Consider the following 144,179-nt stretch of genomic DNA (forward strand, 5'->3'; position numbering starts at 1 on the left):
TCTAGAGTATTAACAAGGTTTTTTATAAGGCAATGTAAGGAAAAATGCAATGCTCCCGAGCGGCCATGTTTTTGACAGAACGGAACCGTTTTTAAAACTTATCTAAGATCGATATCATTAGAGCAAATGTACTGACAAAGTTTCACGAAGAATGTAAAATAAATGTAACTTCCAGAGTGTTAAGAAGGTTTAACTACAGCTATATAGTAAAAAATGCCTCGACCCCTGGGGCCATGTTATCATAAGAGAAAATCTGCTAACAAGGTTTCATGAAGATTTGATAATACCAGTGAATTTCAGAGTGTTAAAAATGTTTTATTATAGCTATATACGGACTTATTCCCCGTCCCCCTTAGGCCATGTTTTTCAAACAAACGGAAACATTTATAAACTCATTCAAGATAAGAGTGGGGCACATGCTTTGACAAATGTCATAAAGCTAGAAAATAGATCTGCAGCCAATTGTATAAATCTGGATAACTCTTTTCCAGCGGATAACTTTTGGTTATCTTATAAAAAAATGAAGATAACTAAAAGTTATCCACTGGATAAGAGTTATCCAGATTTATACAATTGGCTGCAGGCCTCTAAAGTATAAGCAAGGTAAAGATACGACGGACAAAATGCGATCACCAAAGCTCACCATGATCACGTTGTGCTGAAGAAAAAAACTCGTTATATTTTCTTTTTAAACTTCGTGTAGTCTACCCAGATATATAAACCATAACGAGTGAATTTATTGCAAAGAAATTATACAATTTAACGATTCGATCAAAGCTTTGTTTGCAGATCACACCATAGACATTTATTAGCGACAAGTATATCTATTTCACGATAACGTATAAATTGCCTTCACGTCATAAAAATTAAGAAAGTAATGGACTTCTATAAACTAAAAATGTAATCATTGAAAAAAAATAGAGGCGATGGTGGAGCGTGGCGTCCCTCTTGCAGCTCCTCTTTTTCTGTACCGTTGTAACATGGGTGATGCTGTATGACAATGTTCCGGTAATTGTATAAATTTGAAAGCCATTTTGAACTTATGAATGTGCATTGAATTTTCGGCAAATTTGCAAAGCTGTCATTATTGCACAGAAAGTTAAGCCAGCGATACAGAAATCACTTCTATGTGCCAAGACAGAATGAAGGTAGGACGAGGGAGGAACAGCAAAAGGACCAAGGAGGCAACATAAAAAGACGGATGACATTGTACCCAGATAATTTGAACTGATGATTCTGTTAATCAGTTCAATGGTATTATAAAGAATAATCTAGTTGTGAATACCTTGACAATTTTCATCAGTGTTCTAACTTATTTTAAAAGGAAAACATAATCCAATTTATATCGTTATATCATCTTCTTAAAAAATATCTACAGGTAATGCATAAAACATATATTTAAGATTATCCTGTTATTTATTTCTGTTATGATTGTTTAAAACAAATAAAGTGGTGCGTTAAATAAAAAAGTTTCATTTTTAAAATTATTTTTATTTAACTTGTCATATTTTTGTAGAAACTTGAACAGAATGTTACCACACAAAGCTTAATGCCCATATTCCCACTATCAGCAGGAGGTTGAGTGGCACTTTCATCCACATTTCGCCTTATTACATTCTTATACAAAAAAAGAATGAGGTTGATTTACATGCCCGTGTGTATTTCGAAGTTTATGTATGGGTCCATCAACTTCTTCGTAGAGTGCATCTATTGGGTGGCCCTGCCCCTGTGACCTTTCAGGGAAAGATATAATTTTGATCTAAATAAGTCAGCGAACGGTGTCCAATAGGACCTTAATGTTCCGGGGTATATATTTTCATATGTAGCTCATCAGATGGGTAGTTTAGATGTCACCTTTCGGCATCTAAGGAGCTCTGAAATATTGTATTATACAGAGATAGCCTTGCATCTTTTATAAAGTAATCAGGATACCACATATGTGATTACTATTATTTAGTTACAAGGAACAATATGCTATGTATTTCACCTGATTATATTTTATTTTTATGTATAATACATGCTATATTTAATGATTGCGATAAGATCGCGTTCACTTGTTTTTAAATCTGAAAGCTGACCCTCTTGAGATCCATCCTAGCACTTGGTCATTATGTCCGTTCCCCAAATTGCCTACTTGACTCGAACACATAAGAATTTCAGTGAGCTATTTTTGGTTGCAAAGTTTTGTAGTTTTCTTTTACACTTCATATATTATGTCAGGTAGGGTTAAAGATGTTCCTGCTTTTAGTTCATGTAAAGCGCTGAGTGAGTTTGATATTATAAAATAGTTTGACCATTCATGTGTTTCTATTTCGTTAAGCCACGTTATATTGCTGTTAATTATTGCCACTTCACATGTGAATACTGTAAGTTGCTTTTTATATTTTACTTTGCTATTGTGGATGATGGCATTTTGAGGGTTAAATACTATATAGATGGCGCCGCCTAATTTTGTGTCAGCTCTTATGTTGTGTCTGTGGATTACTTTACGATTAATTTAAGTATGTGATCTTTTGAATTGCATTTGCTCCCAAACTAGGCCTATTGATACCTGATTCACAACATTTTAATACCCTTATACACATCATCTGCAGAATGTTGAGTTGGGTTTAGTTGCATGTTCGTCCCCTCTGTGCATAATTACAACATTATTCACAACATCACCAGGAGTTTGGGATCCATATTTTTCCTCACTACGCCTAATTATATTCACATCAGAAGGAGTTTGAGTTGCTTGTCTTTCCACATGCGCTTCATTTTACCTTTAAACACAATATTAGCAGGAGGTTTAGTTGAATGTTCTTCCACACTGCAATTTTATCAGACCCGGACCAAGCCGTCAGTGTCCTTGATACGTTATAATTGCCCATATAGATTTGAGATAACTACATGTATGACAAATACCTTATGTTGGGATTTGCCCAAAGTGGTCTGTTGTTGTTTGGTGTTGTATTGAATGTGCACAGTGACGGGGGCAGGTTCATTCTCCTAACAGAGTTGTCGTTCGTGCCTCAACATACATGAACGCAATGAACTGCAATGTAAGAGAGTGGGGCAGGTTCAACCTCCGCGCAGAGATTTGACGGGAACCAGCATAGCTGAATCAAATTGAATTGTATGTGAGTGCAAGGAACGACAACTCTGCGTGGAGATTGGGGTAGGTTATCTAAAATATATTTTGATGTTGGTGCAATGTCACCTACCCGAGTATTTGTTTAACGTATTTTATTTTATCGATACAAAAATGCTTAAACTAATGTAATTATGTAAATTATTAAATCTTAAGATGATTACTTCACAAATATTCGGAAAATGTATTGATATTTTGAAAAAGTGTTAGTTCCCATGAACCACTAGTTTCGCCATTTTGAAAAAACGGTAACCGTCCAATTCTTTTCGGATAAGCTAGTAATTAATACATTTTGTACTTGTTTGCTGCAATTTCATATGAGTACAATAAATTTATGATATAAATAAGTGAAATGTGTAACTAAATGATAATAATACCCATATATTCATATTTATATTCGCATTTATTGTGGGTGGGGGATTTGTTATTGTTTACAATTACAAATAACAAAAGAAACATATTGCCAAATTTGGCAAAGTCCAAATAAAACAGATTCATATTAATCCTGTCTGACTAGATGACAAACTGTTAGCGTAAATTTAAAGCTTTAAGTAATTTATTCCATATATATTTAAGAGTTTGGTTGATTATTTGAAATTGAATGTAAACAGATATGTCTGGACAAGTTCACAAACAAGAGGATTAAATGTTGGTATATCAGAACAAAGAATTATTATTGCCTTACATTCAGTTATTGATGAAGGTAGTATTATCTTTATTAATCAAGCTCTCTTTTAGTAAAAATAAAACACATTTGATTCAATGAATGAAAGTAGGTTGACTACATTAAGTACATGGAGTACATATGAAGTTGGTTGTTTTTGAAAATAATGTTTGTAACATTTAATAAAAACATGTTCTGCCTAAGTTTCTACAAATAAATGCTACATTTTTTCATTAATTACTGTGAAATTTTATTTCACAATTGTGCTTTTTTGTAGTCTCTGACTTGAAGATGTAATCAGAAAATGAAGAGGACTTGGCTCATCGTTCAACTAATTGCCTAATCTTAAAAGTTTCACCAGCATCATCATTATGGATCCAGAATATGAAAAACGCCTACTTAGACAACAAAATGGTGGTTCACCTTACTCCTCTCCATATTCATCAGTAAGATATGACTGTGTTTTTTTTATAATGCACTTAGGTATTAAACTTTTAATGATCTGTAACAAGTTTATTTGAAAGGAATAATTATAATCAAGATTCGCATGTTTATCTTAAAAATAAGTTTATAATGATAAAAAGAAAGTATCCTTGAGTTTCATTAAGTAAAAATACTGGAGTGTCCGCTTTTTTTCACTTGCTATGAAATAATAAAAACAAACACAAATAAAAATTGCATGACTGTTGATATTTTTAGAGAATGTTACCACGGTCAAAGTTATTTGTTTGTTTTTGCTTTAATACTCTGTTCATTTTCTTCAGCCATTGTCGCTTAGTCCGGGAAGCCCACTATCATCACCTAGTAAAGACAAATATGGTGACAGATTTATACCAGCAAGGGCAGGGGCAGCATGGCATATCAACTTTAATTTAAATACAGTAAGTGTAATACATGATTAGATAAATACTATATGTTAAAGAAAAAACATAAAGGTATGTCACTGTAGTTCATATCTTACTCAGGGACCCTTTCAAATTTGAACTAAAGAACTAGAACGCCAGTGAAATATTTGAAAGTTTCTTAACTTTTTTGACACAAACTTTGCAATGGTGAAGATAGCTGTATATGGTGTGTAAAAAGACGAAAAAAGCACCTCAATCTTTACAACTTGAAACATACATTTCACTTAAATGCATTCATTAGGGTACCAATATCATGTATTTATTAGTTTCATTTTTAATGAACGATCTTTATTTTAATGTCAGGAAAGTCCCAGGCAGTCCCCAGTTGCCAGTAGGAAGGCAAGGGAGGTTGCCAACGACCAGGCAAAAGATGGGCTGGCCTACAACTGTCTCCTGAAGAATGAGCTCCTCTCAGCCGGCATTGAAGATCTGAAGGTAACTAAAGCTGTAATGATATTTATCAGGAATTTCTGTGAGGTCTTTTGTTCCCAGTCAGTATATTGAAATGATTAAGATCTGATGTGTGAGTTCTTGTTAATTTAATTTACTTTTGATGCAATTATATTGTTTGCTCAATCATCACAGGGTGTAAAAAAATGAAATCACTGCAGTTAATTGAATTTTTAAAATAATTCAAAAGCAATTTCAGTAGACGCAGGATCCTGCGTTTTGACGCAAGCAATTTGAAAATGACTAGATTTTGACCCGACAATTTGTTCTGCCATGTGTCAATTTGACGCATTTAAAATTTGACCCGCGCGTGACGGCGTGTCAGTCAGTTAACATCTTGAGTTCCATGGTAATAAATCCCGTTATACTCCTAATTGAGATTCATGCCCAAGTATTAAAAACTCGGTCTATACATCGAGGGGCTACCCCCCATGCGTCTTTTATTTTATCTCTTTTGATAAACATGTCACCATCTATAGAGTATGTGCTCACTAACTTGGCACATGCATATGCGTTTAGAACAGGACCTTAGAATTATAGTTCATAATAAAAAATAAATTTGAAACTGCGAAAACATATTTGATTAATTGCTTTGTAAACACAACTATCCCGTATTTATTTACAAAAAACACGACAGTTTCTTTTCGACCGTATTATCAATTGTCAACACTTAAATCCAAACTGCGAGAAAACCAATTGTTTTTACAATGGACAGACCAATTAACGCGTATTTATTGACAAAGAACACAAGACGGTAAGGCACAGTTCTATGTGACTCTTTTGCGAAATTAAGTTTACACAACACAACAGATGATCAGGAAAGCTCAAAGCATCCCTTTGAAGTGGAGCCTATTAGCGTCTAGCGAGTATTTGTTGAGGACTGTAAATTTATCTTGTGTGACGTCATTGGCTTGGAAAGTTTATTGCCCACGTGTACACAATCAGTAACGTTTTTGCACTGTATTAAATCGGATCGGACTTCTTGTTTGTCAAAGATCCGGTAATTAAAAAGTACTTTAAAGACGGTACCAAGAATCATTATTACACCTGTTTACTGTAAACAATTATTACAAATGAAAAAGTTAAATGCTAATGGTGAGCGATTTATTACATATGGCGAATTAGTTGTGAAAATAACACCAGTAACAATTTTTTGCGCCAATACTTTAATTTCAGTTCATGAATATTTCATCATGTCAGTTTATGGAACTGAAGTACAGCGTTTTTCTACCGCGTTCACCAATCACTATACAGTACAGGCACCATGTACTTAAACAAACGCCACTCGCCGCGGTGTTCATCTCACTGTGTTAACCTACCAATATGAACCCCGCGATGGGTGTTCAGATAAAATGTCGCGGTGTCCGTTTGCCAAAAGGAGAACACCGCGAATCACTAAAGTTTGTGTTTCGTAATACATAGCATATTGGATTTTCGGTGCTTGTTTGGGAAATAAAACAAAGACTCAGTTGGTGGTTTTCTATAGGCCTTTTGTACTGACAAACATAATAATTAATAGTGCACATGCTTATTTAACATTTAGGGATAAGAAACACGGATTCTAGACACTTTGGAAGAAAGTCATCACGGTGATCACGTGTGTTCCCGTTTCTTATTTCTGCTCAGTGATTGAGTCATTTTCTAGTACCCTAGAGATACAGATAACGATAGCGTGCAATCGCGGTGATTTCGGGTGTTCGCTGAACAATGCGGTCAGTAACGTGTCCGCCCCCGCGAAATGTCACCCATGGGGAAAAGTGAACACCGCGGACAGGCGTTTTTGTTTTAAGTACACGGTGCCTGTACTGTACATGTTGCTTTGTAAAACCCGTGTTTTAATAAGACCGCGAAATTGATGCTGTCAAGTTCCACGCATGGAAAGCGTGAGTGTTCCAAAAGATTGGGTGCTGTAACTAAACATAGACTTGAAACTTGGTGCATGTTTTTAATAGAATTAACAACTTACATTAGAAATAATGCACACAATGAGAAAGTTTGACCCATTGGAACTGCAGAAAAATATGTCAATTTAGGACTAATGTATTGCAGAACATATATTTTTAAAGAGTCAAAATACATTGTTCCCTTTATATGAATCATTTTGTTTGCAAATTATGACATGTGGACTTCTAAATAAGATTTAGGCCTTTTTTACAAGTTGTTGGTCTGCCATGAAGATAGATATTTATAATTAATTGTTGTCATTTATAAACTTATTGGTAACATTGATGTCTGTATTCATAATGCTTGATTCATGTATTCCTGTTGCTTGATTTCTGTATTTCTTTACAAAGAAGCAGTAGTACATAATAATAATATATTTTGTTACTATCATTGTGAACCAATTTATTAACATTCTTTTATGTTAATATTGTTATTTAATAATTTAACAAAGCGATATAACTTTTTAATACATTGCGTTACTCTTACTCTTAGACTACCTTTATGTAAAAAAATGGAATAACACAGAAGAAAACACAATTCACAAAACACTTATTTTTGCGCTTCAAAATTGACCCCAGCATTTTTATATTTGACTCCACCAAATTTCAGTCCAGGGGTCATTGACTTCTGGTTTTTAAAATCTATTGAAATCCCTGATTCAAGTTTAAGGAGTCTGTCTGTTTGTGCAAATTTTTGCTAGTCAGTTATACATTTTGTAACCGCCCTTGGTAACATTGTGGGGGTCACAATGGGGAAACCAAAGATATTTAAAAATAGATCTTGTCAAATAATGAAAATTATCGTTTCAATTTACTGATATTTCTCTATTATCCATCGGAAAGCATTAAATAAATATTACTATTCAGTAAATAAATATACAGTAAATGATTTTTTATCTTTTTAGGACCAACAGCCAGATGAACGAAGAATACTTGTACCAAAAGAAAGCAAAAATTTATTCAGGGTAAAAATATTTTTGTGATATTTGTTTCCCATTTTTTCTTATGGATGTTTAAGATGTTTTAAGGAATGTAGTCTATATATAGCATTAAATTCAAACAAAATGGTTAACTGATGTTGACCATTATGATAATTTTTGAACATTTGAAGTGATGTTTTATTGAATTTAGTGTTGACCGATATATTGTATTATGAAATAAGGTGTAAATGCTTTTCCATGTACAATTATTGTTACATTATGCAGTATATTTTGTAGTTTTACCCGAAACATGTGAATCTAGGTATTTAAACAGTTCAAATAACTAACAATTTTAAACCCTGAATTTAACTTGTTTTCTGTACTTATTTAGTTTCATGTCCCACGCAGAAGTTCAGACACAGAATCCTCACCATATTCTCTCTCACCAGTTGGTAGCAAAAGTCAGAAACTATTACGATCACCTAGAAAGGTAAGGCCTCAATCTGTTTATTTGTTCTTTAATAATGATCATTTCATCCTTTGTTACTGGAAATTGGAAATGTAGATACCAAATCGCCAACCAAAAAAACCCATCTTTAAATGTACTTTATGTACATGTATAATATTGTAAAGATTGCATAAGTTAGCAGAAATCTTTAAAAAGTGTTCAATGCAACAAACTGATAGTGTGTTATTTGGTAAAAATATCAGTTTGACATTTGTGTCCATATCATGTAACTTAAATTATTCACAAACTATTTTGTATTTTTTTTTTCAGGCTGTCCGAAAAATATCAAAGATACCATTTAAAGTATTAGATGCACCCGAACTTCAAGATGACTTCTATTTGAATCTTGTGGACTGGTCATCTCAAAATGTGCTCAGTGTTGGTCTGCATACATGTGTGTACTTGTGGAGTGCGTGCACCAGTCAGGTGACACGACTGTGTGATCTCTCAAACGACGGTGACAAAGTGACCTCAGTATCTTGGGCAGAGCGGGTAAGAACTGAATGTTGTTTGTGTGTTTATTATTAAGTTATTGCAAAATAACTTGAGCCTGATTAAGTTTTTGAAATATTCTTATTCCTGACCTGTTAACAAGAGTTTGGCATATGTGTCTTTTGACAATAAAAGTGTCAGTATGTCAGAAAGTTTATTTTATTGGCCTTTTTTTAAAGCATATTAATTATTTCTCTATATTTTTAATCTATTTAGGTTCAATGAGCCAAGCCCTTGGTCTTGGAAAACTTGGCTTAATGCATGTGTGTAAAATATGTAAGATTAGCCTGTGAGGTCCAGACAGGGATGACTCTCTCCTCTTAATTAACCCTTTGCAGGCTGGGAAATTTGTCGTCTGCTAAACTGTTGTCTGCTTAATTTCTAAATTTAGCATTTTCTTCGATTTTTTTCAAAGAATACTATCAGAATAGCAAACAGTTTGGATCCTGATGAGACGCCACGTTCTGTGGTATCTCATCTGGATCCAAACTGTTAGCACAGGCCTTCAAAATTCGGTTCCCGCACTGAAAGAGTTAAACTGTTTTTTTGCTTAGAAGAGACTTCTTTAAATGAGAAAATACCCAAAAGTGGAAAGCTTCTCCCGCACAGGCAACTAGTCAGGGAAGACACTTAACGCACATGCATTAAACAAGGATCTGTGCATTTTAGGGCAATCTCGTAGCTGTGGGTACACATAAAGGGTATGTACAGATCTGGGATGTGGCAGCATCGAAAAAAATCAACACACTTGAGGGGCATAGTGCAAGAGTTGGTGAGTGGATAGCAATTTGAGCAATTTTATGAGTTGCATTTTTCATTCTCATAAATATTATACTTCTTTTTTGTAAAGAAGAAAGAACTTCTCAGTAATCTATCGTCTTATTAAATGTTAACATATCACAGATAGGAAAATGCATTTCTATGCAGTATGGAATTACAGATATATACAGATAAATGAAGATGAGGCAAATGTTAAAATGCACATGTGAAAACAGTTTCAAACATCATTATTTGCAAACTTAGGTGCTTTGGCATGGAACGGAGACATGCTGTCATCGGGGAGTCGAGATCGACTTATCCTTCAGCGAGATATACGCACACCATGCATCGCCCCAGAGCGACGTTTGACCGGCCATAGACAGGAAGTGTGCGGACTCAAATGGTCACCAGACCATCAGCACCTAGCCTCAGGGGGCAATGACAATAAATTGTTTGTGTGGAACATGAACAGTGTGTCCCCTGTGCAAACCTATACAGACCATCTAGCGGCTGTGAAGGCTATAGCGTGGTCTCCCCACCAGCATGGCTTGTTGGCCAGCGGGGGCGGTACTGCAGACAGATGTATTCGCTTCTGGAACACGCTTACAGGGCAACCATTACAGAGTGTGGACACTGGTTCTCAAGTGTGCAATCTCGCTTGGTCCAAACATTCTAACGAACTGGTAAGAATTCTTTTAAAAAACATTATGTTAATGATCAGTACATGTCTTAGTTCTTAAGATCGCAACACTCTTAGATATATATAAGTCATTTTTATGTCAACTTTTCAAGTAAAAGTCAAGCTTTTTCTATTTGATTAAATTTTGTTGTTGTTGATGAGAAATTGCTCTTTAATACATAAATGAATGAAGTGAAAAATAAGTTCACTTTATATGGGACTTTTTGTTATTAATTGTTGACTAAACAAACCAGTCTGTACAAAACACCAAACAAAGGTCTAAAATTGTACGAATGGCTTGTAATCATACAGCAAAAAGGAGCAATCTGTTGTTGTTTGTTTGCAATTGATCCAATCTTTTAATTTTTTTAGCCAGTGGCTAAATTTTTAGCTCAGCTGAGCACAACGTGCTCATGGTGAGCTTTTGTGATCGCCTTTTGTCCGTCGTGCGTTGTCTGTCGTGCGTCGTCAACATTTTGCCTTGTGAACACTCTAGAGGCCACATTTATTGTCTGATCTTCATGAAACTTGGCCAGAACATTTGTCCCATTGACACCTCGACAGAGTTCGAAATTGGGTCATTCTGGGTCAAAAACTAGGTCACTAGGTAAAAAAAAAGAAAAACCTTGTGAACACTGTAGAAGTCACATTTGATGCCCAATCTTCATGTGACTTTGTCAAAATGTTTGTCTAAATGATATGTTGGTTGAGTTAAAAAATGGTTCTGGTCCGTTTAAAAATATGGCCACCAGGGGTCGGGGCAATATTCCTTATATGGCTATATAAAAACCTTGTGAACACTCTAGAAGTCACAATTTTTGCCCAATCATCATCAAACTTGGTCAAAACACGGGTTTCATTGATATCTCGGACGAGTTCGAAAATGGTACAGATCAATGAAAAAACATGGCCGCCAGGGGGCGGGGCAGTTTTCTATATATGTATAGAGACAATCCCAGAATAATATGGGCGCCGCCATATTGGCTATTACGTAACCCGCGATTGAAAACGGTACTGAAGAATTTGACAGATTACAACGTTATCATAGTGTACACCCGCTTTATTCCAATAAATAGTACTTTATGACTTCGCACATTAGGATTGAAAACAAGTGAAACATGAAACCAAGTGTCGATATGTATCACATCGTAAATCAATATAATTTAAATTAAAAATATACACGATAGATAAGATTCATAAAATATGTGTCTCTGCAACAATATTCAGTGACAACACGTAATGTTTAAGGCCGAGTTGGCATTTTTAAGCATACCTTTCAGTAATGCCTTTGTATAAAATTTAATTATTTCTTTATGAAATAAAATTATTGAAGCATAATTATAAAGGTATAGAAATATCTAAAGTCTGAAGTAAATGTTGTGATTTTAGCGTAAATAGTGCCGGAGATATTAACAAAGATCTATCAATATATAAAGATTGGAAACATCCATTCAGACCATATTTGTTGGATAGATCTTTGATATTAATTTGATAGATTTAAGATCGATGTAGACAATTAAATTGATATCTGCCTTTGTTTAAGCCTATATTATTTCTTATTAAATGTCGTACTTTCTATACTTTCCGGAGATATTCATTAAGAAACGTTGTAAGATTAAAGACTTAGGACGACTTCTTTAATTGAATAATACATCTCTTTGTTCGTCTAAACAGATATCATTTTGCTATTAATATTTCCCTTGTGTCATTTTAAAGGTAATATACAAATCTATAGCCGAAATGAAGGTTGTGATTCTAAAATTGTTTCGTAAATCTTTGTTATCGAAACTCTGTAAGATTTTCAGGTAGAGATTTTTTTTAAATCAAAATAATGTATCTAGTTTAGTCTAAAACTAAAGTGGTTTTCAGCAATCTTTTATTTAAAAATCGCTCTCAAGCTAATACAAAAATAACTAGCCGGAAATGAATTTTGTGATTTAAATGAACAAGTATCGGAGTTATTCGCTTGCAAAACTGTGTAAGATGTCAGGATATTTCATACTTTTTTATTGAAAAGGACATATCAGCTTTTGCCTACAACTTTCTTATATTATTATTTAAATAATGTTTAACATGTTACCTGAAATAACATTAAATTTTCTTAATAACATCTTAATTCACGATTGAAATGTTCAACATGAAAAATAATGAGCCTTAAATAAACTTAAATGGTGCCAATTGTGTTCTCTAGATTTCCTAAACAAATGTCTTTATTACATGTTCGTAAAACAGTCTAAATTTACGCTTAAAAAATAAAAACACGCACAAAACAAGTGATTTATTTTTCTTTAATTACGGATTATAAATGACAGCAACATACATCTCTTGAAAAAAACATCAGCGATAAAGGTGCGAACGAATTCCCTCAATGGGAGGCGATGTTCCAAGTGTGGATTTAAAGCGTTTATGGGTTTGCCCGTGACACCACATGTCTGCACATGTGTTGATACCGAAATTTAGATAAGATATCACGCGTCACCTTTAAATAACATGTTAAATGACAATCAAGACTTTATTCATGTCAGGGTCCTACACAAATAGGTCCATGTCCATGCTGTGTGTTATTACTCTTAAACGAATGCAGATGAACCTTATTTCTTCTAATTTCGTAATTTATATTAATAAAAAAAACACGAACTATTATGTGGTTGTTAGATCGATAACAGAAACTCTTTTAATCCTCAAATATATTTGATAAACCCGTTTCGCTTCCTTGTTTTGCGTAGGGACCTATACACACATACACGTATATAGGTCCATGTTTATTTCTTCAGTACCGTTTTGGAGGCGCGCGAGAGTATTCAGGGGCGGGTAATCTGGGAAGGTATCGATTTCTGGGATTGTCTATAGTAAAAACATGTGAACCCTCTAGAACTCATATTTTTGGTCCAATGTTCATGAAATTTGGTCAGAACATGTGTTTTCTGGATATGACGGTTGAGTTCGAAAATAGTTTGAATCTGTAAAAAGCATGGTCGCTGGGGGGGGTCATTTTCCTTATATTTATATAGTAAAGCAGCTTGTGAACACTCTAGTTTAGCATGTCAAGGGAAGTAACTGCGAAATGGCTTTTGAAAAATTATGTTGAATTGGCAGATAGCAAACTTTGAAATATGTTTTTTATTGTTTAATGATTCTGTACAATATGGCATTTTTTTGTCAAACAATTAAAGCGAAACTATACGATTTTTATATGTGTTAAATATATCAGGCTGTCAAGCGGTCATACTTTTTCCTACTTTTTCCTACTATTTCCTACTTTTTCATCAGGATCCTACTTTTTCCTATTTTTTTACCAAATCTTCCTACTATTCCTACTTTTTCATTTTCAATGGAGAATTATTTTTTTTAAGTTTATTTAGTAAACCAGAGCTCTAGATAAGGGCCGTACAGCCGTAAATACGGCTTTTTAATGAAGGTTTACGCATTTATTTTTATAAACTGGCCGTACAATTACGACTTCAATATCCCTTTTACGCATTTACGAAAAACATCTGGCCGTATCGATACGTTCGCGTCAGCGCGGCGAGATTGGTTGGTCTGAAACCTAACGGCGCTTTTCGTTAATTAAAATTACCGAAAAGTTTGAGACTGGGCTTTAATATGTATGTCTATTCCGTCGCGTCATTTTCGATACCCGTAAACCCGTCAAAAACAATATGACTATCACGCCTTTATAATGTCTCCTTTTGATGTTTCTGTGCTAGTAATTAGTCAATCATCTGATCACACGTCTTCCGATCTAAGTGTGTTTGATAATTGTTAAATTGGTCCCGAAATTATTTTAATTGGCAAATCAATGCATCATACCTCTGCCAAACTAATTAATCGTAATACTTTACGTTTGTAACACAATGAATCATAACGTTTCCGTTAATTAATTGCAATTAAAATCAAACGGATAATTGAGCAAACATCAAATTTGTAATAATTGAATAATCTTAATTTCCCATATATGATAAACAAGTACTAAATTAAAATTGCTATTTATAATAAAATTTGTATTAAAAATCTTAATTTTCCATATATGTTAAACAAATACTATTCGGAGCGAAAGAATCATTTACAAAAGCCTAATATTACATAATAATTAAATAAGGGCGAAACAACCCACTTGTAAGGGCGAAACGACCCTGGGCGAAACGACCCGGGGTGACCGAGGGCGAACGGGATTAAGGGCGAAACGACCCGAGACCCTATGCGCAAAGGGGGGCCAGCTAAGCCACTTTCTGTTCAAAAATACACTTTATTAGGCTACATAAGGTCGTCTAACCATCATGAAATCCAATGTGTTAGCGCAGAAAATGACATTGTCGCCCCGATATTGGACAATTTAATTGCATTGGTGGCAAAAAAAGGAAGAAAGCATGATGGGAACCGTATCCGAACCAAAACTGTTGAGGATTGGAAAACAAAATATGATTGGCTCGTAACAGAAAAAATTGAAGGCGTTTTACGGCTAAATTGTAAAATTTGCCGCAGTGCTGCTAAGCCTTGTAAATTGAGCACAGTGTGGGCCTATGAAGGTTTGTATTATACAGACTTTTCATAAACAAAAAGTAGTGTACTTTAAGTACAGATAAACTTGATGTTCTTCTTAAAATCAGTATGCTTGGACCACAGCTGCAGCAGTTTGATCCAGTGCCAGCAGTGAAAAAATGGTTAAGTGACAAGAAAAGGAGAAAGAAAAGACTTCGTGAAGCATATACACCAAAGAAAAAGGCTAAAACATGTTAATATCAGATTGACTGTATTAGTATTACAGACAGTTGAAGTGTTTGCTTAAGCTTTTCTGACAGTGATATTAGTGTTCTATTACTTAGTTTACATGTTGGCCTGTGTTTTTGTCAATAAAAATGAAGAAATAGTATTTAGTTATGAGTATTAATGTGTTTTGTATTTGCATCATAATTAAAGAAGCTAAATATGTTTATTATAATTGTTGCAAATGTTTCTGAAAAGTCAGTTATACACCCTTCAATATCCAAGAACACAGGTAGTACAGTACTACCTGTATTTTTGGATATGGTAGTACAGGTACTAATTGATTTTCAGCGTTACTCCTTTTCTTTCTGTCACTGGCAGTACCGGTACTAATTTTACAAATCCTTATCTAGAGCTCTGGTAAACTTGCAGGATGAATGAATCTATGGCATGACTGTATCCCTGTTAATGTGCACTCATCTAGATGAGACCTGACAACCCATGCTGACTGTCTGCTAGCACCTCTTCAGGAGCATAAATATTTATTTCTTATGTAACTTTTAAAATTATTGACAAGTTTTTTTTTGAAGTTACAATAGTGCCTTGTTTACTTCCTTAGCATTTGTACACTGCAGACTTCACTACCTTACACAGTTCCCAGTGATGCAAGAGCTGAGGGAACCCATTGTTTATTCCAGTTTTATTTTGTTTCCATTGACAACAATTTGACCAAACCTTATGCATGTTTACATGATATTGCTATTTGGAATGTAGAGATATAGAGATACATGTATTGTATGAGTGGTTATGTAATATGGAATTTATTACACAAGTTATTGGAAAAAAGATAAAACTGATGCTTTGCCGAGTTTTCATCATTTACAAATATAATGTAATAAATTCTGTATTACATGACAACGGATATGATGTTCTATTGATATCAAATGTACATCATGTTTAGTAATTAAAGATAAATGCACAGAGCCTAAATGCCCTGATACATTTTTATGTTCCCGGTAGGGTGGCATATTGCAGTTGTACTGTCAGTCCGTTTGTCTGTCTGTCTGTGTGTGTGTGTCCGTCCGAAAACTTTTATATGGGCCATAACTTTTGCAATATTGAAGATAGCAACTTGATATTTGGCATGCATGTGTATCAAATGAAGCTGCACATTTTGAGTGGTGAAAGGTGAAGGTCATCCTTCAAGGTCAAAAGTTAAAAAATACAATCCAAGGGAAGTAATAAGCTTTAAAAGGGAGATAATTTCTAAACCTGCCAAATGATATATTGAAATTTTATTTCAAAGCTGCGCAATAGTGGGCATTGTGTTTCGGACAAACACAATTCTTGTCTAATAATGCCATAGCTAGTGAGGTAACTTCAAGGTGTTAAAGCGAAGTATTAAAATTATTAAACGGCATTATTACACTCCCGCAAAGTCATCAATAATGTAAAAGCCATTATTTGAAACTAGAATAAACAATGTTTCATTGCCCAATCAATGCTGTCATAAAAGATGTCAGGTGATAAGGTCCTATCTCCAGTTGCATAATCTGCTCTGCAATGACCAGTCATTTTGAATGTAACTTAAGTCACCCTATTGTCAATTTAAAGGTTTCACAATGTAGCTGTAGCAGAGCATTTACACTGCTTTATATACTAGTATTAATCTTGTACAACAAGTTGGTGTATCACTAAATAAATTTGGTCTTCTGCTTAAGGATATAACATGCACAATATAATTACCATTTTTATCGATGCACAGAAGACCTCTAACCAATTATTTGATGATACACCAAAATGAACAGCATCTAATTACATGTATACTTCTTTATCAGGGTAGCTTTGCTTGAAACTTAATTATCATAGATACACTATAAGTGCTAAAATTCCTAGTGGGAAAACAAAGTTTAACCCTTCATGGATGGAGAAGTTGGACAACAGTGGAAAAACACTGGGATCATGGTGCAAAAGAGATACCGGCAATGAGTTTGCAAGATATTGTACTGTCTGAATGAAGTCCATCTTGTAGTAATTCTGGTGCTAATCAACTTATAAGTCATGCAGATGGATAAAAACACAAGGAAAACATGAAATACATGCATGATAATTCACAAAAGCGTTTGTTTGGAAGTGCCCAAAAGCCAAGCAGCTCTCAGGGTTGTGGGGATAAATCTATCTGTATGCAAGTACATCCATCACACAAGGAACAGGTACAAAAGGCTGAAATCTTCTGGGCCCTTAAGGTAGCTTCAAGTGGGTATCCATACTGTTACAGAACATGTGATGGCACTCCTGCTCTGTTTCAAGCTATGTTTCCTGGACCTGTGTCTAAAAAATAAGTATTATGTATTCCTACTTTTGAGGGAAAAGTTCCTACTTTTTCCTACTTTTTTCCTACTTTTCTTGCAAAAGTAGTTCCTATTTTTTCCTACTTTTTGAAAAAAGGTCACTTGACAGCCTGATATATTGATAAATACATGTTACAATAACACAAAAAAGGCAAGACATTGAAGACGAATTTTATAAAATGCAGCAAAGACAAATTAGCGCCCCGAGCCGATGTTGACAAAGATATTTTGTACATATTTTTCTACAATAACCGAAGAATTCGTCTTTTATAAGAATCAGAGTTAGTGTTTGTGTGTCGTATGAATAGACATTGCTGCAGGAATTTAAAAACAACCATGAAACTAAATTAAGATTGACATCGTACATGCATGATATACATTCTTGCGAATTCGACTTTACAGACATTTTTGATTTCTGAATTAAATATCTGGCTTATTTCGCATTTTTCGACACATGTTCTTCTTAACTTTTATTTTAAATTATATTGAAAACGACCTTGTTAACACTCTAGAGGTCACATTTATTTTCCGATCATCATTAAACTTGGGCTGAAGATTTGTCCCAATGATATCTTGGATGAGTTCAAAAATGGTTTTTGTTGCTTTAAAAACATGGCCACCAGGGGCGGGGCATTTTTCCTTATATGGCTTTATATGGCTTTAGTTAAACCTTGTTAACACTCTAGAGGCCACATTTATTGTCCAATCTATTCTTCATTAAATTTGGTCAGAAGATTGGTCTCAATGATATCTTGGATGAGTTCGAAAATAATTATGTTTGCTTGAAAAACATGGCTTCCAAGGGGCGGGGCATTTTTCTTTATATAGCTATAGTAAAATCTTGTTAACACTCTAGAGGCCACATTAACTGTCCGATCTTCATGAAACTTGGTCAGAAATTTCATCCCGATAATATCTTGGAAGTGTTAAAAAATGATGCCGGTTGGTTGAAAAACATGGCTGCCAGGGGGCGGGGCATTTTTCCTTATATGGCTATAGTAAAATCTTGTTAACACTCTTAGAGGTTTATTTTTTGATCTTCATGAAACTTGGTCAGAAGATTTGTCCCAATAATATCTTGTTTTCTCATGTGAGCGACTTTGGGCCTTTCAGGCCCTCTTGTTTTAAATGGCTCAATTGGAAAACAAAGCGTTATTCCTGCGAGAACAAGAAAAGCTCTTGTTATGTTGGAATTAAGTTTGAATTAATTTATTGTATTATTGATTGTATAGTTTGTGTGTAACATTCACTATTGAATCTGTTTTTGTCTCATCGTCCAGGTGAGCACCCACGGCTACTCTCAGAACCAGATCCTGGTGTGGAAGTACCCCTCTCTAGTCCAGATAGCCAAACTCACAGGCCATTCATTCAGAGTGTTGTACCTTGTATGTATTCATTAATTGATTATGGACTTGTATTCATACAGTAATGGATACTCATAAATTGTGATCTGTCGCTACAAAAGTCTATGAAATAACATATAAAGAACACCAACAACAAATTCTGAGTTTTAGTAGTATTTCTTTTTACTATGTGCTTCTACAAAAGATTAATTTTTAACTTCTTTGAAAATGATTATGTGAAAGTTATCATGTAACAATGGTCGATTTTACTTCACTCACATAAATATGAGGAAAAATTATGAAAATATGCTGATTTCTATATGTATCTTGCTGAAAACTGGATATTTTTTATTTTCATCAATACTTGTATTAAATGATATGTTTCTAAATTTGTGCTAATTCCCTCCAGAGTCTGTAGTAGCTGCAACATTGAGGCCACGATTGACTCCCTCTGTCTTTGTCTAGACTTCATATAAGTTTACTCAGAAAATCTAAGGGCACTTTGGCCATCTTTTGAGTACAGGATTAATGCACAGATTTAGCCAATACAAACATAGCTCGGTCTGATTGCAGGCAATGTCACCAGACGGTGAAGCCATAGTTACTGGTGCCGGGGATGAGACCCTTCGCTTCTGGAATGTCTTCAGTAAAACACGCTCCACTAAGGTAGGCTGGTGAACTAAGCTTTTAGATCACCATACTTGTGGGGATGGGTAATATTGAATATTGGTAACTTGGTATTTTTCTTTAAGCCTTAGTGAAGGACATATTGAAATTGAGCTGAATGGTAGACTATCCTTGTCTTTACATTTATCCTTTATGCCCCCTAAGTTATCAGTGATCAAACTTTGAGTATATAGAATTTGGTTTGATTTGCAGTGGCAATCATTGAAATTATGAAGATAATGATATTATAAGGATTTCTTCAGTTATTCCAGCACTCTCTCTGTCATTTAAATCGCATAGTAAAATGAATATCAGAAAGTAATTGTATAAGAGTGCATGTTGTGCATGAATTAAAATGCTGGAAATTAAGATTTGAATTTTGTTTCATTACAAGACGACTTGAAAATGTAATTGTACTATGTATAACAGTATGCTTTAAATACATGCTCATTCAATGCCTGGTATTGTTTCAGGAGTCTAAGTCTGTGCTGAATTTGTTCACTCGTATCCGGTAAACTGTGTTCCAGTCAACTAGAAATTTGCCACCAAAAATCATGTCATTTGGAATTTTACTTGTACTTTATTTTGATTGATACATGCATGCAGCATTTTCACTGTGTATATGTTAATTTATAAAAGCCTTTGATATTTAGTTTGGTATGAATGCAGGTGTGGTGTGTCTAATCATGAGCAAATGGTTCATAATAAGTTGAAGATTCTGTGTATTTTCTCAGCTAAACTTGTGTTATTGATAAAGTTCAAGTCATAACTTTAAAATCATGATTTGTATTTTAATCTTTTCTTTGGTAAATCTACTTTACACTATTTTAGAACTGTTTTATTATCATATACACACACCCTTTATGTAATATGTTATAGTACAATTTTGTACATTTTTGGGGTACGGGCATTTTGTTGTGCTTTATTGTTTCTATCTTTTTATGGGAATTATACATGTTTTATGTATTGGGAATTTCTAAACAATGTGGAAAAAAAAAAGAAAAAGATACATGTACATCTTCATTTGAGTAATTATGGCACATTATGATATGCTTGTCTTGATTGATTCAAGACAGCTATTCATTGTTAACAAGTTAAATAGATTACCTAAAGTGAGAATTCAGTTTTTTAATAAGAATTTTTGTTGCGGAATGTATCTCATTTAAAAAACAATATTTGACCATATGTACTCTGTGGACATCAGATTCTATTTAATACATATCCTTTCTTGGTTTGTGCATTTTAAATGCTTTTCTCACACTCAAGTTACTGGTTTAACACTTACAAATAAAACAAAAACCTGTTGTACAAAAAGAATTACCACCATATGGATTTTGCAAAGTTGGTTCTAATAGTAATAATTATCAACGTTATTATGCGTTACCGCTTGTATAAATAGATAAAAGTATTAACAAATTATTAAATGGTTAAATTTGCATTGTAATTGTTTGTCTGATCAAAGTATTGGTGAAATTGGCCAGTAAAAGACACTTTGCTTTGTACATCAGACAACTGGTTGTGTTCTTCAATGCACATTTGTAAGAATAGCTAACATTTACTTAAAGTAAAAAAATGAAGAGAAAAGGTATTTTCGATAACTTCATCCCACGAAGATATAATAAACTATTAATGCTTTTTATGCCCCCCTTTCGAAGAAGAGGGGGTATATTGCTTTGCTCATGTCGGTCTGTCGGTCGGTCTGTGGGTCTGTCGGTCCGTCCACCAGGTGGTTGTCAGACGATAACTCAAGAACGCTTGGGCCTAGGATCAAGAAAACTTCATAGGTACATTGATCATGACTCGCAGATGACCCCTATTGATTTTGAGGTCACTAGGTCAAAGGTCAAGGTCATGGTGACCTGAAATAGTAAAATGGTTTTTGAATGATAACTCAAGAACGCCTAGCCTAGGATCATGAAACTTCATGGGTAGATTGATCATGACTTGCAGATGACCCCTATTGATTTTGAGGTCACTAGGTCAAAGGTCAAGGTCACGGTGACCCGAAATAGTAAAATGGTTTCCGGATGATAACTCAAGAACGCATACGCCTAGGATCATGAAACTTCATGGGTAGATTGATCATGACTCGCAGATGACCCCTATTGATTTTGAGGTCACTAGGTCAAAGGTCAAGGTCACGGTGACCCGAAATAGTAAAATGGTTTTCGGATGATAACTCAAGAACGCATACGCCTAGGATCATGAAACTTCATAGGTAGATTGATCATGACTTGCAGATGACCCCTATTGATTTTGAGGTCACAAGGTCAAAGGTCAAGGTCACGGTGACCCGAAATAGTCAAATGATTTTCGGATGATAACTCAAGAACGCTTTTGCCTAGGTCCATGACACTTCATAGGTACATTGATCATGACTTGCAGATGACCCCTATTGATTTTGAGGTCACAAGGTCAAAGGTCAAGGTCACGGTGACCCGAAATAGTAAAATGATTATCGGATGATAACTCAAGAACGCTTTTGCCTAGGATCATGACACTTCATAGGTACATTGATCTTGACCCGCAGATGACCCCTATTGGTTTTCAGGTCACTAGGTCAAAGGTCAAGGTCACAGTGACAAAAATCGTATTCACACAATGGCTGCCACTACAACGGACAGCCCATTATGGGGGGCATGCATGTTTTACAAACAGCCCTTGTTTCATATTTAATATTGTTAATTAACAGTTGAGCCTGTAGAGTTGTTTAAATTGGCAAATATACAATAAAAAACAAATGATGCTCAATTACAACATAGTATCAATCAATGTAGGTTGAAAGATTATTGTGAATGTTGAAAATGTTTTATTGTGGATTGCTTGTAGAAATTGTGCAATAGTTTGATGTTTTTCCAGGTGAGAATATCATGCGTGATTTCTGTTGATTGTAGCGTAGCAAGAGTCTTTTATAATATATTGTAAAATCTGTTTTATTTATATTTGTGTTGTTTGATTCGTGTTCAGTTCTGTGTACGTTCTGCATTTCAGTTGTTAACATATTTATGTTTATCATTTGTTCCAGTGTTAATTTCATTTCATGTTCTTGTACCATCTTTTAATACAAATTTGAGCTGCACTCTGGAGAAACATGGCATAATGCATATGCAGTCCATGCAGGCTGATGTTGGATGACATTTTCATGAAAGCGGAAAGTTCCAGTCTTTGCTAATCTTTAGAATACATATAAGCACATGCTTTAAGCCTGGTTTTCCCAGAGCAAGGTACAAATTCAAATGTGGCCAATTCTAAGTACAACATGCACATTAATTTCATATATGATCACTGTTAGCTTGCAATTTATTGGAACAATTTCAATTTTTTCCTAATTTTGATTATCAGGACGCATTGTCCTCAGTATCTTTCTTGCCATCTGACCTAGAATATCATATAGTAATATTCAAATGCATAAGACTAAGAAGCCCTGTTGAAGTCATTTCACAGACTTGGTGTTTTGCCATAGTGTCCTGTCCATATATGATAAACATGATAAAACAAATTATAATGTTGATCAAGCTTAATATATATGTTCAAGCAGTCTGTTTATAATGTAAGGTATGTAATTAAAAGGGAAACATATTCAGTTATTAATTAACCATGTAAGTAAATATGTATTAAAAAGTTTATATTTTGTTTGTTTCATTTAGAGAGTTTGTTTATTGTACTGTATATTATTTTAATTAAAAACAAAATAAACTGGAAACCAGTTGTGTTTTGTCTTTAGCATCAAACTATTTAGTGTGAAGTTATTTAGTTTCTTTTTCTCCGCACGCGGCATTATGTGAGGACCTGGACTGTGTTCCAGCACTCCTACCCAGTAACCTTACTAGACTCGAGAAAGATGGAACTTATTTGAAATTGTTGCTAGAATTTTCAGTTTTTTTACTTTTTATTGAAAGATGTTTAATTTTGTTGTGGAATGTTCTTTGGGGGTAAACCAGAGTGCTCTAAGGAAACCACCTGTCGGGTATCGTGACTACCAACCAAACTCAAATGCGCCGGTAATAGGGATCAATCTGCATTGTTGATGTGAGATGCAAAAACCGGATAGCTCTCGAAGTATTAAAATCATCATAACCAGAATATATGTAGTAAATTACTGACATTTATTTTATGCTTTCCGGTGGTTTATAGAGAAATATCAGTGAATTAAAACTGATAATTTCACTGTTTCAAACAATGAAAATTATCAGTGAAAATTATCGATAATTTTCACTGTTTATGTTAAATGACGTCATTTTTTGACGAAATGACGTAATTTTCCCAGCGAAATTCTTTAGTAAAACTCTTTATCAATGTAGACTAAACTGTGAAAAAATCATAAAATAAAAAGAAAATTGGTTGGGTTCGGTGGATTATCGATTTGAATTCACTCGTGATCATATAAAATATATATATTTTCACTCGTGGCTGCGCCACTCGTGAAAATACTATTTTCTATCATCACTCGTGAATGAAAATCGATAATCCATCGAATCCAACAAATATCCCCTATACGATCAGCTTTTCGACATCTTCAGATTTTATGCTTAAGAGTGGAACATATCAATTATCGATCCTTAATTAATTTCTGAGTAAAAATACCAAATGGTTATGGTTTATCAAAGTAATCAATTAAAAATAAGTCATTGCTATTGATTGCGTTTCTGTGGTGCATTGACAATAAATATTGTCACAATTTACGCACTTTCTGTAAGGAAGAACATATTGCATTTTCCTGTGAAAATCTTTCGCATTATAATACGACTGACTACAATATCTTCTCGTTATATATACATAAACACGAATGTTGCGTAGATTGTATTCACCAACCTAGTCCAAATTATGGCAAATAATTAGACGTAATCTACCGATTGTCGATGTATATCGACCTCATATTTATAGGAGTATGACCCACCTAGAGTTTTGCTTTGCCGGTGACGCTAAAGCTTGTTATAGTTGAAGCATGCTATACATAGATGGTGACGTCACTACGTTATTGTCAGAAAGACCGGTGTGTACACAATGATAGTTGAAGAAAATGTACTAACTATACATCTTACACGATGCTTAAAATAGCATACGGTATAATTTATTGTTGATAGGGTCGAAAAGATTGGCAACTCGTCCAATTTTTTTCTATGAAAAATCATGCACTTGACGTTCCATTCTATACATAGATGGTGACGTCACTACGTTATTGTCACCAGTGTGACGTTCTATAAAAAAAAATTAAGTGGTTTGCAACCTTAACAAACGTCTTGCAACACAGATAACTTCAGAAAGTAAACAATAACAATTCGAGGTTTAAAAGATATTTAACTGATTTTCAGCGGTGTTTTTTCTTCAAGTGACTATCACAATAAGACTTTTTGAATTAATTGATTTAAAATTGATTTCATTACATGTTTAAGATTAACACAAAAATAAAACATCAATTGCAATATGTTTTCGCGACATGAAAACTTAATTATTTTATGTTAAACATGTTTAAACCCTACACATAAATTGCCGGAAAAGAATAATTGTGAAAAAGATGATTGTATTTTTTCGTGGAAAATGTTTGTTTATTTTTGTAGATGTAGAGTTTGCAACTTATGTCATTAGTCAATATAAATTGCCGCCTTAGAGTCTTTTGATGATTTTTGCTTTGGCAGACTCTTGGTTCAGATTTATTCTGAACACGAATTATTTCAGCTACTTATGTCATCCACTAAGACAGAATAATATAGTAAAGCTGAACAAATTTGCATCTGGTTATAAAACTTACATGCCTAAAACACAGATTGGTGGGTAGGGTTGTAATTTTATTTTTATTTTTTTTCAGATATGAATTAACTGTATTGATAACTAGTGTGAATTAAAGGATGTCTCAATTTGTTGGGTAACTTATTTTGAAATTATAGACATGTACAGACACTGCAGTGCAGATCAACTGATCTGTTAGTTCACATATCCAGATTGTCCTAATAGAACAAATTGCTGTGGATCCCCTTTTAAACATTCCTAAATTTTCGTTCCTTTATCAGACCTTGGCACACAGGTCAAGTGGGACAAACAATAAACAACCTCACTCTAGAGGCCACATTTATTTTCCGACCTGCATGAAACTTGGTCAGAAGATTTGTCCAAATGATATCTTGGATAAGTATGAAAATTGTAACCTTTGCTTGAAAAACATGGCTGCCAAGGGGTGGGGCATTTTTCCTCTTATGGCTATATTTGGCCATAGTAAAATCTTGTTAACACTATAGAGGCCACATTTATTGTCCAATCTCAATATTATCTTCATGAAACTTGGTTCAGACGATTTATTCCCATAATATCTTGGAAGAGTTAAAAAATAATTCCCTTTGGTTGAAAAACATGGCCACCAGGATCGCAATGTTCTCTGAGCCAGGAAGTTATTTTATAACTTAAACCCACAATGTAATTTTATGAAGATGATAGACGTCCATGCAGTATAATGTTTGCATGCTTTTAAAGATACGCGAGCACTTTATATTTGAAGCTTGAATTTGTAAACATCATGTGGAGACTAAAATTTTGGTTATGATTTTGTGATTACGGTACGCAATTTCAATATCATTTCCATTTATTCCGTCTGGTGTGACAAAAAAAAAAGATAAGTAAATACAACGATGAAGCAGAAATTTCTGTAAAAAAAAAGGATCCCGATTATGAGACATACATTTTTTAAGTACCGGTAGGCATTTAAAAAATAAGGTCTGTTATGTAACCATCAACAAACATTTTTTTTGTTATGGACTAAACAGCTATGCTTTGCAATTTATTTGGTTAGCCGGTTATCCGTTTCTTAAGTAGGTTAACCAGTTAGAAAATTAATATTCGGTTACTCTTGCAGAAAACACAATTTTTGGTTGAACGCAATAAATGCTCAAATCGTTAGTTTTGTTTTACTTCATTTCACTGCATTGGCTAATCCACTTCTCTTATGGCAAACTATCAGCAATTACCAATTAGAGTTGTAAATCATCGGGGTGCAGCGGATTAATGAGCAGGCACACAAGCAATTAGCCCTACTCTGCTGTGTGTTTGTTTAGCACTTTACATTCTATTGTGCCATTGTGTTTACTACCATGGCTTGATAAAATAAATAAAGCTGGACACTGTGATTACACCTGATCACTGTTGTTTTAACACTTATTGCCCTAATAAAGACATTGAGTATAAACAGGCCTTAACAACAGATGTTTGGACACCACTATGCCCATTGCAAAATATATTTACTTTAATTGACAATTGTTATTAATCAGCAAATTGTTAATGCACGTAATTCTTGAAGGATAATGAGTATTAATAAAACACAACATAATTCAAATTCTGCACCCGAGCATATAGTTGCCAGTTTGTCCTACCGAACTTGCGTACTTCCGTACGGTCAAACTTTTGTTACAGTTTCTCATAGCACCTTTAATACTTGACCGATCTCTTTCATATTTGGCATGTAGATACCTTGCATGAACCTCTAACTTTTGATGGCATTTGAGGTCACTGGGGTCAAGGTCAAGGTCACCAAGGCTAATAATAGACTTTTGTTACAGTTTCTCATAGCACCTTCAATACTTTACCGATCTCTTTCATATTTGGCATGTAGATACCTTGCATGGACCTCTACCTTTTGATGAGTTTGAGGTCACTGGGATCAAGGTCAAGGTCACCAAGGCTAATAATAGATTTTTCCGTCACACTTTTGTTACAGTTTCTCATAGCACCTTCAATACTTTACCGATCTCTTTCATATTTGGCATGTAGGTATCTTGCATGGACCTCTACCTTTTGATGACTTTTGAGGTCACTGGGGTCAAGGTCACCAAGGCTAATAATAGACGTTTGTTACAGTTTCTCATAGCACCTTCAATACTTTACCGATCTCTTTCATATTTGGCATATAGATATCTTGCATGGACCTCTACCTTTTGATGATGTTTGAGGTCACTGGGGTCAAGGTCACCAAGGCTATTAATAGATTTTTCCGTCACAATTTTGTTACAGTTTCTCATAGCACCTTCAATACTTTACCGATCTCTCATATTTGGCATGTAGGTACCTTGCATGGACCTCTACCTTTTGATGACGTTTGAGGTCACTGGGGTCAAGGTAACCCAGGCTAATAATAGATTTTTCCGTCACACTTTTGTTAAGTTTCTCATACCACCTTCAATACTCTTTCATATTTGGCATGTAGATAGATTTTTCCGTCACACTTTTGTTACAGTTTCTCATAGCACCTTCAATACTTTACCGATCTCTCATATTTGGCATGTAGGTACCTTGCATGGACCTCTACCTTTTGATGATGTTTGAGGTCACTGGGGTCAAGGTCACCAAGGCTATTAATAGATTTTTCCGTCACAATTTTGTTACAGTTTCTCATAGCACCTTCAATACTTTACCGATCTCTCATATTTGGAATGTAGGTACCTTGCATGGACCTCTACCTTTTGATGATGTTTGAGGTCACTGGGGTCAAGGTAACCCAGGCTAATAATAGAATTTTCCGTCACACTTTTGTTAAGTTTCTCATACCACCTTCAATACTCTTTTATATTTGGCATGTAGATACCTTGCATGGACCTCTACCTTTTGATGACGTTTGAGGTCACTGGGGTCAAGGTCAAGGTCACCAAAGCTAATAATAGATTTTTCCGTCACACTTTTGTTACAGTTTCTCATAGCACCTTCAATACTTTACAGATCACTTTCATATTTGGCATGTAGGTACCATGCATGGACCTCTACCTTTTGATGAGGTTTGAGGTCACTGGGGTAAGGTCACTGAGGCTAATATTAGATTTTCTCAAGGTCTTACCTTTTTCCACAAAATTAACCCATACATCGACAAAGCATCATTGGGGAGCATCCATCAGTTTTACTGATATTCTTGTTCATCAAGGTTTAGAACAATAATTATGTGTAAATGACATAAAGGTAATATTACAACAAAGAAATATCACTGTTTGCCGACAAGCATGTAAAAAATGTTGGAAATGACTTTTGGAAGTGACTAAGTATTAGATTCAAAATGTATAATATTAAATTTATTAATTAGGACCAATAAAATTTGTAAAGAAACAGTATTTAATTGATAAAATGGTTAAAGTAATTAGATTACAAGACAATCAACAAGACAGAGTATATTTTCATAAACATGTAATTGTTTATAAATGTAAACGTTAATCGGATGTTTTTTTCCATTTATGTGGTACAACGACAGTCGGTTAACCGGTTAACCGCTCGAATATCGAAACAGGTTAACCGGTTACGGATTTGCTTAGGTTTGCCATCCCTATTTGCAGTTCATAATAAAATGAAACATGATGTTTGTTTACAAATATGCATTTTCCAATTTACTCTGAAAACATTCATTATAATTTTGTTAAATACTTTCTTACTTTCCTGATCATTAAATGGATTGACATGAGTAAGAAATCATAATACGCTGAAGTTAATTTAAATCTAATGTATAATTAGCTATTTATAATCTGACATCACATTGATATATATTTGTTGCAGAATTCTAGCTGATGAATATTACAAGTTTATAAACAGTTGAGAATCATGTCTGAATTTGATGGTATGTATACAATAAACTAACAAAATATCAAATTACTAATTAAATTAATTATTGTAATCAATGGAATCTAGTCTGTAAACCATACAGACCAGCCATGAAGTGACCAAATTTTCAAATAGCACAACAGGTCTTGCATTTTGATTTTGTTAGAAGTCTTTCATGATAAGTCAACTGTTTTTATCATTTCACCTTGTTCATAACTGTTACATGGTTTCTGTTTTATTGTGGTCACATTATAAACATACTCAGTATGCAATTGTATAGCTTTGTGGTGAAATGAATGATATTGATTAGTTTAATATTATTATATATTATTCATACTTATTGTAAATTGTTTACATTTGATGTTACTAGATGGGAAGAAGAAAGCACGGCAGTTTGATTACATGGCCATGTTTGAACAGGCCAGACAGACTGCAATAGAGAGGACTTCATCCACAGTCAAGCCCGGTATTATGTGTATCTTTTTATTAACTGTCTTTGTAATAACTGTTTTTTGTCTTGAATTAATTGTTAGTTCTTTTTTTTGCTCTTTCAACACTGCTATGTCACAAATGGTGAGGTGAACATTCAAAACAATTGTATGCAAGTATCAAGATTATGATACATGTGCAATGAATACAAATACATTTTACAATATAACAATCATAAAAACATTACTAGACTTGACACCATTCTTTGGAAAGACTTTCTAAAAAAAGACTAGGACTTTGGTATGCGCTAGTGCCAAATTTTACTCCTATTACCATACATATTATTTATAGTTATGTTCATAATTTATGTTAAATGACTAATTTTTCTAAAACAAAAAATAAATTTTACATTGTCTTGCAAATATTTGAATATTAAAACTTATAAGAGTGCCTGGGGATTGTACACTAGATCACAGCATGAGAGGCAGATGCTCTTACCACAGCGCTGAAGTTATTTTATTTGCTCTTTTTTCTTTGAAAGCAATTGGGACTCTGAAATTGAAAATGATTGGTTAGTTGTTCCTACATTGTAATTTCACAATTACACTTGAAGATTTATATACAAAATGTATTCTTAAAATGGTCTTTAGATGCTTTTAAAATTAACTCAGATTTATGCATCAAATGACTTAACCAGGGAAGTTTAAGTTTAGATTGTGTAAACAATGTTATTTCGTGCATTTCTAATCTTAACCATGTTTTTCAAATGATATTTTTCCTTTTTTCGTTTTTCCAATTGATGACATGGGAGCTTTAATTGACTGGTATCTTTTTAATATATACGCATACCTACACAGATCAAGATCTGACAAGTATGGGTGAAGTTTTCAGTATACAAATGTAACTTTTTATATAACATGGATCTATATCAAAGAATATTATTGAAGCTATTTGAAAACCTTACTTCTATGTATGGATTGTATGGTCAGTTTCTCATTTTTCAGTTTTGTATAAATTAAACCCAAAATGTCAGTCAACATTTCTGAATCTGTAAAGAAGGTTTACCTTTAAAACAAGGATTTCTTCTGTATCTTGTGTTTTCCCTAACAGTAGCCTATAACCCATGTTTCAAGACTTCTGGAGGCATATACATTGCATGAACAAAGTAACATTTAAAGTATATTAGAAAGAAACCATAATCACTCAATTATAATTAATGCATACAATTTGACACGTGCACGCTATACATTGTAGATGATGCAGAGGATGTAGATGAACAGGTTGCAAGAATTAACAAACAGAATGAGGTCCTCAGAGAAAGTACGAGCTTCAAATCAACAGATGTGGAACAACCGTCTTCAAATGCCAGCATTGACTCAGGTTTAAAAAAAATGCAAATGAGGCGCTGTGTGGTAAAACAGGTCGGAATGCATGTGCATAAAGTGTCATCCCAATGTAGCCTGTGCACAGGCTAATCAGGGACGACACTTTCCACTTTTATGGTATTTTTTGTTCTAAGAAGGTCTGTTCTTAGCGAAAATCTTGTTTTGGCAGAGAATGTTGTCCCTGACTAGCCTGTGCTTGCTGCACAAGCTAATTTTGGGGACACTTTACACACAATCATTTTATTCGATTTTCAAAGCTGAAATACTTTTATAGATATTTTTTAAGCATACTTATATTGGTTTGAAAGCAAAAGGCTATTTGAAATTCACCATAGACAGTTGCTTGGAAGAACCAGTATTTGGATAAGATGAAGTATGTTTTTCTCCATAGAGGCTAAGAATTCTTTATGACGTACACAGAAATGATATTTTCAAGCTCTGGTCCTGTAGGAAAAAGTACAGAGATTTTTCACTCACTTTGGTGTAATTTGTTCTCGTCTTATGTAAAAGAAGGGTTTGTTTAATAAAACTGTACATTAATCATCCTCATTTGTAATAAATATAAAATAACTTAATTTATTGTGCTAATTATTATTATTCAAAATTGTGGGCATCTTTTATAAATTTCACATAAATGGTTAAAATGTTATGAACAAATATTTCTCATTCTACCGGACAAGCAGTCAGATTATTCCGCTTTTTCAAAGGACGATTGCATTTCTGGAATTTTTGCACTCTGCTTTTGGTCACTGTCAGAAATATCGCTATGCATTTAGTTTATTTAATCAATTAATGCACAATGCTTTTACTAAAGCATTTTTCAACGAATTTAATTTTAATAGGCATGAACTGTGAAAAATTATTCATTATACATTTCTAGATGATGAAATGATTGGTCCTCCTTTACCTCCAAGTGCAACAACATCAAAGGTTCAAGACAACGAGGATGATGATGATGATGATGACAACATAATTGGGCCTCCATTGCCTCCGACAATGACAGATGCTGGATCAAGCCCTTTGAATAAAAAGAAAGCTGACAATGATGAGGAGGAAAATGATGAAGATGATAATGATGAAGAAGAAGATGAAGATGTTAGTGTGTTATTTGGTGGTGTTTTTAGTTCTTAAGAATGTGGTTGTATTGTTTTGTGTTGCTATTGTTTATTGCTTGTTTATTGACATTCATATATCGGGACACCTTTTTAAATTATATAAATTCTTTTAAACAATATTAAATGAATATTTTTGGATTTTTTTCAGCCTCTAAAGAAAATACCATCAAGTCTACAGATTACGTTAGACCATGGAAAGAAAACAGTAGGTTTATCAGTTAGACCATGGAAAGAAAACAGTAGGTTTATCAGTTAGACCATGGAAAGAAAACAGTAGGTTTATCAGTTAGACCATGGAAAGAAAACAGTAGGTTTATAGACCATGGAAAGAAAACAGTAGGTTTATAGACCATGTAAAGAAAACAGTAGGTTTATAGACCATGGAAAGAAAACAGTAGGTTTATAGACCATGGAAAGAAAACAGTAGGTTGATAGACCATGGAAAGAAAACAGTAGATTTATCAAACCAAATTAATATGAAGTCTGAAAACAAAATTATGCCTCTTAAACAAAGTTTTGTTTTTTGGGATTGATTTAATTTCTTTGAAATGAAATTTTGTGGATTGGTAAAGTTAGATATATGTGTTTGAAAATTTTTAGTTGATTTAACAAAATAATATAAAGTCATAAAACATAATGCTTAGACGAAATTTGTTTCTGCTGGATAGATAAAGAAAACTTCGACCTACAGTCATTTGAATATCATCTTGGTAACTCAGGAGTAAAATATCATACATAGCCGGTAATAATTTTGAGGTCAACCAGTCCGGGATCAAGATCACAGTGGCTTAGAACATGAAACTCTAGAAATCTAGAGAACATTTAATTTATCATTAAAGGGATACAGTATTTGAAAGAGCTCCTTAATGCAGTGCAAGACAGGTAAATGTGTCAGACTGTCAGTTTGTATATCTCGCATTCAATCTGATTCTCTGACACAATGTTGAAGCTTTCCATAACACGTGAGCACCTGTTTCAATTGATAATTTGGTTACAATTCAGTAATATTTGCAGGTGTCAGCACTAGCCTTTGATCCATCTGGTGCGCGCCTCATCACAGGGGGCTATGACTATGATGTGAAACTCTTTGACTTTGCTGGAATGGACTCTACACTCAAACCATTTAGGACGCTGCGACCGTGTGAATGGTAGTACATTCGATTTTTTAAATACTTTTTGTGAACTTTGCAAATGGAGTACTATGTATGAAATTATTCATTTGACTTTAAGCACTTTAAGCACTATAACAATGTAAACTAGTTAAACGGTTTGTAAAAAGAAGGGAAAACAAGGTTTAATACATGTGCGTAAAGTGTCGTCTTGATTAGCCAATGCAGTCCAGACAGGCTAATACAGGACGATACTTGCTGTTAACACTGGATTTTTGCTACGAAGAGAGTTCTTTTTAAGAAAAATACCATTAAAGCGGAAAGTGTCATCCCTGCTAATGAGGGACGACACTTGACACACTTATATTAAGACCATATCCCAAAAAAGCTGCACATTTGGCTGCTTTACAAACTTGCTTAAGCGCTGGTCACTTATTGTGTCAACATTCTGCAGTCACCCGATCAAGCAGCTACAGTACAGCAGTACAGGAGATGTCATCCTGGTGGTGGCAGGCAACTCACAGGCCAAGGTGCTGGATCGCGACGGACACGAGAAGTTTGAGTGCAAAAAAGGCGACCAGTATTTGGCAGACATGGGACAGACAAAGGTATGGGCTTGAGTGTAATAGTCACGTTTATATGAGCGATGTTCTGGAAAAACTGGTCTAAGTACAGTACGCACAGGCTAATCTGGTACGACACTTACCGTCTAAACAGGATTATCGCTAATCAGAGACTGCCTTTAAAAAAACACTGTGCAGTGTTGTCCCTGATTTGCCTGTGCTGACTTCAGTTTGTGACAACACTTTACCCTTATTCATTAAGCCCAGTTTTCCCAGAACAAGGCTCATTTTTGGCTGATGTTTAGGACAAGATGGGTGTTGACCAGACATGCAATCGACTAACATATAGGCTTATGGGCTGAAGATGGGTTAGATGGATGTTGGGCAAACATTGGTGGACAATGATTAGGGTGTCCTTTAAGTGAAACAGTGTTAACTTTGTAATATTGGGCTTAATTTTGGTGCCGGAAGGGATAGAGCTATGGGATTGACAAAGTTATGACTTTCTTTTCTGCTACAGTTTAGAGTTTGGTATTGTGGGAGCATGTTTTATGCCAGAAGAATGAAGTTAGTATTTGATGATCTTGTAATCTACCCAAATGGCATAAGAATATAAACATAATATAAATTGAAGTTTCAATACTTTCATTTTCAGTAATGTAAATGCAATTCTTGCAATTGAATGTTATTTTCAGGGCCATGCAGCTATGCTGAATTCCGGATTTTTTAACCCGAAAGTCAAAGCAGAGTTCATGACATGTTCAAATGATGGGTAAATAAACTACTTTCACATTGTGGTGTATGTATAACTGTTTGAGGGATTTCATTATACATGTAGTTTATAAGTGCCCGTTAGGTGATGAGATTTTCAAAAGAAAGAGGGGAATTAAAGTAAAATTTTAATAAAACATAAACAAATAGACGGATGTTGTTTAATACTTGGGTCAAAATTGCAGGACGATTTACCTGCCTCACAGGTTCTAGCAGGACGATTTACCTGCCTCACAGGTTCTAAGTCTGTTGTGTATTGCAGCTGCAATGCTTTTTACAGGTTAGGGATAAATAATTGAGCCTCATTCTGGAAAACGGCTTAATGCGAGTGTGAAAAGTGTTGTCCCAGTATGTAGACACTATATGCAAGTGTGAAAAAGTGTTGTCCCAGTATGTAGACACTAAATGCAAGTGTGAAAAAGTGTTGTCCCAGTATGTAGACACTATATGCAAGTGTGAAACGTGTTGTCCCAGTATGTAGACACTATGCAAGTGTGAAAAGTGTTGTCCCAGTATGTAGACACTATATGCAAGGGTGAAAAGTGTTGTCCCAGTATGTAGACACTATATGCAAGTGTGAAAAGTGTTGTCCCAGTATGTAGACACTATATGCAAGTGTGAAAAGTGTTGTCCCAGTATGTAGACACTATATGCAAGTGTGAAAAGTGTTGTCCCAGTATGTAGACACTATATGCAAGTGTGAAAAAGTGTTGTCCCAGTATGTAGACACTATATGCAAGTGTGAAAAAGTGTTGTCCCAGTATGTAGACACTATATGCAAGTGTGAAACGTGTTGTCCCAGTATGTAGACACTATGCAAGTGTGAAAAGTGTTGTCCCAGTATGTAGACACTATATGCAAGTGTGAAAAGTGTTGTCCCAGTATGTAGACACTATATGCAAGTGTGAAAAGTGTTGTCCCAGTATGTAGACACTATATGCAAGGGTGAAAAGTGTTGTCCCAGTATGTAGACACTATATGCAAGGGTGAAAAGTGTTGTCCCAGTATGTAGACACTATATGCAAGTGTGAAAAGTGTTGTCCCAGTATGTTGACACTATATGCAAGTGTGAAAAGTGTTGTCCCAGTATGTAGACACTATATGCAAGTGTAAAAAGTGTTGTCCCAGTATGTAGACACTATATGCAAGTGTGAAAAGTGTTGTCCCAGTATGTAGACACTATATGCAAGGGTGAAAAGTGTTGTCCCAGTATGTAGACACTATATGAAAGTGTGAAAAGTGTTGTCCCAGTATGTAGACACTATATGCAAGTGTGAAAAGTGTTGTCCCAGTATGTAGACACTATATGCAAGTGTAAAAAGTGTTGTCCCAGTATATAGACACTATATGCAAGGGTGAAAAGTGTTGTCCCAGTATGTAGACACTATATGCAAGGGTGAAAAGTGTTGTCCCAGTATGTAGACACTATATGCAAGTGTGAAAAGTGTTGTCCCAGTATGTAGACACTATATGCAAGTGTGAAAAGTGTTGTCCCAGTATGTAGACACTATATGCAAGGGTGAAAAGTGTTGTCCCAGTATGTAGACACTATATGCAAGTGTGAAAAGTGTTGTCCCAGTATGTAGACACTATATGCAAGGGTGAAAAGTGTTGTCCCAGTATGTAGACACTATATGCAAGTGTGAATATTGTTGTCCCAGTATATAGACACTATATGCAAGGGTGAAAAGTGTTGCCCCAGTATGTAGACACTATATGCAAGTGTGAAAAGTGTTGTCCCAGTATGTAGACACTATATGCAAGGGTGAAAAGTGTTGTCCCAGTATGTAGACACTATATGCAAGTGTGAAAAGTGTTGTCCCAGTATGAAGACACTATATGCAAGTGTGAAAAGTGTTGTCCCAGTATGTAGACACTATATGCAAGTGTGAAAAGTGTTGTCCCAGTATGTAGACACTATATGCAAGTGTGAAAAGTGTTGTCCCAGTATGTAGACACTATATGCAAGTGTGAAAAGTGTTGTCCAAGTATGTAGAATCTTTATGCAAGGGTGAAAAGTGTTGTCCCAGTATGTAGACACTATATGCGAGTGTGAAAAGTGTTGTCCCAGTATGTAGACACTACATGCGAGTGTGAAAAGTGTTGTCCCAGTATGTAGACACTATATGCGAGTGTGAAAAGTGTTGTCCCAGTATGTAGACACTATATGCGAGTGTGAAAAGTGTTGTCCCAGTATGTAGACACTATATGTGAGTGTGAAAAGTGTTGTCCCAGTATGTAGACACTATATGCGAGTGTGAAAAGTGTTGTCCCAGTGTGTTGACACTAAATGCGAGTGTGAAAAGTGTTGTCCCAGTATGTAGACACAATATGCAAGTGTGAAAAGTGTTGTCCCGGTATGTAGACACTTTATGCAAGTGTGAAAAGTGTTGTCCCAGTATGTAGACACTTTATGCAAGTGTGAAAAGTGTTGTCCCAGTATATGGACACTATATGCAAGTGTGAAAAGTGTTGTCCCAGTATGTAGACACTATATGCAAGTGTGAAAAGTGTTGTCCCAGTATGTAGACACTATATGCAAGTGTGAAAAGTGTTGTCCCAGTATGTAGACACTATATGCAAGTGTAAAAAGTGTTGTCCCAGTATATAGACACTATATGCAAGTGTGAAAAGTGTTGTCCCAGTATGTAGACACTATATGCAAGTGTGAAAAGTGTTGTCCCAGTATGTAGACACTATATGCAAGCGTGAAAAGTGTTGTCCCAGTATGTAGACACTATATGCAAGTGTGAAAAGTGTTGTCCCAGTATGTAGACACTATATGCAAGTGTTGTCCCAGTATGTAGACACTATATGCAAGTGTTGTCCCAGTATGTAGACACTATATGCAAGTGTTGTCCCAGTATGTAGACACTATATGCAAGTGTTGTCCCAGTATGTAGACACTATATGCGAGTGTTGTCCCAGTATGTAGACACTATATGCAAGTGTTGTCCCAGTATGTAGACACTATATGCAAGTGTTGTCCCAGTATGTAGACACTATATGCAAGTGTTGTCCCAGTATGTAGACACTATATGCAAGTGTTGTCCCAGTATGTAGACACTATATGCAAGTGTTGTCCCAGTATGTAGACACTATATGCAAGTGTTTGTCCCAGTATGTAGACACTATATGCAAGTGTTGTCCCAGTATGTAGACACTATATGCAAGTGTTGTCCCAGTATGTAGACACTATATGCAAGTGTTGTCCCAGTATGTAGACACTATATGCAAGTGTTGTCCCAGTATGTAGACACTATATGCAAGTGTTGTCCCAGTATGTAGACACTATATGCAAGTGTGAAGTGTTGTCCCAGTATGTAGACACTATATGCAAGTGTGAAGTGTTGTCCCAGTATGTAGACACTATATGCAAGTGTTGTCCCAGTATGTAGACACTATATGCAAGTGTTGTCCCAGTATGTAGACACTATATGCAAGTGTTGTCCCAGTATGTAGGACACTATATGCAAGTGTTGTCCCAGTATGTAGACACTATATGCAAGTGTTGTCCCAGTATGTAGACACTATATGCAAGTGTGAAGTGTTGTCCCAGTATGTAGACACTATATGCAAGTGTTGTCCCAGTATGTAGACACTATATGCCTTAACTGGATTTTCATTAAGAAGATACTTCCTTTAATGAAAAAATCCATAAAGCTGATAGTGTAGCCCTGATTAGCTTGTGCAAACTGCACAGGCTAAATTGGGTTGACACTTTGCGCACATGGATCAAGCCAAGTTTTCCCAGAACGCAGCTCAATCGAATGTTTCAGAGACCTTTTGGGATAAAATGAGCTGAGCTAGGCCATGTTCTTGGGTTTGACACGTATTTCCAAAGTGACATCTGTAAGATTGCTGTATATACCATGATAAATGACCAAATTAGCAGGATGTGGAAGGATGCAGAGACACAAGTTTAATTTTTGAAATGATGCTGTGTTAAATAAGTTTCAGATAATAAAACATTGTTTATTCAGGGATTTCTTTCTATGTGTAAATAAGCAATTGCATTACAGTTTTTCTTTTACATTTGCAAAAAAACAGTGGCAAAGTATTAATAAGTGTAGTGTAGATATATTAAAGAATGTTTAAAGAGACCATACCCCCTTACTTTATGCATTTCCTTAGATACTGTTAGAATCTCAATAGCGACAATCAAAGCCAGAAGATGTACTTGAACTATTATACAGTGTCTACATGTCTACTGTCTTACACATGATTTCACATTATATTTCCTATATCCAGCACTGTGCGCCTATGGGATGTAAATGACGAGGGCAAGAAGCAGCGTCATGTGATCAAGGCCCGCTGCCAGCAGGGGCGTCGTGTGGTTCCCACAGCCTGCGCGTACAGCCATGATGGGCGCTGGATTGTAGCAGCCTGTCAGGACGGCTCCATACAAGTCTGGGATCACAACCGACCTTTCGTATGTGAATCGTTGTTTCTTTGAGGTTCATCATGTAAAGCATTATTACAGATAATAAAAACATGAAAATATAAAGATAATGTAAACATATCATATACCCGAACTCCATTAGCCACCTATATGTCTGAAGAGCATTAGTCTGTTTTTAACAAGATATGTTTTAACTGACTATTGTATAGGAAGATAAAGTTGATTATTAAGATTATAGACAACTTATTAATTGAATACCGAAATTGTTCAGGTAAATGGCAAGGAAAGAACAACTAGATAATTGTTCCCTACCAGTTTCACCAGAGGGGACTTATGGTTTTTTCTCTGTGTGTCTGTCGGTCCGTCATTCTGTCACACTTTTCTGGATCCTGCGATAACTTTAAAAGTTCTTAATATTTTTTCATGAAACTTCAAACATGGATAGATGGCAATATGGACATTCTGCACATCATTTCATTTTGTTCCTACATCAAAAATTCTGGATGCTATGGCAACAAAACAAAAAAAAAATAAAAAAAATTCTGACAATGGTGGAATTTCTGACAATGGTGGAGCCGGTAGGGGACCGTATTGCCTGACAATAGCCTTGTTGCAATTAGATTTATACTTGCCAATTTATAAATTGATTCACTGTGTGATTAACAAGAGCTATATTTAACTGTGGTGAGTCGGGTCAGATTGTAGAATACTTTACTGATTGCTCATATACTAAAAACTGTATGCCGTTTAAAAATTTTAATTGATTTCTTAGTGAGAAAATGTGACATGCACAAGTTTTTTCAAAAACATTTACCCTTGTGGACATACAATCATCTCATGTCAAAGACTTAACCTTATTTTGTGCTTTGCAAAGTTTCCACTTGTGTCCTCTATTGAGAACATTTGTTCAACATCATATCAGTTTGTTTAACATTCATTTGTAACAGGTAAATGTGTCAATGATGTTACGGTCAGCACACATGAATGGCAGTGACACCTCCTCACTGTGTTTTTCATATGACGGGCGTGTTTTGGCATCTAGAGGAGGTACACATTTTACTCTTTTCAATTTTCTGTCAGGCCAGCTAGTTTAGTTTCTCCAAACCCCTGAGTTAAGTAGGTGTTCCCTAATACATGTACTTGAATTAAGTAATGTTTAAAGAATTAGTTTACTGCAAAAGTCTCCGGAATGTCCATAACTGTCCCCTACCATTTTCACCGGAGGGTTCTTATGGTTTGCGCTCTTTACGTCTGTCTGTCTGTGAGTCTTTCACACTTTTCTTGATCCTGCGATAACTTAAAAAGTTCTTCATATTTTTTCATGAAACTTGAAACATGGATGGATGGCAATATGGACATTATGCACGTCATTTCATTTTATTCCTACGTAAAAAATTCTGGTTGCTATTGCAACAACAAAAAAATTGACTAGTCTAGATAGCTGATTTAGTAGTCCCATGTCAGCTACTTTTATTGAAAATTGTCTATATTAGCCATTCTGTTCACACTTACAGGAGACGATACAGTGAAGCTATGGGATATTAGGTCACTGAAGCAAGCTCTGAAGGTCAAGGAAGGACTTCCAAACTTCTTTCCTAAGTACGGACCATTGTAAATAGTGATTTATTTTTTTTTATTGTAAAAAATTATACTTGTTTCACTATCATGTGTTTAATCCTTTATCCTTTACTTTTTATTCTCCCCCCAACATTTTTGGGGGGAGCATATAGTCGCCGCTTCATCTGTTCGTGCACAATTTTTGTCCGGGCTATTTCTCAGCAATTAATGACCGGAGTTCAATTAAACTTTATGGGAAGCTTCACTACCAAGAGGAGATGTGCATATTGTCAGCCGGTTCTGGTCGGATGATTTTTCACAGAGTTATGGCCCTTTGAATTTTTCCATTAACTGTACATATAGTGCAATTCTTGTCCAGGCTATTTCTCAGCAACTAATGACTGGAATTCAATGAAACTTTATGGGAAGCTTCACTACCAAGAGGACATGTGCATATTATCAGCGGGTTCTAGTCATATGATTTTTCACAGAGTTATGGCCCTTTGAAATTTTCTATAAACTGTACATATAGTGCAATTCTTGTCTGGGCTATTTCTCCCCAACTACTGACTGGAATTCAATGAAGCTTTATGGGAAGCTTAACTACCTTGAGGAGATGCGCATGTTATTTGTGGGTTCTGGTTAGATGATCTATTTAGAGAGTTATGGCCCTTTGAAATTTTTAAGTTGCTAAACCATCCTTCGCATTATTTTGTCCAAAGTTATGCCCCTCAAGACGTTTCCTTTTATCTGAATATATAGTGCAATATTGTGACAAAAAAAACCTTTGGGGAGCATCACCCGTCTCCGACAGTTTCTTGTTTCTTCTGTTTTCAACATATATGAGTAAAAAAAACACTTATATTAAAATTGAATCAACATATCTTCTACGAAAAAGTTGAAGATACATTATACTTCAGTGATAAATTAAAATACAATATTCGTTTTGAAAACCAATGTTTTGTATTTGAAATCAGGTAAAATAAGAAACAACTTTTGATTCTTAAATACAATAAAAGCATTAAAAACCAAAACGTTTACATAAACCAACCATAGTCTTTAACAGGAATGTTATTATTTTAAGAACTTAAATAATGATTTTGCTAAAAAGATTTGTGAATATGGACCCAGAGGAAAATGCAATTGGCTATTATATATGTATTACAAATGTAGCAGATGTCCTATGTGTTGAAAAGTGATGTTTTCATGTGCGTCAAATATTCTTTGGAAAAGCAAACTGCTGGTTTATCAATGGCTTTTTTTAAAGTTTGAATTGAGATCAGACCCCCCCCCCCTACCCTCAAACATAAATATCAATGATATGAATTTTGGGGAGTTGCTTTTAGTGAAAACGAAACAATAAACATCTTTTGCTTTTATCATTTATATTGATTTATAACAATCGTCATGATTATCACAAAACTACTTAGTATATACAATGTATCTCTATTTCTGAAACTAGCGAACTGTTATGCTTAAAACAAATCAGTAATAAAAGATTTCCCCATTATATTGCCATGATGATTATAAATGCATATTTATCATTACAGCACAGATGTTTTGTTCAGTCCGGACGACAAGCTCGTAGTGACAGGTATCTCTGTAAAGAAGTCTGAGAGCAAGGGGAGGCTAGTCTTCATGGAGCGAGAATCCCTTGATACCATTACAGAGCTGGAAGTGTCAGACATGGTAGGTAAAACATGTTAACTTGATGCTCCCTGATCTTTCTGTAGACAAAAACTCAAACTTTGGTTGATTAATTAACCAGTAAAAGAAGAACTCTAGATCCAAAGAACAGCATGATAACATATAATTTTTATTTGAATTTTCACACAATTGGTAAGGTCATGTTAGCATAGAAATAATTTTGGCATCATTTAATTTTATTACCGAATACATTTGAGCACTTGTGAAAACGGGGCCTAATGCATTTACAAAGAGTATCATGCCTGATTAGCCTGTGTCTTCCACACAGGCTTATCAGAGATAACACTTTCCGCCTAGAATGGATTTTTGTTGAGTTCCTTTAAATGATAAAATCTATTAAAGCTGGAAGTCGTCCCAGTTTACATTGTGTGACATTAGCTGGTTTTTTTCCAGAGACTGACTCATTTCTTTAGCATTCATATTGGTGGCTTTCAAATCATTGTGGCTAGCAGTACGTTGTGTGCTGACATTACCTTTAATGCAATTGTTGTTATTTAAATAACAATGTGTTTTCACATAAAATGATTCGTGATTATCTATTTTCTTATTGCTAAATTTGTATTTTAAAAGCTTCTTTATAGCATTTGAAAAATTCCATGTCTTTCTCTTAATTCATGAATTAGCTTTGGAGTTTATTATTCATGTAAAACATAAGGTATCTTTTCAATTAGTACAGATACATTAATTATCTTTTAATAGCATTTTTATCTGGATTTTTCGAAGATACAATGTACCTCATATATTGATAACTTGTATAAATACCCTATTTGGGATTGCATTTTTGATGAGTTGGTCAAAGAATTTATAACTACTAAAAAACGAAAAATATTTAAATCTTAATAACTCAAATACATTTTAGTTATCAGACAAGCACTACACAAGTTGAGTGTGCTGTCCTCAGACAACTCTTGTTTATTGGCTTTTTTTCATGACAAAGCTTAAAATGCTAGCATTAAAATCCAGCAAAGAATGCACATGTGTTGTGAACCCTGAAGTGTACAGCTTTGTTGAATGCTTTCAGAGTGTTGTGAGATGCATATGGCACCCCAGACTCAATCAGTTTGTGGTCGGATGTGGTGATGGAAAGGCTCAACTCTACTACGATGAACACAAAAGTCACAGGTACCAATAGAAACCTTGCCACAGTGACAGGGTATTTACTCTTACATGTCTTTGTTTGATGGAACATGTCATTTGTAATGTTAGCTCCTGAAGGTTTTCATTGGCCTTTGCCAGCTTTTGTAGCTAAAAGTGCATTTTTCTTTGACCTGCGTCATGTGAAATTGGGTCTTATGCCATATGCTGCCAACATAGTTCCAGACCAGCCTGGGCATTTGCACATGCAAATCAGTAGCGACACAGTCCACTACCAATGAGCCCTGTGTGACTTAATAGCAGACAGGGTTGCCCCTGACAAGACTGCACAGATGCACAAACTGTTCTGGATCTATGCTGGCCGTATAAGACATAAGACCCATTTTCGCATGACATTACTCATTTAAGAATACAAAACAAGCTTTTCTGCATAATGGTTATTTTCAGGGGTGCTAAGCTTTGTGTAGCAAAGAAGCCTTCTAAAGTCAAACAGATGGAAATTGTAGCCCATCGGCAGATTATCACACGTAAGTTGTGAATTAACAGAATTATTAATAATCTAGGAAACTGACAAAATAGTGAACAAATCTGTCTTTAGAACGTGATATAGGTTGTAGCTAATGTCTTGCAGACTCAAAGCTTCACATGCTTTTAAAATATCATATGTTTACTTATTGGATAATTAAATATAGCTAGTTAGTATGTGGTTTGGTTTGAGCAGATTTTATACTTAATATGAAATGTAAATTGATATACATATATGAAGTTGTTTTTCCATGTGTACATTTTTGTTGATACTTTTCGTTTGAAAGTTTAAAAGTACTGGTACATTAAAGACATCCACAATGTGGCCATTCCAGTATTAAATCTTGTATGAACAGAATTTACATTTTTACAGCGTACGCCCTGCCAATGTTCCGCCAGCAACGGGAGTCAAGTACCAAGAAACAGGAAGAACGAGCTAGAAAGGACCCAGTCAAATCACACAGGCCAGATCTACCTGTCTATGGACCAGGTACTCATACTGTTGGATATGCGTAGTGTCATCCCAGATTAGCCTGTAGCATGTGCAGTCCACACAGCCTAATCAGGGACAACACTTTCTGCCTTGTGTAATTCTTGATCTAACTTTTGATAACTCTGGATTTTTATGATGTCAGTACGAAAAATGTGTGGTATTCATGTTTTGGATTCTTTCTTCAACTGGGCCCGTATTCACCAAACAATTCTTAAACTTAAGTCTAAGAATAAAGTAAATTCTTTAAATTAGAATATTCAAGAGTTTCTTTAATTTTGAGTCGAACTCTGCAGTAAACATCTCTATCTATATTATTCTTCATATAGAACATTTTGTTAATGACATAATCACCGGTGGAGGCCTGTATATATTCAAACACTGAACACATTTTTCTTGGTTCTAAGTCTATTCTTTATTCTTAAGTCTAAGAATCGGTTGGTGAATACGGGCCCAGATTTCCTTCTTCCTTTTTATGCCTCCTGTAGGGTGGAATATAGCAGTTGAACTGTCCATCAGTCTGTCCTTCGGAAAACTTTAACATTGGCGATAACTTTTGCAATATTGAAGATAGCAACTTTTAACATGATATTTGGCATGCATGTGTATCTCATGAAGCTGCACATTTTGAGTGGTGAAAGGTCAAGGTCATCCTTCAAGTTCAAAGGTCAAAAAACAAAATCCGAGGGAAGTAACAATCTTTAAAAGGAGATAAATTTTATTTAATATCATTTGGCAGGTACAGATCATTTTCACAACGGAAGTTTTTTCAGGATATAATCTAAAACACATTTTAAGGTCAAGGTCATCCTTCAAGGTAAAAAAATACAATCCAAGGGAAGTAATAAGCTATAAAAGGGAGATAATTTCTAAACCTGCCAAATGATATACATGTATTGAAATTTTATTTCAAAGCGACGCAATAGGGGGCTTTGTGTTTCTGACAAACACATCTCTTGTTAATGCTGTGCTGGTATGTTAATGCAACATAGAATTATGACCATTTATTTCAGTCATACACAAGGTGGTTGACTTCTCTGCCAATTATGACCATTTATTTTAGTTCTACACAAGGTGGTTGACTTCTCTTCCAATGTCCCTCACATCTGGACATATCTCACAATATTCCAAAAGAATAATCCCTGTGCCCGTGATTGGGTTGTAAAGTTTTTTAATTTGACACCTTCATAATACTAGTTTCTACAAGGTTTTGACTGTGTTGTTTTGAAGAGCACGCACAATACTTGTGATATTTTATAGTAACAACCTCTGAACAAAAACAATTTATTGTGGAATTATTAAACGCATTGTATGACAGGTTCGATTATGTTTTGGTAACAAATTACAAGTTGTATTAATATTGCCTTGCTTAGGACAAAGTTTGGTGAATTAACATCAACGGACATTGACAAGAGCGTTTTTCGCAAACGTAAAAAAATACCCTCCTTGTCAGATATTTTCAAACGCAAATAACTAAAATAGGTCAGGATCTTTGGGTATGAAAAAGTCTACATTTCATGGTGATAAGATATTTCAATGTAAGAAATATGGAAAAAGTTTGCTATGCAAACTGAACATCTTATGTAAACTTGTTGACGGACAGACCGAATTACTCCAATATACCCCCTCTCAAACTTGTTGTAGATGTAAAACAAACAAAAGCTGCAAAATGATTTGCGTTGGGGTAAAATATTTTTTTCTTTAATTTGAGCTTCAAAAATATGCATAATCCATTGTGAACAACACTATACTAGATTGCCTCTTATTATTCCCTTTCCACAACCCGACAGGCTCCGGTGGACGCCTGGCTAACAAGGGAGGCACCCTGTCCCAGTACGTCGTTCAGACCCTGGTCGTGCAGAAGGAAGACCCGTACGAGGATAACCCAAGGGAGGCAATCCTGCGACACGCAAAAGCAGCTGCAGAAAATCCGATCTGGGTTGCACCTGCTTATAAGAAGTAAGTAATGTAGGAGTTGTGTTGTTGGTTGTTTAATCTGGTTAACCCTTTGTTCCATAAGAAGCAAAGAGAAAATTACTTGCAACCAGCATAAAACCAGAACAGCCTGTGAGTAACTTGCAGTCTGTTCAGGTTTTATGCCGTTTGCTGCTTATCAGTAACTAAGGGTTGGGAAATGAAGCCTTTAAAACTTTAAATTAGTAGGAAAAATACGTCAAAATATGTATTTAAGTGGTAAAGGGTTGATTTAAGAATTATCTATCGAACAGACATTACAAAATGTGTCCAATTGTCAGGTATGTATGACACATTTTGAAAATGTCTGACAAAGCCATGTGTCCAACATTTGTTTGTGCTACACTTAATTGAAATTTTGCTCGTTTAACAGTGTACGTCTGACCTTAAAACGGTCTGCCTGAGATACAGAATGTTCAAGTCTGTCCAACATGTTGTCTACTGAACAAATCAAGTTTCAGGATGTCTGTTTAATTAGTGTATTTAACTTGTGTAAATTGATGATCATTTTGATACTTGTAAAATTCTTAGGACTGGTCAAGTGTTTTTTAGTCACACCCTACTTGAAATCAATTACTGCCTACAGGGTCTTAACAGCTCTGACAAATGTGTATATTTTAGGACACAGCCTGTGCAGATATTCCAAACTGAGGAAGAAAAAGTTGAAGAAGAAGAGATTCAACCTCCGTGGAAGAAAATCAAGAAAACGTGAAGAAATAATCATTTCATGCAATAGAAAAATTAGATCATAAAAAGCTGTAGAACTTCTGGATATTACAGTGATGCTCCTTTAAGCATGATGCATTAGGCAGTGATTGACGAACGCACAAGATCAATGAGCCATGCACTTGTAGATCATAAACTAAGCTTGCATACATTTTCTTTTAAAAGCAGGCTTTTAAGTGCGATAAACAAAAAGTTAGCAGCTTTAGCCCACATTGATGTTAAAGTACTTTTTACATACAAGTTTTCTAAGAAAGTCTTAAGAGCCCAGCACTTATATTTGAGGGGCAAAGGTGTAATTTTATCCCTGCTGATAACATTTTAACACGCAATAATTAAAAATATTCAGGCTCAATTGGCTTAAACGTTGTTTTGTAGGATGTCCGTGGCAATATTCAATATTTTGTTGAATGCCTGCTACTGCCTACTGAGAGGAAACACTATCAGTACATTACATGTTAACATGGTAACCAGATAAAGAAAGCAAGTTTATATGCATGTAGAGATGTGTGGCTTCACATGTATTAATTGACATAGCATTGTCTTGTATAAAAAAGGTTAATTATTAAGATTAAACTATACTTGTAAATGTGAGTATTGTCTATATCAATAGAACACTTTACGATGTTTACATAGTTTATCCTTCTGTGAAGGTTAGCTTCAACAAGGTTACATGCTAGCTCCAGACCCAAAGTTCTGTGAAGGTTAGCTTCAACAAGGTTACATGCTAGCTCCAGACCCAAAGTTCTGTGAAGGTTAGCTTCAACAAGGTTACATGCTAGCTCCAGACCCAAAGTTCTGTGAAGGTTAGCTTCAACAAGGTTACATGCTAGCTCCAGACCCAAAGTTCTGTGAAGGTTAGCTTCAACAAGGTTACATGCTAGCTCCAGACCCAAAGTTCTCATATTCAAGTTTTATCCAAGCTTTTGAGGTCAAGTATTGTTCAACATTTCTTAAGGAGAAATCTTATTAGGATAGTTTAATTGATTGAACAATAATATGAACTATTGTATTTATACATCTTTAATTACTAACACCAATAAAATATTGTTTAAACATAATTATTTTGCTATGCATTGTAAATATGTACATACATGTATAACCATCACCAGTGAAAAATAAATTAATGAACTTGAATAAATTATTTTTCCAAAAAAATGCATTTAATATACAAGAATGTAGCTAAGCACATGCATATTTAATATAGACATTAACTTAACTGCTGTCAAAATATACATGTATACAATCCAACTGCAATGAAAATGATGGAAGTTTACTTAAGTGCGAAACTTATTCTCTAGCGTTGAACATTATCTGCATTCATTTGTGTGACATTCCAACTGAAAATAGCATCATATATCTTACTTAACCAAATCAGTAATAACCTCATCTAACTGGTCAGTAAATGTTTTAAAGGAAAATTTCTGTTCCACATGTTTTCTGCCATTTTCCCCTAGTGATTTTCCCAGTTTTGGATCGTCAACAAATCTTTCCATTGCCTCTGCAAACTGATCCGGCCTGCCTTCACGAAGGAACCCAGTCTTGCCGTCCACCACAGTTTCTAACGGTCCTCCGCTTTTACAGGCAATGACTGGGCAACGCATGTACATGGCTTCAATCGGCACTATGCCAAAGTGCTCGTTATCAGGAGTGTACAGAAGGCAATGACAATACTGCAAAAGCGTGAGTTTCTGAGCATCACTAAACGACCTCAAGAATGTAACATCATCTGTGACCCCAAATTTTTCACAGAGATGATGAAGTTCAAGGTAGTGCTCCTTGTTTTCAGTAACTCTTTCATCATACCCTCCGGCCATAACAAGGTGGATTCCATCGCCCTGAGATTTGGATATCTTGTCCTTTAGTTGACCTAAAAATGAACAAATACATATATATGAAACGATAATATGGCATTGACCTGATATAAATAGTACACTTAAAGTAAGACTTGCTATCCTGCTAATGCAGATGAATGTACACTAATTTCATGAATGAAAATGTTAACAAAACATATACACATTCCCAAAATGCTAGCAAGACAAGTGTTTCCAATCATATTCATGTTATCAAAGTGAGTCTTTCAAATTATAATGCCATAGAATATGAGCCACAAGTTTTGTTATAGCTGTAGTTTCATGTGTGTTATGGAAGTGAAGTATGAGGGGAAGAAAATTCCGTATACTGATTTTGACTACGCGAATCGTGTGCATAAAGCAATGACAAACCTAAAGAGACATTTTAATAAACACCATCTTAAACTTAATAAAAAGATTTATTTTTGAAAACCTTTTTAACTTCACATTTAACATATGCAAAGTAACCAGTATTTATTGTGATAAAAACCAATGTGTGGTCCGATCCCTGTGAAAGATGAGGGCAATCTTTTGTTTGAGCTCAATGTCTTTAAATTTGATATAAGGTCAACAATGTAACAGTGTTCAACTTACAAACGCTTACAATGGCAGAATCTATCAGTGTAATATACGAAGAGGTTTCGCGGCCTCGCTTTTTTCGGCTGCTCATGAAATATACTCCCAGAATTTGTTGTACCCTGCTCATCCATTTTTAGTTCGACTATTATATATGAAATATATATAGTGGAGTTATCCTACTCACCCCGGTGTCGGTGTTAGCGTGCAAATGTTAAAGTTTGCGTACCACCCCAAATATTTTCAATGTCCCTTGACATATTGCTTTCATATTTTGCATACATCTTTACCAACATGACCCCAATCTATAAACAAGAGCAGACAACTGTATCAAGCATTTTGTAAGAATTATGGCCCTTTTTTCACTTAGAATATGCACTTAGAATATGCATATTATTGATAAATCTATGTTTAAGTTTGCGTTCCACCTCAAATATTTTCAATGTCCCTTGACGTATTGCTTTCATATTTTGCAAACTTCTTTACCAACATGACCCCAATCTATAAACAAGAGCAGACAACTGTATCAAGCATTTTCTAAGAATTATGGCCCTTTTTCAATTTACAATATGCATATTACTTTAGTTACATTGCCATAATTTCTTTATTTATGATCAGATTTTATTAATACTTTGACAAAACAACACTTACCAGAATACCACAATGGATTCCACCCAAACAATACCCCACGCCCCAACCCAGAATCCCTGCTTCCCCCCCCCTCAATTTTTTTCTTCCTTTTTTTATTTTTGAAAGGTCGTCTTATAAATGACCACACCCCACATTATATCACCCTCTCACCCCCCCCCCTTAATATTTTTTTTTCCTTTTTTATTTATTTACTTTATTTTTAAAGGACCATCCAAACTTCCCACCCAAGCAGGGTTGGCATATTGACCGGTCAATTGAGTATTGACCGGGCCGGCGGTCAATACCCGGTTAAAACCGGTCATTACTGGTCAATAATGGTCATTACTGGTCAATACTGGTCGATTGAAAATTGTAGCATTAAAACATCACAAAGGAGCTATTTTATATTAAATCAATAATTATTCTGTAATTGATACTAGTATACTTTTTTTGAGTCATTTATTGTAAAAAAAATCTTTAAGGCTGTAAAAAATTACTTCTTTATTATTTATGGAAATGGCCTCAAAAACATAAGGACTCAGGCAATATGTTTATCTCAGTGTATCACATCTGTTACTAAAGTATTATTACTTTTGTAGTTACCATAGTATTTCACTTATCTATTGATATATATATTTGATAAGCAGATGGACAAACAGAACTCTTGTGTTTTCTAGGGTCATAAATCTGGCCCCTAATAAAATCTGGTAATAAAATGCATACAGTGTTATGTCTCTAATATTGACAATGAAGCAAATCTGCCCTTAGGCTATTTCATATTACTCACACAAAAGGATGTTACTTGCTATTATTTTAATAGTAACTTTTAACTGTTCGCCTTTCTGTATTAAGAGGGGTTTTTTCCATTCATATTTAAAAGTTCAATTGGTATTCAAATGAATAAGCAATCAAAGTTCTTGATTTTGACAACAAAAATGTTTTCCAATTGTGGGTGTACTCTAGACTCTTCTTTTCAATTATTTTTTTTCTTTTAATAAATATTTCTTATTATGTTTTTCACTTTTATATCAATGGAAGATAAAAGGTTTTTTCACTATTTTGTTTAAAAAGTATTTAAAGAAATCTAGGCAAGAAAACATGACAAGTAAGGGTCGTGTCAAAAAGGTGCCATTTAAGGCCCTATTATCAGTTTTGGGTGCCCCATCCTGTATAGGTGAGAAGACTGTGGGGACAGTGGGGCATGAGGAACAACTCATACACAGTAATTGACAGGTTCTTGTTGAATCAAGCACAGAATTCTCTGAGCATTCATAATTCATTAGAATCGAAAAAAAGTTCAATCAACCAGAAAAATCCAATTGACCAACTTTGACTAATTTGCAAAATTTTGAGAGATTGGCCTACAAATTGCATGAATAGGTATAAAATATTGGGTATTAATAGCTTAAGACATTATTGGCAACATGTCTGTTTAATTTATATTATCAATATTGTTTAATTAGGCATGGAATATTAATCAAAATTGGGGGTAAAGTTCAATCGACCAGTATTGACCAGTAACGACCACTTCTGGAGTATTGACCGGGGCGGTTTTAACCGGTTAAAACCGCCGGTTAAAACCGGGGGCGGTCGATTGGTGCCAACCCTGCACCCAAGCTTTTGCTATCAAACTTGAAATAATATATATTTAGTTTGTTTTATGTCTTTACAAATGTTCAATAGATAGTGGAAAATTTACCTGAACTATTACCTTGACCTTATTGAATAATTTGAACAATTACCCCATGATGGCTTACGTTATACTGTCAAGCACTCAAATAGTCGAGCGCACTGTCCTCTGACAGCTCTTGTTTTTTTATGAATTTACATGAACTGTGAAAATGACCCTGGGACAACCAAATCCGCGGAAATCCGCAGAAAATTACATCCCTGAGTTAACAGAGATTTTTAATACTTCTTACCAAAAGCTTGAATTGCCAGGGCAAGATTTTTTTTTCGCTCATATCGGTTGATGGAAAGGAAGATTAACTTCTTGTTGCTAGGAATTAGGTCATCAGTAGGTTGTGCGACAGGTTTTTGAAATGCTGAGAAGTCAGGTATAGGATACAGTACAGCTGGCTCACACGAAGAGAGACTTCGAAATGTTTTCTTAAATACAGATGCTGAAACAAAATTAATGTTTTCTTTATTACTAAAAAACATATAGAATCCCCATATTATGTCTAATTATTCATACAAGGTATGATTATAAGTGTTTCTTGAACACAAAAAAGCTATACAAACATTGTTTGCGTTTCTTTTTTTGCAACAAGGCTCTCTGGGTATTTTTTTACTTTAATGTGTGCAATTTCAAGAAAAACTGAATATTTAAGCAATGATACCTGTGAATTTGCTGTTTACAAGCACAACATGGGCGAGTCCGGTTGTCCATTCTTCTAACAAATCCAGTGGCGCCCTGTATATTCTTTTCAATAAACTGTCATGCTTTGCTAACAGCATGTCGGGGAAATGACAATAGAATAATACTTTAGCACTGGAACACCGTAAAATTGGCAAACAGGCAGAAATTTGGTCACAAAAGATTATATCATAGCATATGTCACTAAATAACACAAGGTATATGGCTGCATATACCATCCTTATATAAGCACACACTGCATAAAACCGTCCAAAAATATTCCTTGGAAGCCAATCACCAGCAACAGTAACTGTAAAGTTACCATCTTTCGTCTCTTGGAAGCAATGGTTGGGATCGTGATGAGCTGTCACAAATTCGACTTTGTGTCCCCGAGATTTCAACGCTAGTGCTGCGTCCACCACCGCTCTTTCAGCACCTCCGATGCCTAGATCGGGGTGCAAGAAAACTACTTTCACCATTTGCTTCGCGTCTTCTAGTTGAAGTTTGTTTAACGAACTGAAAATGTAATAAATGCAAAAAAACTGACATCAAAGTCAGTCAGCGATCGTGTACCGGAAGTTGATAGTTGCCTTTCAATCTTACGAAGAAATTAACTTTCATTAGTCAAAGGTTACACTCCAACAAACTGTAACAGGCTATAAATATCAGGCTGTAGAATATTTCATTGTTATTTTCCTATATTAAGGAAAGTAATCCTATATTTTGAAAGGCCTGCTATGTTTTCCTATAATTATGATGTGTGTCCTATATTTTGTCCATTGCTATTGTACAATATTTACTTTTAGCTCGCATAAGAACGACTTGGTGAGTTGTGATGATCGCCAAATGTTCGTCGTGCGTCGTTCGCCGTCAATATATGCCTCTAGAGGTCCAGTTATTAGCGCATGTTCATGAAACTGTGTCAGAAAGTTTGTTTTTATTATATTTTTATGCCCCCCTTCGAAGAAGAGGGGGTATATTGCTTTGCTCATGTCGGTCGGTCTGTCGGTCGGTCGGTCTGTCGGTCCGTCCACCAGGTGGCTGTCAGACAATAACTCAAGAACGCTTGGGCCTAGGATCATGAAACTTCATAGGTACATTGATCATGACTCGCAGATGACCCCTATTGATTTTGAGGTCACTAGGTCAAAGGTCAAGGTCACGGTGACCCGAAATAGTAAAATGGTTTCCGGATGATAACTCAAGAACGCTTAGGCCTAGGATCATGAAACTTGATAGGTAGATTGATCATGACTCGCAGATGACCCTATTGATTTTTAGGTCACTAGGTCAAAGGTCAAGGTCACAGTGACCCGAAATAGTAAAATGGTTTCCGGATGATAACTCAAGAACGCTTAGGCCTAGGATCATGAAACTTGATAGGTAGATTGATAATGACTCGCAGATGACCCCTATTGATTTTCAGGTCACTAGGTCAAAGGTCAAGGTCACAGTGACAAAAAACATATTCACACAATGGCTGTCACTACAACGGAGAGCCCATATGGGGGCATGCATGTTTTATAAACAGCCCTTGTGTTTAAGTTTAGTCTGGGTCACGTTAGGTAAAAAATAGGTCACCAGGTTTTAATAAAGACAACTAGAGCCCACATTTAATGCCAGAAGTTCATGAAAGTTGGTCAGGGAATTTGCCCCAATAACATTTCGATGAAGTGTTTGACACTCGGTCATGGGTGAAAAAGACTTGTTGACTAGGTCAAATAAAGCAAAAGCTTGTGCACACTCAATAGGCCATTTTAAAGCCCAATTTTACGAAACTATATCAGAGCATTTTTTATAATAATAATGGGCAAATCAAAATGAGGTCAAGTCGGGTCAAACACCAGGTTTGTAGGTGAAAGGATAGAAAAGGCTTGTGAACACTGTAAAGGCCACATGTATAGCCCATTCATTTTGAAACTATATCAGCATTTGTCCCAATGATATATCGATCGAGAAACTGGGTCACGCGGGCTCATAAACTAGGTAACGGGGTCACGTTTATAAAAAATGCGTGTGAACACCGTAGAGGCCACATTCTTTGCACAATGGTCATTATATTTTGCCAGAAGATGTAACCCAAATTGTATTCCGACCAAATTTGAAAGGCCATGTTGGTTCAAGAACTAGGTCGTTAAGTCAAATAAAAGAGAACGTTTTTGAACTTTTTGAATTTTTGAGGTTACCTTTATTGCAATATCTTCATGAAACTTCTACAGACCATATACCCAAATGATATCTCGGCCGAGTTCGAAACTGGGTCACTAGTGATAAAAACTAGGTCAAAATAAAAGGAAACAACTTGTGAACATTCAAGAGCAACATTTATATACCAATCTCAAGGAAAATTAGTTAGAACATTTTTTAAATGATACCTCGGCCTAGTTCCAAACTCGGTAATGTGTGGTCAAAAGCTGGGTCACGAGAGTACAGAATATTTGTTGTAATAACTTCTCCGATGAGAGAACACCATGCTCGCAATGGAACGAAGAAGTTTTGTTTTGTGGCTTAATTCAAAACCATTAACATATGTCAGAAGATTGAAAAGGCGTAATTATGATATATGAAATAATATCGAAAATGGTTGTGATTTGTTAAACGACATGGCTGTCGGTGTGAGGAGTTTTCTTTATAAGTATTTCGTGAGTTAGTTTGTGCACTAGTGAGCGTCTAATGGCCCTTGCTCATCTTTTATATTTAATTTATGGATAATTGATTACCGGTAGTCAGATAATTTACCGATCGCTATTTGACACGACTTCTGATCTGATCCGGGTCAATATCTGACAAACAACGTGTACAGCAAACACATGTTTAAATAGGACAAAACTGCTCCTTAGACAGAACTCATTTACTACACACATAACAACAAAAACGTAAAACAATTATAATATACACACTTTTGGTTGATGAAAAAAATGATGCACGGTCGCGAATAACTTATTTTTGTTGCTATTCGTGTTGTGAAAATTGATCTGTATGTGGATTCATATTTTGTACAGCGTATTTTGTATGTTATTGTATTCAGCGAAATCGCTAATTCCTCATTCTCTATCCGCGAAGGTCTCTGCAATTATTGACGGAACACAAACGACGCGCTTTTGATTTGATTGTGGGATTGAGTCCACTCGCTCATTGGATGGTAGCTTTCCGTATAATCACGGTCGAAGTGCGAATGGGCAATGCTCGTGCGAAGTGCTGCTACTTGTGGTGCAATTACGGCGACTTAACTGAATCGCTGTCGATGCGTCCGTCGAGGAATAATGCTACTTAATTTAAGGCAAGTTGTTTATTTGTGTTCATAAGTTGCTTAATAGCATGTCTAGTTTTGTTTCTGCATGTTCCTAGGTAGTTGGTATCCAGTACAAAAATACAGTGGTCGTGCTAATTAAATAACTTTTGTAAACATGTTTGTGTCAACCGATGCTTTAATAAGTAGCGATCGATTGGTAGTATATTTATTCAAATAAAAATGCCATGAATGAAATAAACAGTACTATGCATGAAATATAATTTATTAACTGTATTTTTATACAAATAAAACGTGAAGCTCATCTTCAGTATAATAGCAACATGTTCATTTGTAACTACTAATGTATAACGATCTAATTAAAATAATTATTAAATAGATGTATTTAACATACGTTGTCTAAAAATAATAAATAGATTTCAATGAAACAAAATGCTAAAAGAAGCGGTAGGTATTCGACGCACAAGATTTTAATATAAAACATAAACATTATTCCTTATTATTAACATTGGCTGTATTGATGTTGATGTAAAAACATTTCATTGTATGTTTCAATCATGTTAGGCGTCTGATTAGTTTAGAAAAGGTACCATTTATGTACGAAAATGCAGTGGCATGGGCAAACATCTTTTTAGACCGGGGCTCTCTAACGTTCTTTTATTTTTGTTAAATGACAATAAAGAATATCATTTGTGATGGAATCTACAATTTTGCAAAGTCTTAACTAACACAGGCGTCATGCATTTATAATTAGAATTACTTAAACGCATGTTTAATATGAAATAGTTTACAAACCTTCTTGAAAACGGGTATTGGTGAAATTATTTGCTTGGTCCTCCTCAATGAGCCTTTTCTAGAAATACCAATGAAATGAGAAGGCACCACACGTTTACAATTACTACGACGCTGACATGTAAAATTTAAGTTCGTTTATTTGGAAATAATTTCGAAAAAAATACAACTAATTATCAAAGTAAACTAATGTGCATTTTCTGTAGATTCACTTATGTATATAGCAATCCGAAATCTTAAGATAGTCCTATATTTACGAGTGTTTGAAAAGGTCAATTTCTTAGGTAAACGAGTTTTCTTTTTGCATTTCTTTACTCAACGGGTTTATGTCATTTAAGATTTAAACTATGATGAAAGAAGATAATAACACAGCTAAAGGACATACTCACTGAATTAACAATTTAGCGAAATCAACTTCGAAACCTTAATACAGATTTTTAATATTCGTGGGGTTAATTGCATGGCATAAACCTATTGTTAAATATCTGTAGAGCCTGCATATGTACATTTATTTAAATATGGAATCTTTATTGGTGAGCATATTAATAATATCCCTTTAATATCCATTTCATTTTTGTTCGTATTACATCGTCGCCTCTAAGATTTGTATTGCAGTATTTCCGGTTTCAGATGCCCCCTTGAGAAACTATAGTTATTCAACAAAGGACATAGAATTGTCATTAGCGGTGCTTTTTGCGGCATTTGATAGTAAAGTTTCTAGAACAGGGGACATTAAAAGAAATGTATGACATTGGCAGAATATGAATATTTCCACGAGTGCTATTTAAAGGCTTGATTATAAATGCCTTGATTATGTCGAAGGGAGGCCTAATTGTAATCATTTCCGGTATCGCGATCTACCATACGATTGCCGGACCCTAAGACATATTTGGTTTGTCAGAGATAGTTTTTGTTTCGTTTTAATTGTATTATCCCACTTTAAGAGAGATTTAGATTATCCCAGTATACCCGGTCGTCCCACTATTCCGTCCGTAAGTCGGATTTGTGTGTCCCGATTATCTAAGAAAGTTCAGCTATTAGAGTGATGTAACTTTATAAACTAAAAAAATCCATATTTGAACTGTTTATTTATTATTTAATTCGAATTTGACCCTTTTTATTAAAACGCAAATATATCAGCCGTGTACCTTAAAGACTGTACCTGGATATTTTATTTCCGAATGTTATTCTCCAATAAATAAAACAGTAACATCTCTTTCCAACATAAAATGGCACGTGTGTGTCAAGTTACTTATTTTTTAAATAAAAAAATCAAAACATTTTCATCAGTAATTGAACTGTGTTTTGTGCAGAATTATAAGCGACTGTTGTTTTATCATATATGATATTATATCACATATATCATATATAAATGCTAAGTATAATAAAACTTATGCATGATTACTCATTTTGAATCACTATGAAAACGAGATGATGATAAAATATATGCAGCTTATATTTGTTACCTTTAATGGAGAATAAATGACACATGGAATATATGGGTGAAAGGTTCTGCCCATTGTATTTTTTTTTGGAAAATTAATCGATTTAAACTGACATTTTTGTATTATTCTTATGGAAGCAAATAATTACTGAACCGATTGTGCTATAACTTAAATCCCTAAGGTATATTCTCTGCAAATACAAACACAATAAACATACAAAATAAATTTCCATATGTCGTTCGTTTCCATATGCAAGGAGACATTTCAAATAGGAATTGACATTGCATAGGGTTATGATAATGATAGGAAATTTATTTCAGTTCGATATGCAGCCTTATGAAAATTACTCTCATAGGTTCATAATGGGATTAGTTTACGTCATTGTTTTTTTTTTGAGAAAAATTTTGACTAGGAGATTTGGTATTTTGTTATTGACTTTTTAAAATATGGACATTTTTAGACAATAAAACTTAATGATATGACAGCATGCACTTGGAGACTTTTCTAACGAAGTACGTATTGAACCAATATAGCTTCATTATTCCTTAACGGATTTTGTTGAAATTGATTAATACAAAAATACAAACCATAAGAAATTAAAAAAATCACTACAATAGTCAAATTCTCAACATCATTCAACGTAAAATATTAACAATTTGATTTATGTAAAACGCATAAACTTACAACTCTAAATGACTTACATTCGAGTTTCGTTCCGTACCATTGAATTTTGACGAAGTTACGGGTCCTGGTCTTATAAATGTTCACTTTAATAACAGTTTTCTGAACTATGTATTTTCCAAAGCGCTTGCACTTACTACTTACATGACTTACAGATCAAGTTCGAGTTTCGTTCCGGTCCAGTGTTTTTTTTACAAAGTTTTGGACCTTGGACATATACATTATCTCTTGGATAACAGTTTTCTGGACTTTTTTCCTAAGCGTTATCATATGCTGGCCTAATTGTTTGTATGTGGGTCTAACTTCATGGCTTACAGATTAAACTGAGTTTCGTTGATTTTTTAGTTACGGGCCTTTCTTATTTTTTTATTTATCTAAAATAACACTTTTCCGGATTTTTTTGAAACGCTTTTAGATAATGACCTTATTTTTGGTGTGTGAGTCTACCTACCGGACCAATTTTCCCTATAATAGCTGCCATGAGGCTTCAAAGGGCAGTAGGGGGCCATTCACAAACACATCTTTTTGTTAGAGTTCAATATATGTTTTCCTGGTGTTTGCACCCACATCGAATGTTGATATTAACATTAAATAAGAATTATAACGCGTTTCACCATTTGCACATGCAAAAAGATGAAACAATATCTAACCCTCGTGCTAAGGCGACCGATCGTCACTGATGAATTCTTTTACCGTGAGCATGAACATAATGTATGGCAACATTTACTAATATCTGATTTATTCAAGTTTGAAAAGTGTTGCGTTAGAAAAGTCTCCAAGTGTAGCCTATCTTGAACTTATCGGTGCCTGTAATTAATTGCTGTGGTCAAATTTCCGCAATACTAAGCAAGCACCTTAGTTTTAGATAATGGTTTCTGAAAAGGTGTGCCTAATGCGTTGCTTAGCCAAAAATCCAAACAAGGCACAACCAATTAGCGATGCTTGGAGACGCCCCGCGATGGAAACACGAAGCGAAGCCCCGTCATCACCGTGATAATTGCGACCGTACTGGCAATTAATAAATGGACTTGCGATGAAATGATTTCGATAAAACACAATTCGTTAGGTTTTTGGTACAGTTGTCTTTTTTTAATTGTTGATGATGTTAAGTTAAATGTTCACTAAAGCAAATAAATGATATATATTTTTAAATACCGTATACGTAGCATGTCAATGTGTAGAAGTACAGTATGATGTATAATTTTAATAGTCACATGTAAACACTGTTTATACATTTAGAATTCCTGCCATATATACATTTACATTGTTGCTTCTGTTTTAAATAAATTTGATATACATATTGCAACTTCTTGGTTATAAAAATAAATATACCACTCAAAATGTATTAATTCAGTTTTAGGCAGGAAATATACTGTGTTTCCTGATATAGGATATTCTAACTTTAAAAGGGACTTTCCAAACTATTTTAATGTACGGATGGTAACGTAATGTGATTAACATTAAACGTGTACGGATGTAATAATTATTATTTTTAGTTTAACGCAACATAAAAATGATGTATGCATCTTTTTTCTTAATTCGTGGAAATAAAACAACCAATTAAGCAGTTGTAAAAACATATTTGTTATAACAATGTTTTTTAATTAATGTATTTTTATTTCAATAATACATTTTATGGTTATTTGGTTCCGTTAGCGTTTGAGATTGATCCAAGCACTTTATGAAATGTACAATATGGCGAGTGCTGCTGGTTTATTCAGTGCAGTTTAACATGCGCACGTCGTCTTTCAGCCTCCGTTTTGTCAAATTTATTGCACGTGGCTTATCAGCGGGCTCATCGGCTATCGCATTATGCATGGGCTGAATAGCATACTTGTTCTAGGAGGATTAAATCGTCGTACAAACAATATAGCGTTCTTTAAAGCGTTTTTAATTGTTTAAACTTTCTGATGAAATAAAAACCTAGATTATATTCGAGGATAGAAAGTTGTTGTATACAAGCATTGAAATTTAGAAACTGGATAAAAACTTTATCCGAATTCTGGGTGTTTTCTCATTTTATCATGTATTACGTTATAACAGTCATTCGTTTGTCTCCAAGTAGTAGTAGTAGAAGTAGTAGTAGAAGTAGTAGAAGTAGTAGCAGCAGCAGCAGCAGCAGTAGTAGTAGCAGCAGCAGCAGCAGCAGCAGCAGCAGCAGCAGCAGCAGTAGTAGTAGTAGTAGTAGTAGTTGTAGTAGTAGTAGTAGAAGTAGTAGTAGTAGTAGTAATAGTAGTAGTAGTAATTGTTGTTGTTGTTGTAGTAGTAGTAGTAGTAGTAGTAGTAGTAGTAGTAGTAGTAGTAGTAGTAGTAGTAGTAGTAGAAGTAGTAGTAGTAGTAGTAGTAGTAGTAGTACAAGTAGTAGTAGTAGTAGTAGTACAAGTAGTAGTAGTAGTAGTAGTAGTAGTAGTAGTAGTAGTAGTAGTAGTAGTAGTAGTAGTAGTAGCAGTAGTAGTAGTAGTAGTAGTAGTAGTAGTAGTAGTAGTAGTAGTAGTAGTAGTAGTAGTAGTAGTAGTAGTAGTAGTGGAAGGAGTAGTAGTATAAATAGTATAAGTAGTCGTAGTAGTAGTAGTAGAAGTAGTAGTAGTAGAAGTAGTAGTAGTAGAAGTAGTAGTAGTAGTGGTAGTAGTAGTAGTAGTGGCAGTAGTAGTAGTAGTAGTAGTAGTAGTAGTAGTAGTAGTAGTAGTAGTAGTAGTAGTAGTAGTAGTAGAAGTAGTAGTAGTAGTAGTAGTAGTAGTAGTAGTTGTTGTTGTTGTTGTTGTTGTTGTAGTAGTAGTTGTTGTTGTTGTAGTTGTAGTATTAGTAGTAGAATTAGTTGAAGTAGTAGTAGTAGTAGTCGTAGTAGTAGTAGTAGTAGTAGTAGTAGAAGTAGAAGTAATAGTAGTAGTAGTAGTAGTAGTAGTAGAAGAAGTAGTAGTGGTAGTACCGAATGAGCTGGTATCTAAATATATCAAACCAAGTTTATCAAATTTTATCTTATGTTTAATTTTTTATTTCACATTTGCATCAGTTTGCAGTGGAATTGCTTGAAACATGCGCACTAGAAAATCAAGTGCTCATAAACAAACAGTAAATACAGCGATTCAATAAACAAACGTTGACATGAGAGGTAAACACGTGGCCCTCGTGTTTGCAACGTCCACGCAACACGGCGTCATTAATATCTCAACGGACCTAATGAAGTAATGAAATCGCTCTTGTTTTCCATTGCGAGATTGATAGACGGGGATTAAAAAGTTAGTTTAGATAAAATAATCGTGCACTCAACCTATGGGAAATGCATCGGGACTGCCAGGGCTGACAAACGAGCATGTGTTTTACCTTTCGTTCTCACACCGAAAAGCCGGGCGATTATTTATAGTATGCAAAAGTTATGATATCTTTCAAATCTTAAGTTGTAACCTTTCTTCAAATGCATGAGAAAATAATTTTCACTGATGCTTCGTATAGTAGAGAATATGAACTCGAAATCTGGTGATGTTATTAGGCTGTTAGCATATCCGTGATTAAGGTTACAAGTTACAAGATCTGTTAATATTACCGTGAGTTTAATTTAATTTATTTCGCCGATCTGTTTAAACATAACAAACGCACAATATAAATACTATGTATAAGATATAAAAAAAAACATTGGTTGTTTAGATTCATTGAAATTTATATGGGATCATCCATTTGGTGTGTTGATCGAATGTAATAAATATTTTTTGCATTCCTCACATTGAATACCTCTCTTTGCAGAAAACAAGTCGTCCTTTATTGAGCATCGCATCAGTTGATATCCGGTTATCGCAATATGGCGTCAAATGGTGGAGAGTATCGTCGACAAATATCAGCCTCAGAAAAAGTGCAACCCTCGACCTTCGTTGCCACAAGAGAGGACTTGCTTATGAGGAAGACAAATCCATCGTTCTCAAAATACCGACGGTTGTCAAGGGAATTTTCGGTCGACTCGTGCGCGCAAACCGACGACGACTCGGAAATGGACATGCGAGACGACAACGAAGACTGTGTGTTCGCAGACGCGGACAACAGCAAACAGAGTCTCATTTATTTGGATAAAATCCGGAAGCAAAACGCACAGTCGTCGAGACTTACCAGAAGTTCGTCTTTAGTCGAATCAGTCGACATGCCTCTGGATCTACGCAGTCGGTTTTTGGACCGGATATCCGTCGACGTCACTACTGAAACCGTGCAGATAAGGAAGCCCGTATTTCGGCGTGTTTATACGAACAGCCGAGAGCGGTGGCGGCAACAGAACGTCAACAGCGCGTTCAGTGAGCTCCGGCGTCTTCTGCCGACACACCCGCCGGACAAGAAGCTTAGCAAGTCGGAAATACTGCGTTTCGCAATCAAATACATTCGTCTGTTGTCTAAAGTTGTGGAATACCAGGAAAACAATAATGACCTGTCGGCTCCAAGAGTGGCATTTGACAATAATAGCTGGAAATCCGTACTTGGGCCACTAGACGGTGTCTATCAGGTCGATAATGTACGACTTTTATCTAACGCATCGGCTTCATCGGACCCGTCGATGTCCCCGGAATATTACAGAGACAGTTTCGGCGAGGATGATTAGCGGCCGGCGAAGGCAGTCACCTGATTACTTAAATTATGAATGGCGCAATACAATGGAAATGCTTATAAGTAACGGTGCAGTGTAATGTGGTCCGTATTTGCGGGTTGCATACTTACAATGATCAGTACTGGTATGTTTGACGTTAAAATGACTTGCAATAATGCGGATTCTTTCTGGCAAAGAAAGATCGAAAATCATTGTCAAATAGTTTTACAGCGTTATATACTATAGTAGTAAATCTGTTAGAGTTGTCAGTTACAAAAATCACACTTAGTCTTTAAAAGGATTGCACAACAAACTGCGTGGCTACATTCGTGCATTTTTCCGAGGGATTCATGGATGCATAGCACGAATCTATGTTGTTGTGTAATTGTCAAAAACTTACATAAATATACACAAATTGTTATACACAAAAGGTTGTATTATTGTTCCTAAAATGCGCATAACTGACGACTAAATTCACAGTTTTTCTTTTAAAACCTCTTAAATTAATTACAGAACGCGGTAAACAGCTGGCAGATTTTGCGTTTTGCCATTAAGATGCTATTAAAGTACAGGTTTACATATACTAATATATGAGATAATATAAAACTTAAATAATAACTGTGCGTAAAAATTTGCATTCACATATTTTCGTATTTTACACGCGTATTTTCCTATGGAACAAAAGCAAATGTCTTATTTGATTGATAAAAACATGTATATCAAACAATATCGCAAAATATTGTGAAGGTATGTAAGATAATTGTTTTGTTGACAAACGATTTGCGCACACCAAGTGATTTTAGATTTTGATGACTTCTTAAAAAATCCTTTTGTGTTACTTCCGGTTACTGTGTGACGCTAGGGCTCTTTGCGAACGGGAAGCGCATCTCAACAGTAGTAGTGTCCATTTGAAGAGCATCCTTCCCTTTCATATTCACTCGAACCGTTTTCTGGTCGTATTTGATTGGTCATACGATGCGAATTTTAAATGGTCCACAAATATACGTGTTTGTTTATGTGTTCAACAAGTCATACAAGTGGTTGCAATAGTCGATTAAAAAAAGTGTCCAAATTGTGTTTTACTAGCTTCTTGATCTTACAAATGTGACCTTTACCTAATGCCCATGGCTATATACTGAAGTTGTATTGCTCTGTAATTTAAAAAAAAATCAAAATTCCTATTTCCACCAATGTTTGTGGATGAAAAAGCACACATGCAAAACCTCTGCATAACGCAAGTAAAACGCAAGTAATCATTGATGATATTTCAAGATATAATATCCATTTGAAGTCTTGCATGTATTAGTGAATTTTAAAATATTTTGGTTAAAAGTTTAACAATCTAATTTGAACCAAGTTGTAAATTACAATTCGCGTTGCTGTATTTGGTCAACTATATGCAAATACAAAGTCTGTAACTGTTCACAATTTAGTTTTGTTTAAAACAGTTTTTAGAAACTGAATTTAAGAAAACTGTTCTTAAAAGTTCCATTTTTCATGTAAAACGTTTGTTAAAGAATATATAATACAATTTAACCCATTAATGCCTAGCGTCTAGAAAAAAGACCTTGGCAAACAGCGTAAACCCAGATGAGACGCCGCACGATGCGGCGTCTCATCAAGGTCTGCGCTGTTTGCTTAAAGGAATTTTTGTAAGAAATATTCTAAATATAGAAATAAATATACTAGACATTTCTAATTTTGGAAATAAATTGATCCAATTTAGAAGGATGAGAGAGTCCACTAGGCATAAATGGGTTAAAATACGAATACATCGTTGTGCAAACGTTCGATAAGCTGCACGATACGTTGAAACACAAATAAGCTTGGCAACCAGCTTCAAAATATACGGTAGGCAGAAAAGTCAATAATTAGACTCGAGGCATTTAATAAAAAAAATCATCGTATTTTTTTAGCTGAGTTTATTTATTATTCTTTAGTTTTAGCCTTCTTAAGAGATTATTCCTTTGCAGTATTATTATTCATTGATTAATGACCGATAATAAAATAACATCGTAAACAAAATAAAGCGTTATCCTTATTGTTTGCAAAAAATAAGCCAACGTTTCGCTGTTAAGCTTTGATTTAACTTTGTCGTGAAAATTGCTTGACCTTAAACGGTCCCCTAGACAAGAGAGAGATGCGCGTTCCTTCAAGAGGGCGGATCGAGGATCATATCTCAGCTCAATTGGCCACTTGTCTTTGAAGTACGCATCCAAATTGCAAATGCCTATCGCGCAAAAAATACACACTCGTTTGTTCGTTATACTTAACCCATTTATGCCTAGTGGACTCTCCCATCTTTCTAAAGTGGATCAATTTATTTCCAAAATTAGGGATTACTAGTATATTTATTTTTATATTTAGAATATTTGTTACAGAAATTTCTTTAAGCAAACAGCGCAGACCCAGATGAGACGCCGCATCGTGCGGCGTCTCATCTGGGTCTACGCTGTTTGCCAAGGCCTTTTTTCTAGACGCTAGGCATAAATGGGTTAAATAAAATTTAATGTATATATGTATCGCGTCTGCCAGATCTTTTTTGTTTTACTTAAATTATATGATACATGAACTGTAAACTAGCGGTATACTGTGTAGAAATGCAAGCCTAACTACTTTGACTATAGTATGCGGGGCGACTAAATGATAACAAAAGTACATGAATGTTTTTAGTTAAGTACATGTATATGTTTCGTGTGTTAATTTCGATTATTTCGAAATTTGTACTCTTGTGGAGACACTTTTGAATGAGTTTTGAGAAATGTGAGCATTTTGAGAAAGTTATATAAAGGTTTTGGAGTTGGGATCGAACTCAGAACCTCCCGACTTGAATTGATTCTCGCAGGAGGCTTATTGTGCACAACCTAAGATGAAAGGTGCTATACGAGCCTGCTTCTGGGTTTTCTTTCTTGATAAAAGTCTTATGATTTTTAATTCGTGGGTTATTCAGTAATCGCTTATCGGTGGCTATGCAATTGCAAATGATATGTGTTTATGAAAATTATAAAGACACATAAAACAAAATATTGATGCTGTTCAAACAAAATGGCCTCGTAAGGGCGGAATATTAAACTGAGTATACTAACAGCGTGTTACTATGTGGTCCCTCATTAGACGCTACTCTGAATTTTATTAGAAAATAGTCCACAAACGTATTTATTTCTTGGAAAAAATAATTAAGATTTTTTTTAACAAATTGTGCTGTCGCTTTCTGCACCGTTTCCTTCTAAATGCGTCTTAGTAATTCAAACGTGTCCAAACACACTAAAAAAGAGGGCGCAATTGATCAAGTTGATATCCTAATCCTGCTAAATATGCATTGCAAATATTGATGAATCGTCGGAAAAGACGCTAGGCACACACCGCCACACGCCTCTTTCATACAGGAATCGCTGACATACCTCGTGACCTGTCGTATAAATTTCTTTAAAAACCAATTTGTTATTAATACTGTTATTCTTTGATTCATTAATCAATCATTGATTTGCCGCATGTGACGTATAGGGTGACGTTCTAATCAGGATTAGGGAGATGCGTACTGCCGATACGGCGATCCGAATTTGCAATTGAATTAATGTGTTATATTTTAAGGAACCAATAGATGGTTCTTGATCTGTTTTAATGATAAACGTTTTAATAGTGCGTACAAAATGCTAGCAATATGTTGCCACACATTATGTGCATTCGGTCAAATTTTTGTTTGCTAAGTTGTTTTTTTAAGCAATTTTAAGTAGCTGATCAGAGAATATGGCGTTGTTAAATTTGCAAATTTCCGTTTCAAGTGAGAAAGTGACACATTGCACATCTTTGCAAATATGTTTAGCCATGTTAAGCGATATGATTCAACCTTTATTTTTTTATATTTATTAGTAAGTTTTAATGAGTGTTCTACATATAAATCAATAAACGCCGTAAAATGTAAGCACAAAAATAGATTTCGGTTTCCACTTACATCTTAAAAATAAAGTATAAAAATCAACATGGAATACCCGAACAAAAGTTAAGAGTTGGCATCAAACATAAGCATTGGTGGGGTTATTGAAAACACAGAAGATTTTTGTCCTTGCGATAATGCCATTATACATCCGGTGTACACCGTATACGAGAGAACTACAATGTTGTTTGTCCATTTACAGGAATTTGAAATTCTATCCATAAAGCTAATTTAATGGCTAAATAAAAAAACCTATATATTATATAGGGGTATTTTTATATAGACATAAGATTAGCTTTATGGATAGAATTTCAAACTCATATAGTATATAGGGGTAATTTTATTATTAGTTAGCCATTAGATTAGCTTTATAGATAGAATTTGAAACTCATATAGTATATAGGGAATTTTTATTATTATTTAGCCATTAGATTAGCTTTATGGATAGAATTTCAAACCCATATACTATATAGGGGTATTTTTATGATTATTTAGCCATTAGATTAGCTTTATGGATAGAATTTCAAACTCATATTCTATATAGGGGTATTTTTTATTATTTAGCCATTAGATTAGCTTTATGGATAGAATTTCAAACTCATATACTATATAGGGGTATTTTTTATTATTTAGCCATGAGATTAGCTTTATGGATAGAATTTCAAACTCATATACTATATAGGGGTATTTTTTTTATTATTTAGCCATTAGATTAGCTTTAGGGATAGAATTTCAAACTCATGCGGCGCATTTCAATCTGTCCGCACATAGCGGTAGGTCAGTATATTTTTTGTTTATGAACATATTAACTAGACTGGTCTTTAAGAATAATCGTTATCACAAAAAATAGCACGCGATCGGTTTCATCTAGTAAATGACAAGTTTAAAAAAAGTGTTCATGAACATGAGCTTGAAAGCACCACCTTTAACGCATTTTGTCGGTGACGCGCATTTACGATACTAGAGACGTCTATACTGCTGCAGAGAAATTTAAATACAATTCAATGCAAAGATGCACGATGCAGCGAACAAGCATCGCATATCTGGGACATGGTTGTGCCTGCTTAGCAATTAAAAAACATAAATCAACGAATAGAAAAACGCGTGATGACATCGATACTGCAGACTTACCGCCGGTGGTAATGATGGCGGTAAAAAAGATCAAAACGCGTAATACATTTAATGCATGTTTGAGAATCTATAATTTTAAATGGCTCTTTACAGCATATAAGCAGATCAAGTGAACTATCATGTGTTCAGGTAAATATTATGCATACGGGCGGACGGAAAGAAGTTGAATAGACACATCTTTATTCAAGTACTGCAAGAATACTTGACACCTCAATATTTCCATATGAATTAATATGCTTTGCGTGCATGTAAAATCAACCGTCGTAGTTCTTTGATATTCGCGATTATCCCAATAACCGGGTGCGACCACGCAGGAACGTGTGGTGGCCGTGAAAAGAAAATTGTATTACTTTATTGCAACTAAAGCATGTGATCATTTTTGTCGACATGACGAAAATAACAGATTAAATAGGCACAACAGAAAACACGCTGCAAAATCAAAATATGGTATATGTGGTAACTTGTGACTTTTTATGCTGTTTGTACCACATTATGTGGAAAGTGTCTTGGTATTTATAAATTATGTAGCTCAATAAGTCAATGTCTAGCTAAAAATTCCATTGGTAGGGGTGTATGCAGAGAAATGGGATACTCAGTACATATAATCTGTACTTCCAAAGAATGCTACACGTTATAGTAGGCCGAATACAAAAGTGGTTGTGCTCACGCAGAATGCTGCCATATGCGAAATCAACTAATAGAGAAACAAACGGACATATATTACGCACTCAAATAATATAACTAAATATATAAACTTGCATAACCCACGTGTAACGTCATAACATTTATTGAGTCCTAAATTTCTTTTAGGATTTCTCTAGGATTTCTTTGCCGCAACCTAAAAATGAGCTCATCAAAAGTTAAAGATAATGGTAGCAAAGCAAAACTAGCATACTCCTCCAGTGTATGTCACAGGTGGTTAGCGTGTGGCTATGATATTAATTAGTGAAAACATCATTTTGAATGATAAATAATCATATTATAACGAAAATTTAAATTTTATGAAAAAAATATTCACTATCAAATATATATATAACAAGGTATGCAACTCAAAATCACCCCAAAACGGGATGACACACTTCCGTATTGGACCAATGAAATCACTCGTGTGTTTAAAATGTCAGTAAGTTGAAATGTATGTAAACAAAGGTTTCAAACGGCGCTGGACAGTTAGTCTTGATGCATAATGTAACGACAAGAACGGTGATAATGTTTTTTTCATACGTTTTATTGAATTATGGTATCGAGGTACATGAACTTTGTAGGGAAGATGCCCTTTACTCCGTGAAGATTTCAGTCTTAAAGACTGCATGATCATTGTCAACTGGGTCATGCGAGTTGTGTATCGTGTTATTTCTTAAAAGTTGACCCAGCATTTGTAAACATATTGCAAGACATATACATTTCCAGAAAGGAAAACCATTTCTGCGTTGAATAAGACCGAGATCGTGAAAATCGCTGCACAATTGATGAAGATATGGCTGTTCAAGGCGATGCACCCCGTTTTGGGGTGATTTTGAGTTGCATACCTTGTTATATATATATTTAATAGTGACTTTTTTTCAGAAAAGTTAATTTTTTGTTATAGTATGATTATTTATCATTCAAAATGATGTTTTCACTAATTAACATCATAGCAACACGCTAACCACCTGTGGTGTATGTGACCAACATACACACGTTCAAATAAATCAACTGGAAAAAAATACAAAGAAGTGCAGACAGATTCGTAAAAAACAGATGTCACAACACAAACTCAGTAACTTATATGATGGACACCCTTAATTGGCCCACTGTTGAAACACGCAGAACAAAATTCCTTCTTATCATGTTATATAAAATTATCCACCATATAGTTTATCCTTCAGATAAACTCCTTGTTCATGTTAAACGACGATCCAGACTAAGCAGTAACAATTTCTTTAAAGTTTGAACACAAGCAAAAGACTTATAAATTCTCATTCTACCCAAGATCAGTAATACAATGCAATTCACTACCTCCCCACATAAATGAGGCAGCCACAGTAGAAGTTTTCAAAACCTTTACTCATGTGGCCGTCATTGCCACCCTTATCCACCTGTAAACACTTACTATGTCAATAATTTTAAACTAACACCCAGCTGAGCATCTTTGTACAGTTTTCACCCCTTAACCAATAGGCGCCGGCGCAAAATCTTCTACTTAGAAAGAGTAAAAGAATAGGTCCAAAAGTCTCCCTTCCGTGGATAACACAGCCCATCAAACGCCTAATAAGGGAGAGGGACAAACTCCACAATAAAATGAAGAAAATGAGAAACAGCAAAATTAAATCAACATTTTTTAATCTTAAACACCAGATCAAGAAGACCATCAAATTATCATATAATAATAACATTGAATATATTTTAGGTATAAGAGACCAAAATGGAGAACCAGATGAATCCAGCTAAAAATTTAACTCCAAAAAACTGTTCAGTCTTATCAAGAGCGCCAAACAAGATGCATGCGGTATTTCAACATTATATGATAACATTTCAGTTACAACAAAATCTTCAAATACAGACAAAGCCAATATCCTGAACCAGCAATTTCAGTCAGTTTTTAGCCCCATGTCCCCTCTAACTCTATCTCAATCTTGCTTTTCAGCCCTGGAGAACTCTAGTGTTCATTCTTCTTCAAGTCGCATGTACCCAATCATGCCAGAAATCACTATCTCGGTCAACGGTGTTTTGAAGCTCCTTTCCAATCTGAAACCCTACAAAGCTGCAGGTCCAGACAACATCAGGCCACTTGTCCTTCAAAATCTTCGTCAGCAAATTGCACCTATACTATCTCTTCTTTTTCAGAAATCTCTTGACACGGGCATCTTACCAAAGATTTGGACCTCTGCAAATGTTGTACCTCTGTTCAAAAAAGGAAATAAAGAAGATCCAGCCAACTATAGACCAATATCACTAACATGTATTCTTTGCAAAGTTTTAGAGCATATTGTAACTTCCAACCTCACAGCACATTTTAATAAACATAACATTTTGTATGATCTTCAACATGGTCTCAGGGAACGTCGAACCTGCGAAACCCAACTTATTCAACTTGTCGATGAACTGGCTCGCAACCTCGCAAATGGTCATCAAACTGATCTTATACTTCTAGACTTCAGCAAAGCTTTCGACAAAGTCAGCCACCTTAAATTACTTTTTAAATTACAGCAACATGGAGTGAACAAATCTACAATTTCCTGGATTAAGTCTTTTCTCATAGGCAGATCGCAAACAGTTGTTCTGGAAGGAGAATGCTCATCAGAAGTCCCTGTAACATCGGGCGTGCCACAAGGCTCAGTACTTGGTCCCTTACTCTTTCTTTTATACATAAATGACCTTCCTCACTATATGTCTTCTCAAGTTCGTTTGTTTGCAGATGACACTGCTGTATACTTGGCTATTAACAACTTGCAAGACTGTGCCTCTCTTAAAATGATTTAGACAAATTAGTACATTGGGAAAACCTGTGGGACATGGAGTTTAACCCTAGTAAATGTGTAGTCCTTGTTATTTCTAAGAAAAAACATAAATTCATCTTCAATTACAGGCTACATGGACAAATCCTTAAAGTCGTAAACAGTGCTAAAGATTTAGGTGTTTCCATTTTAGATGATCTTTCCTGGAACAAACATACTACCAACATTACAACAAATGCTAATAAATCTCTTGGTTTCATCCGCAGGAATATATAGACTAAACATGAACAAAATCAGAGAAGAAGCCTATAAGACCTTAGTTAGACCCCAGGTAGAATATGCATTCTCTGTCTGGAGTCCACATACCAAACAAAATAGTGACATAATAGAAAAAGTACAATGTAGAGCAGTCCGCTGGGTGAAAAACGACTCCTCATTCTACAGCAGTGTTACCGGTATGCAGACTGAACTTGGCTGGCAGACTTTGAAGGACCGACGTGACCTCTCCCGACTGACCTTTTTTTACAAAATTGTGTATGGCTTGTACATTATAGGCATTTTTCACTGTTGAATAAAATTGTGTCATTGTGTCGTATGAACAAATCTGCATGTAAACTACATTTGGACTCAAATCGTACATCAAATCATTTCTGTCTTCAGTTGTCAAAACACCTATATACTGTTTGATTCCAATAATGTCGCTTTAATGGAATTACCATTTTTATTCATTTGCTTCTTAATATTAAATCACCTAAACTTGTTTTATTAGTAGCACAGCCCCATTAATATTTTTTTATTTAGTACTGCCCCTGGAATTTGTTCACGTCATTATGTCATTATGGATTTTTGTGACGTCATACGACCGACTCTCCCAGTTAATCTACATGCATAGGTCATTGGGTTTATAACGTTCCATTTTATTGATATTTTCTTTCTGATAGGCGTTTCTTGTTTGATTTAATTATTTTTATTTTTTAGCAGTCACATAAACAACCTAGCTATGTAATATGGAATTTTTACACCCATTATTGCTGCTTCTTCCTGTATTTGCGCGATGATTATCTGAGATATTAACTCTATGATGCTATATTCTAAAATCTTTTCTATAAAGAAGGAATGTAGTTGACAATTGTTAATAGTTTTATTTGATCGTTCGTCAAAAAGTTGTAACTCTGTTACTCTTGTATCTTCAATGCAATTGAGTAATTAAATAGCAATTAAATTGAATGCGTTTTAATTCCCTTTTATTATCGTTTAATTTGAGTAACAATGCTATGACGTTAATTTTAATTTACACTTAAATGTATTATGAATATTGCTGGGCCAAGTGTGAGGTTGAGCGCTCTATAACCAGGTTTAAACCCCCAATGCTTTGCATTGACCGTTCCAAGGCGGTGACCCCAGCTTTATTCATATTTTGTTTTATGTTGGTTTGTATTGTGCTGTTTTGTGCTGTTTTGTACTGTTTGGGCAATCGGTCACTTTCCTTAAATATAGGACCAACTAATTGTTTTTAATGAAAATTCAATACTGCTCCAGCAGCTGGAGTTTCACTTCTTTATATTGGTAGCCATTTCGCCATATCTTGAGAGGCCTATGAGGATGACTCGTCATATGCACCCACTCACATTCAGACAAGTCCATACATCAGCCAACTACTTTTAATATTCCTTCTTTCCTTACACCATATTTCTTTGGAACAGCCTACCGGCCTCAGTTGTACCACAGGACTTTGAAATTTTATCCATAAAGCTAATCTAATGGCTAAATAAAAAAATACCCCTAATAGTCTTTATACTATATAGGGGTATTTTTTTATATTAGCCATTAGGTTAGCTTTATGGATAGAATTTCAAACTCCTGTGGTTGTACAGCAGGCAGACCTTGAGGGGTTCAAGCGTTGCCTAAGCCCCACTCTACTCCCCAGTCGTCCCTGAATGCACAAAAAAGTGTTTTTTTTTAACAACTTTTAACCTATAAATATGTTTCTTCTTGTTTAACACTATCACACATTTATCTTCACCTCACGTTCATGCTTTAAAGTCTCCCTTTCAATGCTTTTAAACCTTTTATTCTTGCATTGACACGCGCACCTGCCAATAGTACCCGCAAGGGGGTTCCGGCAGTATTGAAAGATAGATAGATAGGGTGCTGTATCGGAAAGAAAAGTGCGTGTTAACCCATTAAGGAAGGTAACTCTCTCAAGTCTCTTTAAACTTACTTCCCCTAGAGCTGGGAATCCCAAACGGATCAGGAAATGACGTTGTTTTAATGATTTCATCGCAATAAATGGAACCAAGTCATCGAGCCACTGAATCATAGTTATCAAAGTAAACATACAATGAAACGTTCGTCATTATGTCAATAATCGTATCGTCAGATCATCATTGAACTGAATATATTCCGAATAAAAATTGTCCGTTGGCGTTGATACAAGTGTCCGCCATCTTTCATTGCAGTTTTGTAAAAATCGTAATGGCCAAAAAGACGTATGATCTATTATTCAAGTTATTACTCATCGGTGATTCTGGAGTTGGAAAAACGTGCCTGTTGTTTAGGTTTTCGGACGATGCCTTTAACACCACGTTTATTTCCACCATAGGTAAGTCGACAGTATGCCCCACCCACCTAGGCTAATAAAGTCTGAGTTCCTGTATTAGTGGCAGATCTAGAAAATGGAAATTAAATTAACTGTGTTATGAATTACTTCCAACATCAACCACTTAAGTTATAGCACACTGTTAATTCATCAAATGAAATATTTCTGTTATCATATTTCATTCTAGCTAAAGGAACTTTAAAGAACATGGTTTCATACAGTGCTTTTCACAGGATTTTGTCAGGTGCCCCGGGGCTTATAGGGGTGGTTCGGAAGTGCTGTCCCCTCCCGACGTTGATGTTTTAATAAATTTAACGTGTAAATTCACGTTCTGTGGTGCGTTATAACTCTAAGAAAAAACAGCGTCAAAAGACTTAATTTGGTGCGCTATGACTCTTCAAGAAAATCCCCCAGTCATTAAAAAATATATATAATTTTTTATATTGTTTAATTGTTTTAAAACTTTTCCGCACAGATAGTAAAATCCCGACTCGAACAATTCGCAAATAGCATCCGTTTCAACCCGACTATTACTGTATACTTACTACTTTTCAAGTTTCTATTTGTTACCTGATAATCCCGATTATTCCGTTTTTATAAATTACTTTCTTGTAAATATTTACGATAAAAGCTCTCAATTATTTCTTTAACACAAACCTTGCCATTTTTCTAGAGTATCAAATAAATTTCAAGTGACTATTTATAGATTTGATGAAATAATGCCTCTGAACATGCGTCAATCCCCTGACGGGTTGTGTGCTTGTAAAAACGCTCAATACACGCACGCTTTTGCCTTTGTCTGCAAATGACGAGACGTTGTACATGTTGCATAATTTTCGCGCTCTTTTTAATTGAATTTGAGGAAAAGATTCGACACTCAAAATAAATTTGCACTTCTAATTTGAAGCAAGAATATTTTAACGTTGCGGTAACATTTACATTCGGAAGTGTGTTTGGATTAAAAACGCGTTAACATTGACTTACGGGAATGGGTTTTGGATTACAAATTTGATTATTCCCATTTGAGATTTCAACAAATATTAACAGTTGCGTTATGAATTCAAAGATAATTTGTTTAAACACTTTACGAGTTGAATAAATGTTTTGACGGAATTATGCATGAAAATCACGTCCACGAGGATAGCGGCCGGTTGCCATCATCAGTCTTCTAATAATTTTCGGGTGAAACATTTACAACTGTGCGTAATTAATTCAACGAAAATTTATTAAAGCGCATTACGTGTTGAATAAATGTCAGAAAAACGAGATGAATCAGTTCTAAATGGACATGATGAAATATACATGTACTGGAATTAAATTGCTATCGCATAATTGTAGCAGGGAGTTATTTGCACAACTAACTCGCTATAAGTAATTAATTGTTCACCACTTGCAATTAATTTCTCGTATTAATTATGAGTCATAAGTAACACTTGTTTACAGTAAAAAGGTGTGATGATGATGCCCAAAACCGTCTTTAATGTACTGTACTAGTTACCGGCTTTATATTACGTAAATGGTACAACTAATTGCTAATCAAGCTGCGATAAACTCTTACTTCGTAACTGACGTCAATCAAAATTAATGGTCCATAGTTAACACCGCCCGCGTAAGCATTTGCGTAACCAATTGGACGATGAACATCGCAGTTTGACGACTGGAAAGTTACCTGATACATCCTTGTCAGCATTTAAATGACTGTGTAATGTGGCTAATACGCGCGTCATGCTATGCTCTTATCAGTGGATTATCCATTACCCCATGTGGTGTTTATGGTGATTAACTTTTACTTTTGAAAGTAGGTACCGAGTGCTCTTTTAAAACGGAATATTGATACACTGATAGAGAAACCTTGATTTTTTTTGACAATCTCCACTTTCTTTGACTGAAAACTCCACTGATCGGAAAATTTCAAGCGCCCCGGGGACTTTGATTTCAAAATTCAAGCGCCCCGGCGAGGGATCGTTAAATGGCCTGTGGAAAGCCCTGTTTCATAGATACAGACTTAAGGAAGCCTGAGGCCTGTTCGCTGAAGCGTATCAAAAGTCTACCAGAGTAGAAACATATTTATGTCTATGTATTTATCACTTATTTTGAACTTCATGGATTTTTGTTATCATTCTTGACATGTGGCAATTTTTTGAGATTCTAAATAATCAAATGGCATGCATATAAAATAACCATAAAATGTCTCTCTTCGGCGCACAATGCACAATTAGGGCTCGATTTGTCATTGCCAGCTCAGGTACTACTTACAGTTTGTCAACCAGTTCTGGATAATCAGCAGTTCTGATTAATTTGTATTTAATTTTCCATAATACCCCAATAAACACAAAATGATAAGTGTCTAAGGTAAACATTACGCTTACTGAATGTAATAAGTCATGTAACTGACATTTTTATACATTTTTTATTTTTTCCATTTTTGTGTTTATTAAGGTGACATACATCAACTGTTAAAATATTAAGTCAACCTTTTTGGTAAAAATAATGTTTTTATCAAATTTTCGAAATTGACATAACAAACACATGTCATTTTCTGAATGTAAAAAGTAGCGTAACTGACATTTTGTTAAATTTTCAGGAGAAGCAAAATGTTTTATTAAAATAATAAACATTTTTCCGTATTGAAATTTTCTGATTAGTATTATAATAACACTTGAAAAACGAAACAAAACTCCAAATTGATAAAAAAATATGTCTTTTTTAAAACAATATAAAATTAAGAAAGGAGCAGTTACCATAATTTCAACACTGAATTTTTTTTAGCGCAAAATATCATGTAAGTGCTCTTACTGTATTTTGGAAAATGTCTGAAAATATGCATTCCTGAACAAGTCACAAAATGTCAGTTACCCTAGTTATTACATTCAGCAGACAATTAGGTCAAGGAATAAATTAACAAACTTTTAGCAAGAAACCTTTTGTATTATGCTTACAAGGGGGATAAATGCAGCAAAAGTTAATCGGAACTGATTGAATGAGTTATGTTTTGAAATGTGCATATGGATAAAGAAGGCTTAATTATTTTCACATAAACTTTATGCTGATTGAAAACAAATGCCATGACAATGTTTTGAAATACTAATTCTGTAAGTTGAATGATTTTTTATAATTTTCCAAAGGGTGAGCTTAAATTGGATATTTTGACAAAAAAAACTGCATATGCCGTCTGGGCTAACCTGTTATCATACAAAATAAATTTTTGAAATACTAATTCTGTAAGTTGAATGTTTTTTTATAATTTTCCAAAGGGTGAGCTTAAATTGGATATTTTTGACAAAAAAACTGCATATGCCGTCTAGGCTAACCTGTTATCATACAAAATAAATTTTACCCTTTATTTTTACATCTTCTCACATTGAAACTAAATCCCCAAAGAAAATATTGTGGTCAAAAGAATTAACGTTTTTGGCCGGGTGATTCTAAACTAGTTGACTGACTGTACATGTACCCCAGAGACTCTTAAGTATACTAACATGTACCCAGGGTACGGTAAATATACTAAAACGTACCTGGTAATTTATTTAACGTATCCCATAGATATCAGTGAAAAATGATTTGATAAGAAGTAAGATTTTTCGAATATTATTTGTGTCCATAATTTAAAATATGAACCTTGACCATTTAGAAACTTCTTGAGACAATAATTAATAGAAGTGGCACTTTTAAGAAATGCTCCCTTAATTTCTTAACATATACTTTTTAAGAGCTGCCTAGCTTTTCAAATATTTACTTAAAACAAATTAAAGATATTTGAGCAGCATCATGTGACTGAAAATGGCCTTTAGGGCATGTTTGAATAGTGTTGCTTCACTTATGCCTATGCATCCGTATACTGTGGAGGATATCAGCTAATGAATCTATGAAACATTGCGTGTCTTTGTATCTAGAGCAACACTGGCAGCATATGGCATAGTACCCATTTTTACATACATGTAGCATGGTTTATTTGTTACCTCAATTATAACATACTCTTTACAAGTGTTGTCTTTGTTTTATTTTCAGGTATTGACTTCAAAATAAAGACAGTTGAACTTGCTGGGAAGAAGATAAAGTTGCAAATATGGTAAATTCATCATATTGAATATCAAATTTATCAAATCAGTTAATGATATGCAGCCTTAAACAGGTTTTTAAGGTAGCCGTGAAACTGAAAGATACATATACATGTATACCTAGGCTATTTGTGTATAAAAATTGCTTGCTTACATGTACGATTGGTGAAAATGATATTCATTTTATGAATCTGTTACTATAATCAGTATTATCTAAATGGATTAAGGTAACTCTTGCTTGGAAATAGAGATTGAAATTTTTGATGTTAAGTTAGGATAACCCTATAACATACAACTTATTTTGCATTTCCTACATGTTTAAGACCATGATGAATTCATGAGTTGTCTTGAGTAGCCTTTGGCATCCATAGCTTCAGTCATTTTCTTGAATGTAGGAACTTAGATGTATGCTTTATAATTTTGCAACGAAATAATTCCGTGATAAAAAACAAAACCACTTGTTCCTAGTTGTGCAGATTTTTAGCTCGGCTGTTTTCTGATAAAACCCGAGGTATTGTCATAGCCAGCTCGTCGTGTCCGCTGTCAGCATCGTGCTAAAACCTTAACATTTTGTCAAGGTTTTGAACATTGGCTCTAAAATCAAAGTGCTTCAACCTACAACTTTGAAACTTCATATGTAGCTGCACCTTGATGAGTTCTACATTCCACACCCATTTTTGGGTCACTAGGTCAAAGGTCAAGGTCACTGTGACCTCTATAAAAAAATAATCTGACAAGCTTTCATCTATTCAAAGCCCGCAGCCGAGCGTGGCACCCATTATGCGGTGATCTTGTGGCAGATAAGTGTTTGACCATATATAAAAGCAAAAACCTTTAGCATCTTTTTAATTAATGGTTAATTTACATATATTCTGATTTTATTGAGCATATATCTACAAATCTAAGAAAATCTGCATATTAATTCGTAAATAACGGAATTAAAAAACTTGCAAGTGCGTGAGAAATGTACTCGTGTTATAGGGATACTGCTGGACAGGAGAGGTTTCACACCATCACCACGTCCTACTACCGTGGGGCCATGGGCATCATGCTTGTCTATGATATCACAAACGCACGCACCTTTGACAACATCTCAAAGTGGTTGCGCAATATTGATGAGGTAAGACTCTTAGCAGGAAGAATGTATGACCAATTTCATTAACCATTTAAGCTGATAAAAGAAGAATTCCTTTTTATGTCCCCCACCACTATAGTGGGGGACATATTGTTTGTTTGTTTGTTTGCCCCAACTTTAACATTTGTCATAACTTTTGCAATATTGAAGATAGCAACTTCATATTTGGCATGCATGTGTATGTCATGGAGCTGCACATTTTGAGTGGTGAAAGGTCAAGGTCATCCTTCCAGGTCAAATATATGGGTCAAAATCGCTCATTTAATGTACACTTTTGCAATTTTGAAGCTAGCAACTTGATATTGGCATGCATGTGTATCTCATGAAGCTTCACATTTTGAGTGGTGAAAGGTCAAGGTCAAGGTCATCCTTCAAGGTCAAAGGTCATATATATGGGGACATAGTGTTTCACAAGCACATCACTTGTTTTACAAGCAATTGTATACAGTTAAGCTTCTTAAATTAAGGTAGTGGATAAAGAAAATGCTGCAAACTTTTCGTTTTACAATAAAAATTAAACAGATTATAGGTACGAAAGAACATGCACAACAAACTCATTCAAAATAAAACAACCTGGTAGAAAATGGAAACCAGTCATCGTTACCTGTGTATTACACATTTTTGTTTGTTTTGCATTAGTAAACATGAGGAATGGTGCTAAAAATAGAATGGCAGTAAAATTATGCAAGGCAAACCATGTAAGACCCTTATTAAATACCCCATTAATAACATTTTGGAAATGACTCTAATTGGTTAATTTATTCAAATTTCTATGGTATTGTAACCAAACAAAATATGAAAATAAATCCGCTTGTGAATCAGTGAAATGGTAACACGTTTTTAGCTCATCTATTTTTTGCATAAAAATTATGAGCTATTGTCATCACCTTGGCGTCGGCATCCGGTTAAGTTTTGCGTTTAGGTCCACTTTTCTCATAAAGTATCAATGCTATTGCATTCAAACTTGGTACACTTACTATCATGAGGGGACTGGGAAGGCAAAGTTAGATAACTCTGGCTTGCATTTTGACAGAATTATGTGCCTTTTTTATGCTTAGAAAATTGAAAATTTTGGTTAAGTTTTGTGTTAAGTTGCATTTTATTCCTTAAGTATCACAGCTAGTGCTTTCATATTTGCAACACTTACTAATTATCATAAGGGGACTGTGCAGGCAAAGTTATGTAACTCTGACTGGCAATTTAACAGAATTATGTGCCCTTTTTATACTTATTGTGTTCAGGGCCCTCTATTGCCGCTAGGAGAAGCCACCCACAGCCCTCATAAGGGGAAATTTCGCGTCGTTTTAGGCAAAAGGGGGAATTTTAGAAGATCTTTTCACCAACTATTCAACAAATTATATTGCTATATTTTAATGACATATTGCTATATTTTAATGACATATTGCTATATTTTAATGTGATTTACATAAATATACATTTAATCAAAGGTTAGTAGCACCATACCAGCTGGCAACAGAGGTATTAAATGTAAAAATAAATTATTATTATTTTTTTTTTTGAGGGGGAATTTTTAGCTGAAAAAGGGGAAAAAAAGTATACTTTTTTCATGGGAGAAGCTGCCGATATTCGGCGGTAAAAACGGCCAAAGGAGGGCCCTGGTGTTTAGGTCCACTTTATTCCTAAAGTATCAAAGCTATTGCTTTCATACTTGCAACACTTACTAACTATCATAAGGGGACTGTGCAGGCAAAGTTATGTAACTCTGACTGGCATTTTGACGGAATTATGGGCCCTTTATACTTAGAAAATTGAAAATTTAGTTAAGTTTTGTGTTTCGGTCCACTTTACCCCTAAAGTATCATAGATATTGCTTTCATACTTGGAACACTAGCAAACTATCATAAGGGGACAGTAAAGGACAAGTTGCATAACTATATAACCTTCATATTTGGTTTGCATGTGTATATGGACAAGGCCTTTCCATACGCACAATTTTTTTTACCCCTGTGACCTTCCCCTTGAACTTAGGGTTCACGTTTAGGTTTCAAAATCTGTGTTTAGGTTTCAAAAAATTCTCATAACTTCTATGTCCATTGAGATATAACCTTCATATTTGGTATGCATGTGTATATAGACAAGGCCTTTCCATACGCACACAAATTTTTACCCCTGTGACCTTGACCTTGAACTTAGGGTCCGCATTTAGGTTTCGAAATCTGCGTTTAGGTTTCGAAAAAAGCTCATAACAAATAATAAGCGTTTATAGAGGGCATAAGTCATCCTATGGTGACATCTCTTTTTTCCAATGTTGTCATTCTGGAGTTTGAAATTGGGTCATTTTGGTTCAAAAGTTAAGGTCACTGCCAAATTAAAGAAAATACAAGTGAAAACTTTTGAGGTCACATTATTGCCCAACCTTCTAGAAACGCTTTCAAAACATTTGTCAACAGGGTATATATCTTGGCCACGTTAGAAACTGGGCTGTGTGGCATAAAAACTAGGTCTCAAAGTTTAAGCAAAAACTTGTGAATACTCTAGAGGCAAGATTTATGGCCCCATGTTTATGAAACTTGGTGAAAAGATTGGTTCAAAACAGGTTCAAGTGTGACCAGAAACTGGGTCAACTAAAATAAAAAACAATTAAACGTGTGTGAAAACATTGGAATTCACATATTTTGGCCCAATCTTCATTGAGCTTAGAACATTGGTCCCAATGACATCTCAAATGAGTTTGAAACTGGGTCATGTAGAATCAAAAATTAGGTCTCGCTGTCAAAGTAAAGAAAAGCTTATATACACTCTAGAAACCAAATTTGTTTGATAAATTTTCATTAAATTTTATTTGATAGTTTGTTCTAATTTTTCTCTGAAAAGTGAGATATGAGGCAGGGCCATTTTGCTTAAGTGGCTAAAGTTAAATCAGTTAAACACCCAAGAATCACATTTTTTACCACACATTGTGATACTTCCTGAGAACATTTGGGCTTGATTGTGGTTCAAAAACATGGCTGCCAGATGTAATCAGTTTTCTTTTGTGAAACCTTTTAATACTCCCTACCTTAAACAGTTAAGTTCTTTATTGTCTCAGGTAAGTGGTTTGGTCCTTTTGTCTCTGTCCAGCTTTTGCAAAGCGTTTTCATACATAGATGACAAATCTATATCGTAAAAAATCTGTGTCGGTCAAATGAAAGTCACTTATGTTTATTGTCGATTTTATGAAATATGTTAATGATTTCATTTTACATGTATTGTATTATATATTTAATTATTATGTTATCAACTGCTGCTAAAAGTCTTCATCTTTGTCTGAGCTCTTATGAACACTTTGGGCTTTTATTTTTGGCCCTTATGACATTTTAACATTTACTTCCTTTAGCATGCAAATGAAGATGTGGAGAAGATGATATTGGGGAACAAATGTGATATGGAAGACAAGAGACAAATCTCCAAAGAGAAAGGAGAAGTAGTATGTACTTGTTGATATTGATTCTATTAGAATTATTTTATAGCACTAGTTAGGCCAGGAATTATAGAGGATTTACAAAATCTATATGTATACACATATTGGTTTTTATCAGAAAAGTTGTGTATATAGTTTAAACCATGCACTTGTTGGGTTCTTTTAGTATTGTAAAGACCTGTTAATTATGCTTGATTCGGTAAAGCTCCAGAGGTTCATTAAGACACTTTTGAGTCTATTTCAGTTTTTTATGTCATATTCCTTAAGGGTGAAAGTATCATTAGTATCATTAGTATCATTAGTATCATTAGTATTTAAATGCAATGGATAATCAATTTTCTCTTTCTAGTGGTCATCAAAATTAAAAAATGTTTATGTTTTGTGATTTTAGATTGGCCGGGAACACAATATTCCATTTTTAGAAACCAGTGCAAAGGCTAATATTAATGTAGAAAAGGCATTTATGGATTTAGCAGCAGCCATATTAAAAAAGGTAATTTTTCAGTTAAGGTAGCGCACCTCTAATGATTTCCCGCGATTTCTTCGAAGGTTGAAGAGCCTACTTTTAGGTGCCGTAGCCTAGTGGTTAAGGCGATAGACTAGAAATCTTTTGGGATATTCCCGCGCAGGTTCGAATCCTGCCGACGACGTATACTTTTTTGCGACGCGTTTTATTTATTTTCTAACGTAATTTGATTTAATATGGCATATAAGCTATATTTATTGTTAAATATGTTGCCATTTTTATGCACATTCTTCAATTATTAAAATTAAAACAACGATATGACGAAATTGGGTGATTTACTGTTGAAAATATGAACCATGCATGTTGCATTTTTATTTTTATTTCAAAAAGTAAACGGTAAATCTGTCTATTTCTTGGTATTTTTGCTGTATATAGTGTTTCTATAAAAACTAAGTTTAAAATATGACTTAAATGATACTATTTTGAATTTTATGACACTTTGTTTTTAACCGACCCAATTTTTACTTGGCTGAAATCACTTACATTTCATGGCGCTCTTCCATAGATAAAAATTTGTAAAAAATAAATGTCTGTAAAAGAATACTAATTTCATCTTGTTTAAACTTTAAACACCTTTACAGCATCTGTACACACCAACTGCATGCCCATATTTGGAAATTTGAATGAATTATGGAACTTTTATATACCCCAGGGGTGAAAATAAACTGGACAAAAGCCGAGCGTTGGGGTGGTTTTGAAAAAATCGGTATATTTTTTTTAAAAGCATGGAAAGCCTACCTACAAATTTGCATGTAGTTCAGTGAAATGATGCTGATTAAGAAAATAATTAATTAGATTATATTTGGATATGTGCCCATTAGAGGTGCGCTACCTTAAATAAATGTTGCACCTTATGTGATATGTTTATTGTGCAATTATTTATGTTGGTCTTTAAGGAAGTAGGGTTATATTGATAATAATTTGATTTGCACACTTCAGTATGTCTGTAGAACATTTCAATTAAGCTTGACTAAATACCTATATGTTTTTTAAATTTCTCTTTCAACTTTATGTTATTGAAATTCTGTTGGGAAATTTTTAATTTTGGTAAGCCTGAAGACTGTACGTTCTCTACTGAGTGAATTTTGTTGTATCTTAACCGCCTTGATCCAAGTTTTATTATTTTCCAGATTGTGTTGTATGTATACTAGTATTCCTGTTATCTATAGAAAAATGGTCTTCTGCATGAAATAAAAGCCAATCAGCTGTTACCGCGTCTTCCACTTCTGATGTTTCTGTTGTATCATGATTCCTATAATGAAGAATGTTAATTAGTGTTTCAAATGTGTTACAGACTCCAGGTCGCGACCCCCAGCAATTGGGAGGCCTAGATGTTCACAAGACTCAAGACACGGGTAGCAGAAGGTGCTGCTAACTGACTAGTGTAGAGACATTTCTTATAACTTTTTCATCATTTGGTGTCATTAACTGCTTGCTGCTTCATCACTGGTGGTGCTTTCATGGTGTTCTCATAATGTGTGTTCCATTGATGTTAATAACAAAGAAAATGAATGATGAAACATTTGTCTAAAGATGCATGCTTGTAAACATTATTTTTGATCCCCTTTAGGCCTTTTTTCACTACTGGGGAAGGGGGTAAGGGCCTGATACTAGAGCAGGTAAAGTTTTTTTCGGTGGGTAAATACTCATTTAAAGGCAAATTTTTTTCAAATTACTATGTTCTTACACTTGAAGATTAAACAAACATTGTTGCTTTTAAATTTTGTTCTTAACCTGGGTTACATTATTTGTGCAACAACAGCTTCAGTTTCGCTAGATACTAGACATCTGGGCAATCTGTATTTCTACATTTCTTATTTAGCTTTTTTATGTTGGAAATCCTTAAGTCTATAGCAGAAATTTTAATCCTAAAATCTAGAAGCCGTACTTCATTATATTTTTTTATGAGGACCTTGGACCTACAATTTGTGGGCTGTTTCATGTGTTTCAAATTGGAAAAAATGCATGCAAGTCATTTAAGTTATTGGTAGTTTGATTTTTTTGAGCTGATAATGAAGTCATTATTTTTTTTTATTGAAAGTTCCAACAGAAACAAACATTATCCAAAACTTACATAACAGATATAAACCTAACCCGACGGGATTGATGACTGTATACCTTCATTTTCAGACTATCCATTGCCTGCTAATCCAGTATAATCACCATTTCTATAATTCAAAAGCAAAATATTCGCAATATTGATGATAAATGTGTTAAAGGATTTCATAAAGACAAACTTCTTCATTTAAATTAAGTATATTACTACAGTGGATTGTGGTTTAGGTGTATGCATAAATAAAGTAATGGTGTTTGCGAATTGAAATAAACAACCATATTTACAGTTCAGATTGAATTAATTAATTTTGCTGGGGCAAGTCGTCTCAGTACATCTTTGGGTGTTGATAAAAAACACTTGCCCCTTGTTGGATTGCTATGTGTCTCATATTTGAAAATAATGAAGATGGCAGAAATTAATAAAAGATTGTCTGACAACTCTATTACTTTATTGTCCAAGTAAAGTTTGTGTTTTTTTATTGATAGTAATGTTTTTGATTGTTGTTTCGAATACTGTAATGCTTTTTTTGGTCTATATGCAGTTATGTATGAAACTGTGATTTTTTTAAATGCTTATAAAATGGATTTCTTTAAAATTTTAGAGAGTTATGTTCATTTATGTTATAAAAAACTTATGTTAGTATTTTTGGAAATGTCTTGTTTCTCACTCATTGTGGGTAAAAAAAGAATGATAGTCCAGTTTCTTTCATAAGGAGTCGGATAAGTATTATTGTTTCAAACATTTTTCAATCTTGATTTATTTGCCACATTTTAGTATTTCTTCTTTAGTACAACTAAATTTTTCCCAAAGTTATATTTGTTTATTTATTCTTTTCTGGTTTCGGGAAATTGTTAGATTACTTATTTTTTTTTATTGAATGTTAAATTAATTGCTTTCATTAATTCCCTATCACATTACTAAATTGCAAGAAAGTACTTTCTTGCTGTTAAGTTATGTGATAAGGAGTAAAACATAAGGCAGCCAAAGAGCAACAATAAGGATTTTGCTAAAATTAAGTATTGCCACATGATTTGAATGTAATTTAGCATGGTGTGATATAATGGAGTGCTTTAAATGATGTCATCCCATTTGTAATTATCAGTTTTGGACCGTTTGATTATGGTCATTGACCAATCTTTACCCATTAACTCCTGAAACGTTTGAGTATCCATATTAAAATTAAGGCGGGCCGTGAGGAAACTGGGCTTAATGAATGTGCATAAAGTATCCTCCCAGATTAGCTAGTGCAGTCTGCACAGGCTTATCAGGGACGACTCTTTCCGTTTTGATTGAATATTGTGTCCTTTATTTTGCAATTGATTGTTATCTGTTGCTCTGTTGAGGATCTAAATTCCACTACAACAGAATACATTTAACGGCAACTATGGTAAATGAAATTGTTTTTCTTGGATTGGCATCTTGCGTTATGTGATGATTGGTATATTTTGATGCATTCGCTCGAGATATTTTTTTCTTAAAAAGCTTGACCAAGAAAGAATTCTGCCTTTGGCAATAAGAACCATTTTAAAAATCAGCTTCTCTTTTCACTTATTTTTTGTGTCCTTACAATTCATTTTACTTTTGAGTGCAATCTAAGATGCAAGTGTTATAATATTTTCATAACAAGTAAGTGAGAAATATATGAGAAATATGATGTAATTAATTCAAATTGTGTTTTTTCTATGTTATGAAATGTTAAGTGTAATTGACACTAAGTAAAGACATTCTGGGTATTATGATTTGATTTTTTTTCAATACTGCTGGTGAATTTGTCATGGTGCAATGTACAATGGAAGATGTATGTAAGAAAGAAAACTAACATATTTTATTGCTTTCATTTTGCATCACTGTCCCACAGGCATGTGTGAATATAGTTAGACTATGTTTTGACTCAAACAGTCTGAAATATGATAACCTCTTTAATATTTTGTTAACAGGAGACAATGGCTTAAAAATTAAAAAAGGTATTGAATTACCATTCAGGAAAAATGTGTTGATACAAATTATATCTTTCTCATCATTAAGTAACTTGTGTTATTTCAATTATGAAATGTCACGAGATCAATTTATGTTATATTGCCTTTTTGGTAAGAAATACATCTATAAGAATATGCTAGCAAAATATAAAAGTTTACAGGGTAATAAGTGTTATGTAAAAACAATCTGTCAAGTAAACAGTCAATTACACAGATGCTGTTTGATTACAGAAAAAATTAAACAGAAACATGTCATCTGTATGAATACATTTGTGATACACTTGGAACAAAATGGTTTATTGATCTGAACAAACTGGTGCATTTCTGTTTCGTTTACTCCAGTTGGATTATTATAACTTGGATAGTTAAGCAGCATAAGTCATGTATACAAGCATATTGTTATCTAATCAGAATGAGTTATATTCCGTCTCACATTTTTATTTTGTTAAAGATGTCCATCTTTTTGAGTGTAAAATTTCATTGTTCATATATGCTAAGTGTATATATTCTAGGACACTTCTATATGTTTGTGAAAGTCCACATTTGTCAGAAAGTGAAATTTTAAAAGGTTCATTTATCAAATGATGTTAATTTACATATAAATTACTATACTATTATTTATCCTTTACTTAATTATGTTTAAAATAACAAATATATACAAAATTTAAACACCAATATTGGTATGTCTTTACTAAGATTTTTTATTGGGTTTAATACAGTATGATTTATGTGCATTTTGTATGGAATAATGTGATTTGTTTATTTAGACAATTTTTTAATTCTGGTATTTCTACATTAAGTTTTTTGTTAAGTGAGCTTTCACATATGTTAGAATGGCTTGTAAAAGCAAAAACAATTCACAAACACCAGTATAAATGTTAGATGTACTGTGTAAATGTATGTAGTTTTATGTGTAATTTTGCCATTGGTTGTGAAATTGGATTATTTAAGTGTTATAATCATAGACAAAGAAAGATCAGGAATACACATTATTTTACTGAGTATTGAGCATACAATCGCTTAGTTATATTGAACTAAAAATGAAGCTGAAACAAGTATTTACCAGTACTACATGTGTGTATTGTATGTATGTCAGTCATAAGTTTTGGGTCAAACTTCCGTAGAACAAAAGAATGGCTTATTGTTAACCCTCATGTGTCAATTTTAACCATATCAAACGATGGGCTAATTATGCAGACGATTAAGATACCTTGGAGTTGAACAATATTTTTACGTTGATTTAATGTGTTTAAGAACATGGTAAAGCTTGTTTAATAATTAATGGCTTTATTGACAAGGGGCTGGATTTGTTGCTGATAGGTATCTGGTTTTGCAAAATGGAGTTAAATATGTAATATTTGGGAAGATATTTTAAGAAATGGCTTTGTTAACACAAAGCAATATTCACAAAATGTGTTTATGTTTGATTGTCAACTAAAAGAACTGTTCTTGTTATAATGTAATTCATAAAAAATGTATTTTGTGTATGTTAACTTCATATATTGTGTACGTGCTTTTATAGTCTAATAATACCATTACATGTAGTGAAATAAGTGTATTATTAATAATTATTTTTTTCACTAACGTCATATCTAATTTTATTAATACTACAGGTATATTTCTACTTGATAATCTTAAATTCAACATTGTTCAGTAAATATAAATCAGACAATAGTACTGCTTTGGTATTTAGTCGATGTTGTATTATATCTTGATAAACTTGGAATCGACAGGACTACGAAATACGCTCAGAGAACACACATAAGTTAACATTTGTGATACAAATTCAATTACACGTGTGAGTTGTAGATTAATGGTCAAACACAATAATAGAAGAGAAAAGAACCCTGTCAGGAGCATATTTTTGCCCTAATTAAAGGACTCTTAAATAACAACCGAAATGCTAAGCATTGCGGAAAGGTGTTGCAAATAACAACTATTGATTTAAGCTTGCAAAAACACGTGAATGTAGAGACTCTACGTTACGCAAGAGACTAGGCTGCATGGAGTGGGTCATGCGTGTCATAAGGACGATAGAGTGGGTCATGCGTTTTATAAGGAATAGGTATCGTTCATATTAAGTTGGACATAATTTTTATTATAAAATGTTGCTTGTTTCTAGTGTCCGATATGATGTCCAACGTTGTAGGCCTACGTAGCGATTTGCTTGTAAATTATGTAAGCTATATTGGTTTAGGTCGAAACGTTAGTTCGGTGCTTATTTTGATAGCTCCGTCAAAGTAAATTTTTCTAAATTGCAAACGTGATGCTTTAACCTTTCTTGAAGTTAGTCGGCGATGCATTTTTATTTGCGAACCCTTAAAATAAGAAAAAAATATTGTTGTGACCTAAATACCATTTGATGAAAAACAATATGTGATTTTCGATATAAAGTGCATACAATGCACCTTTCAGTTCATGGTGTGTCACTTCACTTGTTTTCCTTTATATTTATATTTTTATTTGCATGTCTGTCAACATATGTATTAGTATAATAAACACAATAAGAACAACGGTCTTTATTAATTTGTTTGACGGAACATCTTTTCGGAACGTTAAGTAAGATATTATTAACCAGGTTTTTAACCAGGTTTTCCGAAGGAAAAAACTGGTTATTAAATTGGCGAATGCGGGCGGGCTGGCTGGCTGGCTGGCTTGCTGGCGGGCTGGCGGGCGGGCGGAACAAGCTTGTCCGGGCCATAACTTTGTCGTTCATTGTGAGATTTTAAAATCATTTGGCACATTTGTTAACCATCATTAGACGGTGTGTCGCGCGAAAAAAATTACGTCAATATCTCCAAGGTCAAGGTCACACTTTGAGTTCAAAGATAAAAAATAGCCATAAATGAGCTTGTCTGGGCTATAACTATGTCATTCATTATGAGATTTTAAAATCATTTGGCACATTTGTTCACCATCATGGGACGGTGTGTCGCACGAAAGAATCACGTCAATATCTCCAATGTCAAGGTCGCCACGACTAAAAATAAATTTATTTTAAAACAAACTTACAAAGGGGGTTAATTTTGTTTGTTCATTTCAAAAGTTCAGTTTGAGTTGTCTCCCTTTATCAGATTTTTTTCACAATGAAAACCTGGTTTTGTGACAATTTTGTCCCTTGTTTTCAAATATGCCAAGATTAAACCTTATTAAATCGTTGTAAACGTACACGTACCACATGAAGGAGGACCATTTATGCCGAGCCCGTTTGTGGAAAGATTGATTAAGCATGGCCCAACGTGTTTTCGTTCGTTCTGACGGTAACTTCATCATTCATCGTGCAATTTCAATACAACTTTGTTTAAAATGTTTACCTTGACGGTGTGTTACATGAAACAACCGCTTCCCTACTTCAAAGGTTAAGGTCACACATACATTTTCAAAAGACAATCTTAAATATACGTTCGTTCGGACAGATTCGGCATTCAACATGCAATTGAAAATGACTTGCCAAAAAGTTCGCGAAGTAAAAGACGCTCTTATGAATCTGCCTTTGGGTAAAGCTTGTGACCCTGGCGGTATTAATAACAAATAACTTGTAGAGACATCTAATGAACTAAGTCAACCACCTTGTGATCTCTTTAATATGTCTTTGACGTCGTCAACAGTACCATACGATTGGAAAACGTCAAACGTTTGTGCAATATTCAAAAAGGGGACGTTTCCATTCCCTCAAATTATCGCCCTATTTCACTTCTGAGTACCATGGAAAAAGTACTAGAACGGATTATCTTTAAACATGTATTTAACTTTTTTCATGATGCATATTTTTTCACAAGATTTTAATCCGGATTTCTGCTTGTGACTTGACTGTCAACCAGCTCACATACCTTTACAACACGTTTTGTAAAGCTCTAGATGATGGATTGGAAGTAAGGGTGGTGTTTTTCGATATAAGCAAAGCATTTGATAAAGTCTGGCATAGTGGCATTGTAATGAAACTGAAACTCGCCGGTATCAAAGACAAACTTTTGAACTGGTTTTCTAACTATCTGTATCAAAGGCATCAAAGCGTAGTGGTTCGCGGGGCCTCATCTACCTTAGCCGAAATCAAGGCTGGAGTTCCACAGGGCTCCATTTTTGGTCCCGTATTATTTCTTGTATATATAAATGACATTGTAAATGACATTCAAGCTCATATAAACTTTTTTGCAGACGACACTAGTTTATTCGTGGTTGTTGACAGTCCAAATTTTGCAGCCGCCGTTTTAGAACACAATATAGACAAAATTGCAAAATGGGTTGATATATGGTTGGTAAAATTCAATCCCTTGATGTCAGAATCACTTGTTTTATTGCGTAAGAGGGACAAACCATATCATACTCCTATCCATATGTACGATACTCCTATTCCCGCAGTGAATACACACATTTAGGCGTTATACTGTCAAATGATGGAAGATGGCATCAACCCATTGAGTGAATTAAATTAAAGGCCTGGTCACGAGTCAACCTTTTGAAAAAGCTTCGTTTTCACCTTGACCGAAGATCACTTGAAATAACCTACTTCACGTTTATTCGACATATTCTAGAATATGCAGATGTTGTCTGGGATAACTGTACGATGTATGAAAAAAAAAGATAAAATTCAAACGGAAGCTGCCCGCATTGTTTCAGGCTGTACCCGACTTGTGTCCTTAAGATTACTTTCTAACGAAATTGGCTGGGAAACTCTTGGCACAAGAAGGTCCCAACACAAACTCATTCTTTTCTTTAAAATGGTTAAAGGTCTAAGTCCAGAATATTTGTCATCACTGTCCCCACAATCAGTTGGCGAGCGATCTGTAAGATCATTTCGTAATTCATCCCACTTAGATGGTGCTCGGACTAGGACTTCTCTGTACCAGCATTCCTTCTTTCCCTCAACAATTGCTGCTTGGAATTCACTTCCAGACGAAGCAAAGCTTGTTGATAACAAATCTTATTTTTAAAAAGGCCCTGGATCTTAACAAACCTCGTAGTAATCCATTGTTTATTATGGTAAGCGACGACAGCAATTGCTGCACACACGTCTCAGAACTAACTGTAGTTCTCTTAATAAACACTTATTTTGTAAAAATCTGGTTCCATCGCCACTTTGTCAATGCGTACAAAATAGAGGACGCTACTCACTTTTTACTGGTCTGTCTATTAGATGCAGCTATAAGATTAACTCTAGTTAGAACTATAGAACAATAAACGGATATATCACTCCGAACATTACTGTATGGAGATGATAATCTTTCCATCAGTGACTAGGTCAAAGGTCAAGGTCACAGTGACTCGAACTGGCAGAAGAGGGGGTATATTGTTTTGCACATGTCGGTAGGTCGGTCGGTCCTTCCGTCCGTCCACCAGATTGTTTCCGGATAACTCAAGAACGTTTAGGCCTAGGATTATGAAACTTCATAGGTACATTGAGCATGACTGGCAGATGGCCCCTATTGGTTTTGAGGTTACTAGGTCAAAGGTCAAGGTCACAGTGACTCGAAATAGTAAAATGGTTTCCGGATGATAACTCAAGAACGTTTACGCCTAGGATTATGAAACTTCATAGGTACATTGATCATGACTCGCAGATGACCCATATTGATTCAGGTCACAAGGTCATAGGTCAAGGTGACTCGAAACAGAAAAATGGTTTCCGGATGATAACTCAAGAACGCTTACGCCTAGGATCATGAAACTTCATAGGTACATTGATCATGACTGGCAAATGACCCCTATTGATTTTCAGGTCACTAGGTCACAGGTCATTTAACAGTAACAAAAAACGTATTCACACAATGGCTGCCACTACAACTAAAAGCCCATATGGGGGGCATGCATGTTTAACAAACAGCCCTTGATTTACAAACAATTTCTTTGATTATAATTACACCAGCAATATATTTTTTCTTAATAAATTGTTTCAACATTAAAAAAAAACTTTGATTCTAATCTTACTTACAAACTTGTTTAAACTCGAATGATTATTCAAATGTTTTGTGCTTAAAATACAAATACCGCCACTATGCTGGTACATATACTACTGAGGAAAGGAACCCTACTAGCTTAGCTATCGTTCCAATCCTATAAACTTTAGATGCGTTTATTTATGTTGTAAAACACATTGTTGAATAAATATGTTTAAACCCAAAAAGTTCGCCACTTGGAGATGGCGTGTCGCGTCTAAGACCCGTATCCCTTGCTCAAAGGTCAAGGTCACAATTAAGACAAAACGTTTTTAGTCTAAACAGTATGTCAGAACTGAAACTTTATCGATCATGCAATTTTCAAACTTCTCGTCGTTCATGTTTACCACGTGGAAACGATGTGTCAGGTGTAAGACACACGATAATCTCAAAGGTCAAGTTTACATTGTAACTTCATCATTCATATAATTTAACGGCAAGGAGACGTCGTGTTTGGTGTAAAACACCTAACTCCATTAATCACGGTCAAACTTAACAGCGAAACGTCAAATTCGAGCATAACTCTGTATGTCCAGACTGTATCATGTGTCTCGCAATTTTTGAATGACTTACCGTTTATGTAAAACATGTGGGGATGCAATGTTGCATGTGAGGCCTTTCTCCGAGCTCAAAGGTTAATTAGAGGTCAAATGTCTTATTTGTGGATATAAAACAGCTTTTCTGGAATAATACTTAATAATGTAATTTTTAAAAGTCAAAAGTCAATTAGAAGTCAAAGATAAACAAGGGATTGTTGAAGCGTCTTGAATAATTACAAGCAATCACGATTTTGTTGTAATAAGAGATGTAGTACCGCGACGCACGGTAACGATGTCAGGTGTGCTCCAACGTCACTTCGACATGTTTGTTTAACAATCTTAAAACAACCTTAGTAATAAGATATTTGATAACTATAAAAATTTCTTATCAATCTTCACTCTTATTTTGGACTTTCTTATTTGAATATGCTGTCCACTGCGGCTTTTTTTCTGATTCATTCGCTGCATTTATTGGTCAGAAATTGAGTTGCGACAAAATAAGTAAGCCAGCGTCTGCGTACCAAAGAATTAGATAGGTTTCCCTGTAACTACGAAGATCCGTATACCAGTTACTGGCGTATGAAAATTTGTGAAAAAAGTTAAGTGTTTTTTACCCGGACTGTTTCTTAGCAGCTTCTCCATCATACGTTTACTGAATAAATTTCGCTGATACTTGAATATATGCTGTCCACATCATTTGTCAACACATTCTATCATGTATTTGTAGTGTTTCTATCGGATATGTTTACTCGACAAACAGTCGTAACATGCAGTCATAACATGCATACAAAACGGTTTCAGTTAAAGATGTTCACAGATACACGAAAAGCGTAGAAATACAAGTCGGAAGTTTATAGCACACATACTAATACAGTAAAATGTATCATAATGCTGAACTTAATTATCGCAATTTTAACTAGTCGAACGTGGCTTTATTGTTTGAGTATTTCTGCCCCTTATGATTGCATTCGCTTATTCGCAAAGAGGATAGATGAGTATCCGTCAGGTAGCTGATATTACTGATTGCGGTACAAGTGTAGATAAACAACAAAAAGATAACTGCTTATCCACGATTTCGTGGACTATAATTTGCACAATCCAATCTGACTATAGTCTTGAACAAGTTCATTCCGGCATTTGTTTAAAACCGGGCTATGCTCGCCTACGCAATGAAATGAAAATACGCAGTTGGCAAAAGTTGATGCCCAGTGTTTTTATACCTATCGCTAACCCGGATATCGAAACTGAGAGTAAACATATAATTCAGATTATTTCTGCCGCCAACTTGAGCTGTTCATAAGTTGGTTCACAAGCGTATCGCCATTCGGCAAGAAATTGTCGCCATTGTCACCAAACCAGACACGTGGGGGTTTCCATTAGTTCTCCGGTTTCACATCGCATCTCAAGACCAAAAACAATTTCCGGTAACAAATAAACAAGAAAAGTGAGTATTCAATAATTATTCAGAGAGCTTGAAAACTTGGACATGATTAACAATTTGTCAAAACTTTACATTTCTAAACGTTTAGCGGGCAGCATTTCCGCGCGAGCATTTGGATTTGCACATAAGGTCGGTCCGGCGCCAAGAGACCTAATAAACGTATCCTGAGGCATGCACTCGATACCTGTTTAGAGTTTTAGTCCTTATGGCAACTAAATTTTATTAGTTTTACTTATTGTTTTCTGGTTTTGGGAAATTGTTATATTACTTTTTTTATTGAATGTTAAATTAACTGCTTGCATTAATTCCCGTTCACATTACTAAACTGCAAGAAACTACTTTATTGCAATTTAGTTATGTGATAAGGAGTAAAACATAAGGAAGCTTAAGTGCAACAATAAGGATTTGCTGAAATTAAGTATTACCACATAATGTGAATGAAATTAAGTACGGAGTGATATAATGGAGTGCTTTAAATTATGTCATCCCATTTGCAATAATCAGTTTTGGACCGTTTGATTATGGTTATTGACCAATCTTTACCCAGTAACTCAGGAAACGTTTGAGTATCCATATTAAAATTGAGCCGGGCTGTGAGGAAACAGGGCATAATACATGTGGATGAAAATTCATCCCAGATTAGCGAGTGCATTATGCACAGGCTTATCAGGGACAACTCTTTCCGCTTTGATGGAATTTTCTGTTCTTTTTTTTGCAATTGACTGTTATCTGTTGCTCTGTTTAGGATCTAAATATCTAAATTATAATACAACAGAATACAAGGGGACTATGGTATATGAAATTACTTTTCTTGGATTGGCGTATTGCTTTATGTGTTGACTTGTTCATTTTGATGCATTCACTCAAGATATTTGTTTTCTTAAAACCTTTTGACCAAGAAAGAATTCTGCCTTTGTGAACATAAAACATTGTAAAAATCACCTTCTCTTTTCACTTTATTTTTTTTTGTGTCCTTGCAATTCATTTAACTTGTTAGTGAATTCTAAAATCCAAGTGTACTCTAAGATGTATAACATTTTCATACCTAGTTAGTGAGAAATATGATGTAATTAATTCAAATAGTGTTTGCTCTATGTTATGAAATATTAAGTGTTACTGACACAATGTAAAGACATTCTGGGTATAATGTTTTGAATGTGTCTTCAATACCACTTGTGAATGTGTCATGATGCAATCTACAATGGTAAATGTATGTAAGAAGGTTAATTGAGATATTTTATTCATTGCTTTAATGTTGCATCATTGTCCATTAGGCATGTGTAAATTTATTTAGACCATGTTTTGCCTAAAGCATTCTTAAATATTTTGTTAACAGGAGATGATGGTTTAAATATAAATGAGGTATTGAATTACCATGCAGGAAAAATGTGATGATACAAATAAGATCTATCTCATCATTAAGTAGCCTGTGCTATTTCAATAATGAAATGTCGTGAGATTAATTTATGTTATATTGCCGTTTTTGTAAGAAATACTAAGAATTTGCTAGCAAAATGTAAAAGTTTACAGGGTAAGAAGTGTTATGTAAAAACAATCTGTCAATTAAGCAGTTAATTATACAGATGCTGTTAGATTACAGAAAATGTAAACAGAAACATGTCCTTGTTGAAAAAATCTGTATAAATACATGTTTGATACACGTGGAACAAAATGGTGCATTTGCTCTGAACAAACTGGTGCATTTCTGTTTCGTTTACTCCAGTTGGATAGTTAATCTTAAATTCAACATTGTTCAGTAAATATAAGTCAGACAATAGTACTGTTTGGTATCTAGTCGATGTTGTATTACAGACAATAGTACTGCTTGGTATCTAGTCGATGTTGTATTATATCTTGATAGGCTGGCAATCGACAGGACTACGAACTACGCTCAGAGAACACACATAACATTTGTAATACAAAGTCAAATACACGTGTGAATCGAAGATTAATTATCAAACACAATAATAAAAGAGAGAAGAACCCTGTCAGGATAATATTTTTGCCATCATTGAAGGACTCTCAAATAACAACAGAAATGCTAAGAATGGCGGGAAGGTGTTGCAAACAACAACTAGTGATTAAAGACTGCAAAAACACGTGAATGTATTAACTCTACGGTACGCCAGAGACTAGGCTGCATAGAGTGGGCCATGCGTGTCATAAGGACGATAGAGTGGGTCATGCGTGTCAAAAGGACATAGATATCGTTCAAATTAAGTTGGACATGATTTTGTTATAAAAAGTTGCTTGTTTCTTGTGTCCGATTTGACGTCCGACGTTGTAGGCCTACGTAGCGATTTAATTTATTCTTTTTCGTTTTGCTTGTAAATTATGTAAGCAACATTTGTTTAGGTCGAAACGTTAGTTCGGTGCTTATTTTGATAGCTCCGTGGAAGTAATATTTTTCTAAATTGCAAACGTGATGCTTTAACCTTTCTTGAAGTAAGTTGGCGCTGAATTTTTATTTGCGAACCCGTAAAATAAGAAAAACAAGTTGTGACCTAAATACCAGTTTCTTAAAACAATATGTGAATTTCGATATTAAGTGCATAAAATGCAACTTTCAGTCCATTGGGTGTCACTTCACTTGTTTTCCTTTATATTTTTATTTGCATGTCCGTCATCATATGTATTAGTATAATAAACACAATAAGAACAACGGTCTTTATTTATTTGTTTGACGGAACAGCTTTTCGGAGCGTAAAGTACGATATTATTATCAAATATGCCTTAATCATCGTATTAAACGTACACGTATCGCATTATGAAGGAGGATCATTTTTGTCAAGCCCTTTTGTTGAAAGATTGATGAAGCATGGCCGATGTGCGCTCTTTCTTTTTTACAGTAACTTCATCATTCATCGTGCAATTATAACTTTGTTAAAAAATTTCACCTTGACGGTGTGTTACATGAAACAACCGCTTCCCTACTTCAAAGGTTAAGGTCACAGGGTCAAAAGTCAATCTTAATTCTATTTCGCTTATTAGAATTACTAAGGTGTTAAATGAGATATGTGCCCATGCGCAATCAGTGTGCTCAGCGCTTCCGGTCAATGGAAGACATATGTATTATTGTATCGATACTTTTCGAGTTTATAGTGGCAAAAACGAACGTAGTTCGTACAAATTGAGTATTTTCTTGATAAATTAAAGGTATTGCCACACGTTTCTACAAAGTACGAACACTGAAACTTATTTAACAAATTTAAATTTGCAAAAACTTTTGCCACACGTGGTTGGGCTAAAAATGGCGAAACCGGTGATGCCAGTCGAGACATGTGAAAAAGAGAAAAGTCAGACTGTTAAGCAGTCTTCAAGAGGAAAACAGCCAGCCAAATCTCGTATCATAGACGAGTCTAAAAAACTGGCTAATGTTTCTGATGATGTGAATCCATCATTAGCGAAAAGTTCGTCTTCAAAAACAACCGACAAAAACGAGGAAATTTTGTCAATTTTGAAGTCATACTTCGTACGGAACAGCTTAATACAAATACAAAATTAGAGGCATACGGACACAGGTTAGATCAAATTGAGAATTATGAGTATTGTGACGACGATGGTCAATATGATGAAATGTATCAAGAACAGGGGTCTGAGTTTGGATGTGAAGATACACGAGGTGTGTCTGACGTCACTGCTGGGGTTAAAGTCGGATAACAATAATAATGAAGCTGTTGCCAGCAGCAGTCGTTTTGACAGTCTGTCAAAGAAATTCCGAACGGTTGAAACTTGCGATCAAGATGTAGATCCTGTTTTAGCAAACAATGTAAATGAACTGTTCAGACAGGGTATGGAGGAAGGACAGTATAACCAACTGACAAAAGATGAGATTAATGCCCGCCCGTCAAACTGTGATGGTTTGGTTGTTGTAAACTTAAACCTGTTAGTGTGGGACATTGTTTCACCAGTTGCCAGATCCAGGGATAAGAAACTGCAAACTTTGGAGACAAGTATTGTGAAATCAGCAAGTGTACTGGTAAAAACTGTTGATAAAGCAGCTAAGATGGAGTCCCAGGCAAAACAAAGTGGTTCAGATATAGGACCTTTAATTGATGGATGTTATGATGCATTAGCCTTGCGTGGCCATGCCAATAGAGTTGAATCTTCTTCGAAGGGACCTGTTAAAGCCTGAAATGCGAAATAAATATGCACATGTGTGCACACACTCCTTACCTTACACGAGTCAGTTATTTGGGGTCGATGTCTCCGAGGCAGCGAAGGAAATTGAGGAGTGTTCGAGGATTGGTTACAAGCTCCAATATGGTACAGGCCGTGGTAGTTTCAGAGGTAGATCTGGTTTCCGGCCAATAGTTCGAGCCGGCATGAGTCGTGGTGCTTTTAGAGGACGTGGTGCTTACGTACCTGCTGACGGGCCATGGCCAAAAAACTCCCAAAGCCGAGGGGGAGTGGGAAGGATGTAAATTCACAGGTTAATGAGGTATTTGTTGCTGGTAGATTGAAATATTTTGTCGACGTATGGAAAACTATAAAAAATGATCCATTCATTTTAGACATTGTTGAGCATTGTCAAATAACTGGAAAGGTTCATCACCTACTCAAAATCAGTTTGCACGGCAAAATTTGAATGTAAAAGAATCACTGATAATTGACAGTGAAATTAAAGAAACTTTTAGACTTGAAAGTGCTTACACAAGTAAATTGGCATAAAACACAGTTTATCTCCCCAATTTTCTTGATACAAAAGAAAAACCAGGAGTATCGAATGATTTAAATTTGAAAAAGTTTAATGAAGATGTATCATACCATCATTTTAAAATGGATACTTTCGAGACTGCACTTACTGTGGTCAGAAATGGCATGTATTTTTGTACTTTGGATATACAACATGCATATTACTCAGTTCTAGTTGCGAATGATGATCAAAAGATTTTTCGGCTGCAGTGGCGAGACAAAATATATCAGTATACCTGCATTCCAAATGGCTATAGAGATGGTCCAAGGTTGTTTACCAAATTGCTTAAACCAGTGTGTGCAAAGCTTAGAGCAGAAGGCCATATTAGCACAGGTTTCATAAACGATAGTCTTTAAAGAGTTTATCTTACTTATTCTTATCAAGAATGCGTGAATACTGTGTCTGTAACTCGAAATTTGTTGCAAAGTTTAGGTTTTATTATGAATGAAGAGAAGTCGGTTTGGATACCCTCTCAGATTGTGCTATACTTGGGTTTATTATTGACGCCATTTTGATGGTGGTTAGATCGCCTAAAGAAAAGCAAGATAATGTTATTGACATGTGCAACAAACTTATAAGAGCTGATAAAACAACAGTGAGGGAATAAGCCCAAGTAATTTGTGTTTTGGTGTCGACTTTTCCGGCTTTCGAGTTTGGAAAATTGTTTTATAGAGAGCTCGAAAAAGAGAAAATAGAAACATTAAAAAGAAATAAAGGAAATTTTGAGGCATATGTGCATATAACACAGCAAATGAAACATGAATTACGACGGTGGGATTTTAATATGCATTCTCAGGTCCGACAGATACACAGGGCAAATCCTGTTTTGGAAATTCAAACTTACAGTAGTCTTCTCGGATGGGGTGTTGTTTTTCAAGACCAAAAGTTTGGTGGTAGAAGGAATACTGAAGAAAGAAATGAACATATTAATGTTTTGGAACTGAAAGCTATATACTTTGCTTTGAAAACACTGGTTGAGTATTTGAGAAACAAACATGTAAAACTATTATCGGATAGCTCTATAGCAGTGTGCTACATCAATAGTATGGGTGGAATTAGGTCAGATAAGTACAATCAAGTAAGCAAGGACAGTTGGTTGTTTGCCAAAGAAAATGACATCTGGATTACATGTGCCCATATACCAGGTGTAATCAATGAGGCAGATACTCCCTCTCGGCAGTTCAATGATCGAATAGAATGGGAATTAAAAGGTCAATATTTTTAAAATTTGGCCAGGATTCTATATTGATCTTTTTGCATCAAGGTTGAACAATAAAGTACCATTTTATTGTTCGTGGAAACCTGATCCTTTTGCTTTGTATATTGATGCGTTTACAAGTGACTGGGGGGCATTTCAACTTGGATATGTTTTCCCTCCTTTCAGTGTCTTAACTTGTTGCATTCGCAAAATTCAAACAGAACAGGCAAGAGCAATTTTTCTTGCACCAATGTGGCCAACACAGGCATGGTTCAGTTTATTAATGAAGATAATGGTGGATGTTCCAGTTATACTACCGAGGACAACACAGTTGCTAAAAGCACCAGACAAAGGTTTAAAGCATCCAATGTCACAGAAACTGGTAATTATTGCATGCAAAGTGTCCGGAAATCATTCAGAGAACGAGGCTTTTCAGACAAGGCTACCGACATTATCATGTCACCATGGCGCGGTTCCACAAAACGCGAATATCAAGTGTATATTTCAAGATGGTTACAGTTCTGTCGTACACAACACATTGATTCGGTTTCAGTTTCTCTCCAAAATGTTATAGAGTATTTAACATTGGAATTAATTAATTCAATTAATACCGTAGTGATTCTAATAAGCGAAATAGAATTAAAAAATTAAAATTATGGAGGGATTAAATGCCACCCTCCCTCCCGACAGAGATTAATCTACGATTCAGTTTGCAATAAAGAAGAAATAATGGCAAAAACAGCTTTAAAGACTGATTGCGCATGCGCACACATCTCATTTAATCCCTCCATAATTCTATATCCTCATATAATTACAATCAAACATCGACTTAACCAAGGTAAGTTTCGTTTATTTTTTTAAAATAAACAAGAGTTCGTTCGGACAGATTCTTTGGCATTCAACGTGCAATTGAAAATGACTTGCCAACAAAATTCGCCACTTGGAGATGGCGTGTCGCGTCTTAGACCCGTCTCCCTTGCTCAAAGGTCAAGGTCACAATTAAGACAAAACTTTTAAATCTAAACAGTATGTCAGAACTGAAACTTTATCGATCATGCAATTGTAAAAAAACGTGTCGTTCATGTTTAACACGTGGAAACGATGTGTCAGGTGCAAGACACGATAATCTCAAAGGTCAAGTTTTCATCGTAACTTCGTTATTCGTAATGTAATAATTGTTACTTGCCATATCATTTCAAGGAGACGTCGTGTTGAATGAAAAACACCTAACTCAATAATCACGGTCACACTTCACAGCGAAACGTCAATTAGAGCATTACACTGGATGTCCAGACTGTATCACGTGTCTCCCAATTTTTAAATGACTTACCGTTTATGTAAATGATGTGGGGATGCAATGTTGCTTGCGATGCCTTTCTCCGAGCTCAAAGGTCAATTAGAGGTCAAATGTCTAATTTTATTTATAAAATAGCTTTTCTGGAATATTACTTATTTATGTAATTTTATAGTGATTTAAAAAGTCAAAAGTGAATTAGAGGTCAACAATAAACAAGGGATTTTTGAAGCGGCTTGAATAATTACAAGCAAGCACGATTTTTTTTTTAAATAAGAGATGTATACTCAAACCCGGTTAACTCGCGTGTCGGGTTGACTCGCGGTATTTCATTAGCTCCCTCTGGACTTTGTTTATTAACATACCTGCGTGACCTACTTGTAAAATCTGACAGCAAACATCTCTCGCTACATGTTGGAACCGATTTGTGGTAAATAAATGTTGTAAATCTCAGACTTTAACAATATTTGAATTTTTATACTTCAGTTAATTGTTGAAACGAAAGAATACGACAGTGCTTGAAAATTACTGTGCATTTTATTTTATTTCATGTCTTAAATTCCATATATTTAAATTGTTATATACGTTGTTGGTTGTTACTTTGAATGTTATGTCAGAGCTTTGATTATTCATGTTAAATTCAATATTGGTGCTGTTTAACCTATTTACCGCGAATCTACCAGGCGAAAAAATAAACAACAATCGCTGACAGTGGTTCAATCTCTTGCACGACGGTTACATTACATTCACCTCTGTGTTGGGCTCAGAACGGACTATTGTTATGAAAGCGTCTCATTTATGTCATGATCATTCCAAGCGTTCATCATTGAGGTTACAGAATACTAAACAATCTCTTGCACGACGGTTACATTACATTCACTGCATTAAAGAAAACCATCTCATACCATGATATCTTATATCAGTCTTAATTCATTATTATATAATTGATATGGTTTTTTTATGTTAAGAAACAAACACACATACACACGTCGAAGCAATTCCTAACGTCACTCAAAAATAATATGTTCAATTGTTTACATTTGTGAAGTGCGTTGAATGATTCCATCTGCGTAAATGGGCAATAAATTAGTTCCAAAGAGTTGCATTAAAACTCGCAAGATTTTGCACGATTTATCGTACATTTAAAAGTCATATTTCTTAATTTAATGCATGCGATCTTAAATATCCAATCAAATATACGTTGAATGCGTTTGATCGGTTTTATCTATTTTATAGACAAAATGGAGGGCTGAGGCTTTCGCAGAGTTGTATGTGAGAGAAAGGAACGACAACTCTGCGTGGAGATTGACAGTGGTGTCGGATTTGTTTCTACGGCAGTTAATTTTGAAGGATTTATTTTTCTAAAAAGGCAATTGTCCAATAAAGTTAAGTTAAATTTGATTGTCCTTTAAATAATTTATCTGATATATGAAGATGGTTTCTAGACGCAAGTGAATATTCCTCAAGTACAGCGAGTCAACCGTGTTGCAGTATAATACCGCGACGCGCGGTATCGATGTCAGGTGAGCTTCAAGCGTCATTTCGACATGTTTGTTTAACAATCTTGAACCAACCTGAGTAATAAGATATTTGATAACTATTGCCATTTCTTATCAATCTTTACTCCTTTTTCGGGATTTCTTATTTGAATATGCTGTCCACGGCGGCTTTTTGACGATGCTGGAACAGCATCGTCCAAGGTATGATAACCATCAAAAAAAATTTCACAATGGCGATCTATGTAAAAGACCGAACCAGTCCGATTGAGATAACTCGATTTTTTTGTTACTTCCCTTTTGCATTCGCCACTGCGTAGGAGATTGCTCGTCATTGATAACATTCTCCTAGCAGAGTCGTTCGTGTTTCAACATTCAACAATGGCCGCCCCCATGAGAGTTTCGATTCAAAACTTTCTTACTGCATAAATTGGCTTGTTTCGCTATTTAGAAGCTGTCATTTAGGATATATGAATTATTTATTCACTAAATCTCCGCTTATGACAACAATAGTTGGAATTCAAAGGATATATACTCGATGTGAATGAAGGACTTTCTGGATCGTAACAGCTTGACACGGCAAAACTGGCATACTGGTATTTTTAGTTATCAATATAAGTCACATTGTGCTTTATAAATTGTATTCGAGCATTTTGCCGACTTATTGATGCCCGATATCAACATTTCATCGGGGATTTGCAGATCACCAAGCTGTCCTGAAATTCAACATTGATTTCAAACTCTTTACTGGTTTGTACTCTTTCTTAGTGTTAGTACTTGTTATCATTTTAAAGTTAAATGAACTATGTCACAGTAAAAGAGACATTAAGGCCATTGTGGCCAGTTTGGAATTAGATCAGCCTGCAGTCGCTTAAAAGCTGTTTGCTTAAAAGCGTTTTTCTGACAATAACACATAATTTAAATTGATACTGATTTGACTGCGCTTTTCACTGTGACCTGGCTCAAATAATAGAATTGTCATTAATCAAATTATTTATTTCGAACATTAATCAATTGTTTTTCTTGTTCCTCGGGATCAATGACTCCAGCACTTTCCTGTTGAGAATTGAATACTGCTAAAGGCGATGCTAGGGGGCGTGAGAGATGTTGCACCTTCCAGTATCGCTCGATTGTTCATTGTCGGCTCGGGCACTACGTACATGTACCCCGGGTACTCTTAAGTGTACTTACATGTATCCCGGGTACGGTAAATATACTAAAATGTACCCCAGGTACGGTAAATAAACGTAATTGTACTCGTTCCATATTACACTGTACACGAGTTGTATTCGCGCCGAAAATCCGATGTAAAACGCGCAACCGATTATCTTAAACACACTTCTCTTCAAAAAACACTGCATCAACATGCTTTTTGAGTATGTGTTCCGATAATATAGAGGCCATTCTACAGAAAATTGACATAAATGTGTATATATAATTCTCAAGCTCCATTATCCCTCATGAACCGACTCAAAAAACCGAGTCGGCAATATTTGACTTAATTTTTGGTTTGGTTGCTCTCGAGGGATCGAAAATTTCAGAATCTTCCTAAAAGCCCTGCGGATTTGATCCCCTGAAGCGACATTGAAAACTAGCATACTTTGTTATCTTAAAGGCTGCTAAACCTGATATACAATGATAATGTGAATTTTCTCTCACATGATGTTCATCAGTCATATTATATAAAAACTTACAGCAGTAGTAAACAACTGGACAATAATTAATAAACGCATCTTTCATTTGTCTTTGACAGTTTGATTTTGACATGGCCTAGATTTAAATATGTGACTGGACTTAACCAGCACTCTTGTAACAGAGCTAAAGTTTAAATGTACCATTGAAGATCACCTAAATCCAGATTTGCTATTATAGACGTGTGGAAAGTTTTAAGGGTGTGACAAGTAAGCAAAAATTGGTCATTACCCAGAGGCCACAACTGATCTATGACTGTATTAAAACAAGAAAAATCAGTGCCTGATTTAGATTTCCTTAGATAGTTCAATAAAAACTAATTTCATAAGCCTGGTAACAGTGTAACGGTAATGCTACCAATGTGTCACACCAGGGCCTTGAATTTGAAATCTAGGACATGCATGGTCATTTCTTCATGAAATCAGGACACAAAATTGTATTTTAAGTCCTTAATTGATCTGGCTATAGTTCTCAGATTATTGTAAGCTCAATCAGTATATTTATATCATTATTTATGCTTTGTGTATTGTAAACATATACACAATCATACAGTTACATGATAGCAATAAATAATATCAAAGCTACCCATACTATAAAGGTCATTGACAAAGCCTATGGTCAAAATGTGAACACATTGAGTGTAATCGCCCTCTCGTGCCAGCAAAAACAACACGTTGACAGGTTGTCATTTTTGACAGTTCTACTTTCACTTTCATTTTGTGATATCAAACTATTAACAATTATGTGGCTGAGAAAAATATCGCCATTGCTTTTTATGCCCCCTTTAGGGTGGCCTATATCAGTTGAACTGTCAGTCAGTCAGTGTGTCAGTCTGTCCGTCCGTCCGAAAACTTTAATGGCCATAACTTTTTAAATATTGAACATAGCAACTTGATATTTGGCATACATGTGCATCTCATGGAGCTGCACATTTTCAGTTGTGAAAGGTGAAGGTGGAGGTCATCCTTCAAGGTCAAATGTCAAATATAAAGCGTCTGTCTGTCTGTCCGAAAACTTTAACATTGGCCATAACTTTTTCAATATTGCCGTGCATGCGTATCTCATAGAGCTGCACATATTGATTGGTGAAAGGTCAAGGTCATCCTTCAAGGTCAAGGTCAAAGGTCAAATTTTGCAATATTGAAGATAGCAACTCCATATTCGGCATGCATGTGTATGTCATGGAGCTGCACATTTTGAGTGGTGAAAGGTCAAGGTCATCCTTCAATGTCAAAGGTAAAATATATGGCTTCAAAGCTGCGCAGCAGGGGGCATTGTGTTTCACAAACACAGCTCTTGTTTAATATATTTTCTGCACATTTCTTAAAAAAACTTACATCAATACACGAGTTTCTTCGTTAATTCAATCATTCCTGACAGACTTGTGTACATATTTCGCTTACATTTTGACACGCGTAGGTAGGACCGCATTACCGCTTCCGAAATGTGTATTCATACTATTGCCTTCAAGGAACTTATCTGATCTTTGACGGAAAGGGCCGAAAATGTGCGAGTGTGGGTCAAGTTCCCCACAGGTACTACTTTCCCGTTCCGCCCATTTTTTTTCCGTACCTAAAATTGTTCGTACCCAATTTGTTTTCGTACCCAATTTTTTTTTCGTACCCAATTTTTTTTTCATCCCCAATTTTTTGTTTGTACCCAAAATTTTTTCGGTCCCAATTTTTTTGTTCCCAAATATTTTTTCGTACCCATATTTGTTTTCATACCAAAATTGTTTTCGCAAAATTGTTGTACCATTTTTTTTTTCGTACCAACATACACAATTGTGGTGATTGTGGTGATGTAGATAAACTTAACTTGATGCTTTTATATCCATCCTCTCAAAAGCATAGTCACACCAGTGCTGTAAGTACTTTGATTTTCTTATTCATCCGCTGTAGTTATTGGTCAGAATGTGTGGGGCGACAAAATAGGAAAGCCAGCGGTCTGCGTACCTAAGGATTGGATAGGTTTCCGTTAACTACGAAGATCCGTATACCAGTTATTCGCGCCTGAAAATTTGTGACATAAGTTTAGAGTGTTTTTGTACCCGGACTGTTTCTTAGCAGCTTCTCGATCCATCATACGTTTACTGAATAAATTTCGCTTATACTTGAATATATGCTTTCCACATCATAAACTTTTTTCAACACATTCTATCATGTATTTCTACAGTGTTTATACCGGATATGTTTACTCGACAAACAGTCGTAACATGCATACAAAACGGTTTCAGTTGCGTTAGAGATGTTTTCAGATACACGAATAGCGTAGAATTATCAGTCAAACGTTTACAACACACATACTAACACATTCAAATCTATCACAATGGTGAACTAAATTGTCGCAATTTCAACTAGTCGAACGGGTTTTTCTTGGTTGAGTATTTTAATATCCGTCAGTTAACTGATATCACTGATTGTGGTACAGGTGAAGATAAACAACACAAAGATAACTGCTTCTCCACGATTTTCATGGAATTTTATTTGCACAATCTAATGTGACTATTGTCTTGAACAAGTTCATTCCGACATGTGTTTAAAACTTAGTTATGCTCGCAGACTCAATTAGATCAGTTGGCAAAACTTGATGCCCAGTATTGTCATACCGACAGCTAACCTGAATATAGAACCTGAAAGTAAAACATATATTTCAGAGTATTGCAGCAGCCAACTCGAGTTGTTGGGAAGTTGGTTCACTAATTTCTCGATATGCGGCAAGTGTTTGTCCCCACTGTTTAGTTGGTTGTCACCAAACCAGACATGTGGGGGTTTCCATAAGTTCTCCGGTTCACATCACATGTCAAGACCAAATAAAATTACCGGTAACAAATAAATAAGTAAAGTCATTATTCCATAATAATTCAGAGAGCTTGAAAACTTTGGCATGATTAAAAATTTGTACGAACTTTAAATTTCAAAACGTCGAGCGTTCAGCATTTCCGCGCGAGCATTTGGATTTGCACATAATGTCGATCCGGCGTCGAAGGCTTATTCAGAGTCATGCGCTCGATACCTGCTAAGAGTTTGAGTCTTTATGATTTGGGTCGCGTATTCGGATACCTTGGCTGTACCAGGATACCTACCTACACTGTATCCAGACGATTTCTGCGGGTCATTGATGCATGGTGTCTTTGTGTTCTTTTTCTCATGTTCTTTTATGCTTCCAGCGGTGAACTGCACTTGCTATTAAATTAAAAAATAATCATTGTAATGTGTGCGCCACGAAATCTTAATATTTGCATTTGGACTGCGCCACATAATTGTATAGTCACTGTTCAAATATATGTTCATATTTTAATTAAGTACGTAGCTTACATACTTTGTTTAAGTTTATCCGAACAACATTATAATATTACCAAATATCTCATTTTTGGATCAATTATACGTTTAGTTGTTCTGTTCTCCTTTAATTGAATGTTGCTTTATGTTAAAATGACCCGTTTTAAGAATGGCATTTTGTTACTCATTGTATCTGCACACATTTACGTTACCATTCCATATGAATAAATAATCGTGTTATTTACGGTACTTATCCTTTGGAAACTTATTCATAAATGAAATCTTCGTGTGTTTAAAATGTCGGTAAGTTGAAATGTATGTAAACAAAGGTTCCAAACGGCGCTGGACAGTTAGTTTTGATGCATAATGTAACGGCAAGCACGGTAAGAATATTTTTTTCATGAGTTTTATTGAATTATGGTATCGAGATACGTGAACTTTGCAGGGAAATTCCCTTGACTCCGTGAAGATTTCAGTCTTAGATCGGGTCTGATCGATGTAAAGTAGATTACACGAGTTGTGTATCGTGTTATTTCTTAAAAGTTGACCCAGCACTTGTAAAAATATTGCAAGATATGTACATCTCCAGAAAGGAAATTCATATCTGCGTTGAATAAGCCCGAGATCGTGAAAATCGCTGCAAAATTGATGAAGTAATGGCTGTTCAGAGCGATGCACCCTGTTTTCGAAATATATTTTGTATTGAGGTTGACATCGAAAACCTGTTCAAAATCGGTTTTGAAACGATAAAATAATACATAAATGATCATAAATACATGCAATAGGCGAAAATCATTGCAGCGTCGCGAGTTATGCAAATTATATCTATATTTAGCTTTCGCAAATCATTATTAGCATATGGAAAATGAAACATAGATTTAGCAAAAACGTAGCGTTGCAACTTAATTTCCGTCTGTAACGGATGTATTTGCATATGTTTTTACCTTCTCTCCGCTAAATTCGCCCGTATCCGCAATTTTTTTGTTTAGGTTTGAATTAACGTGTCGAATCCTGAATATTAATTAGGTCGTTTTCGTACATTACCGTACTCGACCCCAAAATAAAAATCGCTATATTGATTGTTTTCAACCGATTTCAACCGGATTTTCAGTGATATTCTCAATACAAACACGTTTTCTTACGATTCTGCTCGTATATTAGCTATGACCGGGGACTTTAATCTATCATGCTGTATGTGCAGGAATCACAGGTGCGTGACAGTTTTATTTGTCCTGATATCAATGATAAAATTAACAGGTACAGTTTTGTTATATAAAACAAAACAAAAAAGTCCGAAGTACATGTGGAAGGGATGTGTAAAGGAAGAGGTGAGTGTAACCTGTCCGTTGATGAGCAGTGAGAATTGAAAGTCCCCGATCAGCACGGATTTCTTCAAGGTGGTCCACGCCTTATCCAGGGGAATGTTCAAGCTCTGATAGTCCACCGTACCTAGAGGTATTGTATACAGACATATATTGATTCAGGGCGGTCCATACCATATCCAGGGGAATGTTCAAGCTCTGATAGTCCACCGTACCTAGGGGAAAGAATATAGACATACATTTAAGCAGGGCGGCCCATACCTTATCCACGGGAATGTTCAAGCTCTGATAGTCCACCGTACCTGGGGGCAGTATATAGGCATACATTTATGGAGGGCGGCTCATACCTTATGCAGCGGAATGTTCAAGCTTTGAAAGCCCACAGTACCTGGAGAAAGTATATGGACATACATTTATTATTGGCGGCCAATACCTTATCCAGTGGAATGTTCAAGCTCCGATTGTTCACCGTACAAATTATATAAACAAACATTAATTCAGGGCGGTCCATACCTTATCAAGGCCAATGTTCAAGCTCTGGTAGTCAACCGGTACCTGGGGAAAGTATATAGACATACATTGATGCAGGGCGGTCCATACCTTTTCCAGGGGAATGTTCAAGCTCTGGTTGCCCACCGTACCTGGGGCAAGTATATAGACGTATATTGAAGCAGGGCGGTCCATACCTTATCCAGCGGATTGTTCAAGCTCTGAAAGTCCACCGTACTTGGGGAAAAGTATATAGACATACATTGATTCAGGGTGGTCCATACCTTATCCAGGGGAATGTTCAAGCTCTGATAATCCACGTTACCTAGACTAGGGGAAAGAATATAGACGTACATTTATTCAGGGTGGCCCACACCTTATCAAAGGGAATGTTCATGCTCTGATAGGCCATCGTACCTAGGGGAAAGTATATAGACAAACATTGATTCAGGGTGGTCCACACCTTATCCAGGGGAATGTTCAAGTTCTGATAGACCACCGTATTTAGGGAAAAGTATATAGACATACATTGATTTAGGACGGTCCATACCTTATCCAGGGGAATGTTTAAGCTCTGATAGTCCACCGTACATAGGGGAAATATATAGACATACATTGATATAGGGCGGTCAATACCCTATCTAGGGGAATGTTCAAGCTCTGATAGTCAACCGTTCCTGGGGAAAGTATAAAGACATACATTGATGCAAGGCGGTCCATACCTTATCCAGCGGAATGTTTTAGCTCTGATAGTCCATCGTACCTAGTGGAAAGTATATAGACATACATTGATTCAGGGCGGTCAATACCTTATCCAGGGGAATTTTCAATCTCTGTTAGTCCACCGTACCTAGGAGAAAGTATAGACATACATTTATGCAGGGCGGTCCATACCTTATCCCATACCTCCAGTGTAATGTTCAAGCACAGAAAGACAACCGTACCTGGGCAAAGTGTAGACGTACAGAGGACTACATTTATTAAAAACATGATACTGTATTATCTCAATGTACCGTTTTTGTTTTGTAATTGATTGATTGAATTGATTTGCTGATACATGGAGTCGAACGTTTACTCCGCTTTGTTCCAACTTATTGTCAGACATCCGCACGGCAGTACATTACGAGAATACACAAAATTCTATATTTTAACCTGCACAAAGATGTATCGAACTAAGCATACAATTAATATAGCACTTTATTACGTTATATCCGGCATTTGACTATTGATCAGTATGCGCATCGCGTATGATGCAGGAGGATTCCACTTTCTTATATTGAACAAGCCGTTGTTAATACAGGTTCGAGTAATAATTTTGCATTTCGCTAATTACCCAAGGGCGGTGGGGCTTCCAGCAGTGTGGCCACAAAATAGATGTTTGCAGAGTCAAAGTTGAACGTTGGCGTCTGTACGCGGATGGGTTGCACGTGCGTCAGGCGCGAGATCGTCTGCGTCACCGCGCGCACAAACTGGTTTTGGTACTGAGCGATATTTGATTCCCAGCTTCCTGCAAAGATGAATTAAAATGTGGCTACAAAAGAAGTGCTATACAATTAAATTAATTCACACAATTGTAATGTTCTAGTTTCATACAAGTTGTGTCAACCTTTTCAACATAAGGAGCGTTAATTGAAAGTTTAACGTTATACCGGTATAACTGTAAAATTGTAATACATATGGTCATGCTTATCTCAATCGAGTTGATCAGTGTGTCGCTTCTATTTAAAACAATCAATAAAAGTCAGAACAAGGGCTGTCAGAGGACAGCGCGCTCGACTATTCGAGTGCTTGACAGGTATAACGTAACCCATCATGGGGAAATTGTTCATATTCAATAAGGTCAAGGTAATATAGTCATATTTAAAGTTGAAGAGGACCATATTTGAAACATATTGATCCCTTATGGTTTAAAGAAGTTGTACTTTATAGACGATTCTGACTTTAGGTATATTTTCCACAATCTATTGAACATTTGTAAAGACACAAAACAAACTAATAAGATTTTATTTCAAGTTTGAAAGCAATAGCTTGAGTGAGATGGTTGGACTGTCCTTTAAAAATAAAATGAATAAATATTTGTTATGTTTTTACCATGTTTTTGTTTGGGGGGGGGGGGTTGGGGGTGGAGAGGGGGGTATAATGTGGGTGTGTGGTAATTTATTAGATGATCTTTCAAAAATAGGGGAAACAATTGTTTTTTGGGTGGGGGGGGGGGTATTCTGGGGTGGAGCATGGGGGATGGTTTGGGTGGAGTTCATTGTGGTATGTGAGGTAAGTGTTGTTTTGTCAAAGTTTGAATCAAATCTGATCATAAATAAAGAATTTATGGCAATTTAAGCAAAATTTATTAAATTGACCTTGAGAGTCAATGTCATTTAAAGGTCAAGGTCAAATTCAACTTGCTAAGTAAAGTACCCTCATGATAGTAAGAAAGTATTTGAAGTTTAAAAGCAATTGCCTTGATACTTATAGGTTGGGGTCATGTTGGTAAAGAAGTATGCAAAATATAAAAGCAATATGTCAAGGGACTTAGAAAATATTTGAGGTGGTACACAAACTTTAACACAGATATATCAATAATATGCATATTCTAAGTGGAAAAAGGGCCATAATTCTTACAAATACTTGATTAAGTTGTCTGCTTTTGTATATAGGTTGGGGCCATGTTGATAAAGAAGTATGCAAAATATAAAAGCAATGTGTCAAGGGACTTAGAAAATATTTGAGGTGGTACACAAACTTTAACATACATTTATCAATAATATGCATATTCTAAGTGGAAAAAGGGTCATATTTCTTACAAAATGCTTGATACAGTTGTCTGTTTTTGTTTATATGATCGGGTAATGTTGGTAAAGAAGTATGCAAAATATAAAAGCAATATGTCAAGGGACTTAGAAAATATTTGAGGTGGTACGCAAACTTCAACATTCCAACGCTCACGCACACGGGAACGGGAACACCGACGCTGGGGTGAGTAGGATAGCTCTACTATATACATTTCATATATAATAGTCGAGCTAAAAATTACTTTTTTTAATACTATTCCAGGAAAGCACTGTCAGACTATGGTCATGATAAGCAGCAAATATTTTCTTTCGTTTTAATGCGAGAGATTAGACGACCATGGCAGTGTATCGATTAAATTGTCCAATCAGTACTCCGCAGCCACCTACCCGGCCACTCCATGGTGAAAGATTTCTGTGAGTTATCGTCATAGCAGATGGTGACGTCGAACCTGTTGTAGGTAGGGTCCTCTGGCACCCAGTTGTAGATATTGTACGTTTCTCGATAACCTACCTGAAACCACGTAAAATATAACGCGTTATTGAAACTTGAACGAACAAATAGTTTAAAAAAAGGATGGACATATATTTTCAGGGTGCAGTATCACTGACTTTGTTGGGTTCACAATTGAACGGTAATGGATGTAAACTCAATCAAATTTCTGTGTTAATACAGAAATATATTATATAATATATTATTAAATAATATATTATATGCAAACTTGTCTGAAATTGTATATAATCATGGCACAATGATATCATTTCTTATCAAACTACAAATAATTAAACAAATCAGTACGTTTCAAGATTTTGCTGTTTTTTTTTCAATTTCGGTTATATTATCATAACTTATGATTTTGTGGCTCGTTGTTCGCCAATTAGGTCCTTGCGATAATAAAAAGTCATAAAAAATAGTGTACAATTTTTTTCTTCTGCTAATGCAGCTGAAGGTTAACTATGTGTATACTCATTAAGGAAAAATATATACTTGCAATCCTTTTGTAAATATTTATGAATGGGTATTTAAAATTGCAATGCGCAGGTAAATGTCTATGAATTGACATTACAAAACTAACAATGGACTGGTGAATATCTTTGAATGAACACTTAATTTGCAATGAGCTGTATAAAGTCGATGAGTGGATATTACTTGCAATTCGCTGGAGGAATGCCTTAACGAGTTTTAGCTGATCGTGGCAAAGTCTGAAAAGTATTTTAAATTACAAATATGTGCTCTAACTCACGATGTCGGGTGTCGTAATGACCAGCTGTACGGGTGTGGTCAGGTTGATCGTTGAATCCTGGAGTTAGAAATAACACAATAAGGCTGCTAAATGTAATAACTTGATAAGACGGATTCATGATTTTGGCGTCAAATACCTAAAGATCCCAAAACCATTGATTTCCACTTAAACATACCTAAACTAGATTCAGAATGCTTGGTTTTAATAACGGTCTATTTCGTTTTTTTTGGATCATCCCGTGTTTATCCAAATCGGGACGCATGACTATAAGAATAAGGAGTTTTTCTCCAAATGAAGCAGCAAGACAATTCAAATCATGGTACAAACCAATCTACCACAGAAAGCAAGAATATCTAAATCAGGTAACAAGAATATCCAATTAGGAAGCAAGACTATCCAAACCAGGAAGCAAGACTGTCCAAATCAGCAAGCAAGACTATCCAAATAAGGGAACAAGACTATCCTAATCAGGAAGCAAGACTACGAAAATTAGGGCACAGGGCTATCAAATCAGGGAACAAGACTATCCAAAGCAGGAAGCAAGACTGTCCAAATCAGGAAGCAAGACTATCCAAACAAGAGTTCGCAGTCGGAGACATATGCCCCCCCCACCAAACAGAGCTATGACCTAGTGACCCCAATTTAAATTTTGATCATCTACTGTCCAAGGCCAATGCACATGGGAAGTATCAAGTCATTCGGTGAATCAGTTGGCGAGTTATTGACCGGAAACGATTTACTCTTAATGTGTAACAGTAACCTTGACCTTTGACCTAGTGACCCAAGTTTAATAGGGGTCATCTACTGTCCAAGGCCAATGCACATGTGAAGTATCAAGCCAATCAGACAAGTCGTTGACGACTTATTGATTGGAAACAATTTTCCCACTTAGTGTGATAGTGACCTTGACCTTTGATCTAGTGACCGAAATTTCAATAAGGGTCGTCTACTGTCCAAGGCCAAGGCACGTGTACAGTATCAAGCCAATCGGTCAATTCGTTGACTAATTATTGATTGGAAATGATTTTCACACTTGGTGTGATACTGACATTGACCTTTGACCTTGTGATTTCATTTTCAATAGGGGTCTTCTGCTGTCCAAGGCCAATGCACATGTGAAGTATCAAGCCAATCAGTCAATTCGTTGACAAGTGATTGATAGAAAACAAACTGGTCTACCGAGAGACAGACCGATCGACATCCAGCAAAACAATATACCCCTTCTTCTTCGAAGAAGGGCATAATAAGGGAACAAGACTATCCAAATCAGGAAGCAAGACTATGCAAATCTGGGCACAAGGCTATCAAAATCAGAGAACAAGCCTTTCCAAAGCCGGAAGGAAGACTATATCGAAGTGTGGAAGCAAGACTATCGAAATCAGTAAGCAAGACTATCCAACTCCGGAAGCATGAATATCCAAATCAGGGAACAAGGTTATCCAAATCAAGAAGCAAGACTATCCAAATCAGGAAGCAAGACTATCCAAATAAGGAATCAAGACTATCTAAATCAGGAAGCAAGACTATCCAAATCAGGAAGCATGACTATCCAAATCAGGAAGCAAGACTATCCAAATCAGAAAGCAAGACTATCCAAATCAGAAAGCAAGACTATCAAGATCGGGAAGCAAGACTATCCAAATCAAGAAGCAAGACTATCCAAATCAGAAAGCAAGACTATCAAGATCGGGAAGCAAGACTATCCAAATCAAGAAGCAAGACTATCCAAATCAGAAAGCAAGACTATCAAGATCGGGAAGCAAGACTATCCAAATCAAGAAGCAAGACTATCCAAATCAGGAAGCATGACTATCCAAATCAGGAAGCAAGACTATCCAAATCAGGAAGCAAGACTATCAAAATCAGAAAGCAAGACTATCAAGATCGGGAAGCAAGACTTCAAATCAGGAAGCAAATCACGAGGCAAGACTATCCAAATCAGGGAACAAGGCTTTCCAAATCAGGAAGCAAGATTTTCCAAATCAGAAAGCAAGACTATCCAAATAAGAAAACAAGACTATCAAACTCAGGAAGCCAGACTCGGACAGCAATACTATCCAAATCAGGAAACACGACTGACTCGATATACAATTCATAACCTGTAGTAAAGGACAGTGTAAATTCAATACAGATACGAAAATAAACATATTAAATCCTGTTAGCTTACACCATATTCTTATTCCTCTTTTAAGAACTTAGAGATCATATTTATTCACAAATCATATTGTTTAAAAAAGAAACTCATTTTTTGTACGCGTGCGATTGAGATATTGCAATTTACGCTCACATCTTATCCTTCACATATTCAGAACGGTTTATGATACCATATAGTGCTTTTAACGTGAGTAAATAGACGGCACTCAACGGGCTATCAACGGATACATATATTTAATCAAATAGATCGTTCTATTGATGCTAAGAAAGTGCTAAATGTATGATACTCAGTGATATATCCATGGCTTTTTATATCGAGTTTGGCATCAGTTTTTGTTAAATCTCGCACAAAATGGCATAAGTGGAAAAATACAACAATATATACAAAGCTTCTATAGTTTAACCATACCCAAAATGTGTGTGTTGGCGCCTCTTATCCCCATTCATTAAAAGTAAATGTCGGTATTCCTAAAGGCTCAGTATTAAGGTCGTTATTTTTTCGATTTACTTAAATGCCACTGCCGACAAATGTCTAAGTATTTCCAGTTTGTTGTTTGGTGTAACCTCATTATTATGTACTATACCTTAATAAGCTGATCGCGAGTGTTGATTGATATCACCACAAAAAATTGAATGCAATTTTATGTATTATTTGTTATAAATCATTGCTTCGTAATGCATCCATGTTTGATAATCACAAACATCTTATTCTGGCTTTGTTTATCACATTAATAACATTTAGAAATCCGCTTCGGAAAAACTGTCAATTATGCGGCAACTTAATAATATATTATATTAATACGACAAAGTGATTCAAAAGTAGCTTATACTTATCTACTTGCTGGACAGGACTTCTGATTTTAAACTATCATAAACTGTATGTGATTAAATAATAATAATAATAATAAGTATTATTATTATTTTATTATGATTATTAAAATTAAACTCTATGCCGAATGATATTAATACCAAATGTTACTATTGTGTTTTAGTGCTATCTTTTTGTGAATGACATCACTTGTATGTAAATGCAAGGTTTGTCACCATTATAATATGTAACTACTCCTATACCAAAGAAAAGACCCTCCATAATTTAAAAGAAAGTAGATCTAAGTCTTTTTCCTATACATGTAAAATGTATTTTAAATGTGACCAATGAAATAACATTCTTCTGTGAAGATCAGCACGTCGAATGTTAGAACACGCTTGATGTGAAGTTCTTCGAGACAACACGTAACATAGATGGCGATAGAAAACCGAATAAATTCATATCACTATATGCATACATTCACACGCATGTCGCAAATTCTAGTCATTAAATCTCAAAACGTCAATAATTTAGTTTTTTGCAAATATTATTTAGATACCAAATTATGACGTGTGCATCATAGCATGGTAAAAATGCGATAAATGTGAACCAAGTTCATGTTCGGTATTTTCTGCCTGATAGTGTTGAAGGGTTATAGCGTCGCCAAATCAAAGATGTTTTAAACAAGACAGTATATCTAAGGTGAAAAAATTCAAAGGGCCATTACCTTAACTTAAATACACCGACGGTATGCAAAACTAGAGTTGGTACATATCAATAATTTTAAATTACTATCGGAATCAAGTACATGAAGCGACTACCAAGATAAATAACAAACAATGTATGTTATGCTTATAATTTCTATGACCAAAACTCAAGCCGACCACGACATACTGACGTTTTGTCCAAATAGTATCAGGCAAAACGGAGAGCAAACGCAGGCAACTTTTCTCACCCATTTGTGCAGCTAAAAATCAAAATGAAACTCGCTCAATAAGTGGATACTTAGTCTTCGATAGAGCTTAACTTCCAAAACAGACTGTTGAAATATAAAATATTTGCATTCTGTCTAAACTGCACCAGCTTTATATAACTTCCTTGACAGTTTGAAAGCCGTTTCTAATAACTTACAGACCATAAGTAGAATTCGAAGATCGACGTGAAATTTATGGAGATGTTGGGAAGTGTGAAGTCCGTCTGCTTGGAGATATACACGTCACAAAGCATTTCTCGAACAGTGCGCTGAAACACAAAAAATGGGAGGTAAAAAACACAGAGGAGGTAATCACGTGACAAACAAGATAATGACGTCCGTGCCGAGACAGGTATTTTTCGCCGTTTTTACGCTTTATTACTTGCATAGATTGTTTAAATGTCGCTCACCTTTCAGCCATACCAGCAAGAAAGTTTCTAGCGTTTATTTCGTATTAAATATTCACTGTTTATCTCGACTTGACTCGCTGCAAATGTTCTTAGCGTGAGCTGTAATTTTGTGACCCGCTAAGAAATTTTGAAGCGGATAAAATCGGATATAGAGCGAATATTAATACGCTATAAACGCTAATCCCTTTCTTGCCGATATTGCTGGATAGTGAGCGGCATTTTAACAATTAATAAAATTAATGAAACGGCGAAAAATTGCTTTCTCGGCTTTGACGTCGCCTTCTTGTTAGTCGAGTGCTACCCCCTCTTAAACAGCATGACGATGTATTCCAAGCAAAAATTGTATTATTTAAAGTGAATAAAATAATATACAACTACAATGTGAAAAAAACGAGCTTTACACAATGGTACATGAGTGATTGCTAAGCTAACGTCTAGCACGAAATAATGCTTGAACAATTCAACCGACTTAACTGAGGCGACTTATCTAACCGAACTGCACAAGTAATATCTTTTGCGCATCATTTTCAAATCTCTGGAAGTAAGATTGATTGGTTGTTTTTAGGGATGGGGATCGTATCAAAAAACGGTATTCGGATAACCGCATACAGTATCCGAATATATTCGGATATCCGTATACTTTTATAGGTAAACTACATAAGACTACAGCCAACATCACTACCAACATCACAAAACTTTGAATACGATATGAAGCACCTTTAACACACAACTGAATAAAACAACGCGTTTATATGATTAATTTATTAAAATTATTTTAATTATACACAATATATCAAAGTAGTAAAATACGTTCGTAAAAAAATCGTAAAACTGATACAAACTCAGGCAAGCTAGATATTTTACATTATATATATACATTTAGCACTGGTAAAGAAATTCGCACAGGTAGCAAGCAGTACTCGACTTAATGATTGCATATGCAACAGTGAAGAAAGACACAGCTTTATTTACATTGTGATTTTTACAGACAGAGATTGGTATTGACAAATTGAAAAGCAAATGAATGTACAGAGCAAATGTTTGCAAAAGGTTGCACCCGTTAAGTAAAGACCAGGAGCCATTTGTCGTCAATTGTCGTTCAAAAAGGACCATAAAACAAAACACGAAGGTGCAAGCGAACAATTAGCCAACTAGGCAATTATCGCCATATTGATGGGGGTACTGTCATTGGCGCCCGTTGAGTAACAGTCAAATTTACGGATGTATGATAGTCTGTCAACGATGTCTGGTGAACAGATTAACGTCGAAATATACGTTAAGGAGCATAACGTGCATAACATAAGGGTTAATATCGTTTATTTACGAATTCGGAGCCCCTTTTTGTTTTTATCCTGATACTTGACCAGAATTCGGATATCCATATATTCGTTACCATCCCTATTTGTTTTGGCCAGATGTAAACGAAACAAGAATGAACAATGTGTTTAAATGTTTTTAGGTTTCGAGATGTCTTTGAAATCTGCTTGAAAAGAAATACGTTGTAACAATTAAAATAGTGTGCTTGGAAATGTGAAATGTTTCAACACTTAACCTCATTGATTTCTATGTAATAATATATTGAAACGTGCTTTGCTTAATAGAATATCCCATTTGAGACTTACCAACTTATAATAATATACAGTAAACATGTCTTAATATAAAACTTTAAATATTTGCTATATACCTGTCCCTCATACGAATATGTCGTGTTATCTAGGTAGAGGAGCTGGGATGCAGCCTTCATATGGATGTAGAACTGCGTGTCGGGCCTCTGGGTGACGGAGGCGTAAAAACTTGCGTTCTGGATTGGTCTCACGGAGCAGTTGCCTTGAGTCTTGTCGATAGCGTAGGCGAAACCTGATTAGAGTGATGTCGTAACATTTAGTTAGATTTCGTGGAATCACTGTTAAATGAAAATTAAATATGCATGCTTTCTAACAATTATCGTTGTTATGTGTAGATTGTATAAGCATCCTTTTTATTATATCGCAGGTACATTTGTTGCCTTAAAACGTGAACTACAGTCAGCCATTAAATAAAAGAGGACTTAAAAGTAATTTTACCATCATCAGGTATATAAATTTTGAAGTACGAAATGAGCGCGATTGGTTGAATAAACGGGCCTATTCAAATAAGACAAATTTCGTTTGATTAATACGAATTTTTTAACAGACCCCTAAATTAATTGTTAGGCTTTTTAAGTGCTAAACACATTGTACATCAGTCGACCTTACCAGTGCTATAGTCGTGTATCTGGGTGACGGGGTTGGTCGTGTAATACGGGTACCCAGCGCTACTCGGCCGGTAGTCGAACCTGACCAGCTGGTACGAGAAGTCGTAATAAATCTGCAAAGCGATTTTCGAAAAATACTTTGAATAGCTAAACTAATTTCGGATACTGTTTTTGCTATTAAAGATACCAAAATATTATGTTAGTGAGTTTTACGTTGCTCATCGTATGATTGTAACAACGCTTGTTCAGCTTTAACTAAAGCGGTGTGATGGAAATGGTGTCCGTCAGGAGATCTTAACATTTATACCTGCTCTGGCAGAGTTTTGGTCCGGTTCTGGTATGTTCACATGAAACGGCTTTGAAACTGCTTTAATAGGCATAGGGTTGTCGACAAAACTGGACTTAAATTAACCTGAGAACAAGTATTTTTAAACTTCAGTATTACTTAAACAATAAAAAAGGGCTCGATTAGGAATGCGCTCCTCTAATAATTTTCACTATTTTTCCTTTTGATTTAAAAAAAAAAGTGTTACCCCGACGATCTTACTTACATCCGCACGTGAGACCGCTGCATTGACGGAGTCGACGATCTCCAATAGGTACGAATACTGCGAAGTCAGCTGCGGCACAGGCTTCGGGTCTCTACGGCCAGAGCACATCACGCCTTGAGGCGGCTGTAAACATGGTATAAGGGTGTTATGAAACAGGCAATATGGCTACAATTTGATCACAACGACATCTTGCAGTTGCAAACACGATATCTGGGTGCAATGAAATATCAAAAAGGGTGTCATGTGCACTACAAGCCATGAGGCGGCTGCAAACATGATAGAAGGTGAAAAACGCAACATGGCTGCTATGTGTGACCACGCCGTGTGGCAGCTACACACACTTTAAATGTGTGTAATAAAACATCAAATACCAGCGTCATGTGCACACCACGCCATGTGTGGGCTGTAAACACGGTATTTGGGTGTAATAAAACGTCGAATAGACGTGTCATGTCCACACCACGACATTTTGCGGCTGCAAATGCGGTATATGTTTCTAATGAAATGTGGAGTACGGTTGCATTTGCAAATCACACCGTAAGGCGGCTGCAAAAATCCATTGTGGAATAATTTACAACCGTGAAGCGGCTGCAGGCACACGGACTTACGGTGTAATTATAAATTGAATATGGGTGTTATATGCACACCACGCCATGAAGCGGCTGCAAGCACGGAATAGTGGTGTTTTGCAACATGGTATATGTCTGTTATGTGCATATCACGACCTTTTGAGTAATATGTGTGATAAATCTGGAAATTCGGGTATTTTGTTCACACAAGCCATGTGGAAGCATAAAAACGCGTGTAATGCATTCCTAATCGTGGCAAATAACAAGCCTTGTGGAGCCTGAAAACACATTCAGAGGTAAAATACTATACGTAACTGCGGTTAGATGTGTCAAATGTATTAGGGGCGATATTTTAAAAATAAAACCATTAACCGGCCCGTGCACACTACGCTTGTCGATAAACGACGGAAGCGGAATATGTAATCAACATATTAATATATGCGATATAATATTTGTACGTTAACATTTGAAAAAGTGGTCATGACTTACCCAAAACTTGTCGTCGGGAGCCCAGATTGCGTTGCGGAAGTCGAAGTATTCGTATATGTGATGGAAATTTTTGGAGTTAGACCCGTCCACCTGGGGGATGTACTGGGTCCCGTGAATTTCGGCGCGGATGGGAACCACGTTCTCGTTGTCAGGTCCAACCCATGTGAAACTGCTGTCCTGAGCTAATATCAAAATATATCGTTCGTGTGTATACTTCGTATTATATTTGTTTGTCTTTTAATTAAAAGTTTGATTAACTAGTAAACTTAGTCATGAGTGGTTGTAGCTGTCGTTGTTGTTGGAGATGGGATGGTGGCGTTTCATATGATGTCTTATTTAAATGAAGCTGTTTTTTTATTGCATATTTACTTTAAGAAATAATGTTTAAAAAACAACGAAAACTTATTGTGAACTTGATCAATTTATGACTGTAAATTGGCAACCACCAAAAAGAAAAGGTTCAAATTAGAACCTCTGCATATGTTTAGGTTGAGTCTAGAAAATTGTAATTAAGTATGAACATGTCCAGGGTAAGTCAATACCAACAACAATGATTATCGGATAATGCCGACCTTAGAACGTAACACTAAAACTTAACAGGAAATGCATAAACCAATAAAAGATGATGTCCACTAACAACAAACCACAAAAGAATGAAATCTGCTATTGTAATAAAAAAAAATTGACTCAAGGAATTAATCCAATGGCATCACTAACTACCACTGGCAAACATAAGTATGTAAAGATGAACACAGAGCTAAACATCGGCATACTTGATACCAAAAATATTTAACACAGACAATCTAGATGACACGTTGACTTTATCGATACATGCACATGAGCATCAATACATAATATAATCGTTGGCTCTTAAGCACGATTATATGAAGAAACCTGTTAAAAGCACAACTTATGCTTAATCATCACGAAACTATGAACAACTAGTACCGAGTGTGAGTACCTGTGAAGAAGAAGTCGAGGGTAAAGTTGGAGGCCAGAATGTCCCAGTACATACACGAGCGCCACCAGGCACACAGGATGCCTCGGATCTCCTGACGGCCCATGTACATCTGAAAGAGATGTTTAAGGCACAATTGATGTTGTAACATCATAGTTTCAATACCTGATTTCTGTAATTTTACCACGTGGTGGCATTATTCAAGTCCTATTAGATGTTTGGTAAGTGCAATTATTTACAATAACCTAGTATTTCCTATGCTTTGTATATAATGGCTGCCGTGCACGGAAAAAGTGCTTAATAAACTTTATTTTTTATGTAACACTGGGCTAAAGTAATGTGATGCCGTACTACGTTATCGTTTTGGGGTTGTTATGGTGTCATGTTGCGCTATTTCTTATTGTACTGTATGATAATTAAGATGGTCCGAACTTCAAACATAGTATAATATGCTCTGGGTCTTGTCTTACATTGGCAACATGTGTATTTCAATGACGATTACAAACTGCCAAAGTAAATAGAAGTATCCACCATTCCATTGGCCTTTGCGAACTGCAGTGCCTGCGCCGTGCTGTAGAAATGGGGAATACCAGCGCCGGTCATTTGCATTCCAAACAACAGTTGATTGTCGTCATACTTCAGATCCGTGGCATAGCAGACACCGTCTGAGCAAATAAGAAAATAATTGAAATAAAACATTTGTTACTGCTATCTGAAGCTATCAAAGAATTTAATTTACATAGAAGACATAAACAATGGATAGAAACAACACATTTGTTGCATGTATATAATCACTTTAACAATATCACTTACGCAGCAAAGAATTCAAAGGTTCCGTATGTGAAATCTGCAGACGCGGTCACGTGACTGCGGGTAAAAGTCTATGCTAAAGCTTTGTTTTTGTGGTGTAATTTACCCCAACACAAACTTTGGTGAAGTTTAAAACATTTTTAAGAATCGTCAAAACAGAAAGTTTATTCATGACTAAAGCATATTCAGCTCATAGTCTAATACAGTTACGCAATAAGCAAACATGCATACGCATGCGTAGCAAAGAATTCTTCAGAAATATATTAAATTGTTTAAAATGGTATTTTGTGGTTAGATATTTTACACTTTATGTCCATTTAGGTGCAAATAGCATACCATTATTAGTCAAGATAGGTATATTTAATTTTTTTAATTTTTATATAAAGTACATATTAAAACAAAAAAGAACTCGTCTTCAATTATATTCAGTATGAACAAATAACAAATATCTAGTTTCTTAGACTGTGTTCTTGTCTCCCAGTTTCTAAATTTTGAAATTATGTCTCTTAATTTCGATTTTTCCATGTTATCTTAGTACACGGATCTGAGTTTCAACCTATTTAGCCACTCAACTTTCCAGGTACACATTTCATAGCATCCTAACCAGGGTGCAGAATCAACGTTGTTTTCATGGGTTTACACACGGGCTGGACAGAATGTAATCATGCCGTTAAGAACTTTATATTTGCAAATATCTCAAGTTATTTAAATACATTTGCAAAAATCTATAGTGCATAAAAGACAGGTTTTCTTGCAGTTTTTTTTTAACTAAATGCGCAATATCTGCTCAATCAAAGAGCTATATATGTGGAAAGCGTGCTTTCATTTCAGCGCCGTAGCCACGCTGAGGCACACCGAGGCAGTTGCCTCGGCTAAAATTTGCAGAGCAATGTTGACATTACAAGGAAAAAGGAAAATCAATGTCAAATAATAAAATCAATATAAGAAATTGAGGCAATTTAATGAATTAAAGGCACTATGATATTCACAAACAAATATTATCATTGAGTACAATTGGTTCATGAATGTTGAGGCAGATAATTATTTCATTTTAATAACTTCAATTGATGCCAAATGGCTCAGCAAAATGATTAGGAAAATAAGTTTATTAAACAAAGCGTTGCACTGTACACTTCGATGTTTCAATCATTGTGGACATCGGAACGTACCTAGCGAGGATCGGGTGTTTTACGGCCAGGTCTGGGTCCATTTTGGACCTAGACACACATCAGGTGGTTGACGTTTTCGCCCTTATTGGAATTCTGCTCTTTATTGCCGGCGTCGAGTTTAATCCGGGACCGGTTCAGACGGTAAGAATCTGTGTTTACATTAGAATTTTCAAATAATGATATCCCGCGTATTAAACTTTTTTGATATAAAGAAGTTCAAGTCTTTTCTTTTTAATAGTCAATGAAGTTAATCGAAAACAAATTCTTCAAATGTGGGATTCGACTGGAGACAGGAGAGTTGAATTAGCGTTCAATAAGATTGATATTTAAAAGTTGAGGAATAATTAAACATGTTCATGAAACATTATTCGCTAAAATGATTGATAGATCTGTTTCTTCATATTATAAGGTAGATCTAATTTATTTTAGTGTTTCAATAATAAATATGTAAAGCACATTCTATTATCCATATACATACTATGGCTTGTATGAGGGAGCTGCGTCTCATTTTTTTCTTTTTTCTATCTGACTTCAAATGAAGTATATGACTTTTTTTTCTGTAGTAAAGTTTGTTACATCATTGTCACTTCAAACACCGTTTATGGTACCAGAATAAAAAAATTGACAATGAACTTGTAGCAGATTTTTTTTGTTAACTTTATTGATACCAAACGGTAATATGTAGCGTCCACGATTCCGATAATTTAGGTATAAAATGTAGTTTAAATGGCCTTTAAAACGCACCAGAGACGTTCTAGGTATAAAACAATTACGGGGGGCATGCCCTCGGACCCCCCTAGAAGGACCTAAGATATTGCCTCGGCTTAAATTTGGGTCTGGCTACGGCACTGCATTTGCTAATGAAAAGTTAACCATGAAAAAGTAGCAATTGTGTATATTGTAAAAGAAACACTTAGACAAAAATAAATCAATTCCACTTGTCATATTATGTTTAAGGCATTGTCATGCAAATATATTTACTATTCTAACAGTACCGTCTCAAACGCCAGTGACATCACACACTTACTGACGTCATAGAACAGCTGACCGTTGTAGTAGTCTAAGATCATATAGTTCTCTGAATTGTTCGTGATGGTCCTCAATGCGGCGCGCTTGTTCATGTCGTGGAATTCCTCTCCCACGATCGTCTTATTCATTTCAAGAATGTTCGCTTCCACTCGCACTTGGAACGTATCAGGGAACGTTGGCACGGCTGGTAGTACGGTGCCGTTACTTTGCACTGAAGCAGCAATACGAGAAATGATAGTTCATAAACAAATTGGTTCAAAGTTATAAGCCCATACATTCACTGATTTATTTATCATATTTTCAGCTGTACAAATCCACAAGTCTTCGTAATTTTACACTCAGTTGAGCTATTGAATAAGCCGTTAATCGACGTAAATTGAAACTTACAATGTAAATAGGTTTAATTACGTTTTGACCGTGATCAATGATTTTTTTGTTCTTCTGATTCGTCACCCTAATTTTCTTCTTACGTTATAATCAAAATTAAAAAACTGTCCGTATAAACAGTATCACTAAAATTCAACACAATTTAAAACTCACACTTACAATAAGGTGCTAGGATGGTGGTGTTCCTGGGCGCGCATCTGGGGTAAATGTAGGGTGGTGGCGTGGTGCTAGGTACCTGACCCATCGCCATCCAGACACACACCGCGAAAATCAATAATCTTCACATCTGCAAATAACTTTTAAGTTACTTGTAATTTAAAGTGCATCTGTTCCAACACATTGGTATCAAATGTAGCCCATGTAATGCATTGTTTACAAATGTAATTGTTATTTATACCTGTTGCTTGGTTCATAATATTCCGACCTACTGCAAACACGCTGCAACTCAAAATAATTCTGTGAAAGAAGCATAAGTATATTACGCCATTAAAATTGTGAATGAGTATAAGAGGAAATTTATAAGAATATGTCATAATTCTAATTTTCATTAGTAGTTTTCGATTGTCAACTGAAAAGGAACTTATGTAGAATCAGTTGAAAAGTTACTGTTAAAAACAACAACACAACTGATGTCGTACAACACAATTTCGTTAATTTATGGAAAGCATAGCTATGTACAATTCTTTGAATTAGTAAAAGAATCTTAATTTTGAAAACGTTACCACGATTGAATATTTCCAAACAGACTTATGCAGTTAATATTGTCACGATTAATTGACAATTTTAACTTACGGACACTGCTATTGATAGTACAGGAGGCTCCCAGCAGAGATTTGTTTCTGTTTTGGTCTGGGTCTGTCAGTTTTTATCAATGTTTACCTGTTAGTATTGCCCCCGTGAGTTTTCTACAGGCATAAAGGGGCATTATTTTATTATTGTCAATCAGACTTTATGCTATCCTTCAAAAGTTTTCCTTCAAACGCAAAAGTTTTTGTGTTGTATTTTAGGGTAACTGTTTATATAGGCGTTTTTTTTTGTTATTAATGTTTCATAATGCTGAAAAAACGGAAAGATATGTTAAGAATCCGAAGAAAAGAAAACCTGATCATGGTAGAAAAAAGAAATTACATCTATTAACTTTGAAAGTTTTTTTTTCAATTTACTTCGTTTTACTACCTATACAGTTGTTCTATAAATGATATACGATAACACACACCTTTTCGCGTTCATCTGGAGCAAATATTGTCTTGAAAACAAAGATAATATGCGTTACAATTGATACAGCTGTCCCAACTTCTCGAAAACTCGATTTTGCGGACACCATGAGCTATAATTAATTTTAAGATCGAATAAATAGATCTAGTTATCACTCACCTTACCGTGAATATTTACGATCATATACCTAACGATTTGTTCATAAATGAAAAAATATTTTTTGTTAACATATAAAATTTGGTTTATGAATTGTGAGGATTTTTTTTAATAACAAATTTACATTTCCGGAAAGTAATAGCAAATGTAAATGAAATTATTTTACACGAGACATGTGTACTTTTAACTAGTTCTGTTAAATTAATGCTATATTTTGTACACATCGTATGTATTACAAAATCAGCGTCGAAGCCACGCTGAGGCACACCGAGGCAGTTGCCTCGGCAAAGAATTTTCAGAGCAATGTTGAGATTACAGGGAAAAAAGGAAAAATTATTTCAAAGAATCAAATCTATATAAGAAATTGAGGCAATTTAATGAATTTTAGGCACGATGATATTCACCAACAAATATGATCATTGAGTGCAATTGGTTCATGATGAGGCCGATAATTATTTTAATTTATTGGCTGAGGTATTCAATCAGTGATGATGGAGACGGGAGAGTTGAAGTAGCGTTCAATAAGATTGATATTTAAAAGTTGAAGAATAATAAAACATGTTAAGACAGTTAAAACGTTTTTCACAATTCTTGAAACATTATCCCCTAAAATGTTTGATAGATCTGTTTTTGTTCATGTTATAAGGTAGATCTATATTATTTTAGTATTTCAATAATCCATATACATATTATGGCTTTATGAGAGAGCTGCGTCACGTTTTTTTCTTTTTTCTATCTAACTTCAAATGAATTATATGACTATTTTTCTGTAGTTAAGGTTGTTACACCATTGTCACTTCAAAAACCGTTTATGGTAACATAATCTAAAATTGACTATAAACTTATAGCAGATTGTGTGTGTGTTAACTTTATTGATACTAAACAGTCATATGTAGCGTCCACGATTCCGATAATATAGGTATAAAATGTGGTTTAAATGGCCTTTAAAACGCACCAGAGACGTTATAGGTATAACAAATTTTCAAGGGGGGCATGCCCCCGAGCCCCCTAGAATGACTTTAAATACTGCCTCAGCTAAAATTTGGGTCTGGTACGCCACTGAAAATATGTTGTCAAGCTAGTTACATACATAAACGAATAAAAAAAGAACGTCGAATGAAGACGTATTCTTGATAGATCAGTTTGTGTCAAAATACTATTTAAAACCTAATACAAGTAGTCCAGAAAAAGGTTTCGCAAACTTTGAGCGAATTGTTATTTTAAAAACGAGTTCGCATGTTGAGGATGAATTAGTAATATTTCGAGGTTAAACGATGCTTGAGGTGTTTTACGCGGTAAACTGGAACCCTTCTGATTTATGGAAAAAGAAACTGGTATACACAATACCAAACTGCTATACCTATTTCATAATAGTTTTCTCATAACTCAAATGCACACTGAAAGCAAACTAATACAAGTATTGGCCCTTTTAAATACCCCAAAGCGGCATTTTAATAATGTATTACCCGGCACTCTTGACTATCCGTCGGAATGCACACAATTTAATCTAAAAAAATCTAATTTTGTTAGTGTGCATGAAACATCGATCCCATAACTTTCCTATATCGAACTGATAGGGCACGTATATTAACTGATAGTCGAAATATATTGCAAGTTTTATGAACGAATACTTAAGGGCTCTTTGTCCTAATATTTGCGCATGGCATTATATCAAGTATGCATTATCTTCCGACCATGGGGGCTAGTGCTCGCCGGTTTTGACATACTATACAGTAAAGGGTCAATTATAGTTATAAATGCTTCAACTTAAAAACTGATAGATCATGCATTCCACTGACTCTCTAGAGCTGTAATGTGGCTTTCTTAATTATCTTTTTTTTTACAAATACAGGACAATTTTAACATGAAAAGGGTTCATGTAAAGTTTCATCAACATATTATTTTTAGGATCACTTAAAAGTTTTTTCTTGACAAAGTGACAAAGTATATGATTATTATGATCATGACTAGGTCCTTTATTTGTGGCAAGTGACTTAGGGGATCATTATTATGATAACTGCAAGGTCTTAACTTTGAAGAAAGTGACCATTTGCCACACATTTAAATGGACAGGGAAAAAGCGTGACAATTTGAGCCTAACAAAAAATGAATTTGTTTACAGAGATATTGGGCCAACCACAATTCGTTAAAATGTCAAAAAATACTGTCTCGAATCTGTTAAAATGACAACTTGCAAATATGTCCTGAATGAATATAATTTAAAAGATAATCAATCGAAGATAAATCGATAAGAAAATCTGAAATGAACATTGAAACACACGAATTGGGCTGAAACTGCATTCATAATTCAACAACATATAAATTTAAATGATACATTTTGTGTAGTCAGGAATGAGGGTTAATACTAACAAAACAGATATTATATTTTTTAGAAATGGTGGGATTAGTGTACATTATTTAGATGAACGTGACTAAGTATAAAAATGGATGTATATGTGTAAATCAATTTCATGGTCATCTGCACAACAAAAATTTTCAGGACAAATCCAGAAAGCTTTGTATTTCATCCTTAATTACCGATAGCATTGAGGTCATCTTCTAGCCAAATACTTAGTTTATTTTTTCGTCGATGTGGTAAACCTATTTTATGTTATCGAACTGACATTTTGGGACATTCAGTGATCATATTGAATGTGGGCAAACACTGTTTTATCGCAAATTATCCCAATTATGCCGTTGAAGTTATGAATTTCGTTTTGAAACTAGCAGACAAACTTATGCACAGCAAGAAAATAGAGCGTTCATCGTCTTAATATATTTAATATATTGGTATAGAATAATACTAGTTTCATTAGTTCTTTCATGCCCTAAACGTTTGACACTACAAACAAATTATCAAGACAGCTTGTGTAATTTAATACCAAACCTCTCTATTTCTTTTACAGATTCGTTTATGACGAACATGAAAAAAAACTGCCCGAGTTTTGTTAATATCAGTAAATTGTTATACGCATGCAATGACAGCAACACAACGTTTTGAATACATTATTTGTATTGAATATACATCGTTTTACTCGATTTGTTATACAAACACATATATTTAAGGGACACGTACGAGTAAATCACGTTATATTGTAATGTTTTATTATATGCACTTTATTATGGCTCAGAAGAATTTACGTACAAAATAAAACTATGTTCTTTTCAGTACTGGTAGTCTGTTGTGACCGGCAATTCAAGAAAAAGTTCAACTTTGGCCTTAAGAATGTGTTCCATGAAAACATAATAATAATCAATTCATGCTATATATTTACATTTACCTTAAAGACAATACAGTTAATAGTAGATTGTGCTATGAGAGAACAATCACGCAACTTATTACGCGAGTGTTTTTTAAGAATACTATAATTCATCATACTGTTTATTTATATTTAACATCGTTGTTTCGAAGAATGCACATTTTCCAAATTATTCTTTAACTCACAGCGCAACATTTCTAAAGATCGACAAAATGAGATATGATTTTTAAATACTTTGTACCAAAATTTCACCGCAAGCAAACTAAGTTAAAAGTGAATGAATGAGAATTTCTCTGGTATATAAAAAAGTAAATATAACACGAAAAAGAGTTCGTTTTTGGCAGTTATGTAGTATTTTGCTGTTTTGATGAGAACTAAATATGAACGAGATATTTTTAGATCTAGATAAAAACTGACGATTCTAAGAGATATGCCGCTATGTTATTAAAATGTTAAAACACTTAGCACAATTTATAAGCATATTGAGATATACAAATATGTTTTCTTGTCTGGCCCGTCTTAAAATGCTATCATCGTATAATACACGATTTACATCCACAATATGAAAGTATTAATCTCATGTTTCAAAGCAATAATTCAGTATCCAGACATAGTTATACATGACAGTTAATTTTATAGCGAATGAGTATTGATCGATGATTCCAATATGAAGAAACTGACGAGAAAACGCGGCTGAATATGCTGGTGTTAATTATGAATGTGATAATAATGACGGTGACGATATGGTATGACGGTGGTGAATATGATAATGATAATACTGATGATGACGATGGTGATTTCATTATGATAATTATGTCGAATAATGACAACGACGACGATGATGCATTGTATTTTACTCTAAGTATGTGGTACCTTAACGAACTGTGGTACTGTCCAAAAGCTATTTTGTACTGTATTTACTTAAATATCTATATCTCGCGTTTTTTCGCAGGCTCCTTTCGATGACAAAGTAACAATTGTTATTACTTATTCGTGTCATACGAGATTACATTTGCATTTAGCATATTGCTTCATAAAACAAGTTTGAATGCAACGATCACCGTGACGGGAATGCTTGTAATTAATGACGCGTTGTATTTACTCCTAATCTTCTCTCGTAAATCACGTGTTTGTCACGCGCAATCAATGAACAAAGCAAGTGATGCAAACACATAAGCTATAGTTGTATACATTTATATAAACGTCGATAATTTTATTTTAATTTCATATTCTGAGCATATTAATGTTTATTTGTTTAAGTCGCTTTTTGTCGATTGTTTTAGGCCATACTATTAATAATGTTTTCTTTATTCTTATAATATAGACGTTTCAATCTGCTGGTAATTGGTGGTTGCAGAATACAGACAGTAACCACCGCGCGGATGACGTTTCAAACGCAGTGCCATCTTTTTCGTCACTTCCTGCCAATCTTTTAAATGAAAGCACGGCCCGGCAACTGAAGTGCACAGATCGGTTGTCCGAAGTTCCAAAATGCAGCTTCGCTAGTAGCGTTGCTACGCACGCGCTTCCACAGACGATCCAGACAGTCTCACCGCGACTGAAAGGTGAAGGTCAGTCGTCAACCAGACTGTCCAGTGCGGCACGTAACACGCCGTACACAACCTCACACTTCCTGTCTAACAGACACAAGATTTTTTAAACGAACACCGATGAGTATTACTTTAAAAAATGTATTATAAAACAGAACGGAATAACATATTTTTACTATAAAGCTCATCGGCGTAAACACACATATACAATACAAACATATATTTGAAGTAAATACAAAATATACATCTCTTTGAAAAACGATCAATTTAACTAGACATAAAATAATCATGATTCGCGAGAATGTAACATGGATGTAGATAAAACGTACTGACCGCACAGTGTCAAGCGTTTAGTTCAATGATTGCAACATTAATCACATTATTATATGCTTATTTTCTTTGTGAACAATTTTAATTATGTTATCCTACATAACGATAACACTTTCTCTTCTTTTAAAACTTAAAGCTATTTTAAATCCCAACTATTAACTAAATGTTTAAAACTTATTTTATATCCCTTATGAGGATTGAAAATTTCAATATGTATTCGCCATTTAAAATGAATCAATACGGAGAGTCTTAACTTGAAAACAAAAATACAATTGCTCTTTTAAAGTGAGGACACATGATTTTTAATTCTATGTATTGTTATAAATGCATTTGATAAGCCTTTCAACCCTACCTATAAATGTATTTCTGGACGAACTCGAACCTCAAGCACTTCCGTTGAACGGATGCGAAGTGCGTCAAGTCACTCCAAATAAGGGCGATAATACGTCGATGTCATCTCTGGATTCATCTTCTGTATCGTCTTCCGGAAGTTCCTACATATCTTCCAGAAGTGAGCGGGACTCCCCGGAGTCCACCCCTGAGCCACCGGTCACCAGCCCGGAAAACAGTGCCGAGCAGATGAACCGGAAAAAGGCGCGAATCAACGACACTAATGAACAGATATATACGTTGCTTAGGCCGAGATGATTGAGAACATTGCCAATGACTTCGGAGTACCCGAAAACAAAATCAAGGTGCGTCTCTGTTGTCAGCGTTTTTATTTAGCTTTTGATTTATACTTATCAATATGCACTTACTTGTGTACGTAAATTGCGCGTTATTGGTAATGACAATTTCCTCCCTTTTTTCAAGTAAGGCAGTATTCAGTCACTTAACAATATAGATTTTTTCTTAAATCGAAATCTCTTAAGGTAATTGCAAAGATTTACTTATAAAGTTTGCTGCATTAAATAAATCGTTTATATCCAAGTACTACTTGAATACACAGTTAATGTGAATGGGTTATTTTGTTGCTATTACTGCAATTAAGTGTAACATATTAAAAAGCCATATAAAATATAAACTTTAGAGTTAAATGGATTTACATCATTTTTTGAGTATTTATAATAATAAGTCAATGTAGAAACGGAAGGATATAAATCTAAGGACGAACTCATAACATTCCGTGTACGAGCACGATATCGACCCATTGCACCACCACACTGTGGAATAAAAGGTATACCGCTGTTTTTATGTGTAGTCTTTGCGAAAACTGATATTTGTATGATATTGATTTCTTCGTTTTTCACAGATTTCCTTGCAGACAATGTCGAAAGATAGGTGAATTATAATGTTGGCAAGGTTTATTAAAATATATAATACTGTTGAAAACGGCGAAATATCCAACTAAACAAACAAATTACGCGATTTTGATGAGGAAGTATGATGTTTTCATTACAAATGTACACGTATACTTATTATTGTTCATATCCTTTATTTTTAGATATGGTTCCAGAACAAGCGCGCGAGATGGCGTAAGCGAGTCATTAACAACATTAACAACTTCCCTGGTCAGCCGTTCATGCCAGTGTCTCCGATGTTCTTGCCGGTACCCTCATACGACTCCATGTACGGCAACATTATCTTGCCTTTATCTCAACATTCAACCTTTGTGTACTACCCATGGGTGCAAACAGGCGCACTAAGCCCAAGCAACAACAATAACAACAACAACCCCTGCATTCTCGCCTGTCGCCGTCTTACCTCACAACGTCCTTGCTGTCGACGCCGTATTTCTGGAAAGTTCCCATGACAGCCAGTACCCCATCGCTGTTGTCTGCCTTTACAAATCCGTTTATGACATCGCCGCAACAAGTGATGAAGGTGCATGGTTACAGACATAACCAGTACACTTCACCTACGTATTCCACAGGCTTTTTTTGCAATCTTTGTCAGTAGTTTTCGTTTAGTGCTATATGGTTTGTTAACTGTTTTGTTTTTAGCATGATGTAAAAACGTATGCTCATGGTTTCTTTTGATATTAAAAGTATAACCTGTGACCTCGTTGTTCTTTCATAACATCTTATTTTCAAATGAAACATTGCTAGTTATAGTTTTAACATTTGACACTTAAACAATAGTTGTCTATAGATCCAGAAGTGAAAGTTGATGTACTCATACATTGGAGAAATACATGAATGAAAAATAACTCCGTCTGACGCTTTAACATAACGTTCAAAGGTAGGTCCAATGTCAGATCATATGAATTACTTATGCAAAAAAATATTTTCATTAAACATCGAGGCCATTCCAACGAAGAGCATATTTTCAATGATGTTTGGTTTTTATGAAGACAAGATCCATCTTGATTTTATATTAAGTATAACAAAGGTCATGATCACAGAGATCACTTTCGTAATATAGTATTACTTGCAAAGATTTTAGATTTCACTAAGTGATACAATTTAAAGACATCATGACCCTCTTTTAATTTTATGATCAATGTCACTGTGATAACTTACGTGAACATTTTCCCACTGTGCACACAATTTTGGAGATGAGTTGAGCACGTGTTAACTTCCATCTGACAATGCCTCGTGATAGCGACATGCCCCGGTTTACACAATGCCTCGTGATAGCCACACGCCCCGGTTTACACAATGCCTCGTGATAGCGACATGCCCCGGTTTACACAATGCCTCGTGATAGCGAAATGCCCCGGTTTACACAATGCCTCGTGATAGCGACATGCCTCGGTTTACACAATGCCTCGTGATAGCGACATGCCCCGGCTTACACTCCATGGCTTAAGGTCTGATGTTTTCGGCATCAAACATCAAGTTTACATATTTTTCACATTCTATTGCTTTCTATTGCCGGGATCCCGAAACTTGTTCCACTGTTTTACAGTATGTCAGGGGAGCGTTAAAAGTTTCTCAGGGTCCTCCTGTTCTGATTGTAGGAGTAAGCTGTGTCACAAAGCATGAAATATCTGTACTTCCATCAAGATTACACTTCGATATTTCATTTGTTATTGATATAAATGGCTTCAATTCGCGTGTGATAAAACTTCCCTACGTAATACTAGAAATAGACATGTATCATTGAAATTGACAATTGGTTTATTAATAATCATAAGGAGTAATCTGGTATTCCAAACTATAATAAAGCTATTCATAGGTGTGTGTTATTTTATCTCCTTTTTATACTTGTTCTACAGAAAAACATAAACGATAAATCATGTTTCTCATATTTTATTTTTGAATGGTGCTAATTCTCATTATATACAATTATATAAAATTGACATGAAAACTTCTATCCATACGCTTGCGACACACTGTCTGTGACACTTTTTTTAGGAATTTGATATTATTCAATATCGCATTTCCCTTCAAACCTGGCTACAGTTTGTTTCGAAAATTACCCGTTATATATACAGGCCTGTATTCCATGCTTATTTGGGAGGTCCGGAGGTGTTGGGTTATCAAAGCTATTTCCCCAATATCGCATTTGACATCCTTTTTGTTTGAATTAAACATAAGTTTAGGCTCCAAGCTCCCGATCCTATGTATTAAAGTGAATCATATGCACGAAAAGGCTTTTTTTAGATATGTAATTTACCGGTAAGTTTGCCGTAAAGTTGTTGCACAATTATGCAGAAGTGTATCCTTTTTGTCGCAACTTAAGCCTTGTTCAACTGAATTGATTTTATGACAAATAACAGCCCTTTTATGGGTTGGAAAATTGCGTTGATTATAAACAATGTTATTAAATGTCATGGATAAAGGCGTTTTTTTACGTCATGCGAATAGTTAGTGAATGATTGTTTATACTAATAGTTCTTCATTACCGGATGGAGCAAAAATATTTTCGACAGGAAAACCTCTACAGTATGCATGCGAACTAAAACATTAAAAACGAATGCGTTTAATTTCGATTGCAAATTCGTTGCCATCGTCCTCGATTATAGATAAATTCAAATTTTAGCAACACTATTGAGAACTATGAAACGGTATTTAGGTAAAAATTACATCATTCGTGGTGAATATTTACATTATGACTGATGTTTATTCTAATATGCTTCATGACAATTCCAACATGCTTGTTGTCTATTCGTTTATACTTGATGATTGTTGCAACATAACATCACTCATGGTGAATATTTACATTATGCCTGATGTTTATTCTAATATGCTTAATGACAATTCCAACATGCTTGTTGTCTTTTCGGTTATACTTGATGATTATTGCAACATGCTCGGTGACTATCCAATGTTTGTGTGTTCATTATTTCTGAAACCAGTCATAATCGGTTTTGCCACTAAGCGTCATTACGGCAACGGCAGTTAGCAACAGGCAGTAAGCAGAATGCAACTAAGCAGAAGGCAAGTTACCAAATTATGACAGCAGGTGGCGCACGTTTATTTTCCGAATGTTGAATAAATTACTTTTCGGAAAAATAGAGAAAACATCTGAACCATTTTAGCTGAATTAGTTCCCTTTGTTTTATAACCTCCATTAAATTAATACGTTTATTATTGCCATTTAATCTAAAAAAAATCTAATTTTGTTAGTGTGCATGAAACATCGATCCCATACTTTTCCTATATCGAACTGATAGGGCACGTATATAAACTGATAGTCGAAATATATTGCAAGTTTTATGAACGAATACTTAAGGGCTCTTTGTCCTAATATTTGCGCATGACATTATATCAAGTATGCATTATCTTACGACCATGGGGGCTAGTGTTTTGACATGAAATACAGTAAAGGGTCAATTATAGTTATTAATGCTTCAACTTAAAAACTGATAGATCATGCATTCCACTGACTCTCTAGAGCTGTAATGTGGCTTTCTTAATTATCTTTATTTTTACAAATACAGGACAATTTTAACATGAAAAGGGTTCATGTAAAGTTTCATCAACAGATTATTCTTAGGATCACTTAAAAGTTCTTTCTTGACAAAGTGACAAAGTATATGATTATTATGATCATGACTAGGTCCTTTATTTGTGGCAAGTGACTTAGGGGATCATTATTATGATAACTGCAAGGTCTTAACTTTGAAGAAAGTGACCATTTGCCACACATTTAAATGGACAGGGAAAAAGCGTGACAATTTGAGCCTAACAAAAAATGAATTTGTTTACAGAGATCTTGGGCCAACCACAATTCGTTAAAATGTCAAAAAATACTGTCTTGAATCTGTTAAAATGACAACTTGCAAATATGTCCTGAATGAATATAATTTAAAAGATAATCAATCGAAGATAAATCGATAAGAAAATCTGAAATGAACATTGAAACACACGAATTGGGCTGAAACTGCATTCATAATTCAACAACATATAAATTTAAATGATACATTCTGTGTAGTCAGGAATTGGGGTTAATACTAACAAAACAGATATTATAGTTTTTAGAAATAGTGGGATTAGTGTACATTATTTAGATGAACGTGACTAAGTATAAAAATGGATGTATATGTGTAAATCAATTTCATGGTCATCTGCACAACAAAAATTATCAGGACAAATCCAGAAAGCTTTGTATTTCATCCTTAATTACCGATAGCATTGAGGTCATCTTCTAGCCAAATACTTAGTTTATTTTTTCGTCGATGTGGTAAACCTATTTTATGTTATCGAACTGACATTTTGGGACATTCAGTGATCATATTGAATGTGGGCAAACATTGTTTTATCGCAAATTATCCCAATTATGCCGTTGAAGTTATGAATTTCGTTTTGAAACTAGCAGACAAACTTATGCACAGCAAGAAAAAAGAGCGTTTATCGTCTTAATATATTTAATATATTGCTAAAGAATAATACTAGTTTCATTAGTTCTTTCATGCCCTAAACGTTTGACACTACAAACAAATTATCAAGACAACTTGTGTAATTTAATACCAAACCTCTCTATTTCTTTTACAGATTCGTTTATGACGAACATGAAAAAAAACTGCCCGAGTTTTGTTAATATCAGTAAATTGTTATACGCATGCAATGACAGCAACACATCGTTTTGAATACATTATTTGTATTGAATATACATCGTTTTACTCGATTTGTTATACAAACACATATATTTAAGGGACACGTACGAGTAAATCACGTTATATTGTAATGTTTTATTATTTGCAGTTTTTTATGGCTCAGAAGAATTTACGTACAAAATAAAACTATGTTCTTTTCAGTACTGGTAGTCTGTTGTGACCGGCAATTCAAGAAAAAGTTAAACTTTGGCCTTAAGAATGTGTTCCATGAAAACATAATAATAATCAATTCATTGCACCACCACACTGTGGAATAAAAGGTATACCGCTGTTTTTATGTGTAGTCTTTGCGAAAACTGATATTTGTATGATATTGATTTCTTCGTTTTTCACAGATTTCCTTGCAGACAATGTCGAAAGATAGGTGAATTATAATGTTGGCAAGGTTTATTAAAATATATAATACTGTTGAAAACGGCGAAATATCCAACTAAACAAACAAATAACGCGATTTTGATGAGGAAGTATGATATTTTCATTACAAATATACACGTTTACTTATTATTGTTCATATCCTTTATTTTTAGATATGGTTCCAGAACAAGCGCGCGAGATGGCGTAAGCGAGTCATTAACAACATTAACAACTTCCCTGGTCAGCCGTTCATGCCAGTGTTTCCGATGTTCTCGCCGGTACCCTCATACATTCAACCTTTGTGTACTACCCATGGGTGCAAACAGGCGCACTAAGCCCAAGCAACAACAATAACAACAACAACCCCTGCATTCTCGCCTGTCGCCGTCTTACCTCACAACGTCCTTGCTGTCGACGCCGTATTTCTGGAAAGTTCCCATGACAGCCAGTACCCCATCGCTGTTGTCTGCCTTTACAAATCCGTTTATGACATCGCCGCAACAAGTGATGAAGGTGCATGGTTACAGACATAACCAGTACACTTCACCTACGTATTCCACAGGCGTTTTTTTGCAATCTTTGTCAGTAGTTTTCGTTTAGTGCTATATGGTTTGTTAACTGTTTTGTTTTTAGCATGATGTAAAAACGTATGCTCATGGTTTCTTTTGATGTTAAAAGTATAACCTGTGACCTCGTTGTTCTTTCATAACATCTTATTTGCAAATGAAACATTGCTAGTTATAGTTTTAACATTTGACACTTAAACAATAGTTGTCTATAGATCCAGAAGTGAAAGTTGATGTACTTATACATTGGAGAAATACATGAATGAAATATAACTCCGTCTGACGCTTTAACATAACGTTCAAAGGTAGGTCCAATGTCAGATCATATGAATTACTTATGCAAAAAAATATTTTCATTAAACATCGAGGCCATTCCAACGAAGAGCATATTTTCAACGATGTTTGGTTTTTATGAAGACAAGATCCATCGTGATTTTATATTAAGTATAACATAGGTCATGGTCACAGAGATCACTTTCGTAATATAGTATTACTTGCAAAGATTTTATATTTCACTAAGTGATACAATTTAAAGACATCATGACCCTCTTTTAATTTTATGATCAATGTCACTGTGATAACTTACGTGAACATTTTTCCACTGTGCACACAATTTTGGAGATGAGTTGAGCAAGTGTTAACTTCCATCTGACAATGCCTCGTGATAGCGACATGCCCCAGTTTACACAATGCCTCGTGATAGCCACATGCCCCGGTTTACACAATGCCTCGTGATAGCCACATGCCCCGGTTTACACAATGCCTCGTGATAGCGACATGCCAGGTTTACACAATGCCTCGTGATAGCGACATGCCTCGGTTTACACAATGCCTCGTGATAGCGACATGCCCCGGCTTACACTCCATGGCTTAACGTCTGATGTATTCGGCATCAAACATCATGTTTACATATTTTTCACATTCTATTGCTTTCTATTGCCGGGATCCCAAAACTTGTTCCACTGTTTTACAGTATGTCAGGGGAGCGTTAAAAGATTCTCATGGTCCTCCTGTTCTGATTGTAGGAGTAAGCTGTGTCACAAAGCATTAAATATCTGTACTTCCATCAAGATTACACTTCGATATTTCATTTGTTATTGATATAAATGGCTTCAATTCGCGTGTGATAAAACTTCCCTACGTAATACTAGAAATAGACATGTATCATTGAAATTGACAACTGGTTTATTAATAATCATAAGGAGTAATCTGGTATTCCAAACTATAATAAAGCTATTTATAGGTGTGTGTTATCTTATCTCCTTTGTATACTTGTTCTACAGAAAAACATAAACGATAAATCATGTTTCTCATATTTTATTTTTGAATGGTGCTAATTCTCATTATATACAATTATATAAAATTGACATGAAAACTTCTATCCATACGCTTGCGACACACTGTCTGTGACACTTTTTTTAGGAATTTGATATTATTCAATATCGCATTTCCCTTCAAACCTGGCTACAGTTTGTTTCGAAAATTACCCATTATATATACAGGCCTGTATTCCATGCTTTTTTGGGAGGTCCGGAGGTGTTGGGTTATCAAAGCTATTTCCCCAATATCGCATTTGACATCCGTTTTGTTTGAATTAAACATAAGTTTAGGCTCCAAGCTCCCGATTCTATGTATTAAAGTGAATCAAATGCACGAAAAGGCCTTTTTTAGATATGTTATTTACCGGTAAGTTTGCCGTAAAGTTGTTGCACAATTATGCAGAAGTGTATCCTTTTTGTCGCAACTTAAGCCTTGTTCAACTGAATTGATTTTATGACAAATAACAGCCCTTTTATGGGTTGGAAAATTGCGTTGATTATAAACAATGTTATTAAATGTCACGGATAAAGGCGTTTTTTTACGTCATGCGAATAGTTAGTGAATGATTTTTTATACTTATAGTTCTTCATTACCGGATGGAGCAAAAATATTTTCGACAGGAAAACCTCTACAGTATTCATGCGAACTAAAACATTAAAAACGAATGCGTTTAATTTCGATTGCGAATTCGTTGCCATCGTCCTCGATTATAGACAAATTCAAATTTAAGCAACACTATTGAGAACTATGAAACGGTATTTAGGAAAAAATTACATCATTTGTGGTGAATATTTACATTATGACTGATGTTTATTCTAATATGCTTCATGACAATTCCAACATGCTTGTTGTCTATTCGTTTATACTTGATGATTGTTGCAACATTACATCACTCATGGTGAATATTTACATTATGCCTGATGTTTATTCTAATATGCTTAATGACAATTCCAACATGCTTGTTGTCTTTTCGGTTATACTTGATGATTGTTGCAACATGCTCGGTGACTATCCAATTGTGTGTTCATTATTACTGAAACCAGTCATAATCGGTTTTGCCACTAAGCGTCATTACGGCAACGGCAGTTAGCAACAGGCAATAAGCAGAATGCAACTAAGCAGAATGCAAGTTACCAAATTTTGACAGCAGGTGGCGCACGTTTATTTTCCGAATGTTGAATAAATTACTTTTCGGAAAAATAGAGAAAACATCCGAACCATTTTAGGTGAATAAGTTCCCTTTGTTTTATAACCTCCATTAAAATAATACGTTTATTATTGCCATTGAGAACAGTAGGCCTACGCAAGAAACTGATTGCCGTGAATGTTTTTGATATTTGTAAGTTGCAGTTGGTACTCATGTATACATGTATTTTATTCAGGACATAACGGAGCTGATGTGTTGGTGATGCTGGTTTTGGCACCCGACGCATATAAATTTATGAATGAAAGGCTTCATGAACGTTGACGTCGCTCTTGGTTACCAGAAAAAATCCCACGCACGGATTTCAACCGTCATTGTTTATAATCAATTAAGTGCACAAGTACTGGAATAGTTATAGCGTTTTTTAAAGGTGTATATCCAGCCCGTGTGCCGGGAAAACAGGGCTTAATTTATTTTTTTTTGTTCAGCTCTATAATATTTATATCAAATGCGTATGATAAAATGTCGTTGAAAATTAATCCGGTGTTAATTTTTGAAAATATTGAGGCGTTCATGAATTATGGATCTAAAACAGAGCATTAATCCGCATATAAAAAACACCGGGCGTATTACATATTAGTTCGGAGGTATGAAACCGGTAAGTATAATTTTTGGCACATCAGCATTTAGGTTTATAGTCTAAGAAGAGCTCATGGCAATTGCCGGGTAACAGCAGACTTTTTGCGAAAAAAAGGACCAGATAATGGAAAACGTTTGGCTTTTCGACTGTTTTAAAGATGGTCTATAATTCATAATAACGTTAAAGTGCTGTTGAATTCATAATTTTAATGAGGGCCTAGACGAGTGAGAACTCATTGATGAAATGTTTATATTATATGCTTTGATATTGAGTTTTACGCATGATCGCAAATTTTTAATTCTTATTTTATTTTTTCAATGTGTAACCGTACGCAGAGAATTTAAGTCTA

The 144,179-nt window shown here is 35.1% G+C and overlaps 6 protein-coding genes across 19 annotated transcripts; 4 read left to right on the forward strand and 2 right to left on the reverse strand.

Moving 5' to 3' along the window:
- The first annotated feature begins 3,231 nt into the window (after nucleotides 1-3,231).
- Nucleotides 3,232-23,217, forward strand: LOC127861912 (fizzy-related protein homolog). 9 transcript variants are annotated; one of them, XR_008040360.1, is made up of 13 exons: nucleotides 3,264-3,408; nucleotides 4,072-4,240; nucleotides 4,559-4,675; nucleotides 5,003-5,134; nucleotides 7,998-8,057; nucleotides 8,404-8,502; nucleotides 8,791-9,012; nucleotides 9,682-9,784; nucleotides 10,036-10,454; nucleotides 18,786-18,890; nucleotides 19,422-19,514; nucleotides 19,988-21,775; nucleotides 21,921-23,217. XR_008040360.1 is itself a non-coding variant. In XM_052400641.1 (12 exons), exons 2-12 carry the CDS (start codon nucleotides 4,166-4,168, stop codon nucleotides 20,027-20,029), a joined length of 1,467 nt encoding a protein of 488 aa, XP_052256601.1. In that variant the 5' UTR covers nucleotides 3,232-3,378; nucleotides 4,072-4,165; the 3' UTR covers nucleotides 20,030-23,217. The 9 variants fall into 9 exon arrangements, 2 of the variants coding, with proteins under 2 accessions (XP_052256601.1, XP_052256600.1); XR_008040362.1 differs by having other exon boundaries at nucleotides 19,988-21,638; nucleotides 21,784-23,217; XR_008040364.1 differs by having other exon boundaries at nucleotides 19,988-21,630.
- A 1,503-nt stretch (nucleotides 23,218-24,720) lies between these two features.
- LOC127862193 (WD repeat-containing protein 70-like) lies at nucleotides 24,721-47,981 on the forward strand. Of its 4 annotated transcripts, none has more exons than XM_052401201.1 (18): nucleotides 24,721-24,798; nucleotides 29,031-29,091; nucleotides 29,446-29,541; nucleotides 30,759-30,884; nucleotides 31,770-31,984; nucleotides 32,153-32,209; nucleotides 33,019-33,152; nucleotides 33,568-33,721; nucleotides 34,372-34,448; nucleotides 38,699-38,879; nucleotides 39,797-39,896; nucleotides 40,364-40,448; nucleotides 41,957-42,095; nucleotides 43,135-43,235; nucleotides 43,656-43,735; nucleotides 44,107-44,223; nucleotides 46,014-46,182; nucleotides 46,819-47,981. In XM_052401201.1, exons 2-18 carry the CDS (start codon nucleotides 29,076-29,078, stop codon nucleotides 46,907-46,909), a joined length of 1,938 nt encoding a protein of 645 aa, XP_052257161.1. In that variant the 5' UTR covers nucleotides 24,721-24,798; nucleotides 29,031-29,075; the 3' UTR covers nucleotides 46,910-47,981. The 4 variants fall into 4 exon arrangements, with proteins under 4 accessions (XP_052257161.1, XP_052257162.1, XP_052257163.1 ...); XM_052401202.1 differs by having other exon boundaries at nucleotides 24,737-24,778; XM_052401203.1 differs by having other exon boundaries at nucleotides 24,765-24,843.
- LOC127862194 (alpha-1,3/1,6-mannosyltransferase ALG2-like) lies at nucleotides 47,926-52,932 on the reverse strand. The gene is made up of 3 exons (XM_052401205.1): nucleotides 52,322-52,932; nucleotides 51,902-52,102; nucleotides 47,926-48,790 (listed from the first exon to the last, which is right to left on the reverse strand). Exons 1-3 carry the CDS (start codon nucleotides 52,815-52,817, stop codon nucleotides 48,282-48,284), a joined length of 1,206 nt encoding a protein of 401 aa, XP_052257165.1. The 5' UTR covers nucleotides 52,818-52,932; the 3' UTR covers nucleotides 47,926-48,281.
- A 2,450-nt stretch (nucleotides 52,933-55,382) lies between these two features.
- On the forward strand, nucleotides 55,383-64,139 carry LOC127862560 (twist-related protein-like). Of its 2 annotated transcripts, none has more exons than XM_052401737.1 (2): nucleotides 55,383-55,618; nucleotides 62,245-64,139. In XM_052401737.1, exon 2 carries the CDS (start codon nucleotides 62,300-62,302, stop codon nucleotides 63,080-63,082), a length of 783 nt encoding a protein of 260 aa, XP_052257697.1. In that variant the 5' UTR covers nucleotides 55,383-55,618; nucleotides 62,245-62,299; the 3' UTR covers nucleotides 63,083-64,139. The 2 variants fall into 2 exon arrangements, with proteins under 2 accessions (XP_052257697.1, XP_052257698.1); XM_052401738.1 differs by lacking the exon at nucleotides 55,383-55,618 and adding an exon at nucleotides 61,908-62,048.
- Nucleotides 64,140-73,791: 9,652 nt separating this feature from the next.
- Nucleotides 73,792-89,853, forward strand: LOC127862069 (ras-related protein Rab-10-like). The gene is made up of 6 exons (XM_052401016.1): nucleotides 73,792-74,171; nucleotides 78,177-78,237; nucleotides 79,208-79,346; nucleotides 82,699-82,788; nucleotides 83,174-83,275; nucleotides 84,603-89,853. Exons 1-6 carry the CDS (start codon nucleotides 74,045-74,047, stop codon nucleotides 84,681-84,683), a joined length of 600 nt encoding a protein of 199 aa, XP_052256976.1. The 5' UTR covers nucleotides 73,792-74,044; the 3' UTR covers nucleotides 84,684-89,853.
- Nucleotides 89,854-108,081: 18,228 nt separating this feature from the next.
- Nucleotides 108,082-141,864, reverse strand: LOC127862962 (uncharacterized). 2 transcript variants are annotated; one of them, XM_052402235.1, is made up of 16 exons: nucleotides 140,554-141,864; nucleotides 127,451-127,577; nucleotides 126,903-127,115; nucleotides 124,428-124,561; nucleotides 123,900-124,008; nucleotides 122,939-123,120; nucleotides 121,881-122,003; nucleotides 121,331-121,442; nucleotides 120,781-120,953; nucleotides 118,845-118,955; nucleotides 114,752-114,808; nucleotides 113,898-114,021; nucleotides 112,055-112,228; nucleotides 110,250-110,359; nucleotides 108,715-108,814; nucleotides 108,082-108,261 (listed from the first exon to the last, which is right to left on the reverse strand). In XM_052402235.1, the coding sequence occupies exons 2-16, from the start codon at nucleotides 127,539-127,541 to the stop codon at nucleotides 108,197-108,199; spliced, it is 1,878 nt and encodes a 625-aa protein (XP_052258195.1). In that variant the 5' UTR covers nucleotides 127,542-127,577; nucleotides 140,554-141,864; the 3' UTR covers nucleotides 108,082-108,196. The 2 variants fall into 2 exon arrangements, with proteins under 2 accessions (XP_052258195.1, XP_052258196.1); XM_052402236.1 differs by lacking the exons at nucleotides 127,451-127,577; nucleotides 140,554-141,864 and adding an exon at nucleotides 125,876-126,024 and having other exon boundaries at nucleotides 126,903-127,038.
- Nucleotides 141,865-144,179: the final 2,315 nt, after the last annotated feature.

This window comes from Dreissena polymorpha, chromosome 16, assembly GCF_020536995.1.
Source record: "Dreissena polymorpha isolate Duluth1 chromosome 16, UMN_Dpol_1.0, whole genome shotgun sequence".
In the NCBI taxonomy this organism is placed as follows: Eukaryota; Metazoa; Mollusca; class Bivalvia; order Myida; family Dreissenidae; genus Dreissena; species Dreissena polymorpha.

What these genes read in the sequence shown, in the direction of transcription:
- LOC127862193 (XM_052401201.1), top strand. An exon ending in ACGCTGCGACCGTGTGAATG is followed by an intron (nt 33,153 to 33,567) that starts GTAGTACATTCG and finishes AACATTCTGCAG; the next exon opens with TCACCCGATCAAGCAGCTAC. An exon ending in TGTTTTGGCATCTAGAGGAG is followed by an intron (nt 39,897 to 40,363) that starts GTACACATTTTA and finishes TCACACTTACAG; the next exon opens with GAGACGATACAGTGAAGCTA.
- LOC127862560 (XM_052401737.1), top strand. Translation starts at nt 62,300, where the DNA reads ATGGCGTCAAATGGTGGAGAGTATCGTCGACAAATATCAGCCTCAGAA.
- LOC127861912 (XM_052400641.1), top strand. Translation starts at nt 4,166, where the DNA reads ATGGATCCAGAATATGAAAAACGCCTACTTAGACAACAAAATGGTGGT. An exon ending in TATTACGATCACCTAGAAAG is followed by an intron (nt 8,503 to 8,790) that starts GTAAGGCCTCAA and finishes TTTTTTTTTCAG; the next exon opens with GCTGTCCGAAAAATATCAAA. An exon ending in GTAAAACACGCTCCACTAAG is followed by an intron (nt 19,515 to 19,987) that starts GTAGGCTGGTGA and finishes GTATTGTTTCAG; the next exon opens with GAGTCTAAGTCTGTGCTGAA.
- LOC127862962 (XM_052402235.1), bottom strand. Translation starts at nt 127,541, where the DNA reads ATGGCGATGGGTCAGGTACCTAGCACCACGCCACCACCCTACATTTAC. An exon ending in CCTCGACTTCTTCTTCACAG is followed by an intron (nt 123,121 to 123,899) that starts GTACTCACACTC and finishes TTTTGATATTAG; the next exon opens with CTCAGGACAGCAGTTTCACA. An exon ending in CTCCCGACGACAAGTTTTGG is followed by an intron (nt 122,004 to 122,938) that starts GTAAGTCATGAC and finishes CCATGTTTACAG; the next exon opens with CCGCCTCAAGGCGTGATGTG.
- LOC127862069 (XM_052401016.1), top strand. Translation starts at nt 74,045, where the DNA reads ATGGCCAAAAAGACGTATGATCTATTATTCAAGTTATTACTCATCGGT. An exon ending in CACGTTTATTTCCACCATAG is followed by an intron (nt 74,172 to 78,176) that starts GTAAGTCGACAG and finishes TTTTATTTTCAG; the next exon opens with GTATTGACTTCAAAATAAAG. An exon ending in GGTTGCGCAATATTGATGAG is followed by an intron (nt 79,347 to 82,698) that starts GTAAGACTCTTA and finishes TACTTCCTTTAG; the next exon opens with CATGCAAATGAAGATGTGGA.
- LOC127862194 (XM_052401205.1), bottom strand. Translation starts at nt 52,817, where the DNA reads ATGGTGAAAGTAGTTTTCTTGCACCCCGATCTAGGCATCGGAGGTGCT. An exon ending in TGTAAACAGCAAATTCACAG is followed by an intron (nt 52,103 to 52,321) that starts GTATCATTGCTT and finishes ATTTTGTTTCAG; the next exon opens with CATCTGTATTTAAGAAAACA. An exon ending in CCTGGCAATTCAAGCTTTTG is followed by an intron (nt 48,791 to 51,901) that starts GTAAGAAGTATT and finishes GTTCATTTTTAG; the next exon opens with GTCAACTAAAGGACAAGATA.